The sequence below is a fragment of the Haemaphysalis longicornis genome, unplaced genomic scaffold (genome assembly GCF_048455015.1).
Source record: "Haemaphysalis longicornis isolate Haplotype H1 unplaced genomic scaffold, Haemaphysalis longicornis Haplotype H1 scaffold_5, whole genome shotgun sequence".
Classification (NCBI taxonomy): Eukaryota; Metazoa; Arthropoda; class Arachnida; order Ixodida; family Ixodidae; genus Haemaphysalis; species Haemaphysalis longicornis.
Window position 1 is genome coordinate 132,585,781 of NW_027526385.1, and position 144,179 is coordinate 132,729,959.

Genomic DNA, 144,179 nt, shown 5'->3' on the forward strand with positions numbered 1-144,179 from the left:
GTGCGAGCCAGTGACAGTCCACTGCCGAACAAGGATCTGGGCTCTGTGAGAGCAACTACGGCAAGGTAGACGCCAAGTGAGTGGGGTTGCTTGCATTTCGTCACTGGTGGCATGGCTCAAGGGTTAAATGGTGAATACAGTTTCGTGCAGAGAAGAATGATGTTTAACTAGAGAGCTGAGGCAGTTCAGGCAGCCTAGATACGAGCGCAAGATCAAACTTTTGTAAATCAAAATGGAGAAATTGCGCGACGAATAGCTGAATGGGAGAATTCCACTAGCGTACCTTCGGGCGTCGGTACCGAGTGTAGCGATCGCAGGCAGGACAGCTTGGAACCGTCTTCTCAGTACTGTAATTAACCGAAAGGTAACCGGATGACCGCCGATGCCGATACACCTTGGGAGTTTGAAATTCCCAGGTTTGAGCTCGCAGCCTAACATCGGATAGCTGTTGATCTTCTCATGCGGCAGGCGCTAGTTAAAAAGAAAAGTCTAAGTTACAAGCAAACGTTGAGCCCGTTTTGGCGGGTAGCGAGCACGACTCTCCGGTGCCACTTTTAGGGAAGGCAGAGCGTCCCGACATTCACCCGGTCACCGAGGGTGCTTCCGCCGCGTGTTGCAGTCCCTTAATGATCTTAATGGCGGGGAGCTGTGTGCGCCAGTAATCGATAGGTAAGGTGCATCGCGCCACGTGCGAGCACCGGCAACTCATGGGTGAACGGAAGGCAGGGCAATAGCGGGTGGGTTTAGGGCTATACGTTTTGCGCGAAATTTCTCCACACCATTCAAAACAAGATTTTTAGCAGGGAACAAATTTAGCCTGTGTTCGGAAATAGAGACGCTTACACACTTTACAACATCATGCTGAATTGACAATAAATATATCTTTTATTCTAAAAATGTGTACCTTTAATAAAAGCATAAAACACTTTCGGCACCTTTTTAACGTTTCGCTATAGGCAGTCCTATTTTTTTAAATGCATGTGCCAGTTTCATTTGCCCTTGTCACAACAAATGTCTTCCGACATATCAAATATATCTAAAAGTCTCGGTTTTGTTGTCAACATTATTTCCACAAACTACTTGCCCCCGGCATTCCGTCGTCCCAATTGAGCGCATTGTTTCTAGGGCAGTGCGTTTCCTCTAAAGCTGGCAGGCGCAGCATTTTCACGTCATTGCTACAGGTATGATTATGCCTATTTATTGATAGAATGTTTTTGCCGATGTGGAGCTATTCAAAAAAAAAGATTGGCTTCAATCCTCGCTTTGAAAGTGATTGTAAATCAAAGCTGTGACGACCTCCACAACAATTACCCTTGCGACGTCACTTGCATTCACAGAAGTGGTTCTAGAAAGAGTGAAACCAGATATCCTGCCAGCCGTTACCTGGGATTGGCGGGGGCGCCGTCCCGAACGCAGCTGCTACGGCAACTTCCAAGCTTGAGCGGTGGACGCCGCCGCTGTTGCCCAGCCGTGTGTAAGAAGAAAGAAAATGAAGAGGAGCGCGTTTTTAAGGGTGAGACAGCGAACCTAGCCATGATGATGTGCTAGCTCCAGGCTACACAACAGGCGACACAAGAGCAGACACCAAAACCGAAACAATCCGACTTGTGAGCTTCGTGATTCTCATTTATAAAGATTTAAAGTAATTAGTTTCGTAAGTTTGAGAAAGGCCGAGCAGGCTGACGGAACTTTTATAATCGCTATTTATCAGACCCAGTTGCTCCATTCGTCTTTATTATACCCGTTGAAACACAACCGAATTGGTATTCAGCAATTAAGAAAATGGAGCCCCATTCATGGAAAGCCGTGCACAAAAGTAGTCTTTCTCCGGCAGCCAGATGTCTGTATGTGGTTTGTACATTTTGCTTTCCTGCCCTGCAAAGCAATCCCTTTTGTATCTTTGACGTACGACCACTTATTTCCGTTGGTTTAGTGTTACCCAGTAGGTGCTGTTGAACACGTTAATCAAGCCATGCGACGTAAGCCCTCAATGGATGCGAAGCTACGCCAAAACAGGCGCAACACCGTCGCTAAAGCAGGCGACAAAGCCGACGGAATGGTCCCGCTGACGCGCCCGCCTGGGTGAGCAAAAGGAAGACGGGATAATAGCGCCCTATCGCCGCACCATCTGCACTGTGCTTCATGATTGAAAAGCGCCCTCCACCTTCCCAGCTGTGCTGGGAGTTGCTTCTCTCACACGCCACGAAATAACATTTGGCTTGGAGAGGTTGAAAGCTTTGCTTTATTGTAGAAGGGTGTTGACACAACGTGGCGTGTAGTGAAAATGTCCGTGCGCTATCCGTTACCCAGACGGCACTGACGTATTAGTGTTGCTTTTTCTAAGGCTGTTTCATACGTGGCAGTGAGCTATCACGCCGCACTGCTAGCTAATATATTCCTTTTTCTTGCTGACTTTAGGTGTTCGTTACATGTACGGGTTGTACGTTACGGAACAGAATAATTTTCCAAATACTCATTCAAGTTAGAGAAGTGTTTAATGAATTGAGAAATAAGATATGATGAAAGTCAAACACGAATATATCGAGCACGGATATATCGCAATATTGTTTATATCGAATAGCCTAAAGATCCCTTTGGAATTGGTGTATCTTGCACGAGGGATGCAATGCTGGAGGAATAGCATAGCAGGTGGCCTATCTGCCTTCTTCTGAGACCCGGCTGTTGCACTTCTCATCCATTTCTGAACTTCACGATTGAACTTTTTTATTACTGCCAGGCTCCATTCAACTCGTCCGCAGGCTTTCATATATGACCCAAAGTGGACCGTGTTAGGACGTACTAGATCCCGCGGCAAGGTCGATAGCGAACGCCCGTGCAACAAACCCGATAAAGTGTACGCCCGGGATGTGGTGATAGCTCAGGAGGATGACCCCGGTTTCGTAACGGAGAGGACGCAGGTTCGATTCCAACCACGGGAGAGTTTATTTTTGTGTTCTATTGGCTGCAGATGCTGTTCCCCAACGAAGCTAACCCCGTAACCCTCCGATGTTTAGGGTGGCCTAGTGGTTAGGTTGCCACTTTCACGCCGGAAGGATCTCAAGTTTCGATTCCCGAAACTTCCCTAGTCCTATTTTTTGAGGCATCGAGGTCTCTTGGTGCGACGGAGAGGCAAGGCTCGCGCCAGACAGCTCTGTGGCGAAATACATGAAGAAGACTGCGAAAGAAATGTACCAGAGATAAAACAATGATAGAGAAGGGTTTAGTGCGGAACAAGGAATAGATGGAAAGGGAGGACCTGCAAACGCAAAACTACCATATCCAAGCTCAGTGCGAAAACAATGCAACATTTATTCAAATGGCAACTCAGAATTGTGCACTTGCATCTTCGACTGAGTTGATTGGAACTAAACCTAATTAACCTTTTAATATTATGGGCACCATTACGTATCCCGGAAGACGAAAACCCGTCTCCCCCTTATTGTTGGGTGAAAAAACACCCCCGCGGTGATAGGTTTGCTGTCGTTCAATTCTGAGAAATAAAATAAAAGAATCGCAGTATTCGACAGTCTTGAATAAATTGCGTGCATTATCGAAAAGGCATGCTGGCGTTTTCCTCTCGGCTGGCCCGATTGTTGCTGAAGGCTTGATGGCGATCTCGTACATTACACGGCCTTCTCGGTTTTCCTTGCGCTGGCACTTGTATGTCCGAAAAAGAGTTTCAATAAATGCTCCCTCGCGGCTTGCCGAGATGTTTCTTTCACATGTGTACCAATTTTCGGGCCTACTGTAAAACTGAATAATAAGAAAGAGAAAAAACAATTAAGACGATTTATTTCAATGGTTCGTTACCCTAATATATCTTTACGCTACCTTTACGCTGAAGGGCATTTCCGCACACAAAAACGCCGCGCATATTTATCATACCCATAAACAAAAATGACGAGCAAATTATAGCATTAGTCATGTCCTCCTGAAGAAAAAAGTATAACAAAATATAAATAACTCACTCAAACGATCAATCAATCAATCAATCAATCAATCAATCAATCAATCAATTATACAATCAATCAATCAATTATACAATAAATAAATCAATCAATCAATCAAGCAAGCAAGCAAGCAAGCAAGCAATCATTTCTTTGCATGCCCAGAAACTACCGAGGTGCGTTTGTCTGTCACATGGAAACAAACACATACGAAACATGATATTCATGTCCCACACACGAAAAAATTAAATGTAATAGCCGTGGTTTTAAGTGAAGAATGCTACACAAATAGACATGAACACGCACAAAAAACCCACTTTCAAGAGCTTACTCGTGCACACAATGCCCAACAGCGAGGCATATCTGACTGCAGAGACGATAAAAAGTGAATAACAAAGCAAAGAAAAAAACACGGGTTCCAGGATAAAAGTCGAGCAAGGTCATGAACTGAAAAGACAACAAACAAATAAGTCAAGTTGATAGTTAGGCCAATACAAACTCGCAGAAAAGTTTGCGAAAATGTATAACAATAATGAAATATATCCACCTAATAGGAGTACCGATTGTACGTGCCTCCGAGTAAAATATTGCACTCGATAGGAAGACATTTGGGGTTGTAAAACGTATCTTCTTTTCAGGTCAACTTGTGCGTCACGTAAACATAGAAAGGTAGCCGCTCACCACAAGACCCTGTGCCATGAATAATTTTAAAGAGGAAGATAAGATTGTGATGCTGTCACGATGGAGATGTATTTACTGGTAGTAATTACAATAACAAAAGGGATAGTAAAGGCCGACACGGCAGCTGCGATGAACCAGGTACCGCACGCACACCAACATCTGCGAGCGTCTTCATCTTCCTCCTCCAACCTTTAGGTCCGCTTATCCCAGATGTCGCGCAACCGCAGAGAGGGGTTGGGCACTGGTTTAGTTCATATCAAGAAGCCTACAGAATGAGCTGTGACATGACCCCCGGCAGTAGAAACAACGTCCCGGTGCTGAAGGCGATAGAACTTCAGGGCTGAAATTAATGGCGGAAGAAGTAGGCTTCAGGCTGGACACATCCACAAGTTGAGACGCTGGTTGCGCAGTTGACGGTGAGGGCGTGACTGGATTAATTTCGTACGTCACGGCAGTAACCAAGCGAATGCTTCGGAATGGGCGTGCGAAACTCGACAGTTGTTTTTCAGATCGCCCAACACGACATGAAGGTGTCCACAGGAGGACCATGGAGCAATGAGGGAAGCACACATCACGGTGGGTGTCGTCGTAGCGACGCTTCTGACTTGCCTATGACGCCATAAACTTGGCAGTGGCGATCTGACGGGTCACATCAGCCTGGGCAATGAGATCACATGCGTGCTCTGTTCGTGGCGTGGTTGAGTCAGGCAACATGGTGCGCATTGGTAGGACAGGGTCACGGTCGAAAAAGAAAAAAAAGGAGAGTAGCCGGCAGTGTCGAGGCGCGACGAATTGTAGGTGAAAGTGACGTAAGGGAGAGCAACGTCCCAGTCACGATGGTCGGTGGACCGGTACATACCAAGAATATCCGTGCTTGTCTTGCTAAATCATTCCTTTAGCCCACTAGTCTGCCAATGATAGGCCCTGGTGAGGTTGTGCTTAATGCGGCAGGACCAAAGAAGGTCTTCATCGACCTGAGATAAGAAGCACCGACCACGGTCCGTGATCAGTTGGCGAGGAGCACCGTGATGCAGAATGGCGGCGTGTAGAAGAAAATCAGTGACGTCCCTGGCGCAGCTGGTGCGAAGGGCACGTGTGATGGCGTGACGCTAGGTGTACTTGGTGTCAATGGTGATCTACCCGCTACCAGAGCGGAGATAAAGAGAAGGACCGAGAAGGTCCAATCCTACTCCGAAGAATGGTTCAGAAAGAACCTCAATCGGTGGAAGAGGGCCTGCTGGAAGTGAGCGAAGCGTCTTGCGGCTTTGGCAAAGGTCACAAGCTTTGACGTACCGTCGCGCTTACTGGTAAAAGGCGGGGCCAGTAAAAGCATCGTCGCTCACAGTAGTTGGCAGGTCATGAAGCTAGTGGACACAAAAACGGCGTACTTTGTGCGACAAAAGTCGCACAAAAACGGCGACTTATAATGCTTTAGAGCTTTCTAAACGAGAGGTTCGGAAATCAACCCTTCTGAGCACTTTGAGTATCCTCCAGACAGTTGAGTGGGGCAAGCTGCACTTTTTTTATGTATACAAAATGAACCTGCTGCGCAAAGGCATTGGGAAGTGTTCCGGAAGGCAGTAGTTCGGAGGTGTTCAGGAATATGTTTCATGTTTGATGCTTAGATACAGCGGTGCATCTTTGCTGTTCTCCTATTATAATATGCTCTTAACTGTCTTTTTAGTTCCTTAATTACAATTGTCTTTGAAATGAAAAGTCAAATATATTCCGCGTTTAACTGGTTTATCGACCTGTCATCTTCAATATTGTTGTCACTCTGAGCTATAGGATATGCAAAGCAAATTGTAAATTCTTGTCTTGCTGCCCTGTATTTCACCTTTATTTGAGTGTGAGTTCATTTCATTTTCCTGGTATCCTTGTTCCCCCTTGCAATCGTTTTCTGTCTAAGTTAATCAAATTTTCTGGTTTTAACACTGCCCTCCAGATGACAAGCTATATGTAAAAATGACAAGCTATAAGTAAAACAAAAATAAGTAAAAAATATTCGGTTGCTTTAGCATCGTTACCCCTTGCGCGTCATCATAACTATACGTTGGTGGATTTATTTGTGTGGTATTATTTTCAATACTGTTCCATTTAAAACTACAACTGCTGCTCCAAATTCTTCATGCTGTTTCATTCATCCCTGTAGACTCCTGTAATTATTTTTTATTCTTCTACGTATTGAAGGAACCCTAGGCATCTCGCTCGTGTGTTGGGTGTTGGAGAGAAGAGGCAATTTTTTGGCTGTTCCCTCTCTCTAGAATTCAGACCCATTAAATATAAACGGTTCTCTTTTCTGTAAAAGTTTAAATAACGTTCATTTTTTTCTATGTGTAAGTGCATGTGCGCTACACGCAGAATGGGCCACCAGTACACTGCAGTCCCGATAGATCATTGAAGTTCCTGGGGGGTGACCCATCAGGACATTAAACGGCCTATTCGGGGCTCTACTCAGGAATTAGGTTATTTTGATTAACAGTTATTTTTTCTTTTGTTAGTGGTTTGAACGTCAAAACAGTGAATAGTGCACAAAAATTTGTTGGGGGCCTTTTGTAGAATATGGGTACTGTTTTCTCTTTGAATCGCCAGTGTAGTCCTGTTAATTCAATACATTTGTAGTTAAGACGAGCAGTCAGCGTTTGAACGTCGTCTGCAAGTCGTGCAGAGAATGGTGGTTTGCTACCAAAGAGTTTTAGGTTGCTAACAATCAGGCTTCCACATCCTTCAAATTGGCCTCTCAATACTGCATATCATGACTTTTTCCATTTCGCATAGCCTACCGTAGACTACTGGCGAAATGTAGAAATACCCGATGTAAAAGTGACGAATTTTTGTTTTATGGTATGATAGTTTCAGAACCTTTTCATTGACATCGACTGGCGCAAACGATTAGTTTATCGCAATTGATCCGCTTTACGATGAGAATAGCCACCAACGCTCCCTTATTTCCTTCCTTGTGAATTCCTGTCTCTGCGTACTCGTCAAAAGGGCGGAACTTGGTGGGTGCTGTAAGTGATTTTGAATCACGCCGATTGCTTTCCACTGAAATAGGCCAAGCAGATTAAAACACTGCTCTTGTTGAACTGCATGTGGTATTTTGATAATATGGCCGAAAATCTAGTATTAGAGTGAACTAGAATTCAGGACAGCAGTGCAAGACAGCAATACCTTACAGCCAAGCCCACCGATTTAGGAGAGTTTGCTCAAACGAAGCCGACTTTGACTCAAACTGTCGATAACTCAAGATCGCCCTCCTGAATAAAAAAGACCAGGAAAAAGTTATCGACGACGCTATTGTGCGAGCCAACCAATTAAACCATAACGAAATCTGCAAGAAAAAAGTCCTGAAAGGTAACCCGCAAGAAAACTTTGTTTTAACCAATTTATCCTCTGCTCCGAGAGTGTCAAGCGTACTAAAAAAAACACCACAATATCCTAATGCAAAGTGACCGCTTAAAAAGCATATTCCACGAACCACCACGCGTTGTCTCCCAGCGTAATAAGAATTTAGGCGACTTTCTTACTTACTATCGCATCAACCGACCGGAAACTACTGGCTGCATGCCCTGTAATAAACCCCGATGTAAAGTGTGTCCACACATTACCACTACACAGCGCCACCAGCACGGGTTCAGACTACTAAGTAAAAATAAAAGGTAACTTACTTTGTGACTCGCTAATGTCGAATACCTTCTAGAGTGCACTGTTTGTAGGCAACCATATATCGGCCAAACTTAAACGCCCTTCCGAATGCGGTTCAATAATCACCGCTCTCATGCAAAAAGCTGCCCTTATTTGCTCCTATCAAGACATGTAAACAGTCCCGGGCATGCATTTTAACATCTTAAAGCAACGATTTTAGAATCCGCCTTCAAAACGCACCACAACTGCGAGGTCCTGGAATCTTATCTCATTTACAAATTTGGGTCAGCAACACTTGGGAATAAGGACAGTTACGGAAAACTAATGTGCTTATCTCTCGACTAAAATTGATGGCCTCATAATTTTTACAACTATGTTCATTATACATACCCTTGAGTTCCCCAATAGAATTCGCAGAAACTCTCCAAATACAGCAGCTTTATTAGCCTAATGCGGCTCAACAATGCCATTTGTCCTTGGGAAGGCCTCGTGCCCCACACCACTTAAGAATGTTTAACCCTTTGTGGTCTATAGACCCTACCTATTTCCTGTTCAATTTGCTAGCTTCTGTGAAATGCTCGTTTGTGCCCCGTATCTATCCTCTTCATCCGCGGGGGGCACCCCCATCTTCGCTTCCGCTCCAACCAGTGTCCCCAACCACTTAATACCTTACTGTATACTCTTCCCTTCCTTTCGAAACCGCGATTATCCAGTTTGCTGCATTGTCTGAACTTGCAGCCCATGCCGCGTACGTTGCCCGGTCATGGTGCAACCTTGAACGCTGCTTTGTGAGCACGACCCCTTTCTCTTTGGCGCCTCCCTCCCCCCCTTTTTTTGGCTGTTGTTGTTGATGTAACATAGGCGTAGCTCGACTGCATGCATACTCTCTGTTTCCGAAACATCTTCGCTCCTTCTCACACTTTTCTGCAAATAACTGTGTTCCAAATGTTTGCGACACCTTAATCATGTAACTGGAATCTGATGAAGGCAAGTCCCGTTGCCGGTACGTACGTAAACCTTGTTTGTTATTGTTCTTGCTGTGTATCCGATTATTTACTCATACTTATTCTGTGGGCTTTGTGAGTTTAATCTTTCTCTAGATTTGTTTCTACCATGAGCGCTGACAGGACTACAGCAAAGAGCATCATTTGGAAATTTCCGCAGACCGAAACCAAAACAGTTGTGATCGGGGACTCTCACACCAAGTATTTGTATCATCACTTCTATCCCCTCTGCCCTGGAACCCCCGCTTTTGTTTCTCAGCCTGACGCATGCACTGCTGACGCACGCTCACTGATAGACTTTATCCCTGACTCTGCCACTACAGTTTTTGTGCATGTTGGTACTAATGATCTCAGCTCTATTTCCACTGAACATGCTTTCTCTGAGTACCGTTCACTGACTAACCTCATTCTTGAATCTCAGCCGAACATTCCCACTATATGCGCCATTCTCATTCTTCCTCGCTCCGCTAACCGCCGCCGCGACTACCGAATCTATTGCTTCGCTCCCTGCTGCAATAAAAAGGCACCCCGTTTCAACTCACTTCTCCAAGAATTTTGCCTCCACTCACGGTTTGTCCGCTTCGTCGATCATGGCTTTGAGAACCGGCCAGCCTGTCGAGTACTCGCTGCTGATGCCTTACACCCGAGCTTCGAGGGTGTGGCCTTGCAGGCCGGCCGCATTCGTGCACTCTGCTTCATGCAACAGCACTGCAATCCTCTGGTCTTGCGCGATTTCGCATGTACCGCCAACCGAGTTGCAGCCGCGGCTATCTTGCCAAATGACAGCGACTTTCCACCACTGCCTCCAATTCTATCCAGTGTAAGGACCCCGGAGCAGTGCCATGCCAGCAGCACACCGCCACAGCCCCCCAGATCCTCCGCCACCACGGCACCCCGGGCGAGCGCCAGCACCCCAACCCCGAAGTCCACGGAGGAGCTCGCGCCAGCGGCATGCCGCCCCCAACTGGCAAACCTGCAGCGGCCACGACGGCCCGAGGGAGCGTTTGCGGCTACACTACGAAGCTCCCTGACCAGCACCGCACCAACAGGATGCCCCGCCCAACCTCCGCATCTTCAGCGACCGCCGAGCCTACGAACACCAACAGCAGCGCGTCCGCCGGACCTTCCGGGGTCCAAAATCCAGCCCTCCGTGCCACATGCCCTTACAACCTCCGAAAAAATCAGCATGCAGCAACTGACTACAACACAAAAAAAACAGGTAACGCGGCCTCCTTCCCCGTTTCAAGACAGTTTTCAAAATTAAGAAAAATCACTGTAAAGCGCATGCGTTCCGAATTGCACGTTTCCGCTCTTGCACAGTATTTGTCTGCTTGGTCGCTCCCAGGGGTCTTACGATTAGAATAAATCCTGCTACTACCGAACTCTCCCCGTCCAACAAGAATAAGTGGAAACAGGTACTCGATAAAGCATCTTTACAATTAACTGAAATAATCATCAATCACTACGAAACTACGGCCCATTCTCTCCGAAAGAAAGAGGAACTACTTAGTCATGAACTAAGCAATAGAGGGTTGAACCTTTTAAGCAACTACGAATCCAAGACAGCCACCGCCATATCCCGAGCAAAAGCCCGAAAATTTAACCGAGATAGGATTTCTAACACTGGCCACACGCGTAAGAACCTAACAAGCTCCTACACTAGTAATTGCCCCCACTCTGACAATACGACCGATGATGTCCCTAGGACTGTAATAAATGCTTCGACTACTGCACCCCAACAAGTTCAGTTTAACCCCTGTACTAATAATTTTCCCTCGTCTGCCGTCACAAAAGAAAATATTACCGGGAACGTAATGAACCTTTCAAGTATAACCCTCTCCCCAGCTCAGATGAACGTCTTGCCAAAGGGCCTAAACGTTTGCCTGGCTACTGGTGGTTTTGATGAATTTCAACTTTTTAAGAACTTAGAAAGTTTCACCAGAAACCTGAGTCTACGAGAATACATTTACGATCACCCCGCGACGGAAGAAGCCCGCAGAACCCTTTCTAGCTATAAGCACTGAACCCGTCCCACACACCGTGATAGTTGCCTGGACATGTACATCAAAGCTGTCCAACATGTGCGAAAAGCTTACGAAACACAAATTTCTTTCCATCATAACATGACTACCAACGAAAATAAAGCCGTAGAGGAACTCGAAAGCTGTCCCGACATAATTAATAAACCTGCCGACATGGGAGGCGCAATCGTAATCCTTGAGAATACCGACTATGTTAACGAGGCCAATAAGCAACTATCGGTATCGACGTTCTATAAAGCACTACCTAATTATCCCCCTGAAGACTATAAGCAAATTGTCAAAGATAAACTTGCTGAGCTTGTTAAAAATAACACAATAAATGAAACCACAGCTCGTTCCCTGATCCCCTTAAGACCAGTAGCTGGTAAATTATATCTTCTCCCAAAGATTCACTAGGTGAACAACCCAGGGCGCCCAATTGTTTCTGGCATTGGCACTGTTACCGAAAACCTCTCGCGCTTTGTGCATAATATAATTTGCGACATTCCGCCCAGCTTTCCCTCCTTCATTAAGGATACCAATGAATTTTTCTCAGACGTCTCAAAAATTGAAATTCCTGATAACTGCCTTCTCGTCACCCTCGGTGTTGCGGCACTGTATACTAACATCCCCCATAAAGATGGCATCGCCGCTCTATCCCTTGCATAATAGCAGTCATCGTGCGACAAAACTATCGATTCTTCTGCTATCCAAACCTTCCTTAGGCTTATTCTTGAACTTACCAATTTTGAGTTCGACGGAGTGCATTACGTGCAAATCAGCGGAACGTCAATGGGAACTCGAATCGGACCTAACTACGCCAATATCTATATGGCTGACCTCAAATCAAACTTTCTTGACACCCAAAATTTAAAGCCAATATACTATAAAAGGTATATTGATGACATATTCATGATCTGGAAACACGGTCACGCGGAGCTACTCACCGCCATTAAGGCATGTAACCTAGCCCATCCTAGTATTTCCCTTACTCATTTCTATTCTGAACACAGTGTAAACTTTCTGGACGTCACCGTTACTACCTCCCAAGCTCGGCTTCAAACTAAACTCTTCAGAAAACCCATAGACACGCGGTAGAATTTGCACTTCCAAAGTAGCCATGTCAGACACTGTAAGACAGCAATACCTTAAAGCCAAGCCCACCGATTTAGGAGAATTTGCTCAAACCAAGCCGACTTTGACTCAAACTGTCGATAACTCAAGATCACCCTCCTGATTAAAAAATATCCGGAAAAATTTATTGACGGCGCTATTTTGTGAGCGAACCAATTAGACCGGAACGAAATCTGTAACAAAAAAGCCCCGAACGGTAACGCGCAAACAAACGTAGTTTTAACCCACTCATCCTCCGCTCCGAGAGTGTCAAGCGTGCTAAAAAAACACCACAATATCCTAATGCAAAGTGACCTCTTAAAAAGCATAATCGCCGAACCACCACGCGTTGTCTACCGGCGTAATAAGAATTTCGGCGACTTTCATACGAATTCTCGTATCAACCGACCGGAAACTACTGGCTGCATGCCCTGTAATAAACCCGATGTAAAGTGTGTCCACACATGACCACTACACAGCGCGCCACCAGCACGGCTTCAGGCTACTAAGTAAATATAAAAGATAACTTTAACTGTGACTCTGCTAATGTGGTATACCTTCTAGAGTGCACTGTTTGTAGGCCACAATATATCGGCCAAACTGGAACGTCCTTCAGAATACGGTTCAATATTCACCGCTCTCATGCAAAAAGCTTCTCTTATTTGCCCCAATCAATACATGTAAACAGTCCCGGGCATGCATTTAAACATCTTAAAGCAACGATTTTAGAATCCGACTTCAAAACGCACCACGACCGCGAGGTTCGGAAATCTTATCTCATTTATAAATTTGGGTCAGCGACACTTGGGAATAAAGAAAGTTACGAAAAACGAACTTGCTTATCCCGCGATTAAAATTGGCGGCCTCATAATTTTTACAACTATGTCCATTATCCTACCCTGTGTTTTCGTATCAGAATTCTCAGAAACTCTCCAAATACAGCAGCTTTATTAGCCTAATGCGGCTCAACAATGCCATTTCTCCTTGGGAAGGAGGCCTCGTTCCCACCACCACTTAACAATATTTAACCCTTTGTAATCTATAGACCCTACCTATTTTCTGTTCAGTTGCTAGCTTGTGTGAAATGTTTTTTTGTGCCCCGTATCTATTCTCTTCATCCGCGGGGGGCACACCCATCTTCGCTTCCGCCCCAACCAGTTTCCCCAGCCACTGAATACGTTACTGTATACTCTTCCCTTCCTTTTGAAACCGCGATTATCCTGTTTCCTGCATTGTCTGAAGCTGCAGCCAGGCCGCGTACGTTGCCCCGTCATGGTGCAACCTTGAACGCTGCTTTGTTAGCACGACCCCTTTCTCTGTCTCGCTCCCCCCCCCCTTTTTTTTGTTGTTGTTGTGGTTGTAACATAGGCGTAGCCTGACTGTATGCACACTCCCCATTTCCGAAACATTTTCCGCTCTTTCTCACAGTTTTATGCAAAGAACTGTGTTCCAAATGTTTGTGACAGCAAAATCATGTAACTGCACTCTTATAAAGGGAATCCCTGTTGCCGCTAAGTAAGTAAACCTTGTTTGTTATTGTTCTTGCTGTGTATCCGAATCTTTACTTATACTATATACATATATATATAAATATAAATAAATAAATAAATAAATATATATATATATATATATATATATATATATATATATATATATATATATATATATATATATCAAGAGAACACAAAGCGCACAGAAATAGTATAAGTAAAGATTCGGATACACTGCAACAAAAATAACAAACAATGTTTACGTATGTAGCGGCAACGGGACTTGCTATCATCAAAGTACAGTTACATGATTTTGCTGTCACGAACATTTGGAACACATTCCTTTTATAGATATATATATTTTAACAGTGCGAAGGATCAGGAGAAGTTTTGAAAACGGAGAGTATACATGCAGTCGAGCTAAGACTTTGTTACAACAACAATAAAAAGAGAGAAAGAAAGAAAGGAGACAGGGAGAGAGAGGAAGGGGTCGTATTTAAAAAGCAGTGGTCAAGGTTGCTCCGCGACGGATCAACGTACCTGTCATGGGCTGCAAGTGCGGAAGGCTGGACAATCGCGGTTTCAAAAGGAAGGGAGAATATATACAATAAGGTATTCAGTGGGTGGAGAGACTGTTTCGGAGGGATCCATACAGGCATGAACGAAGAATGTGTTTTGCGTGTGCCCACCGCGAATGGATAGAATAGACACAGCACAGAAAAAAGCATTTCACAATGAGCTAGCAACTGAACATGAAATAGGTAGGATCCATAGATAACAAAGGGTTAAACGTTTTTAAGTGTTGGGGCGAACGCGGCCTCCTTCACAAGGACAAATCGCGTTGTTGAGCCGCATTAGGCTAATACAGCTGCTGTATTTGGGGAGTTTCTGCGAATTCTGATGGGAAACTCCAGGATAGGGTTTAATGAAGAATGTTATGAAAATTACGAAGTCGCCAATTTTAATTCATGAATAAGCACGGTTAGTTTTCCGTAACTTTTATCAATCACAAGCGTCGATAAGACATCACATTCCCAAACCTCGCGGTCGTGGTGGGATTTGAAAGGGGATTTTAAAAGTGTTGTTTTAGATGTTCAAATGCATGGCGGGGACCGTTCACATGTCTTGACAGGGGCAAATCAGCGGAGAGCAGAGAATGAGAGCGGAGAATATAGAATCGTATTCGGAAGGGCGTTCCAGTTTTGTCGATATATTGCTGCCTACCATCAGTGCACTCTAGAAGGTATACGACAAGAGCAGAGTCACAGTTGAAGTTACCCTTTACATTTACGCAGTAGTCTGAAGCCGTTCTGGTCGCACGCTGTGTAGTGGTCATGTGTGGGCATACTTTACATCGGGGTTTATTACAGGGCATGCAACCAGTAGTTTCCGTTTGGGTGATACGAGAGTTTGTAAGAAAGTCGCCTTAATTCTTATTACGCCGGTAGACAATGCGTGGTGGTTCGGGGAATATGCTGTTTAAGCGTTGACTTTGAATTAGGATATTGTGATGTTTTCTTAGTATGGTTGACACTCTTGGAGCGGAGGCTGACTGGGTTAAAACTAAGTTTGTTCTCGGGTAAACGTTAGGGGCTTTTTGCCTACAGATTTCGTTACGGCCTAATTGGTTGGCTCGCACAATCCTCCCGATCCTCGTGAACTTCATCGCACAATAGCGTCGTCGATAAGTTGTTCTGGGTATTTCTTATTCAGGCGGGCGGTCTTGAGTTTCTGACAGTTTGAGTCAAATTCAGCTTGGTTCGTGTAAATTCTCCTAAAATGGTGGGCTTGGCTTCACGGTATTGCTGTCTTGCAGTGTCTGACATGGCTACTTTGAATGTACAAATACAGCGGCGTGTTTGTCGGTTTTGTATACAGTGTAGTTTGAAGGTGACCTTTGGAACTAGTAACGGTGACGTCCAGAAAGTTTACACTGTGTTTCGAATAGGAATGAGCAAGCGAAACAGTAGGAGGGGCTAGGTTAAATGCCTCGATGAAGGTGCGGAGCTCCACGTCACCGTGCTGCCAGATCATGAATATGTCCTCGATATACCTTTTACAGTACAGTGGCTTTAAGTTTTGAGTGTCAAGAAAGTTTGATTCCAGGTGAGCCATAAAGATATTGGCGTAGTTGGGTCCGATTCGAGTTACCATTGAGGTTCTGCTGAATTGCACGCAATGAACTCCGTCAAACGCAAAATTGTTACGTTCAAGAAAAGCCTAAGGAAAGCTTGGTGTGTAGAAGAATCGATAGGTTTGTCTCATGATGACTGCTCATACGCAAGCGATACAATGGTGATGCCATCTTCATGGGAGATGTTAGTATACACGGACGTGACCTCGAGGGTGAGTAGGAGGGAGTTGTCAGAAATTTCAATTTTTGAAAAGTCTGAGAGAAAATTATCGGTGTCCTTAATGAAGGAGGGAAAGCTGGTTTAAATGTCGCGAATGATATTTACGACATAGAAGTTTTCCGACACTTTACTTCTTATACTACACATATATACTATAATATATATATATATATATATATATATATATATATATATATATATATATATATATATATATATATATATATATATATATATGTGTGTGTGCGTGTGTGTGTGTGTGTGTGTGTGTGTGTAAGGTTAGTAGAGACAGAGACAAACGGGAAAGACGTAGAAAATAGAAATGAATTTACTGACGTTTCAGGACTCCCTTTCTTCAGAGTACAAAATAAGTTCGTTTCCGAGTTTACATGTTTTCATGTTTCAGAGGTTTCATGTTAGGCACTGCAAGCCTGCAATACCTTATAGCCAATCTCACCGTTTTAGGCGAATCTGCACAAGCCAGGCGGATTTCGATTCTAACTGCAGAGAACTTAAAACCGCACTGTTAAATCAAAAATACCCGGAGCAGGTGATCGATGACGCGATTACACGAGCTAACCAGTTGAACCGCACCGACATTCTCCGAAAAAATCTCCAAAACCCAATCAACAAACAAACCTCGTTTTCACCCATTCGGCCTCTTCTCCGAAAGTTGCATTCATGCTAAGGAAACATCACATTATCCTCGCTCAAAGTGAACGCCTAAAGAGAATATTCCCCGAGCCGCCAGTTGTTGTTTATAGACGCAGCAAAAATTTGGGTGACATTCTCACTAAATCCAGCATCAGCCGACCACAGACTACTCTTGCATTCCCTGTAACAAACCACGGTGTCAGGTATGCCCACAAATGACTACCACACAGCGCGCCGTCAGCACAGCTTCAAACTATTATGTTAATATAAAAGGGAACTTTAACTGTGATTCCGCCAACGTCGTATAGGCTCCGTGCGCTGGTATGGTGGCGACACAAGCGCCTGAACAACCAGCGCCATCTACGGCCACTGGAGGCATTTATCGGATGTTGTGGTCATCGCTTGCGCCCTTCCCCGTACTGCACGTGCTACGCTCCGACGACTGATTGCTCAAACCAGCACGCTCGTTTTAACGGTTTTCGAGAGGTGGGAGATATTAGCTCGTTTTCTTTTTTGTCTAAGAAAACCTCAAAACGCGGACACCAACTACACGCCGCAAACGATGTTTACTTCGTCCTGGTGGAGCTAGCGAACGCAACGGATCCGTCCGATGTTTCCAGCAATGGCGTGGGGCACATAACAGGCGTGACCCTGGGCTGCGACTTTTAGTTAAAGGCGGGTACAGTGAATCGCGGCTCGCGCATCTCTGCACTTTATTATGAGTTCAGTGAGTCTAAGCGAGGTAGGCGGGGGAAGCTGCACGCGAAAGGCCGGGTGCCACGGCTCGCGTAAACATGCTGATGCAGTTGCTATGTTCGTCAACTCATAACGGTGAGCACCGAGCCGCTATTGCCAAATTTTAGCGCCGGTATCAACGCCGGTGTTCCAGCTCTGTCCGAATCCGCGAAATGTTAGTCGTATGGAGTTGGCGGCAATATCTGCGTCAAAGCAACGGCCGAGGCCGCACGGGCAGATGCTCCGCGCGTACACCTAGGGAGGGGTAAGCAGCGATGAGCACCATAATACGGAAGAGGAATAAACAATACAGACTGCTAAAGCATAAGCAACACGTAATGCTAAAATGCTCGGGAGGCATAAGCGCAGCGACAAAAAAAAAAGAAAACGACCGACACCGTCACTGCTTCAAGATGATTGACGCGCATATGAATGGCCCATTCGTTTAGCTGTGGTGGTTGTCTTTGGGATCACAGCAGTTTCGTGTAAACCATTACTGTGCGTCATATTGCGTAGCACTCAGGTAAGATTGGCATGGGGTGTTTGCTGGCGCGCTGTTTTTGTTCCCGACGAAGCTCGCGTTGCCTATGCAAGTTTCGCCAGCTGTCGCAGGTCCCCTGCGAAGTTGATAGCGGGTGTGCACACAAACAAGATCCCCCTAGAGTATAAATCACATTCACACAAAACAGCAAAACGAACGGTTATGGCCAGACGTCGATCGGCGTTGTTTACATTGCTTGTCGCACTGCGCGGGTTCATCGCTGTCGCCTTTCCGCTTCATTTCAAGGGAACCGAGATAGACTATTTTTTCGTCAGCCTCCTCACGACCTTTTTAAAATGTTGCGGGAGTCGACCCAGCAATACATACAGAAATACGCACTACTAGCTCGACTTTTTCACAACGACTGCGGAATCTCCGCCCGATACAGCCGCTCCTTCGGGCTGACCAACATCCGATTTCTGACGGCGCCGCTGCTCGGCGCCGCTGCGGTCACGCTCGAAACACCAGCGCATTGCCGTTTTCCGCAGCGCCCGTACAGGTGGCGCTGCGGAAAACGGCAATGGCGGACGAGACGGTGATCGGGCCGCCGTAGCAACATGCGTGCCAGCATCAGTAGCGGCGTGAAAGCCCATTGCTCCGCTTGAAACAACTACTTTGTTGAAAAATAAATGCATGCATACGTTGCTGATCGCGAGACAACATTCGATTCGTTTGAGGGTGTCTGTTGCGGTGTAGAAAGCGTTGTGTGCGAGGCAATCCGCTGTGCATAGCCCAGGCCGCACGGAAGTGGTTTGAGAACAACCCCGTCTTATTGGGCAAACAACCTACTACAGAATGTGCAACGCTACGTTTTGGGACAACATTGCAGTGTACGTCATCGCAGTGTACGTTTTACTTTAGGCTTGTTCGTTTCCGCGCGTACACACTAAGCCGAAGCCCATGCGCGGGCGATATGTGCGTATTGCGGTGTTTTGCTTAGGTGTAGCGAAACCTAGTTATGACGTTGAGTAGTCAAACGGCGAAAAAGAGGCTCCCATCACGTCGTATCAACTGGTGTACAAACGAACGTGTTAGCATTATATGAAAAAATATATATATTGTAAGCCCACGTATTTACGCGTGCATGTAGCATACACTGGTGTGTGATATTGAAGCGTACACTGTTAAACTACATGCAGTACTTTACATGTGCGCTACTGTCATAACTAATTTACGTTAAAAACTAATTTACGGCTGAAATTACGTTATCTTGATTTGACTGCCGGTAAGATTTTTAAGTGCGTCGATCCTTATTACCAAAACGAAAACGGGGGCTACCAAATGCATTCAAGAGCTCGTATTTGAACTACCAGACCCAGTTACAGTATTGTTGTTTCTACAAAATCTCGCTTAGACACACCTATTTCGATATTCAATGATTAATCAATAATTACATCCCCACATTTGCTTCTCGCCTTCGCGTGCAAAAAAGTTTTAAGTTGTTTCTTTATTGAAATAAAAGCAAGCGGAATGGACAGCCTCTGCTGCTTATGTTTGGAAGCAGTGGAATTGAGCCAATTTAATAACAGATAAGCGAAGATCGGTTGACATATTATGCGGCAGTGAATGTAAATAGTACCCGAAAAATAGGATCAAAGGTTATACAAAAAGCCTACAAAATCAGCGTCCTCACCGCAAATAACTATTAAATGTGGCAGGCGTGATTCAGTAAAGACTAATTAAGGCCCCACGTACGCACGCGTGGGTCCGAAGGACTTCCATTTTTCTCCGCAGCAGACACCAATGAGTCTCAAAATTCTTTCGTTTACATGCAGCTTATATAGCTTTAACAAAGTTGAGAAAATATGAACGCTCCTTCAGTCTATATTTCCCGATTATTTTTACGGCATTGTCGAGTACTATATATGCAATTACAATTTTCCTTTCGCTTCTGTGAGCCCGCACGGATGCCGCCGGCCGCCTCCGCCGGAGCGACCGGTCCGCCGATCACCATCTCCCGGCTTCGAACAAATTCCGCGCGGCGTCACTAGCGTAGCTGGAAAGAGCGAATACCTGCTGGAATGCACCCTCTGCGGCAAACAATGCATCGGCCAGACTGAAACACCCTTTTGTTTGAGGTTTAACAATCACCGCTCTCATGCAGAAACCTGACCTTCTTTGCCTCTATCAATACATGTTAACACTCCCGGTCATTCTTTTAAACAACTAAAAGCTACAATTCTTGAATCTAGTTTTAAAACGCATCACGATCGCGAGGTTCGTGAGTCCTACCTTATCTATAAGTTTAAATCAGCGTCATTTGGCATAAATGAAAGTTATGGGAAATTAACATGTCTTTCCTCCGATTAAAATTTCGACTGCATTTTTCAGGCTAGTGTTATGCCTGTTCATTTCTTTCCTTCAATAATACTCTCCCATGAGTTGGCAAGCTCTCGTAGTTGGGTATAGTTTCGTGATAGCACGACGTTTTTTAGCACAATGGCTTCACTGAACCAAATTTGACGAACAAGTCTGGACATTGTGTACTGGTTAGAAGGCTGCAGTACCATTGTTAGCTTTGATATTCTCAGCTTGTAATTAATTTGTGAACGCCAGCGTGTGTGATTGCTTTCGCGTCCTGTTTCTTTTTTGTATTGTTGTTTTCTAGTATTCGTTACTGACCGCCTCGGCATTCCCTGAACTGGCACCATGCGCCGGCCAGATGAATACCACCTGCTGCCGCGTCATACGCGTGCACCTGCCTGTTTTTTTCATGACTTTTTTTAGCATACCAATGTACACTCATTGCGTGTCGACACTGCCTGTCCTACTGCTTTTTGGCGTGACCCTTGCCTCGCCCCAACAGAAGCCACATGTCTCTTGTTTCAATGACCTTACCCGGTTTCTTAGAAACGGGTGTGGATGGGCAGATGTTCGCCCTTTGTGTGCATTTGCATATCTTCTTTGGAACTTCTTCCTTCCGCGTGACTAATCTTTTTGCCCATGTCAAACACGTGCATAGGCATATCTTGTTTTGACCCCTCTTTCATCCCCGTTGCCACGGGGAAAATTACCGAGTTAATTTTTTCCCCCGCTCTTTGTATACCAATGTACACTCATTTCCTGTCGCAACTGCCTGTCCTACTGTTTTTTGGCGCGACCCTTGCCTCCCACCAGCAGAAGCCACATGTCTCTTGTTTCAATGACCTTACCCGGTTTCTTAGAAACGGGTGTGTATGGGCAGATGTTCGCCCTTTGTGTGCATTTGCATATCTTCTTTGGAACTTCTTCCTTCCGCGTGACTAATCTTTTTGCCCATGCCAAACACGTGCATAGGCATATCTTGTTTTGACCCCTCTTTCATCCCCGTTGCCACGGGGAAAATTACCGAGTTAATTTTTTCCCCCGCTCTTTGTATACCAATGTACACTCATTTCCTGTCGCAACTGCCTGTTCTACTGTTTTTTGGCGCGACCCTTGCCTCCCACCAGCAGAAGCCACATGTCTCTTGTTTCAATGACCTTACCCGGTTTCTTAGAAACGGGTGTGTATGGGCAGATGTTCGCCCTTTGTGTGCATTTGCATATCTTCTTTCGAACTTCTTCCTTCCGCGTGACTAATCTTTTTGCCCATGTCAAACACGTGCATAGGCATATCTTGTTTTGACCCCTCTTTCATCCCCGTTGCCACGGGGAAAATTACCGAGTTAATTTTTTCCCCCGCTCTTTGTATACCAATGTACACTCATTTCCTGTCGCAACTGCCTGTCCTACTGTTTTTTGGCGCGACCCTTGCCTCCCACCAGCAGAAGCCACATGTCTCTTGTTTCAATGACCTTACCCGGTTTCTTAGAAACGGGTGTGTATGGGCAGATGTTCGCCCTTTGTGTGCATTTGCAATTCTTCTTTGGAACTTCTTCCTTCCGCGTGACTAATCTTTTTGTCCATGTCAAACACCTGCGTGGGCATATCTTGTTTTGACCCCTCTTTCACCCCTGTTGCCACGGGGGACGGGAAAAATACCTTGTTATTTATTTTTTATTTAATTATTCATTTTTTCTCTGTGTTTGGTTCTTCTCTCTCTCTTTTTTTCTCATGTTCGTACCACGTGACTGTGTTCTTATTATCCTTTTTATAGTTTATTTTCCCGCTCTCTCTTCATTCTTTTGCTACCCACCAACCATGATCCATTTGTAGAAACTCTCCGTTCTCTTACCTTGCCCTCGCCCTTGCTACATTTTCTGTATATATATAACTCTGAAATGAACTGATTTTGTACTCTGAAGAAAGGGAGTCCTCTCCTCCCTGAAACGTCAGTAAACTTATTTCTATTTTCTACGTCTTTCTCGTTTGTCTCAGTCTCTACTCTGTGCGAGTTTTTATCGTTTCACACTATATATATATATATATATATATATATATATATATATATATATATATATATATATATATATATATATATATATATATATATATATATATATATATATATATATATATATATATATATATAAATATATATAAATAAATATATATATATATAAATATTTATATGTATATATATATATATATATATACATATTTACTATATAATCTCGGCCTCATGGTAGCTGTGACCCATTCTAGGTATGCTGTATTGTTCTTACGTACTGCTCGTCTGCACCTTGATTCGTCAATGCCTGAATGACTGCTGAGATTTCGACCGAATCGAATGCTCTCTCATAACCTATGAAGTCTATATGTAGTGGTTGAATACACTGCCAACAATACTCTATGACATGCTATATCGTGTGAAAAAAGTTTATTGCTGAATAGCCAACACCGCTTTTTCATTAGGTTAACCAAAATATAAAAAGCACACATTCTGTTAGCGAAAAGCTTGGTAAGTTCCTTGTAGTTGACCGAGATGAAGGTGATCGGCCAGCAAAATTTTGAAGTCCTTCATGTAGCCTTTCTTATTGATTAGGACGACATTTGCATTCGTCCTAGATTCCGGCACAGTCACGGCCATTAGGGGTTGCGTATATAGGTTTGCCAGTTTTTTTCAGTACAATTCGCCCGCCATCCTTCAAGAGGTCTGCGGTTATTTTATCCTCACCAGGTTGTTTGCTAGTAAAATACTAACGGCTACGCAACTTCAGCTCTCGATTAAGATCATTGATAATGTGCTTCCTATATCTCGTGGCCTTTGCTCTGCAACCTACGATACGTGGTTTACGGAGAAAAATGTTTGTAAAATCTGGCGTTTATCCGGACCGTTTTTCTTGTTTATCGGGGCTTTTTACAGCAGGTCAAAAGCGCCTACAGCAATCCATGCGTAATCTTCTTTCGTTTTCGCCATCTTGGAGAATTGCGGTTCTCGTTGGATTTAACGTTCTCGCCAATAAAAACAAATGGTGTTTAATCACCATCGTCGTGTGCTAGTTTACCGGCCATCAGCCACCTAGCGCCGGGCAAGTCGGTTGCTAAGCTTTGCCAGAAATGCCTATGAGGCTTTCCCACGTTAAGAAAGATTTCAAAAACAAGAGAAATTTAATAAAATAAAGGAAGTACCTTTTCAAGTAGGCAGTAAGAATAGTTTGAGCTTTTGCTACTGCTGTTTCATAACTATGTTATTAGAATTGTCTTTCCTCTTCGCGTACATGTAAGTGTGGGTGCGCTGTAGCCCAGGCCAAAAATTTTCAACAACGGAACGAACTGAGCCTACCGCCTGTTGTGAGCCAATGTATTCAGTTATGTTCGCTTGCAACAAAGGAAGGTGTGGTTTACAGGGGAAAAGTTACCGCGTAAATTTTTTTACACTTGTATGTGCTGGTGTATGCAAAAAACGCTCAATCAAGCCCCAAATCTTGTTTCGCCAAGCACTTAAAAATTGGTGTGAAAAATTGTACTACGGGAAAGCATATGTGGTGGCAATAATGAATTTCACGGTTTGCACTTTTCTCCTTTAGTTAAAACTCACGCTACTGTGAGTCGCATTTGTGTATATAAACAATGTAATCTCCCGATGTAAATCGACTTGCTTTTACAGTTAAATGCACTTCAATGCGTTGGACTCATTAAATCCTAAAACGACAGGGTATGAGTTTATTTCTAGGCAATTTAACAAAGGACAGCAGCCTCATGTATTTGCATTACACTTGCATTATAAGATATTTACCTTAAGCAGTTTTCTGTAAAAGTTCACGGTAACGATATTAATGGCACAAAACGTGAGGACGGTGGACACCTGAATTCTTCAGACACCCAAACATTTCATGGAATGCGTCACCTGCAGAACTATTGCACTGAATTGCTACGTGGTTGAGAAATAGCTGCAAAATATCCTCACGCCAGTCAACAGGTGCAAGAATCTAGTACGACTTTTCTTGAGAAATCATTAAAAATACTGAACAAACGTGCTAAATTTTAATATAATTGTCACAAATATAAAATATTACTTTCAGGCGGGAAACGATATCAGTCATTTTAAGTAGTGACTTTACAAACCACGTCTAAATGTTGCACCTAATATAAATCTCATTGCCCTAATGAATCGCTCTGCCACTTAGCTGTGAAACTGCAGCGAAGCATAACTGATGCGCCGTGTCGCTTTCAGGAACGACACAAACAAGTGCGAATGGAAATGATTAACTTTTGTAACTATAATCCGCTGTTCCCGTGACACAGGTCTGTGCCATATTTTATTTTGGAGTATCGCAAAATTTACGATTATAAATTTAATGGCAATAGAAAAACCATTACTGTCTCTACTCTAAACGGGTGATCATTTCAAGCTTTCCCCTGCACAAGTAATTTTTATTGTTTATTTTGGAGTATCGTAATAGTTGCAATTATAAATAAAGGGGTAACACAAAATTCATTACTTACATTTACAAATGTCAGGTGCTTGTGGCGCCGTGCTTTTATAACCTACTTCGACAGGTGAAAGTTAAAGTATGCGCTTTAATGAAGCATATACAGGTGATGTGGAACGTTTACTCCCGCGCCCGCAAGTTTTTAGGGTGCAGTGGTGATGTTGGGTGAAGGATACGTTCCAACAGTGTTTCACAATTTTTTGTGGTTTACAGACCATGGCACAAAAAACACGACCCCCGAGTGCCAAGCCAGTAACGAAACCTCAACATCAACATACCCAGTCTGATGACTGATGACCGAAGACAGCTGGAATACATAGAAAGTTAATAGCGCCAACTTTTTGCTACTTCCAGAAGAGCGAACAATATTTTTTTACAGCAGGCAAGCTGTTGGGGCAAAGCGTAAGTTCGCCGTTTTTGGAAAAAGTACCAAGAAAATACTGACCACTCGTGAGCGCGTGCTTTGCAGCAACCCCATAGAATACTTCGCTCGCAGAGTGGCTAACAAAACCGCAGCGTTGTCGTCAAGCGATGTTGCGGATGTATAAAGAGTCCAGCGCTAGAGCTGAAGATGAAAAGACACACTGCTTGGGAGGGGTCACCCCCACCTCTGCATTCTTCAAAAGTTGTTCTGGATAATTGCAGATATTGCTACGAGTGTTCGAATCCTTCCCGAGACGACTTGCAGATCCCGGCACCGCTGCCTCAAGTTAATGACAAAAAGCTGGTAGAAGTGTACAATGCTTTGTCTGACTTTGTATCCACCACTCGGCACACAAATACAACCACTTGTTCAATGCATATCACGAAGATTACTAGCACGCAACCATAGTAAAAAAATGATACTGTAGCTTTTCTAAGGGTCCGGCAATGCCCACCTACAAGAGCTTCGTCATTCTAGTCTTGTGGAGCAATGCACGCTTCCCTGAATTTTGGAGCGATTGGTCTAAAGCAATGCAGTTTTAGGTTGGTGAACTTGTTACACATTGGACATCTGTAGAATACGGCTGACGCTGGTCGTAATTGTAACTTAACAGTCTGGAATACAAGTTCCGTATCAAAGAAACCGTTGCAACTTCAAATGCTGATGTTTGGCCTAAATCCAGCAAAGGTGTTCCTTGATATCCAGTGAGAAAACAGTGTTGCGAAAAGTCCAATTCATCTCCAAAAGGAAATCCCTGCGACGAAGCATTAGTATTTTCCATTCAATGTCATTAGTTATTTCAAAAGACATTCTTAGTTGTCACCTTATAAACTTGGCACCTGGAATCATTACGCTCGTTTCATAAGTGTGAATACTCATGTTTTCGGAAGCTGCTCAGGTATCCTGCGAAAAAGACTTCCTTGTTTTAGCCTCAATTGGAACAAGATGTAATGCACCAGCTTTTAACTTTGTGTAACAACTTGGTATCCACACTGCTTTCGCACCCAATTTCTTTACTTTTGATAGAAAGTTTTCAGTTGCAGTGTAAACTTTTTGCTTTCATCAGCTTGGTGTAAAATATTTCTGTACGGGTTGCCCTCGGCAAACAATCTGGCTCTTATTTCTACTACTTTACCGATAATTGTCATTGCTAGGTTTGTGTACAATATCTCTGCTACGCTCATACTGTTCGAATAAAACGAGTTTTTTCTTCGAAAGTTTTTGAGGGTTTTGGTTGATGCTCTATTTGAAGTACATTATTGTTCTACGTCTTGCTAATTTTTAACATTTTTTAAACTTTAGCCTCATTACGAACGTCACCCAAGTGTGATCGATGCCGTTAAATTCGTTCTTCATCTGAACTTCCTTCAAAACACCTGGGTGGTCACTTCGACGATATACATGTCATTTTTACTTACACCAGTAGCTCTTCTACATACGTTTATCAAAATACACCTTATAGTAGGCAGAAATACGGTCCCGGTGAACAAGTAGGCGGGGCATCAGCCGTTTGTTACAAACGTATTTTTGGCTTGTATTACAGAGCATGCAGTAGGCAGAGGAAAGCAGAGACACACAACCATGGATTATCTCCTTCTGTATTTCAGAAAAGCACACTTATGTGCACCACGCCGAAAAAACTCAAAATTCCGAGGAAGCCGTGACCAGGAAAAGAAGGCAACATGTTTATGACTGGGTTACAAGCTAAAAATGTCATCTCTTTATGGGTTCATACACGGTCGGCGCAAATGTCGACTGTTTCCTTCGACTCTTATTAAACAATCTCTTTTCCTTCTCACCTCCATACCTCCACCCTCCTTTGAACTATGCAGTACACTACCATAATTTCGCTGATCGTACCATTTGCTCACGAAATATTTTTGCATCCAAAAGAACAAACAAAAATTATCGTCTCTCTTCTTTATTACGGCCTTGGAAGGCGACAGCCGTGCGATATTTATCAAGAATACTTTTCGGGCAACATCGAATTTGTGTCGTTTTTATTTTTGCTTTCTTTTTCATTTGGCACAAAAAACTTCGACTTCATTCATTGCTGCGATGCTATGTATGCGTGGCTGGACATTTTTCCTAAAATCAAGTGCCTGAGAGGCGAATGTGCATATCTTGTACCCACCTACTGTTAAAGTGAGGTGTCATGAGGAACGCCTCAAGATAAAACTTTAACGTTTAAAATTCGGAGTATTGCGAATTCCTTGAAGCGGGCGCGTTGTTTCTCAAAACACCCAATTAGTTGCCAATCACTGCGAGTGCGTATGTCCCAAGAATGGAAGAACAGCACCTAGGACAATAAATAATCCTGTACTCTGGATACGAGAAAACATCGCAGAGTTGGCAAAGTAGGTTGCTGGTAATCACATTCAGGTTATAATTATTTCCAATCAGTAATTTTTTTCCTTTTTACTATTTATGCAGCAACCATTTTCTCGACGAGAAAACAGAACCAACAACGGTACCTTTTCGCAAAACGGGAGCACTCAAGTCTCGCGCCTTAATAATACATCCGCCAGTGTGCAAATAAATGATTGTATGCTCAAAATATCACTATACGTGAGTTCCGTTAAAAAACATGAAGCTTGATGGGTAGATGCCAAGCTTTTAGAAAACCTGTGAGCAGGAAAGCAAGCGCATCTCGCGGCGTGTCCCTGACTGATGGCCTCCGATGTTTTGTGTTCAGATACAACCGCCATGTATTTTAAAGCACAGCTTTAGTTCCCTCACTGATATCGTTGTAAGCCAGTACGCCCTGCAAGAAAGCCAAATTTTCATGTGGTGGTGATGAATGATAGTGGGTGAAGGAAAAGAAAAAAAAAGCCCTGCTGCCAGAAACGAACCTGGGCTCCTTGCGTTATGAACCCGGCGTCTATCCGATTGCTCTATTTTGACCTAGTCCAAGGGAAAGCCAAGCAGCAGGTACCGATTCGCGCCGTGCACCCCAAACCCAAATATTAGGCTTGCGGAGTGCACAGCAAAGGCTTGCTGTGGGTATTTTAGAAAATTGGTCAGACCTCCGCTGTATCACATCCTTGCTGCGGGGAATTTGCAATCCAAGGGATCCATGACCAGAAAGCTTGGCGTTCAACCATCGTCGTCGTTAGACGAAGGGGTACATTTTTTTGTGTTTGATTTAGGAAAACTTATGAAGAATATATTTTTCGTATACAGGAGACGTGCTACCCTTTTGCTTGGATTAGAAGTCTTCACCGCTGGTGTTACTCTGTGGTGTTATGTAAGCGATGCACGTTTTTTTTAAATATATAGCAGAGCTTTCCACATCTACCAGCCAACGGTTGTCTTGCAGCGTGCAGGGCAATAAACTCCCAACACTCGGAGGTGGTGGTGGGGGGGTTGAGGGGGGAAAGGGGCACAGCGGTGTCACGCACCAATAACACTGCAAGGGGGGCGGCGAATTTAACCAGTGTTCCCCGCGTGGGAGTGCCTGATCGCCGGCGGGCGCGTCGGAGGAACCTCTTCGTCGTTTGATTTAGCCACGGTTGATTTGGACCTATTTTGGCGCAGCTTCGCGTTCATTGCGTGCTTCCTTGGCAAGGCTTGATTAACTTGTTCGACAGCACCTCCTGGGTAACCCGTATACGACGGAAGTGGTGGTACCACAAAGATACGTTAAGGATTGCTTTGACGGGCGGGAAAACAAGATGTAGAGAACACATACAGACATATGGCCGCTAAAGAAACGCTACCTTTGCGCACAGCTTGCCACGAATGGCACTCTGTTTTCTAAATTGTTGAATACCAATTCGGTTATGTTTTAGGAGGTATTACAAAAGGCGGAATGAGCAACTGGTCCTGATCAATAGCTAGTATAAGAGTTCCCTCAGCTTTCTCACAATTCTCAAACCTAACTACTTTAAGTCGGTATAAACGGGAATCACTAAGCTCACATGCCGAATTGTTTCGGTGTCTACGCTTTTGTGGCGCGGTGGTGTAGCCCCGAGGTAGCACAACAGCATGGCTAATTTGCGCTGTCTCACCCTTCGAAAGACGCTCCTCTCCGATCCTAGCCCGGCTGTAGCCGACGTGGCTCCGTTCAGGACGACACCCTCGCGAATTCCAAGAAAGGGCTTGCAGAATCTCTGGTTTCACTCCTTGTAGAGACACGTATGAACTCAAGTGTCGCCCCATAGGGAATTGTTGTGGGTGTTGTTTCAAGCTTTGGTTTCCAATCAGCTTCACAGCGTGGATCGGAGCCAATTTTTTTGGTATATGAATTGTTGGTAATTGCAGCAACTTGTCGACATCTTATAAAACTAAATTCATTTGCAACTGAAAATGTGGAGAAATCGTTTAGCGCCTGAAACATTGATATATTTTAACAATAGGAGGCAGCTGTGCACAGGCGTAAAAAACAAAAACTCTGTTCTTTGAATAAACATATCGTTTTTCTCCCATTGTATTCTTTTCTTGCCACTTTTATGATGATCGAGCACGGATCTGAAGCACGCTAAAATATTCGTTACATAAGAAACAGGTGAATCGGCATATAAGGACCTAGTAAACCTAGAACCCACCAATTTATTGCTAAAACTCATGAAGATGAGGCACTTGTGTGGTGTTTACATATTGCTAGGTAAGTTCGTTTAAACCATACTTTGTCGAAGTACCCACTGTGTACTTTTCAACCTCTCTAATTCTGCCTCTTTCGCGTCTCCTCTCCGTCGTGGGTCAAAGCTTTTTAGTATATATTTAGCACCTTTTCTTTTAAACAACAAATTTCCATTCGGAGGTAGTCACGTCGCTTGCCGCCTGTGTCACTTTTCTTACTGTTAGATGCTAACCAGTGCTCATTGAAATTTACTAATCTTACAGGGGAGCTCTTCGCCATCAGCTCCTCTTGTCATTTCGCGTCGTCCCTCGCAAGGGGATTGCTGGACCTAAATAACAAAATGACATCGAAGATACCAGGAGGAAGAAAGCGAAAAGTCTGCTGAAAACGTGGGCAGCAGGGTAGAATCACAACGCCGCGCTGGACATGCTCGCTGGTGGAGTCGCGCTACGAGATAACGCCAGATGAGTGGGAAGTCCTTCGTTCTCCGATTCCGCAATCGCATCCTTACAGAAAGGAAGTGCTGCCTGATCCGAGCTTCAGTGCCACAAACGGCCAAATCGAGAGTTGCACGCCGCTGACGCAGCCGCTATGCACTGTCGCCGAGTTGACATTGGAGCTCGCGTTGCTCTCATTTTTTTATGAGCGAGTATCTCATCATTATAATTTCTTCCACCCCGAAACTTATAATCTTTCGATGTGTAGGTGTGTCGTTATGGCTGCAGCTTAAAAATAGAACTAATCTACTTTTTGTTTGCATTCTGGGGTACTTACGGCAGTTATAGGGTCATCTTTTTTGCTTCGAAACCACACGTTTGTGGTTTTCCTAATGTATTTGGGCTGCAATTAGCCGCAAAAAATATTTGTCGCCAGAAATGTTTGTTGCATAAATAGAAAATATGCGGAGGTTTACGCGATATCACTGAGAGGCACACTGCAGTAGGGGTAACGAATAGTTCAGATCACATGGAGGTGTTTTTGTGCTCAGCAAGACCGACAAAAGTGTGATTTTCTGTTTTAACCCCGTAGGCTGAATGCTAGCCGGGAACGACAGCGACCTCGCCATGTGGCGGAGCACACTGTAATAAATGGGCCCAGGATTGGCGTGAAAGTCACGAGTCAGTGGCCAGTGCGTGTGCGAGAACACGTTGCTTTATGCATGGCACGAAAGAAGCAGAAGTTAGGGCACGAAAGCAAGTACGCGAGACGAAAAATATCAGCGTTAAAAAAGGCATGAGGCTAACGGAAATGTCCGCAGTAAAGAAAGCAAACGTCCTACGGGGTTTTGTCGCAGTCCCTCGAGGTGTTGAAGTCCCGATGCGTGCGGAGTCGACGAGGACGTCACGGCGAGGCTGGCTCGATGACCGGTTCGAGGCCCCGTCGTAACCAGGCGCGGGACGTCGGGCAGGCATCGTCGACCTTTCCGATGAGTCACGGCTCGAGGGCGTAGCAGCTGGTGTGAGCGGAGGGTTCCACCTCCAGGTGAATCCGGGCCCGCGCTCTCTCGCCCAGCGCGTCACCAACTCCAGGCACGACCAGCCCACGGGTTGTCGGGATCAGCGGCGGACGGCTCTCGGGAACAGTAGCGGTTGCGCTCCGGGTCTTCCCCGAAACGATCACAGGGCCGCGCTCTCAAGCCCAGCGCGTCACAGGCGTCCCCTGATCACCGGCCTGGTTCGATTTTTCTGCACGCACTCGTTGCAGCTGGGCGCTCGGTCTCCTCTTCCTCTTCGTCCACGGGCACTTCACCACAATGACCCCTGTTCTAAGAAAGTTGTTGGGGAGCAACAACTATTCTCAGAGGTAAAAAGGCAGGGTGGAGTTGAAAGAAGTTCACAGTACCGGTGGAAAAGTTCTTGCGCACAGTCCACCAGAGCACAGTCAGTCGTACCGGCACACTTCACCGCACAGTACTCGCACGAAGGGTATAGAAAAATCCACTAAACAAATGTACGACCACAATTACGCGTTAACAACCACTGAATAGAACACACTATGTACAAAAGAGAGGGGCGTGGCTTAAACTCTACTCATGTAGTCAGCCCATACATTGTCGGTTCCCTTGATGTACTCCACGGTAAAGGAGTATTCCTGGAGCAGAAGGCTCCAACGCAATACACGGCTGTTGATGTGCTTAGCTGACTAAAAGTATTTCGACGGCTGGTGGTCACACTGTATGATGAAAGGCTTTCCATATAGGTAAATATGGAATTTGTGTACCGCCCAAATTAGAGCCAAGCACTCGCGCTCTATGGTGGGAAGCGCGTCTCTCGGTAACAGGTTGCAGCTCGCGTAAGCGATAGGGTGAAAGACATCCTCGTTGCCACTTTGTAGGAGAACTGCGCCTCGGCTCCTGCTGAAAGCGTCCGTGCGAAGTATGAAGGGCTTGGTAAGATCAGGAGCCTGCAAAATCGGTGCGGACGCAAGTAGATTTTTCAAAGTTATGAAGGCATGTTCTTGTTCGTCGCCCCAGCACACAGTGTTGCTCTGCCCCTTCGTCGTAAGATCTGTGAGTGGTTTTGGGAGAGCGGCATAGTTGGGGACGAATTTCCGGTAGTACCCGGTTAATCCAAGAAAGGACTGTACCGCCTTCTTCGTACTTGGCCGCTTGGAGCCCAGGATCTTGTCCAAGGTTATCAGGAGGTGTTTAACTTTAGACTCTCCAATGTGGTGTCCCAAAAAGGAAATGATGCGCTCTCCAATTTCGCACTTGCTAGGCTTGATAGTGAGCTTGGCAGTTTGATTCTCTCGAACACTTGACGGAGTGTATCTAAGTGCTCTTGCCAGCTGTCAGTGGCAACGATGATATCATCGAAGTACTGGTGGACATTTTTTAGCCCGCCTAGCACAGCTCTCATTAGACGCGCAAAGATGGCTGGCGCTGTCTTTATACCAAAAGGCATATATCGGAAATGGTACAGCCCTGACAAGCTTGAAAAGGCGGTCTTCTCGCGGCTGTCAGCAGTCATTAAAACCTGCCAATAGCCTTTTGTGAAGTCAAACTTGGAGAAGAATTTTTTCTTGCCTGCGAGGGCGAGAACGACGTCTATGCATGGGATTGGCTCACAATCGGAGGCGAGAACTTTTTTGAGTTCTCTAAAATCAATGCAAAGCCGGAGGGTGCGCTCAGGTTTCTTTATAGCCACCATTGGAGCATTGTAGGGAGACTGGGATTTCTCAATGATGCCCATATCAAACATTTGTTGAACTTCGTTTTCGATCGTCTCGTGAAGTGCGAGCGGGAGCGAATACTGTGGAACGTGTACAGTCTTGTCGGACGTTAAGTCCAACGGGCACTGTACAAGGTCTGTTTTCCCGGGCAGGCCCAAGAAGATGAGGCTATACTTGTGTATTATCTCTTGCACTTGAGCCCTTTGGTCTGCACCGAGGTCAGGTGAATACTTGACGTCTCTCCAGGACTGCGTCTGACGAAGTGGTAGGGTGGGTGGGTAAGCTCGTCCGTCGGAGCTGGCTCCGTTGGTGCAGAGCATCTATGCGGTGTAAGGTGACCCACCAGAGTGGCTGCACCTGTTGTACGTGCGTGCCTCCTTGCTGAAGCTTTGACGGCTGCCCTATTGTAACTGGGGTGGTGTTATCCTTCTTGGATAACTTAACATTTGTATGACATAATAACCGCATGTTTTTCATGCCGAAGAGAAAAATTATGTGGCATGGACGAGTGCTCTGAAGCACAAGGTGCATCGTAGCAGGAAGTTCTAATCTCCCGTCGAGTTTTTTTTTTCATGTGATTTCTTTTTGTATGGGTAAGGTTTTCTCTACTTCATTTAACATTTTGCGCTGCAATCATCATTTCAATATAAGCGAGTTTACACTGCGTTTAGACAGACACTGACGGGCTGACAAGTTTTTGTTAGCGTGATGTTGACATATCACCGGCAGCGTGCAGGCACAGTGGCGAATCCGCCTACTCGTAACCTCGTGCGAACGTGCCTGTTACGGCACAGAGACAAGCAAGGGAAGCTGCGAAGTTGAGGGGAAAGCACCTCAAAGTAAGCGTCCGCGAATATGCGGAGGGCGCGCAGCCACTGCGAACGCTTCGCCTAGTGAACGTTACTATTTTAAGCGTGGCTGGCAGCCTTGTCTGAACTATCATGCAGCCGGCAACGACATCCAACCAGCGATAGCGTCGGACGCCAAGCATGTTGCAGGGGGGAACCAAAACCGAAACCGGTTTGAACAACTCTCCTAAAATAAACGACAACTACATTCCGATACATGTGCTTGTTGCCAATAGTACTAAAGTTTCTTCTAACACAATACATTTTCAATCAACCAGCTGTGTACACATAGTTTAAAATCTCTCCCATTGTACAAGCACACCCCGTGACGTTTCCTATGAGAGCCAACTTGTCTTAAAATACGATTGGACTCTGTTTAGCGTTCTAAACTTTGTGCATACGCCCTTGCGGTTTTGTCAATGCTATTTTGTCTTTAGAAAAAAATTACTGCTAGTGGCATAAAGTGCAATTGGGAGAATTTATTTTTGCGATATATTTGGGGGAGTTCGAGACAGTTTCGGTTTCGTTTCTACGTAAATACTTTCACGGTTTTTGACGTTATCTGTGGTCGCGCATTGGTCATACTTCACAAATTGTCATGATTCACTATTTAGATGTTGTTTGACTCCCGAAATGTGCCGCGTAAACTTCCTTCCGGCACTTCAAGCTAGCAAGTACTACTTTCATGCAGTAAGTAAGGCCGAGCCGAAGTGGACGCAGTGGCTGAAATACGGTGTTCCACTCAATCTGAGATGGTGAACCTGGGGACGCCTCTGCCGTACCTACGGATCTCACCTACATGTATTTTCTTCATAGTATCCGCCGCATCTTCAACGAATGGACAAATTAAACACATTCCATCAATAAAAAAAGAATCTGGTCCTAGATCTGAACCCACATAGTGGATGATAACACTCTGTGCTTTATCAAATGAGGCTTCGGTAATATGCAGCGAGGCTTACAAATAACAATTACATATGTTGAGGTTAACCCCCGTCATACAGGACATTTTCGAGAGGGTTTTAAAGCTACAAATAGATGAACACAAGAACGAGGACAAAACAGGCGCTTCCAACATTGCATCGGACATTGCTGTTACCTTGTTGGATTACAGTACTTTGAGTGAGCTGCTAAGCTGACCATTGCTTGGATAACGTTCGTGCTGTAGGCTTTACCCTAGCACCCGCAAATATCTGATGATCAGCTACTACTTTTTTTATGGCAGCATTACCGAAAGTAAATGTGTGTTCGTGCTGAACACAGGTCTGCTCTTTCAGCCTGCAAGATGGCTTTATGGTTTACGAAAAAAAAAATCAGTTGGTTTCATTTCCTTATTACGCATATTAGTTTTAATTTCATTTAGATTTTCTACAGGCGTGCGCGTCGCACACGCATTTGAAGCTTACGGCGAAGCGCTGAACGTCAGTTGTATTAAACAATACTTGCTCGCTACAAACGGTCATCATCATCATCATCATAAACCTACTCAGGTCTATTGCAGTGCGAAGGCTTCTCCCATTGACCTCCAACCCCTCCTACCCGGCGCCGCTTGAGTCCACAGTTTACCCCCGAATTTCTTTATTTCATCCGGTTTATGCTGTCCGCCTGTGAAGTCAAAAACCTGCGGCCATGGGCTCATAGTGATTCCTGAAGTATGGCTAATGAACGATCACAGATATCGTTGGAAACTATGGGCGTGTTGCACGGCGAAACCAAAACCGAAAATACTTCGAACTCTCCGAAAATGAGCCAGAATAGCTGTATTCTCACACATACTTGTCGCGAATTGCACTAAAGTAATTCCTAAAAGCATCCTTTGCACAAACGCAGGTGCGAATGCATGAACTCTAAAATCTTTGTCGTTCTGTATTACAGCGCAAGATAAATTTGCGTCATTTGGTGATACTGCTGCAGTTGGTTGGGCCGCCTCCGACCTCGCATTGTATTTTTTTCTTCGTTCGGGCTTTAAAAGGTAAATGCGGTATTAGTGAAAGTATAAACGAAAAAGAGTAATTTTATTCGTTCTCGTCCATGCATTGAAAATACAAACACAGGTGAACACATTAAAAAAAAAGACCGGTTGGTTGCTACTTAGCAACCTATTAACTATGGTGTGTAAAATTCTTAAAATTCTTTTTTTTCTGGCATGTGCAATGTTCGCAGTACTCTCCGTGGGCTCTTTGTTTCACAAAGCAGCTCAATGATGGGAAAAATAGAGAAAGTCACATATCGTTGTGACGATTCCGCGTGCAGCACAGAATAGTCTAACGGTATTGCTGCCTTTGCAAACATTGACATTAGAAATGCGTTAATATAACAATCTCATTTTAAACCATTTTTTCTCTATAATACGGCTGCTCCATGCAAAAATAAGGTATTGAGCTTGTGAACACGAATCTTTAGCTTGTTTCCTAGCAACGACCGTTGCACTTTTTATCAAGTAAAAACGAGGCAGCAAAATGATAAAGCAGCATAAGCAAAAACATTAATGTAGCATGAGTGTTGCGCACGTTCAAATCATTTAGGCGTCATAAATTGGTCCGTTGCCCAGCCCCTCCTCCCCCGGCTGTCCGCAAAGCCTCACAGTATCTTTTGCTCAGACATTTCCAGTTTCAACTGAATTCCAATACTTTGAAAATGTTTGTCATCTTCGGATCAATTTTCGCTTTCCGCCCATGTAAAACGCTACAATTGTACAATAATGAACGGAATTATTTGAAACAACGGAGCGAAAGAGTGACAGGGCTGGTTGTCAATGCTGAACCGATTCAATTTGTGCATTTCGCTTTCTCTCGAGCTGCTTTTGTCTGCACATTTACTGCCGTCAAGCTGAGCTTGAACCAAGTTTTTTAGTGCGCCGGCCAACCCAATAGGATAGATCATGCGTTGATTAAAAAAAAAATAGCAAGTTTAAATAGTTTGTTTTTCTAGCCTACCGATAATTATCGAACTATGTTTTTCTGAAGACAAAATTTATGTGTACTTAGGGATGCCACCACACTGCGTGTGAGGAACATAACGGATTTTAGCCCGAAGAATAGAAGTATCAAAACAAAACTGTATTGTTTGCTTTTTGACATACGATATTGCGGAAATTGACCAGAACATCACGCGACAATAAGCGCATGTTTGTGCTGCTGAGCCCTAGGTCACGGGTTTGGTTCGCGGCCGCAGCGACCGCTTTTCAGATGGAGGCGACAAGCGAAAACCGCCGTGTCTTCGAGATTTGGGCACACGTTAAAGATCTCCAGTTGGTCCAAATTATTCAGGAGCCCTCCACTACGGCGTGCCTCGTCGTCTGTGTAGTGTCGGTGCATTAAACACCGCAATCAATCAATCAATCAATCAATCAATCAATCAATCAATCAATCAATCAATCAATCAATCAATCAATCAATCAATCAATCAATCAATCAATCAATCAATCAATCAATCAATCAATTATTAATGAATCAATCAATCAATTAATAATCAATAAATCAATCAATCAATCAATAGATAAGCTACCTTGCGACAGGTTACATGGACGCAAAACTGAGTCCTACATGCGTAAGAATAACACAATTCTCAAAAAGGTCAGCTATTTTTGATGCGGGAAAATTTTGCAGCACTAATTCAAACACATCGCTATCCGCTTTATCGGAATGAGTGCACTAAACGTATCTTATTGTTGGACCTATCGTCCCTATGGATCTTTCATCTCGATGGACATTCAGGCTCGATTGGACCATCCGACTTGGTTGATCTTTTGTCTTGTTGGACATTCAGGCTCGATTGCACCTTCCGACTCGGTAGATTTTTCGTCTAGTTGGGCATTTAGGCACGATTGGACCTTCCGTCTCGGTGGGCCGTTCGTCTCGCCGTTCAGGTGACGTATTGGGCCTTCCGACTCGGTGGATCTTTCATCTCGTTGGACATTCACGCCACAAACGTACCCACACTACCGCTTTCGGATAGAGCCATTTCTGTCTGGCAATCTCATTCTGTCTGACACAAAATTCCCGGATAGCCTGTGTAAAATAACTCCCGAATGTTGGAGACCACAAACATTTTATTATTCCAAACGGAAAAGGTCATGGAGCTTCCTGAAGTACAGGCACGAAGTACCCAACTTCGGTGAACGTTAAGTGTCGTTTTTTTCTTTCTTTTTCGTTCATTATGAAGAATACAACACACTGAATTTAGTCGGAAACGTAATTGTTTAAACATGAAGTGAGACGCAATAGAAATACTAAACGGTAAAGGAATGAACGAAATTAGTTGGCAAAATATAGATATCACGACATTCCGTCCGTAATGGGGGCAAGCCGAGATTGATGGTTGTGTATCTACCCACCTAATTGCACGAACCTGCATACGCGTTCCTGTGTGCGCTCACGTCTGCGTATAAACGTGTGGGTGTGTGCTTGCTGAACTTGTATAGGTGTATCTAAATCAGGCCTCTTATTATGTTCGCGTTAGCTATGAGTTTAAACAATTACTTTTCGCAGAACTCACTTGAGTAGTTGGGCCATTACAATAGCAATTTTATTGTCAAAAACACGCCTTTTTACATTTCTTGGAATAGTTCGGTTGCAAAGTATATTTACAGATGTTTATGCCGGCGTTCGCAGCTAGTGTGCCTACAAAACTTTTTATACATTTAAAACCATTTGCTTTTTGCATGCTTTCTTTGGAGTGTCTCATTTTGTAAGTTATGATACTTTTCATATTAATAGACAAAACAATTAAATACAGGCGCACATCTACGCTATCTGCACTCATTTGTGAGCCTGGATATTGTTTGCGTGCGGCTTAGGAGTAATCGGCTTCAGCAACATGAACAGATACGACATTTGCTGCGTGGTGGTTACAATAAGTACGTGCGATGAGGCACCCAAACCGAACATTACCTAAATGTGCACAAGCAAATGCCTGAAACTTTGTTTTATGCTTGAAACAGCAGCATAGGTTGCGCCCTTTGTAAATGGTTTTTCGAGTATTTCAAATTCCTCCGGCGTGCCATCACAATATGCCCCCGGAACGTCTTCCCGCAGCAGAGCTTCCACCTATTTTAAATGTCATTAAAATATGTACTTCTAAGCTTTTCCACGTGATTTACTCATGACCTCAAAATCAGGCAGTAGCCCCGTTACAAGGAGGCCGACGGCACTTGCAAATCACTTTCGCAAAATTTGCCTGAATGCGTCATGCCGTATCCTGTAGATTCATTTTGATTTTGCTCTTTTTACTCACCGTTTTTTTCGAAACACTAAATTGACTCGTAAAAGTGATAACACAGTCTACTCGGCCGATATTTTGTTGTTACAGACGCAATTCAAACGGAGTGATTAATATGCGGAAGAGAAATCATGACTTTGAAAGGCCAGGTCCAGACAGCCAGCGTTAAAGGCCCCTGTTTCAGAGAAAAAATTGACAGTTGTGCTTACGTGGATATCTGCCAAATTGTGATGCAGATGTTTGACAGCGAACTCTCCACATTTGCTAGCTTGCTGGTGTTATAGGTTATAGTATAAGAGCTTATGAAGAAATAAAAAAAAACGTTAAACCTTTGCACGAACACCTCGAGCATAACACCACTAAAGCACAAAAAGACCCTTCGCTATCTCGTCGAGAGCAGGCAAATATTGCCGGGAACCATGTATGGGTTTGCTTATTTATTGTTTGGTTTTACTGCCGGGTCAAGCCCGACTTTGTTATCTGCGTTCCAAGCAAAGGGCGTCTTCCATTCTTTATTTTTATGCCGCACGGGCTATCACATTCAGATAAGCAGACTGTTTCGCCCTAACGTCGCTAGCCCAGAATAATCTTCTGTGATCTACAATGTAATTGGATGTAAATCAATGGTTCCAGAAACACTTGCGCCGAAAGATAAAAGCCTGCAGAGCAGAGGCCGCGGCATTCGATTCGACGACCCTCGCCTGCGCAAGTCACTCTGTTGACCGCTGCTTCGGCGCCCCTGTATTCTTTTGATTTGTTAGAGAAGCAAAACTTCGCTCCAATAAACTTATTTTCCTTGAAGACAACCGCGTCGTCTTTGACTACGTGACAATTTGAAGGATAGAAATCTTCTCAAAGCGTATGGGTGGAAATAAAGGTAACCTGAAAAAAGTGTCATATGGGGTTTAAAAACATGATACCAGTTCTAGGCTTGTGAAGTCTGATTATATTATCTCTGCTGTAACCGCAACTGTTTGGGTTTTTTCACATTCATTTCACCACAAGGTAGAAAAATAAATTCCAGCTCATTCCGAAGATCTCGTAGTGTATCTGCGCATATCGCCATAAAGTATGCCTTCTTTTTTTTCTGCTTTGTTTATTTTGTTTTTTGTTGGTAGCCGTTGGCTGCACCCAGCAGTGTTAGCAGTGTTAGCGGGTGTTTTTGCTTTTCTATTGTATTACGCACTGGCTATCGCAATTGAAAACATTGTATCACCTTTCGTCGCCAGAATGGAATGTGCCTCTTTGCTAGCCAGCGTTCTTAGTATGATTATTAGTTCTGTAATGGTTAAGGAATTCTAATTAGGATGGCAAAGGAATTAAGGCCTTAGGCATTCAGCCATTCCTCAAGACGCAAAGCCTTTTGGATGCTACAAACTGATAAGCTGGAGCAAAACAAGCTCAACACACGTCGCATGTCCTGTGCGATAGGATATACACGCTGCTAATGGCTCCCTTAGCGGTTCGTCAGGATTTTTGTTTTTGACAACCGGTGCACAGGCTGAGCCTACAACTGGCTCTGTGGCACTGATATTCGAGTAAGCAGTGCTAGCGATGACGCATCATTTCTAGCATAGGGGAAATCATCGTTTGAGTACCAGATATGAGGGCTCAAAAACATCATGTTTGCTCACGGCAATAGTAGAATATTTCCTCCTACACAAGTGGCCCGCTTGCCTTTGTTGCACGCGGCGCTGTCGCGGCGAACAGGACTCTCCGAGGCCGCATAGCGCAAAAAATACTGCATCGCCGCAGTAACTCGGTCAGCACTTTATGAGTCCTCGGCGACGACAATCCCCAGAGCGACGTTTCACCGCACTATCATCCTCTTTCATACATTTGTAAACTGATTTTCAGCATTAGCCTGGATCTGGGAGGCAGCACCGAGTTTTTGCTGGTGCGGTGTGTTCCAATTTGCGCGCGATTTATGCTCACCGTGAAGGCGGATGGTTTTCACGGTCGCGTGCGTAGCATTTCTGCCTGGAGAAGACGCCCTGTTTCTGCCAGCGTTATTTAAATCTTTTAAAGGCCGCGCTATACCAGCAAATTCCGTAGAGCTCGTGTGCCGGATCGCGACTACACACATTCGTCCCCATAAAGATACGGCGTGCCGAAGTTTCGCTCTCCTAAACACCGCTTCAGGCGCCGAAACCACCTGCGTCTTCATCCAGAGCCGGTACCGCTGATTGGATGAAGCATTTGACGCAATCCGCCAATATCGGTGCCGTAACATTTAACGCCAGATGCGTCATACAGGCTATGTCAGAGGCAAAAATCTACGTCAAAGCCTTGTTGAATGGTTGCCAAACTCATTGATTGATTATAGGGTTTAACTCGCCGACCCAACGCCGGTGAGGAGGCGCACCGTAGTGGAGGTCTCAGGATTAAATTTTGACCATCTGGGGATCTTTAACGTGCGCCGAAATTTTGTACACATGGACAGTTTTGCTTTTCGCCTCCACCAGAAAAGCGGCCGCAACGGCCAGGAATAGAACCCGCGACCTAGGGCTCAGTAGCACAACGCCTTAACCACTGAGCTACCGCGGTGGGTGGGTTGCCAAACTTTACATGTAAATACGAAAAAAAGACCACTAATCTAGCGATAGCATACTTGAAATTCCGACCTATTAGGGCCTCTTTAAACCTTAAGAATAAATGTTCGCAAGGCAAACAGCATGGTGTTCGAATTGCCGACGGTTCCCTACCCACGTAACGTTGTTGGTGCGTTGTTGAAAGTTTATTGGACCAAACGTAAGCTGCAATACACTTTGCTTCCCTGAAGAAACCCGTGTCGTCATTGGCTACGTGACATGTGCTGGAGGTTCGAGGTACATGAACCCAAAATCCCCAGCCAGTGTACAGGAAAGCGCAACTCGTACCAGTCCCCAACAGCATGGTCATCACACGGACTGTGTATTGCTGCCGGAAAAAGTGAAGAAACAAAACGCCGTGGCCACCATGATAAACAACACGGGGAACATGCCCAAGGCTATAAATTCTCCTGTAGTTCTTCAGAAAGTTCAGAAGATCGTGATAAATAGCTGGAATATCTCGAGCGCGTCGGCACACTTTACCAATTAGACGACGAAGAAACACTTAGGCAAGTGTTTTTTTTAACAATGACTCTGTCCGAATTTGGCTCGAGAACCACGAGCGCAGCAATGTGAACTAGAGCATAATAAACGCCGAGTTTTTGAAAACGCCCATGACTCTTGAACGCACGAAAAGGGCCGAGTTGTTGCTGAAAACACGCTCGCAGCATCAAATGAAAGCGCGCATTTGTTTGTTTAATAAATGAAGTGACTATTGTTACGTGCGGGCCCGGAAGTTATGAGGAAAGAAAAGTACGGTTCCTGAGGCGTGGAGTAAACATTAGCTTTTCGCTTGCCTTCTCGATAGCTTGCTAAAACGGTGGTGGTGGTGGTGAAAAACATTTATTAAGACTAGCCGAGTTCACGTCTGAGAGGGCCGCGATGGAGAAACGGCTGAAATTTGAACGAGGCAGTACGAACGCCCAATCAACACTCTGGTTTTGGAGATGGTCGTGTCGCTACTATCAGCTCCGATACAGTATGAGAAATCGTCCCCGTAGTCGTCAGGGAGGCACTGCGGAAACTTTTCCCGACGTCGCCGGAACCTCACGTCGCTTCCCTCACCGACGTCATTAGTCACGAAGTACATCAAGCACTGAAAGTTCCACGTCCTAAGAATCACCGTGCGACCTCCTGGGAATCATGCAGAACCGCGACCCGCGATTCTCACCCGGTGCTAGCGGCGAGAGACGTGCCGCGCGGAAACCAGTCCGGTGCTCGGCTGGTTCGTCGGCGCCTCCAAGAGCTTGCAAGACCGGTCTGTGTGCGGCAGAGGCGCGCTGGCTACGCCAGGCTGCGCGCGCGGAAGACTGAGTGAGTTCAGATGTCCGGGCTGGGCAGGATCGGCGGAACAACGCGGCGATAACGGCGGACGTATATCTCAGGTGGGAACTGTTGTTTGTCGCGCGTCCGAGTGCCGTACTTCTGTTCGCGATACCGACCAGCATGGCGTTATTCGTGAACGCTGTCGAGCCTTGTTGCTCGCTTGCTTTGGTACTTCCAAAATAAACGGTTGTGCTTCGGCACTACTTACTACTGTGTTCTGTTATCGGCGTACCTCGCTGGGCGGCTGTAGGTGCGGTAGCTCGCGTGGTTGACACACCGGAAGCTAGCGTGGTGGCCTACGTCGGAGCACTGGCTAGGCCGCCCGAAGAACCCCACGATATTCCGCAACCTGCAAGACATGGGCTACGCGGTTACAGTTCATTGCACTGGCCAACCTCTACCCTACCACGAAAGGGCTCCATACCACCGTGCCCTGTCGTCCACCGGTCCACCAACGGTGCAAAACCCATTTCAAGAGCGATGTCTGGTGTACGGTCGATCCTCGTCTGCTCTGCTACCATTGCGGAGATGCCAGCCACACTCACTATCGCTGCCCCAAGAAACAACTCTTCCTTCGAAGTTTCTCTGTAAACTTTCCCCGCCCCCTGTCCTGTCAATGGCCGAGTGGCATCTACGATTATCTGTCTCGGGCTAAGCATGGGCAAGCCCGTTTGAATCATTTGCCGTCGCACTTTGCATATCTATCGGAGAACCGCCGGAGAATCGGAGAACCTTTAGCCTTAGCGAACTACGGAAGAGCAAAAAGACTGCAAGGGCGTGCGAAGATTGCTCGGACTGTGCACGTACGACCAGCGTTTCGTCGCAAACTTCGCACGCATTGCTGAGCCACCCACCCGCTTGGTGATATATAGCACACCTTGCCGCTCTGAGGACGCCCAAAAGGAGGCTTTACAAAGATCTGCAACAAGCCTGTAAAGCATGCCTGTGCTCCCTCATTTTGATGAAAACGGCGAAAGAGAAATGCACACGGATGCCAATGACATAGGTCTGGTTGCGGTCTTTATGCAGAAGCAAAGTGGTAGATAAAATGTAATCGCCTATTCCAGCCGTGATCACAACTGACCCGCTGAGGCCTTTTAGTTTATTACTACATATATAGGTGTGGTGGTGCCGTGCAAGCCCAAACCTACGAGCCTATATGACGTAGTCAGGTTTGCTTGCCACCGACGCAGCCCTTGTCGTGCGTGCGCCTGTGACAGTAGTAGTAGTAGCCGTAGAATAATGCTGGGAGGTGGTTGTCCCATCTTTGGGCGGGTCACAGAACCGGAAAGAAAGCTTCCTCCTCGGGACAAATGTCGCAACCACTTAACAGAGCGTCATACGCCTAGCGGGGTAATTTGTGAGCTCCTAAACAGCTCCGACTGCTTCTTATGGGTTCGTGTGGCTCGTCTTGCAGCGCACCACCCCACCTATATATGCAAATAAGAACTAACAGACATGCGCGTGTCAGTTTTGATAACGCACATACGCGGTGGGTCACGTTTTGAGAAACACCCGCTTCTGCGGGAGATAGCTGGCAGCGTCCCGAAATTGCAAAACAAAAGTGCCGTTGTCAAAAGAAAAGGTTCACGTGCGCAATGATGAGGAGCTGTATACTCAAGTAGAGCAACGTCGTTTGATTATCGTGGTAGTAGGCTGCGTGTATTCACGCCCGTCTCCTCCATACGGCAGCGCTGGCATCTTGGCACCCGACTTGGGGCAGTTGAACGCGGAAAATTGAAATTGACTTGGGCAAACTGGAAAGAGTTTAAGTATCGCCCGTCTTTATTAGAATGAAAGATTCATGGTTGATGGCCAAAGTTCTAGAGTTAATTCAATAGTTCTTGAAGTGTTAACCCTAAAGTATGAATGCTGGCACGGCCAACACCGCGGCCATTGATTCGCCTAATTCGCTCGCAAACACCATGTTGTTGACTGGTTCAGCGAAGCTTTAGTAATTAGCTCGAATAAACTTTGGTTCCCTGAAGAAACCTGTGTAGTACTTGGCTACGTAACAAAATATATAAGTGGTGGTCCTGCTTCACGTTCCCCCTATTCACGTCGTATTGTCTCAGGTGCACTTCTGGGCCTGCGAGCACGGGTAACAGGAGGCGACAGTTTTCTGCAATTGATGTCGTATAATAATATTGAACCTTGATTCGTATGATATAAGCACAAATACAAAAAACAAAACACGGGAAAAAGCTGTCACAGCTTTCTCCCGCGGTCCCTTCTTCTACAACTAGTCACAGGCACGCGCCTGTTACAGTAGTAGTAGTAGCAGTAGCAGAGGAATGCTGATAGGTGGTTCCGCCATCTTTGTTGGAGGGGGGGTTGGGGGAGTCTCGGAACCGAAGAGAAAGCTTGCTTTGCGGTACAGATGTCGCACGCGCATGACAGAGCCTCATGCACCCAGCGGGATATTTTCGCATTGCTTAACGAAAATACGGGACATTGCAAGCTCCTCAACAGGTCTGCGGTTGAAAACTTCTCCCAACACTGTTACCTCTTTACAGTACGTGGTACATTAAAGGAAGGGTATATAACGGCAATGTCCTAATAGCGCACCCATAACGGGACTTGCTTTCTTTATAACTTGCTCAGTCAAGTGTACCATAGAGCCTATTCCTCTGGCCCGAACAAACCGATGGGCGAGGTTTCAGCTCTGTTATAACTGTTCTAGTAAGCCGCTATGGCATAAAACAAGCCAAAACTTTTTTTGTTACTGCATTGGGCACCCACCCATGAAGAATTGCCTAGATTTACATATACTAACATGGCTTTATTTGTAAGAAAGAACTTTTTCCGCATTGAAATAACTTTTGGAGGGTAATGATAACACGAATACTTTTGAGAAACAGTTTAAACGTAATTGTAAAGAGAAGAGAGAGAGAGAGAAATAAACGTTTATTGCCTGAAAAGACTAGCTAGGACTTGGCCCTTGCCGGTCCGAGGTGGTAGGTCTCCTCAGTCCAGGAAACCTCTGGAGGTGGCTGCCGTCTTCGCCCGGTTCACCAGATTCTTCTGGTTCTCCGGATCCTCGGACACCGGCAGTGCCTCCCACTTTTCAGCGATGTCGTGGTCACCGGTGGTATGGCCGCTTGCATTGTTTTGTGGTGCAGAAGTCTGTATTGTTGAGGACGTTTGGCTATCCGCAGGTGGGTCTGGGCGGCGGTCTTCGCAAGGGCACTCCAGGATCATGTGCGGCAAGGTGTCGGGTATGTCACAATAAGCGCAGAGATAAGGGAATTGCGTGGGGTAAATGCGGTGCATGATTATTCCGTGTGCCTATGTGTTTGTTTGGAGGCGACGAAAGATTACACTTTCTTCCTTGGTGAGATCGAGGTGTGGTGGGGGATATCTCCTCCGCTCAAGTCAGTAGTGCTCCAATATTGTCGGTGATATAAAACCAACATGCAGTAAACCAAACAGCTAAAAAAGAAAGATACTTAAAATGATTTTGTGCCTTTCGTTGATTGTTTATTTGCTGAATAAATTTACGCAGCTATGCTGATGGCCTCGAGAACAATTACGGGATGCAAATCTGTTGTCGATCCCATTACGGTAAGTAGTGTACAAGCACCAAAATTTGTGTATTAATAATGTTAATGAGTATGTGCCTAAATTAAGCAAAATGAACATTACTTACAAAGAGTGCTCATTCAAAAGCGCTCGTTATGTAAAAAAATTGGTGACTTCGCAGAACTCCTCCGGCTCAAAACAAATCCGACAGTTTGCTCATAGGTCGACTTCGCACTAAAGTTGTAGCAGATAAACGTTCTCAAAACTCTCTTCAAATTTTAAACTAAAAAGAAAAATGTGGTACAAGCGTCCACCAATTGACCTTTATAAGCATTCAGAGATTAATTTTTTTACATTTGAATGGTAGGTCCAATTTCCCTACAGAATTTCAGGAAGAGGTCTCCTGAAAAAATGTAGTTAATGTGACTTGCACAGTTGTTTCAAAATAAAAGGAGCTTGAAAAAAGTTGTATAAATTTAAAAAAAATATTAACCGGAGTTGCATGTATAGAATCATTATCCGTAAGGTCTCCTTTCCATCTTGCTAAAAATCGATATAATTTGAAAATATTTGTAACTCCACCGGCGTTTAAAGATTTTTTGCAGTCTAGAAGAGTAACGGCCGCACCAAAAATAAAAGCGATATTTGTCTCTTCCATTTCCAAGCTTATGAATTTTCCAAATCCAGAAAACATCCATAAGTTCCCAACCTAAATGAACCCAATCATAACGAAAATCAGTTAGGTTTTTTTATGAAAGTCCTGAAAGCGGCTGAACTCCTCTTGAAACCCACAAAATAAAGGAAGGTCTGCACAGATGAGCAATGCCACGCCGGAGAAGCTGCACCTAGAAAACTGACGCCCCTTCATGGTAGAAAGATGGTCCAAGCACGAAACGTTTCTGATACAAAGGCGAATTCCACGATCTAATCAGCCAAAGTGTAAATGAGCAACAACTCTCGGATAAATAAACGTAATGTTACAACTTTTCATTTATGATGTTGGGGTTGGGTTGTCTTAATAAGCTTATTTGGCTACCTCAGCGTTGTAGTTCATTTGGATGTCCATTAATTAAGCGTGTGACGCAATCAACACGCCATTTGTGGCCCTGTTTGAGAACGGTTTCATAATTATCCCCATCACTGAACTGTATGGCGTTAGATTGCAATCAACTAGACCAATAGGACCCCTTAAGCCTGTGAAGACTTCCAAATGTTTACGCGGTGGGAGGGGGGGGGGGCGTTTACGCTACCCAATTGTGTAAAATTGGTTTCCCGGAATTAAGGTTGGCTTTCCTGTAAGGCGTTTCTCCTAACACCACCAGAAGTGAGACATCGCAAGCTTCGCTTTAAAACTTGGTATCTGATTCAAATAAAACACCGGAAGACCAACTGGTACCGGTAGACGGTGTTATTTTGACTTCAGTAGCCTCACGAACGGCATTGCATCCGCTGAGATGTATCCAAATGACCATAATGGCGGTACACATCAGGAAAAAGCGGTTGAAGCAACTTCAAGGTTGTATAAAGGGAACCATTCAGTCTTTATTGAAAATTTAGGCGGTGGAAACTTGCGACTGAATATCAAACAAATTACTGTTTTTCATGAAGCTTTCGCTTTTGAGTGTGTCTGGTCAGTGTAAATAAGCATTGAGGCGGAATTAAACCTATGACGCACCCATAGATGGCTATGCGTACTGGAGATCAGCAGTCTCATTTAGAGATATCCCAGCGTGCCTAGGAATCCAAAGAGGGTAATTGTAGTGAAATAAGCCGCCATTAGAGACCTTATCGTTCGCTGGAGAAGAGAATGTGTACGTACAGTGCGTAGAGCAGACAGAGAGTGAATATGTGATTATGGAAAAAAGGGAACGATGTATCTAACATGCGTAGTGCAAATACGGTGACCAGGAATTCATCCTAAAATACGGGAAAGAAACCATTATCCTTTGCGTCATTTTAGTTTTCTGTGTTGTTTAGTTTGCTTTATTTCATTTACACGCACCTAAGGGTGAAGATTCCTCGTTTTTATTTCGTTCCTCACCGACATATTTGATTTTAGAGGTAAAGATTATGGTTACTCTCGCAACTACCGTGCCAAATGTTCTAATTACCGTAATACATTCACATATCTATTTATTTAAAAATACTGCTGCCTCATGCAGTCTAATGCACGCATTTTAAGAGCTGCACAATGTAATTTTACTACCTCACAGATGCAACTCACAAATATGTGAAAAATCTTCAATGTTGTGGTGATATGAAAGGGAATGCTCCCATCACGGTGGCCGTAGCAGTGATCCCTTATCCAAAAGACGCGAGGATAGGGTAGGGTTCTCTGTCCAGTAAGGAAGTACGGGTCGACGATGCGCGCCGGTATATGGGACGCGTGAGGCATGACGTAGTTACTCCGCCCCAAGGCTCGCTCGTGGCGTGCTCGTGCGCTGTGCAGACATTGAAGAGACGGCTGAGCCCTGACTCCGTGAAGGTACCGTAGACGCAGCTCCCTCGCTTCCGCTTGAGTGGTCGCCATTTTCTCACTAGCGTGAGGTCGGCTTCGTGCCGGGAGTCGAATCTTCGTGTACCCTCTGCCTTCGCGTTCCAGTCTTCAGCAGGTGATCCCAGTTATTGGTTTCTCGGTCAGTCTGGTGGTCGACTCCAGGCGTATCCGGGGCCATCACCCGCAGCGCTTCGGTGGCTCACGCCACCGGACCAGCAGCTGCTGATTACCTGCCCTACCCGGTAAAGCTGTACGCCTTGACGAGTACGGTGGGCAGCTACCCCATCTCTACCCCAGAGTTAGGAGTGCCATACAAGGGCTGATTGTTGTACCGTGTAAAACGCAGAATTATGCCCAGTTTCGAGGAGCTACTTAATCTTCTCGGAATGTCTGCACACGCGTGGCGACGGCCGCCGCTGCCGTATACGGCTTGGCTTGCTGGTAAGCTGGTAAGCTGGTCAGCTATAGTTTCTAATGCTCCCGCTGCTCCAGAGTTTCCCCCTCTCCCAGTCATAACGCCCGACACACAACCACCACACACACAACCGGCATCCGAACTCACACAACTACTCAAGGAGATTAAACAACAAAACGCAGACTTTCAAAAGAGGATAGAGGCGTTGGAAACCTCCATACAGCGCCAACCTAGCCCACCACCCGTCCCAGAGCCAGCCCAGACATTCATGGAAGAAAAGGTGCGGCCAAAAGTTGTGAGCCTCATAACAGAGTCCACCCAGGTCCTCAACAAGCTAATCTCTGAAACTACTGAAAATATGCTCGGTCTCATCAACCAAATCGCGTCGCGGCTGTCAGCATTAAAAAACCGGTCACCTCAAGAAATATTACTCCCGTCGCTAGAATCTTAGATTACCCAGTTGGAGACCACCATTGAAAAAGCCCACAAAAAGCCACGCCAAGATGGCTCCCAGCAGTCTCCGATGATGCAGTACGCTAGCGACTCTCCACCGTCATCATAATTTACTCCTGATGAATGGCGGGGAAATTAAATGAAATAAAAATCTACCAATGGAACTGCCGGTCATTCCGAAGTAAAAAAGCCCAATTAGAAAACTACATCCAGGCATCGCCTCCAGAAATTCTCGTTCTTCAGGAAACGGATACGCCACAACCTACCTTGCGTGGGTATGAAACGTACTCGAGTGATCGCAGTCACAGAACGGCGGTGTTAGTTAATAAAGATTTGACGGCCCAAAAGCATTTAATCGCCTCACCCATCGCTCATACCTTCATAGAAATCATTCCGGTGAAGCCTGGCCAGCGGAGTCTATTCATCCTTAACATATACAGCCCACCGAACCAACCCCTTACGGAGATCAACCCACTTCTGGCGGAGGCAATCAAGAAGGCAGGCCCAAACCCCTTAGTGTTCCTTGGGGATTTCAACGCACCTCACCACTCCTGGGGCTACCCACAGGCAACTAAGAAGGGAACGGCGTTGCTGCAACCAACACAAAATTTCCAGCTTGTGCTTTGCAACGACCTTACCTATCCTATGAGACTGGGAACAAGTGTGTCAAGGGACACCATTCCAGATCTTACATTTGTACTACATGTCACCCAATTTGATTGGCAACGGCTACCGGACAATCTTGGGAGCGACCACTATATCGTCACCCTGACACTGGCTCACGGCACCCTACGCCGCGGCCTAGGACAAGCCAAGCTCAGAGACTGGCCCGCGGTTCGGCAAGATTCGACTGATTTACCACCTGTAGAAGAAAATCTTGAAATTTGGACAGCAAAGATAGAGGAAGTGATACAAAGCCACACCAAAACTGTGACTTTGACTACTCAAACACCGGTTATTGACACTCACCTCGACCATCTATGGGATGCACGCAGAGGACTAATCAAACGCTGGAAAACCAGAAAAACCAACCGAAAACTAAAACTTAAAATAGCTCGAATTACCAAAGAGGCAGCAGAGTATGCCTTAACACTGCAAAAGCAAAATTGGAGAACAATTTGTAGTGAATTAAGTGGCACGTTGAGCACTAAAAGAACGTGGAAAATACTACGACATCTACTGGGCTCAAAACCATCCAAGACCACGACGCAACAGCAGATCCAACGCCTGGTGCATAACCACCCAAACCCATCGGACCAATTATTGCGAACTATACAAAACAAACTATTCGGCACAGAACAGCGGCAACAAAATCACCCTCCGTACCAAGGCGAGCCAAACGCATGCATGGATGCCCCTTTTACAATGCAAGAGCTACAGGGGGCACTTGAGCGTCTGACCCGTAACACCACGCCAGGCAAGGACAGAATTACCAATAAACTTCTACGAAACCTGAACGAAGACACGCAGGAGTCCATCCTGGCACTTTTCAACAAACATTGGCTAGCCGGCACCCTACCACCACAGTGGAGGCACGCCGACATAACGCCAATTCCGAAACCTCACAAACGAATCAGCATTGAAAACCTTCGGCCAATCTCGCTTACATCATGCCTTGGAAAGCTCTTCGAACACCTGGTGAACCGTAGACTGACAGAACATCTTGACGATAATAACCTCTACCCTCACACAATGTTCGGATTCCGCGCCCATCTGTCTACCCAGGATGTATTGCTGCAGCTGAAAGAACAAATTATAGACAACCTCAGCAAAACCACCCCCAGTACCATCCTGGCTTTAGACGTTCAAGGCGCCTTCGACAACGTCACCCACGAAGCGATCCTCCAAGGACTCCGAGACACCAACTGCGGAGAAGCGACGTACAACTTTGTACGAGCGTTCCTGCCAGGTCGTACCGCTAAAATTCGACTGGGTCCAATACAAACGGGCACATTCTCAACACCGTCGAAAGGCACGCCTCAAGGCTCCGTTATTTCTCCCTTACTATTTATTATTGCCCTGCTTCAACTGCCTTCCCAGCTTTCAGAGATCCCCGAACTACATCACGCCTTTTACGCCGATGATCTTACAATCTGGACGAACACGGGATCAGCTGGAGAACAGCAGGACAGGCTTTAACAGGCCATAGACTGCTTGACGGAGTACTTGGAAAGACGGGGCCTTGCGTGCACCCCTACCAAGTCAGCTTTACTGGTTCTTCGGGCACGCACACGAGGTAGACCACCCAACCCAACGCCCGACCCAACCGTCAGCATCGCGTCCAGCCCGGTACCTCAAGTCACATCACTTCGCATTTTGGGAGTGCCATTTCATGCAGACGGCTCCGGTACTGACTTACTACCACAACTTAACAACACGGTCATGCAGTTGATGCACTTAATCCGACGGATCTGCACCCAGCAGAGCGGTCTTAAAGAACAGGACACCTGCTGCATCGTCCAGGCACTTTTGACCAGCCGCATCGCCTACGGCACCCCATACGTTCAACTGCGCCCCAAGGAACACTCTAAAATAGATGCCCTAATTCGGAAATCGTATAAGCTGGCCCTGGGACTTCCAGCCTTTACACCTACAGACAACCTACTCAAGCTTGGACTCCATAACACCTTGAGCGAAATTCTGGAAGCGCATCGAGCAAGCCAACTAAATCGACTACCTCTAACTCCAACGGGCCGGGTGGTTCTGGACAAACTGGGCTACCCCATCCCTGCACCATCTAACGCGCCTACCCGGATCCCATTAAACATACGAACCAACATCAAAGTAGCCCCCATTCCAAGACACATGCACCCGGAATACAACAAAGGGAGAAGACAGGCCAGAATAAGATACTTAATCAATAAATTCACCGACAGCCCAGATGTATATTATACAGACGTCGCAAGAAATCCCCACCGCCAGGCCCACGTTGCAGTGGTCGTAGGTTCCGAAGGGACATCAATCTCAGCTGCAACAGTCCGAACAACTGACACCGATGTCGCAGAAGAGACAGCCATCGCCCTAGCGGGCACCTCCAGCAAAAAGCAAATTATTACAGTCATTACTGACTCTCAACAGGCGTGCCGGCATTGCCTATCAGGACGAATATCTCTGCATGCGCTCACACTACTAAAACACGCCAAAACTCTCCCAACCATTCACATTGTTTGGACGCCTGGTCATGCCTCCCTCCCGGGGAATGAGGCGGCTCACGCCGCTGCCCGCGACATTTTACACCGGGCATTCCCAAGGGAGGCCGACGACACACCTCCAATCGCCTCGCCCAGCCAATCAGTCCCAAAAACATACACGGACATCTTATATCATTATCGCCGGGAGCGCCTCCTTTACCCTCCTCCTCACCCATCACTCAATACACAAGACTCTCGAATCTGGCGCAGAATCCAAACACAGACTTACTACAACATGGGAAATTTGCATCATATTTCACCAACTGCTTTTCCCTACAACTGCACAACATGCAATACACCAAACACCACCTATCACCTCGTATGGGAGTGCGCCAAACATCCCAACCCAATTCCATCACCTGCATTGGAGCAGTGGGAGCACAGGCTGACCAGCTTCCAGCTCGAGGATCAGGAGTACCTGATCTCCCGGGCGAGGGCTGCTGGGGGGCCTGAAGGCGGCCTGGACTGAGGCCACCACCCACTCTCCTTTCCCCCTCCCGTTTCCCTTAAAAATAAACGTTATTCCTCCTTCTCCTCCTCCTCTGAGACAAACACTAAGAATTAAAAAAAACAGGCACACAAGAGGAAAACGCAACAAAATACAGGGAAAGAAACGTGCACTTTTCGCACATGCAAAGTGGCTGGAGGCATGAGCACTGGCTCATCCGGGAATGCCACGGATAAAAGATCGCTGTAACAAGGCTGATGTGTGCGTACAGGCCCCTCATCCTGGAAAAGAACGGTATTAAGCCGGACGACTTCCAAGCTGTGGGCGTCTTCGGAGGGCGCACCGATGTGGGGGCTTAAAGCGATCCGACGCAGCGGGTGCGTTCGGCTGTGCTGGCTCAAGGTCGTCCGAACACGGCTTCAACTATGCTTTCCTGGAATGTTAGGCTTTCAATGGGTAAATGCGAACGCGGCCCCTGGTTTTCCTTGTTCGGGATCTTTTCACTCATACAAGAGCGGTGAGAGTGACCTCTCAACTAGGTAGTTCCCAAATGTTATGATAGCGTGGTTCGTGCGAAGGAGCTGGCAAGTTTCCACGAGAGCGCGACGTTTATTTCCACATGCTCGTCGGTGCGTGCCTGGTCGAGATTAGAGCACCTGCAGGATGTGGTGTGCGAGGCTTTTAAATGCAGAGCATTTCTTTAACTCACGATGTCACCCGGTGTTGTGGGCGTGCCTCGGCGTCCGCAACAGCCGTTGCAGGTGCGCCCTCTCCCCTACTCCTCCTCTACCGCATCACGGTACCCTCCTCGCTCTCAACAACAGGTCCGCACCCCTCCCTCTACACTATATAAAAAATAATACTTACCCGCTCCTGGTTTCGATCCCACGACCCTGCGGGTGGAACGCAAGGTACATGGTGCTCTACCCACTGCGCCACAAAGCCGACACTGAATGGAAGGCTACGAACGCGCCTTATATCCTTGACTCTTTCAAACTACGTCAAGAAGCTGCTGATACAACGCATTCACTACCTGTGGGCGAAATGCGAGGTACATGGTGCTCTTCCCACTGCACCACAAAACCGACACAGAATGAAAGGCTATGAACGTGCCTTATATCCTTGACTCATTCAAACTACGTCAAGAAGCTGCTGATACAACGCATTCACTACCACCAACTCCCCAAACACTATGATGATGATGATGATGATGGTTTAAGTTTAATGGCGCAAGGCCGACTTGGGCAAAGAGCGCCAAATACAAAGTTATTAGATAAGGAGGGAAATCGGATAAAGCCAGTTAAATACTATGAGCACGTCTGGTGTAAAGGGCCAGGGTGAAGAACGTGAGTGGTTAAAAAATAAATACGGTGGCTGGTGTATAGGACCAGGGGTAAAACTATGGGTGATAAGAGATGAGTTGTAAGAAATGAACTTCAGATAGGAACCTTAAGGTTCGCTGAACAGAGAACATGGCTTCATCTCCTAAGAAGTATGACGGGTGTGGTGGAATATGTTGTGTGTGTAGTTGTGGGAAGTGTTTTCGTCGTGTAATGTCGAGTGCCTTACATTGTATGAGGATGTGGATCACGGATAGGGCCTCTCCGCACCTGCTGCACAGAGGTCTTGGAGACCCCGTGAGAAGGTGCGAGTGCGTTGCATGAGTGTGCCCTATCCGTAATCTAGCCAAGGCGACTTCACTGTATCTATTACGTGTGTCGGTGGTGTATGGTCCCAAGTGTGGTTTTATTACGTGTAACTTGTTGTCTGTTTGTTCACTCCAGTGTGTTTGCCATGCTTTGCGAAGTTGTTGTCTGATGTGTGGTTTCACGTCGGTGTAGGGTAATGTGGTTATGTCTACTGTATTCGAGAGTGTAGCAGCAGCAGCCATTCGGTCCGCTGCTTCGTTCCCGGCTATACCACTGTGGCCAGGAACCCAGCAAAGAACCAGTTCAAATTTGCGTACATACACCGACATAATACCCTTGACTAGATTTACAACGTGATTTTTTGAAGACTTTGTTGACGACAACGCCCGCACGACACTGAGGGAGTCTGTATATATAATGGATTGTGGGATGTGACTTCGAAGGATATGATTAACAACAAGAAGTACACCATAAGCCTCTGCCGTAAAGATACTGGTATTACTGTTAAGAGTTCTAGTGACATTAAGGCCGGGCCCATGCGCCGCGCAGGACACAGAGGTGGCAGTTTTAGAGGCGTCCGTATAAAATTCAGAAAATTGATACTTCTGCTGCAAATACAAGAAGTGCTGTAGAATTGCACATGTGGGAGCTCGGTTTTTATCTACATGTGTGAAGGATGTGTCGCATGATACAGGGCGGAGATGCCATGGTGCTATAAAATCTGTTTGAGGACTTTGTATGGTGTCTACAAAGGCGAAAGAAAGCCCTGACGCGTCCTCTCTAACTCTGTAAGAGAAGGGCGCAGAGAACGATGGTCGGTTTAGGAGTAGTGTAGTCTGAGACGTATCATAAAAAGCCGATTTAAAAGGATTGTGTGGCATAGATGAAATTTTAAAAGCAAAAAGAAGATCTGTGTATGCTCGCTGACGTTGTAGGTTCCACTTATTACACTCCACATAGAGGCTTTCGACCGGGCTAGTCCGGAAGGCGCCACATGCCAACCGGAGCCCCAGATGAAGCACTGGGTCCAGCATTTTCAGGGATGTCTTACTTGCTGACCCATAAACAACGCTTCCATAGTCTAATCGTGAACCTATCAGGCTGGTAAAAACACGTAAAAGAAGTTGTTTGTCAGCCCCATATGAAGAGTGGGAGAGAACCTTGAGTATATTCATGGCCTTTAAGCATTTATGTTTAAGTAGTTTTATGTGTGGAATGAACGAGAGCTTTGCGTCAAGGACTACACCTAAAAACTTGTGTTCATTTCTGACTGGAATTGAGACACCATTGAGTTTGATGTCTGGATCCGGCCGAATGCCGCGCCTTTTCGAAAACAAAACACAAGTACACTTCACTGGATTAAATTTAAAACCGTTGCTATCTGCCCAGCCAGCTAGCTTGTTAACACCAAGCTGGACTTGGCGCTCGCAGATAGACAGGTTACAAGACTTAAAGAATAATTGCACGTCGTCTACATAGATTGAGCAGGAAATGGTTGGTGGCAGAGCCTTCCGAAGAGAGTTCATTTTTACAATAAACAACGTGCAACTCAAAACTCCACCTTGCGGAACACCGTTTTCCTGCACATGAACTCTAGAGAGTGCAGTTCCAACTCGCACGCGAAACGTTCTTTCAGAGAGGTAACTGGCAAGCGTGTTCCACATTTTACCCGACATACCAAAGGACTTCAAATCGCTGAGGATGCCGTACCGCCAAGCAGTGTCATACGCCCTTTCAAGATCAAAGAATACTGTCATACAGTACTGCTTATGGAGGTAAGCATCTTTAATATATGACTCTAACGCAACGAGTTGATCGTTCGTAGATCGCCCCGCCCTAAAGCCTGCCTGACAGCTCTCGAGAAGACCGTTGTACTCTAAGAAGTACACGAGTCTCCTGTTTATCATCTTCTCGAAGAGCTTACACAGGCAGCTTGTCAGTGCAATGGGGCGATAACTGGCGGGAGAGGAAGGGTCCTTCCCTTCCTTTAGGAAAGCCACTACTATGGCCTCCCTCCAAGAGCGTGGGAAGTGCCCCGAAAGAAATATTTTATTGTAGAGGTGAAGAAGTGTTTCAAGTGTGTCTGCATGTAAGTGTTGTATCATTGTGTATGAAATCCTGTCTGCACCTGGAGCTGAAGGTTTACAAGTACCGAGTGCGACCTTCAGCTCATGAAGTGAAAAGGGGGTGTTATAGGATGAGTTCGACTTATTAGTGTCTCGCAAGGACTTCTTCTCACATGATACTTTGTGTTTAATGAAAGTGTTGGTGTAGTGTGCTGAACTGGACACGTGTTCGAAGTGTTGTGCAAGTGTGTTAGCCTGGTCTTCCAGTGTGTCCCCTGTTGTACTAACCAGGGGCAGGCTGTGTGTCTGTTGTCCTTTTAGTTTTCGTATTCGTGTCCAAACTTTTCGCGTGTCAGTGTATGAGTTGATGGAAGTGAGGAAGGTGCGCCAACTCTCCCTTTTCGCCTCACGACGCACTCGCTTCCCAAAAGCCTTTGCCCGTTTAAAAGAAATGAGGTTATGTGACGTGGGGAACCGGCGAAGGACACCCCACGCCTTGTTCTGGGCCTCTCGCGCCCGCCTGCAGTCCTCGTTCCACCAGGGCCTCCTTGGGGTGTGGGACCCACTGGAGGCCTGGGGAATGGACTTTTCGGCAGCGTCGAGGATGTGCGCCGTGACGAGTTGGGCGGCTTCCTCCACGTGTAGGTGTTTTGTGGATGTGTGGTGTAGTTGAGATGTTTGTGTGAATGTGCTCCAGTTTGCTTTTGATTCATTAAACCTTTTATGGGAAGATGGACTGCTCGGGCCTATACCTATATACGCTAATGAAGTGGGGAAGTGGTCACTACCATATGGGTCCGTGCCCACACCCCACTCAAGACATGGAAAGAGAACTGCGGAACCAATAGCCAAGTCAAGATGCGAGTATGTATTGTGTCCTAAGCTATGGTATGTAGGCTGTTTTTCGTTGAAAAGGCATGCTCCTGAAGATGTAAGAAACTTCTCTATCAGGCGACCTCCAGCATCCGTTCTAGAGGAGCCCCAAAGAGAGTTGTGTGCATTAAGGTCGCCTGTTATGATGTATGGCTCGGGCAGCTGGTCGACCAGCGTCTCGAAGTCAGAGCTCAGAAGTGCATAATCAGGACGAATGTAAATGGAGCATACCGTTATCAACCTATTAAAAATTATTGTGCGTATTGCTACAGCCTCAAGGACGGTGTTGAGAGCAACAGGGTGGCATGCTAGGGATTTCCGGGCTATTATGGCTACACCGCCCGAAGAGTGTGTGCAGCCATCCCTGTCCTTTCTGAAGACCATGTACCTATTTAAGAAATTTGTGTGCTTGGAATTCAAATGCGTCTCCTGAAGACACATCACACTTGGCTGATTAGCATGCAGTATTTCGTATACATCGTCAAGATTTTTAAGAAGGCCTCTACAGTTCCATTGAATTATGTTTTCTCTTCCCATTATTTAGTGTGAGAGCTACTGGAGTGTGTGTGTTTGTTTATGTGTCGTCTTTCGGGGCTGTGACTCTCGCCTTTTTTGGCTTGTCGGGAGGCTTTGGCGTCGGGACGCGTTCCTTGCGGTGCGTTGCAGGCAGGAACGGCCCGACATCCATCTCGTCGTCGGATGTCCGAGGGGTGCCCGACGGACCGGGCCCCCTGGACTTGGCCCCCCCTCGGGAGCCCTTCGTTTGAGCCGCCACCGCCGAGGTCGTCCGGGGCGCCAGAGGTGGCACGGGCGGTGCGGTGGCGGTGGGAACCGGTGCGGGGCCCGTGGTGTCCATCACCTCTGTACCCTCCAACGCACTGGAGGGCGGGGAGACAGAGGCGGGAGCGGCACCGGTCCCGACGGAAGAGGTTGCCACCACAACCGCTGCTGCCTCAGCAAGCGGCGTGGTGGCGGGTTGGGCTGCCAGAGGCAACCCAGGGGGGGGGGGGGGCGGGCGAGGGACCAGGTCAGACTCGCTGAACTGGGTCCCTGTGGAAACGAGACGCCGCTCCGCCCCCCGGCGAGCTGCGTCGGCGTACCTCCCCAGGGGGAAAGAGGCGAACCTCTTCCGCGCCTCTGGAAAGGTGATGTTCTCGGTTACCTTAATGTTTATGATCTTTTTTTCTAGTTGAAATTTTTCGCACTTGCGGGAGTATGCCGCATGCGGCACCCCGCAGTTTACACAAGTGAGAGTTTCGGCTGAGCAGTTCTCGCTCGGATGATCGTGCGCCGCGCACTTTGCGCACGTCGTTCGGCCACGGCAAGAGTTCGTACCATGCCCGAACCGCTGGCACTTAAAACAGCGCCGCGGGTTCGGGATGTACGGACGGATGGAGCAACGGATAAAACCTGCATTTATGTATTGTGGAAGAACTGCGCGGTCGAAAGTCAAGATAATGTGTTTGGTGGGAATCTCCTTGTCGTCTCTGCGGATGGTGATGCGTCTCACGGCAGTGACGCCCTGATCCTTCAAGCCGGCAAGGAGATCCGCATCCGTTTCGTTCAAGAGATCCGTCTCGGATATCACACCTTGCGAGCTGTTGAGGCTCCGATGGGGTGTGACCCTGATGTCTAGATGAGCCAGTCTAGTCTGAGTTAGAAGCTTCGTGGATTGCTGGTTGTCATTTACCTCGATTAGTAGTTCACCAGACCTTTGTTTTTTGCACTTATATGATTTTCCTATTATGGCTTCAAGATATTTTGCGATCAAGAAGACTGACTGAGATGCAAGTGGGTGGGTTGGATTGCGGGATTCCATGACAAGAAATCGAGAGTAATGATCTGGTTCAGGAAATGTCAAAGATGGCAATGAAGGAAAATATACTTCGGTGCGGCCCCTTTTCAGGGACCGATCACGTTTGGGGGGGGGGTTTGAAAATGCCATACAGTATGTAAAGAGGCAGGGGACGGGGGTACTTTCTTCCACAACCTTACCCTGATAGCTGAGGAGGTCTCGGAGCTCCCTGCCTGATAAACAGACAGGGAGCCCATCCGCCGGAGCTTGAACTGGGCTCCGACGGCCACCGTTCGTGGTTTCTAACCCTCCACCTATAAACACATCGCCACGGTTGGATCCAGCTTATGTTTGGGGGCTCGGGGTCCGCGGTATCGCCAGTACCGTCACGAAGATTGCTCAAGGTGCCCCGTGCGGGGTCCCCAAACACTAAACGTTAACGCTATGCACCCACCCCCTATGCGACGCATTTACTCGAGTCCCCCTCGCGGGGAGATGGGCCGTTTTTTTAGATGCAAATCATCTCTTTGTCAACCCTCCGTCGTCCGCCTTCTGGCGTCGGCACCTCTCCTCCTCTTTACACCACCTGTGATAACACCACTCTCTCCCCTCCTCCTCTCCACACCACCTGTGCCCTAGCGCGCGCTGCTCCTTTTCTCCACACCTCCTGTGTGCTACGCGCGCTGCTCCTTCTCTCCCCTCTCCACGCCAGCTGTCCAATCACCCGCATGCGCACTGCTCCTCGTCTGCACTCCCTCTGCTCTGTAAATAAACCCGGTCCGCGCTCCGCTCAGTTGCTTCTTCGGTACTGCGCCGTCCGATGACTGGAAATGGACGCCAACGATTCCGTCAGCGAACTGGCTGGAACACCTTCAACTAGCGCCAGCCAGCACTCTGTCAGAACCGCGAGCACCTCCGAAGACAAAGCTGCACAGAAGAGACCTCGCGACGCCGAACGTAAACGGCAGCGTCGAGCAGCGAATTCCTCGCTTCGAGAACAAAAAGCCGCTTTGAAACGCCAGCGGCGAGTAGCTGATCCAGATCGCGTTCGGCCACGTGACAACGCTTCGAAACGCCGGCGTCGAACAGCGTATTCCTCGCTTCGAGAACGAGAAGCCGCAAAACGTTCCCCACAACTCGATAAATAAAGAAGACGTTTAATACGCTACTACAGGTGTCTTTACTCTAACAACCAATTGACACGCTACTACTCCACGGCTTTGCATCCCCTCAGGGTTGCCACTTGGGAAGATGGTGTAATTTTTTCTTGTTTGGCTCGCATGCGCCTTATCGTCCAGACAATAAACTTTGGTGCTCAGCAAGACACTGCACCAAGCCTCTTAGGAGCCAACGCAGTGTAAAACCGCTTGCTGGCGTCGCTAACGGCATAGTTGCGTTTGAACACGACGTCACCCCATCTGGTCGCAAACGTTACGATGACTCTTGTCATACTGAGCCTTTTGTTTGATACGTGATATGCCGAGGCTCGTCCACACCTTATCGAATGCCAGATTGAGCCGGGCGCCGAGTTGCGACGTGTACGACGAATGATCCAAATGCGCACTCCCGTACGAGTCTTCGCGTTGCGTAAGAATGATCGGGGCTTCACCAGGTGTATCACAGAAGTGAGGGATGAGTGAGAGAATCTTGTTGAACAGCTCTGGGCTGTTGAAATAGCGAATGAGGACTCGTTCAGCTGTTCAGCCAGGTCTTTTTGGCTCATAGCAAAAGCCCGAAGCATTGCTTTCACACTCCTATTGAAGTGTTCTCTAAGGTTACACTAAGGATGGTAGGTGACGTGGGACGATGCTTGATCATCAGGGATGAGCAGGCTTCACGGAAGAGTCGGGAAGGGCAATAGGAGGCATTGTCCGTGCTGAGGTGCTCCAGGCAGCCGAAGCGAGTGAATACGTTAATTAAATTATTCAGCACAGCCCGGGATGTTACCTTACTCCGTTGAAACTATCCCAGCCATTTCGTGTCTGCTTGGAACCATACCCGGGCCCCAAGCCTGGCAGGCGAGTAGGATACCAGTGACACACCGACGCACCACGATCAGGGGACTGCTTCTGTCTTTATTTTATGTTTTTGTCGTATGTACGGGGCCGACAATTACGGTGTGTGTGACCACTCTGGCTGTTGGAGGGCGATTTGTGCTTTCCGAAGTGAATACCTGTTCTCGTGCACCGTGTCGCTGTTCAAAACTGAGTGCAAGCGTGTTCGCCCCAGCTACATTGGCTGAGTTGCGCATCCAGCGCGTGGTTCGTGTTTCGTCATCAGAGCCTTGTAGTGGGGTCCTTTCGATGTCGGCACGCATTGGTTCATTGGCAGTAGTTCGGCCGCTGCCTCACGTGCGCTGAGCGTCCAGAACGCCCGTTGTCATCCCTTATCGGCGCACGTATCAATGCTCCGCAAGCCCTTCTTCCCGTGTCGGCGGCATCATGATCCTGCGACCTGACTTTGGCTGAGGCTCCGGCTTGGCTCACCTGGCCCTTTCTTTCATAAGCTGCCGAGGCAGGCGCCGGGCCTCCGGCAGTTGCTCTCTCGGTGACGCCTTCCTATTAGCTCCCTCTCTTCTGCCCATCCGACAACTCTGTTCAACGCAGCGGTAAGCGCATTGTGACGTTGCCGCCTCCTTCTCTACCTTTTTCGAGAGCCCTTCGGTAACATCGACGCCTATTGCGACGCTCTTGGGTGAGCAGGCATTTCTCCCTGAAGAAACGACCACGCACGCATGCCGTACCAGAACATTCACCCCTTTCGTTCCCCGAGCTCTGCGAGAAAGAGACGCTCTCCGGCTTTTGTTACATACCAGTTTAATTTTTTTTCATTCCCTAATTAGCGTATTTGGTGGACATAACATACCTTCGTCCCCCTTTTTATAGCCTTATCGAGTGGCGGTTATTTTATTTACTTTGTCTCGTTTAGCGGCCTGTTTTCTTTATGTGTGTGTGTGTGTGCGCGCTTGCGTGCGTGTGTGAATGGGTGCTTGTGTGCGTATGTGCCTGTGTGTGCGTACATGTGCCTGTGCGATGTGTGGGTGTGTGCCCGCGTGTGTGTTTTACTTTATCTTGATCTCGTTTTCACTTATTCCGGTTGTCTTCATTGTACGTGTAGTACTTGATTGTTTCGACTTGTTTTGGTATTTTTGGGGGGAATTTTGTCTATATAGCACTTTTTTGTTGGTTTGAACTTTATTTTTTCCGGGTGAATTGTATTGCGCATTGAATATTTTGCAGCTTTGACTTGTTCAGCTTTTTTTAAAACTGTGTATGGTGCAAGCAGCATTTTGCAATATTCATTCGCTTTAGTAACTGGGTAGCCTTAGTTTTTTAAGGATTTTTTGCATATTTATTTCTGTGGCTAATAATAGTTGTAGTTTTTAGATGAATGCACGAAGTGCATTTTTTAGAGGAGTGCATGAAGTGTATTATTGAGTCCTGGAGCAGTGTGATGGGCACTACCCGCGTTACTTGCATGAAGATTGTTCTTTTTGGTCAAGTAGTACTCGGCGTGCTTCCATTTCAGTGGGAGAATTTAGGGAGGGGGGACGTGGGTATGCTAGTAAGAGTGCTCCAATCACGCGCGCCATAGCCCGCGATCCCTTCTCCAAGAGTAACGAGGATAGCCTAAGGGTTCTCTCCCCTGTAAGGGGGTACGGGTTGACCAATGGGCGCCTGTCGGTGAGCCACGTGGGGCGTGACGAAGTGACCCCGCCCGAGGGCTTCCTACCGGCGGGTACGCGCGTTGGTCTGCCCCTGGAGAGACTGCAGAGCCCCGAATCCGTCCACGTACTGCACACGCAGGTCGCTTGCTTCGGATTGAGCAGCCGCCGTTTTCTCACCAGATAGAAGTCAGCTACGCACTGGGAGGCGGATTTTCATGCACCCTCGGTCTTCGCTCTCCCTGCTTCCGCAGATTATTTGCGCTGTTAATGGTTGTTCGGCCGGTCTGGTGGTTGGTTCCAGTCTTATCTGGGGCCCATCACACGCAGCAGTGCGGTGGCTCAGCCAACTAGACCAACAGCTCCTGATCACCTGCCCTGCGTGGTCGTGCAAATTCATAGAGTTAAGGAAATTCATACCAAGGGTGGTTCTTGTATGGGGTAAAGCCGGAATTAAATCTTGTTCAGAGAGCTACTTGGTCTCTCGGAAGGACTGCACACGTGTGGCGAGGGCCGCTGTTGCAGTATACGGCTTGGCTCGCACGAGCCCATGGCGGTAAACTTGGAAGCCTGCGCTGCATCACCCAGTTGTGGCCACCAAAACTGCAAAAATATGTACATGCAAAGTCGCATAAAAATAGGAAGAATACGTGGCTCGAAGTGTGTTAGGGGTTGAAAATTCTGTCTTTAAGGTAGCTCAAATAAATAAAAATCTCATAAAGAAACAAAAACCGTTAGGGGGAAACGCAAATCAAATAAAGAAGTAGAAATTTAGACCAAAACTATCCGAGAGGGCTAGGATGAGGACGGTGTTCAAGAAATCCAGACGTCTTGTTGAGCGCCCCGATAAATCCAGGACCGCAATTAGGGCTTCAAGGAAGGCAGAGCCATGAACCCTCTTTTGTATTCAAGCGCACGTTCCTACACCCGGCTCGCAGCCACCAGTGCTGAAGTGACAGTTTCTCAGAAAGAAATCATCAAGGTGGGGTGCCGTCGAAGTGACATAGCATAAACTTCAGTGTATTTTCTTCAACAGACCTAATCTTTTTATCATCCTGGGCGAGTTGATGCGACTAAATTGCCGAAGAACACTTTTGTAAGCAGCCATTCCGCAAGGGATCGAAATATTTTCGGAGGTGCGTTTTAAGCGGGCAATTAGTTCGGGTGTCCATACCACTGAGGTCCATATGTCTATAGATTTAGTGGTGGTGAGAAAGTGGCGCAGAATTATTTAAACCCATCGAGACATAGCTTTTTTTGTGCGTATTCGCACGTAAAACTTGGTGTGATCTTTTGTTAGTGAACGTCATCGAAACTGTTGTTAAATATGACTCGTTGTTTGCCGGCGGAGCTCCAAGTGAAACACTCCGAGAAAACGTCTTGCAAATATCAGTGGTCTTGATAGTTAGTGGTATTAAAGGCGAGCGACACGTAGAGTTCACGATGTCATTGTTGCAAATTTTAAACAATAGATATCCAGAAACACTACCCCCCCAGCACTAATGTCTGCATTTGGTATCCACCGCGGTGGCGCATTGGTTCAGGCGTTGTGCTGCTGAGCACGAGGACGTGGGTTCGATTCCTGACCACGGCGGTAGCTTTTCTGGTTGAGGCGAGCTGCAAGAATTTCCGTTTGTTCGAGATTTCGGCACACTCTAAAGCTGCTCAGAAGGTCAAAATTAATCCGGAGTGCTCACAAGGGTCTGCCTCATTGCCCGAGTAGCGTCGGCGCGTTAAACACCACAATCAATGAAAGTTTGCCTTTAGTTTCATCATTAGCTGTGGAGCTATGAGACGTAGGTTAGAACAGTGTACTGCTTAAGCTTATGATACATGGATGGAGACGAAGATACACAACATAGACAAGAAACCGCAACCTAGCAACTCTTTATCCTTAAGAACGCCTCCTACGACTGCGCACAAAAGAGAAGAAACAAACACTCAAAAACTAGAAGGAAGGGATAAGGTTGGGCTGTTTGGACGAAGAAAAAAACGACGACGCAGAGCTATTCTAACCCTGAACAATCGAAGTAGGGTGCAGGAAAACTAGTTCCGGGTGGATATCTAGTTCCGTTTCCATCCATGCGAACATCTTTGACACCTTTTAGGAACAAAACCTGAATTGACAGAACAGCCTGCATGGCTGCAGGTTCAGTATGTTTTTTAGAGTGTTCTTCTCACCGAAATTCTTGTAAAAGCTGGTCTACAAACTGATACAGCTTCATTTTTTGATAAAGTTGGATGTAGATGGAGTAGTTTTCGGTCACATTTTGCACAAACCGGACGTTTTAACGTTTTCCCAATGCAGATTATTTGCTTAGCAGGTGGTCAGGGAGTTTCCTAAAGCGGAAAAGAGGTTTCCAAATTGCTGAAAAAATATTTTGTACCTGAATTTCGCTCAATGTGCCTGAATTGTACATGTACCTGTACAATTGTACCTGTACAATGTACCTCATTGTACCTGAATTTTGTTCAATTTCGCTTGACGTAGTTATTTAGAAGCAACAGAATCTCAATACATTTAAAGTGGATTACTTTTCAATAGGGGGTAAAGGTCTTCTGCAATATTTGGACGCCACTAAACAGTAAAAATATACTGTGCAATTTTTCAGCCAGGGAAAGTAGTGGAATACTGCGCAACAGATGTCGGCTTTTTTTGTACGGAAACGTTTAGAGATGGAACCAATTGCCGAGTAAGTGCACGTGAACATTACTGTTGTTTTTGTCCCCACTGATAGATATAAACAAAACAACACTCACAATATTTTCCGTAACAGTTTATTTTAATTCCACAGTTGAATTGCTGTCTACTATTTGTTTTCCGTGGCGCAAACAGGCAACTAACGTCGAATCAGCACAAAACATACTTCTGCAATAATTTTGTTGTTAAAATGGTAATCCCATCACATTATTGGAAAAAAAATTGCTTTGTGGTAATTAATAGATATCTATATATCTATATATATGTATATATATATATAGCGAATCACAATGGGAAATGAGGGGTTCGTTGAAAATAAGACAGAAATAAGGGTTGGAAGTCAAGAAAACCTCGGAAAGCAAGCGGGAGGTTGTTGTGGGTGATTGAAACAGATAAAGAATTCAATGACCTACCACATCCTCCCCTATGCTTTCCGAGGTTTTCTTGACTGCCAACTCTTATGACTCATTGCCTCATATATATATATATATATATATATATATATATATTTATATATATATTGAGAGGACAAGGTTCACCAGAGAGGCCGATGTTCGGGGCGACCGTTTATTCGGAGGCTCGAGCAGGGAACGCCCGATTACACACCCCATGATGATGAGTATTCACAGAGATGAGGACGACGTGCTAGAGCACGTTCGCTAATGATGATGATAATGTACAGATGAAGAGGAAGCATTGATGGCAGTCCGATGATCCCCCACCAAGACCGACTCTGCCAACTGGTGCCGGTAGATTGCCCAAGGATGGTCACAATATGTATACATATATATACATATATATATATATATATATATATATATATATATATATATATATATATATATATATATATATATATAGCTAATCAGAATAGGAAATGAGGGGCTCGTTGAAAATAAGACAGAAATAAGAATTGGCAGTCAAGAAGACATCGGAAAGCAAAGGGGAGGATGTAGTAGCTCAAGATAAAGAATTTGGAAAAGAAGAAAGTGGAGCGAAAATGCCCGCCAGGTGGGATCCGAACGGTCACGGGTTCGGATCCCACCTGGCGGGCATTTTTTCTCCACTTTCTTATTTTCCAAATTCTTTATCTTGAGCTACTACATCCTCCCCTTTGCTTTCCGAGTTATTCTTGACTGCCAATTCTTATTTCTGTTTTATATATATATATATATATATATATATATATATATATATATATATATATATATGTATATATAAGCTTCACCCAAATGTGCCTCGTAGGTTTACGGTTGTTTTGTCCAGTTTTCTTGATTTCCGTTTAGTGTCTTGTATTCTTGAGAAATTGTGCCTAATCATAGAGAAGCGTTCATACCTCAGGCTGATACCCAGCACACTGAAAGCATATCCTGTTAAAAAAATTTTTCAGGCATTTATTGAGCCCGACGACCATCAGCAAATTTTTTAACGAATAAAATTTTTGTAACATCAGGCAGTTTTCTCCCATGCACAGCAGGTTGAACAATAAAATACCCAACAACTTGAATTGTTATCTTCAGATGCCGACAAAAACAGCGATGCTGTATACCACCATGATTGAGAGCTTACCTCTATGGTGGACCTATACGTGTCACAACTCCTCCCAGAAAAGGATGCTGTAGCGAGGGCTCGGTTCACGGTCGAGTTAGCGGATTGTTTTCATGAAGTTATGTAGATATAAAAAAGGCACGCAATTCGTAAGAAAATATACATGCGGAGGAGTTTGTGCTTCCGAAACGGTTGAAGGTTGTTGCGACTGGCCACCCAAGCGCAGTCACCGGTGCGGCGACGCTTTGTTGTCCCATCCGCTATCGACACGACAGAGTGCCGAGCGATAAATTTCTGCTGCCGACGAAGGGTATAAGCAGCATTTATATACAGTATGTAGGAAGTTAGTGATAGCGTTACAAGGCTCACAAAAAGGGGACAGCACGTCTCAACTCCGTGCCTCCGAAAAGTTCTGCGCTCGCTGATGCTTGTGGGCTTTTTTATACCCCCTCGGGTTCGTTGCAGCCGATAGATGTTTGAATCAGGTTCTTGCTGGGGTTCTTGCTGGCCGATGTTTGAATCCGACAAATGGAGACGAAGGGATTGCGTCTTGCATAGCCGGCGCGACGGGAAGGGGAAGACGAATCAGCGGTGCCGGCTCAGGGCGTGTTGCTGCGTGTCTGCCAAGGCTGTTCGTCAGAGGTATACGATTCAGCCCAGCCGTTGCGAAGGGCAAAGGAGGGGCGACTCGGCGGCGCCTTTAAGTTGGCGAGCGTCTGCCCCGGGCCGTTTGAAACAGGCGCAAAATCGGCCCCGCCTTCGTGCGTCGCCAGACACAGCGAGTTTGGGCTGGACGCTCTGGCAAAAAAGCAAACCCGCCACTAGGCAATGCACAAGGACGATGAGCTGATTTCTAGTAGGTTGGTTCCCGGCGCGCTCGTTCGCTAGGCTCATCGCGGTTCACCTCCAGTGCACCGGGAAACGGGCGGCTCCACACTCCTTTCCACGAACAGGTAACACCTGACACGTCTGTAATGCAGGTACATCGCCGTGCTCCCTAGTTGTCTGGACAAGCAGCGCCCGGTTGTTCCAGTATCGCTTCACACCACCGGTCGCTCATCGTTCTGCACCTTGCAAAGAACCTTCCGACAACAGGCAACACCCAGCGCAAGCAAGGACCCTCGGTGCTGCGTCAGAACACCCTTTTTTCAAAACATAATAAACTCTCCTAGCAAAGTGTCTATCCCAAATTGGGACCCTCTAAACCAAGAGGCCCATGGTGGATACAAGACTTGTAAAATAAGCACTCGAACTACGTGTCAACAACGACAAACGACATGAAATGATCAAAACTAAGGTGGAATACTTGAAATCACGCCGTGGAAAAATTACCTACCGAGGCAGCAAATGAGGCAATAATTTTGCTCTTTTGCACTGGCTAAGCTAAAAGATATTCACGAAGAGACGAAGCGGAAGACAGGTGAGCACGAAGGCGGCATTACTAGAACGCGCGGCTTAGTGCGTCTGCGTCAGCGTTCAACTTTACGTTCTTATAGAGAACGGCAAGTTTGTGCTGCTAGAGTATCATACTCCACCTTAGTGAAACAACCACTGCTTTTATACGCAAGTTGTTAAGCCTCGTGTAGGGGCAATGAATAGTTTCTACTACTTACTCGGAACCTGCTACACAGCAGGACAGCTTTTTCACTTCCCATTCGACGCAGCCGCATTCCTTTCCGGATGTACTGTAAGCGTCTCTGCAAGTTAACTTGCGGCTTAAGTACAAAACCGGTCGTTCCCGGCAGTTTGCGTCCTTTTGGCCTAGCGCACCTCCCATGCCACGATCACTCTCGTCGCACTGAATCACGAAACAGTTTCAAAATTTGGGGGTCGTTATCACTGGTTATTGGCTCAGCGATCGTTTCAGCGTTTGAAATGCCTCCTCCCTCTTTGTGTCTAATTTCACGTTTAGTGGCTGAGTATTTCTAAGAGGCTCAGTTAAGGAACTAGCAAGTCAAGAGCAATCTTTTACGTACTGCTGGCAATATCCAGCCAAACCACAAAAATGCCCTTATCTCGGACTTAGTGGTGGCTCGGCGATAGTTCACTACGGGGGCTACCTTGATTTCTGACGGTCCGCTTCGGCCGCGCTACCACCAAATGCGCTAGGAACGTCACTTCCGGGCACCCTACGTGACACTTCGACTGTTTGACAGGCCTGCTTCTTTGAACCTGCTCAGCACAAGTTTAAGTGCTATACATGTTCCCCAAATGTGTTAAACAAGATGTCGACATCGTCTTGGTGAGGGAGGGCGTACTGAGACAGGCCACGAAACACGTGATCCATTAGCTTCGAGAAGCAAGACGGCGCGTTTTTGAGACCGAAGCTCAACATGACTGGACAGTCTATTCCGAACAGGGAAACAAGCGCACCGTTACAACAAACTCTTCGCCCCAGGCTCGTTTCGTCATTTGAAAGCATTATCTTAACCCGGTCATATACCATCTTCGCAGGGCTGACGTCGGTAATCTCGTGTGCAGCTGACTTCGAAGCAAATATAGCTGCAGGTACGCACGCCTCGCAATAGCGGTTTCGCTCAAAGCAGGGGGCTCTAAACTTTCGCTTTCAAACTTTGCCCGTTCCATCCCGTGGGATGGAACGCTAGTGAAAATTAGAGCTGTGCATTACCTTGATCGCATGTCAGCTATCAAGGACTAGGGGCAATATAGACTTCACCTCGCATGGCTCGGCAGACTGGGTTTCCCCGCCGATGGGGATGACGTAAACCGCTCCGGCCGTTGGCAGCTCGCTTAAGCTACCGCCAGAGCTTTCGGTCCGCTTGCCTCACGGGCTTCGTTGCTCGCTCGTCCTTTGTGTCCCGCTCGCAGGCTTTGCCACAACAACGCCCTAGTTAAAGCATGCATCCTCTAACGAACCGTTGGAGAAGTCAAGCTGGGCACCACGGAGCACCGCCAGAGCCTCAACTCTAGCCTCATCAACTCAAGCCATTCTTGCCTTTCGGCTTGATCTCTCGGTTCCTGCTTTTCGGCTTGATCTCTCCGTTCCTGCCTTTCGGCTTCCTACCTTTGCTTAAGCCTTTCCGCCTCTTTGCGGTCGCGTTGTACTTTTTTCTCGGCCCCTTCGCGGTCATGGAGGTTTCATTTCTCCGCTTCTTCGTGCGCACGCCGCTCTTTAGCCTCCTTCGCTCACGGCGCTCCTTGATTTCAGCCCTGGCCTCATTTTTTACTTCAGCAGTGGTTACGATCTCCTTAAGTATGATCTCAGGAATCGCATTCTTCCGTTTGACATGGCCTAAGTGAAGGCCTGATTAGCGTATTCATGGGAGGTTGTGGCCGTTACTACACCAGGGTGGGCAATCCTGCTCTGGTGGGGGAGTGCGTTACCGGAAATGGTCGACGGGGTCAGGCCGCACCCCAAGCCCCATTCTGCAATTCCATCAATTCGCGGATTTGTTTTTTTTATATCCGGTTGGAATTGTCCGGCACCGGGATTCGAACCACGGTCTTTCTGCACGCTGAGTATATTGAGCATAGTGCGCTGAGTATACTGAACCACTATATATACCCTTCATAGATTATGGTAAAGCATTCGACCCGGTCGAAACCCTAGCAGTAATTTTGGCATTACAGAACCAGGGGGTGGATGAGCATAGGTAAGATAACTAGAGCATATCTACAACGCGTCCACAGCTACCATCATCCTCCATAAGGAGAGCAGTAAAATTCCTATAAAGAAGGGCGTCAGGCAAGGAGACACAATCTTTCCAATGTTATTCACAGCATGTTTACAAGAAATATTCAGAAGGTTGGATTGGGAACAGGTGGGAGTAATTGTAATGGAGAATGCCTCAGTAACCTCAGATTTGCCGATGATGTTGGCTTGCTATGTAACTCGGGGGACGAATTGCAAAACATGATTTCCGCACAGGTCGAGCAGAGTAAAACCGTGGGCCTGAAAATTATTATACAGAAAACCAAAGTAATGATAAATAATCTCGGGACAGCACAGCAGTTTGCGATAGGGCCGAGGCACTGGAAGTAGTAAGCGAATATATCTACTTAGGCCAAGTTTGGGCCCCGGATCCCAACCATGCGGCACAGATAATTAGAAGGATCAGAATGGGGTGGAGTGCACGGCAGACATCCTCAGATAATGAATAGCAGTCCACAATTGTCCCTGTAGAGGAAAGTGTATGACACCTGCATCTTACCGGTACTCACCTACGGGGCAGAAACCTGGAGGCTCACTAAGATGGTTCAACTTAAATTGAGAACGACTCGGCGAGCAATAGAGCGGAAGATGATACGTGTAACATTAAGAGACAAGAGAGCGGAGTGGGTCAGGGAACAAGCGCGTGTTAAGCACAGATTAGTAGAAATTGGGGAGAAATGGACGTGGGCAGGGCATGGAATGCGAGGGCAAGATAACCGTTGGTCATTAATTGTAACCGAGTGGATCCCAGAAAAGGCAAGCGTTGCAGGGGGTGGCAGAAAGTTAGATTGGCAGAGGAGATCAACCTGCAGTGGGCGTAGATAGGCTGGTGGTGATGATGATGATGAAGAAGTAAATGCCTTGGACCTGGCGAATTTCGACGAGTTTCTTCACTGTAAGGTCCTCCATCGTTTGCACTAGCCTCTTGCTGCTTGGTAACTTTATAATTTCATTGGCGTTGTTATACTTTCGAGCTACTAGTCAGGTACGCGCCACTAATTCCCCAAAGTTCTTTGTTTACACCCTGGGCACAATCTCTGGTTTCAACACACTTTCTCCAGGCTTGAAACAATCAATGTTTTTCACAGTGCTTCACACGCCCCTTCTATAAACTACAACAGCTTGTGCCTGAGATGTCTAGGGAACTGAAGGCGAACATTGAGCACTTACCACACTTGTTTGTAGCCGTTGCCAGTCGATCCCGCTGCTTTCATTAACAATTGTGACTGCGTCATCCCACTGCTGCCACCTCTGTTGCGACTGGTCATCTGATCGGAGCCACCGGTGCTGCGACGTTTCCTGGCTCCGTCTGCAATCGACGAGGGACAGAAGAGCGATGAAGTTCTCGAGCCGAGGATGGGTAGGAGCAACATTTATATACAGTGTGTACAAGGGTAACAAAAGCGTTACATGGCATGCACAAAGGCGACAGCACGTCTCAACTCGGTGCCTTCTGGGATGTTTTATGCCCCTGGTAGTTCGTTGCAGCCGGAATAAGTTTGAATCGCTCCAGTGAGAACTCTCGCTGGCCGAAGTTTGAATACGACAAAAGTACGCGAAGCGATTGAGTCAGACAAAGACGCCGCAACGCGAAAGGGAAGCCGACTCAACTGTGCCGTCTCCAGGAATGTTGCTGCGCGTCTCCCGTGGGCCATTCTTCCAAGGCATGGCCCAGCCGTTGAAAAGGGCAAAAGAAGGGCGACTATGCGGCAGCTTCAAGTTGGGGAACGCCTGCCGTGGGTTGTTAGACAAAGTGCGGAGCGGCCCTGCCGTCGTGCGCGGCTGTAACAGCGACTTGGGGCTGGGCTCTCCGGCACAACAATGTACGCACCTGAAACGGGATTATTTCTTTGTCCAAATTTGATCTAAATAAGTAGTATATGCTCTTACAATCACGATGGCGAAATCATAAACTTCGGAAGCACAGAGTATACTAGGTACTGTCGTTCAAAGTGCTTCCGAGCAGATGACGTTTGCACCTGGTGGAGAGTCGCCGAAGCGATTTCCGAGCGGCCTGTGATGAAGGTTCGGAGCCTGTCCCGCGGAGCTGGCGCCTCTCGGGTGACTTGCACGGAGCTACACCGGGCGCAGGGACTCATTCGCCCGGTGGCTACTCTGCTACGAAACCGTGCTGTAACGACGTCGCCACGAAATATTTAAAACTTACCCCATATGTCGTAATATCCGCCAGTTTTTGAAAGTGCAACAAAGAAGAATGAAAGACTACAAACTGCTCATGCGCTTGCAAACGTTACTGACTTAGCAATACTTTTTTTATTGAAAATAATACCCTCCCTAAAATAAAAACTGCTACACGTACACTTGCTTTAAATTTGTCATTTTATATCATCTATCACGAAAAAAATGCATTTTATACCTTATTGACCACTTGCACTTCCGCGTCCAATATTTGAAAATATTGGGCCCAGCCAACGACACCTCCATCCCTTAAACCTATCCAACGTTTTGTAACTTAACCGGAGTTGTTGTACACGTGACACGTGGGTGTAAACAATTGGGCGACATTTGCTTCACTCGCTAAGTGAACCAAAATCACCCTTTTTGTGGTACCAAATACATCCGCAGAAATATCGAACGTCGTCTTCGCGAATTGTGAAAGCTACGAAACTGCTCCTGTTCTTACAATAAACTTTTTTTCAATTCCTAACAGAAAAAAACTGTTGTAGAGCTCTAGATTTAGTTTACTAGAAAGTAAAATGTTTTCTACAGCACATGCCTCTTGTGAAGTGAGAAACAGCGCCAGATAGGTAACATTTTTCGCGTTTACTGCTTCATTTAGCTGTGGAAGTTTGCTGATAGTTACAGATCCCTTTTGTAATTTCATTCTTGATGTGCAGCAAGCCGAAAAATACTAGGCCGTTAAACACAAAGGTGCTTGCACGTAATGAAACGTAAAAAAATTGAAGGCGTTCCAGTCAAAGTAGAAGCTCTCGGAAGTGCAGAGCAGTGATTCGGCATTGGGGCATACCGCCGTTATCCGCTTAATACTACCACCCCATGCAATTCGAATTTCCCGCCTTCGCAGTGCTCGAGCGCCCCCTGCCTGAAACTGTGCCAGCGTGAGTTCTGTTTTCTTTGTGCTCTTCTGCCCGCACGTGCGAGCGTTGCACTGCCACATTTTGCGTTTACTACCGTAAAACCTAACCCAACGGGCGTCCTTAACTAAATATACGTGGCCGCTGCCGGTTAATTACCTATATGTTTCTCAAATGCACCTATAGTTTTCTTTGCGCTAAACAAAGCGAAGATATATGACCAGCGCCAGCGTTTCACGAGTTTCGAACGCATATGACTATATAAACCGCTTGGCTTTCCAATTCCTGGCGTACGCCGCGAAAAACAGCGTTACGCCAGGATGCCGCCTTGGTGCTCTATATACTTGGGTCGAGCGAGCGAGCTAGGGCGGCAAGGCGAGCGCCTGTAGTGCTCTACACATAAAATAGTTATTCATCGCCCTGCTGTGCGGTATATTTCATTCAAAGAGAGCGATCTGATAGCCGAGGGGCCGACTAACCAAAGCTGATTTTCAATATCGCATGCGTAACTACCTTTGTAAATCATGGCCTCCTTTTTTACTCGCAATGCGAAGGACTTATACAACGGCAGTTATACCGATGAAAAAATACCTGTCACATGGTCTACTTCATTTCGATTGACAGCAACGCGATGTCGGAATTGCGCCAGTAATTGTTGGTTGGAGTTCCGCCTCGCACGCCAACTGGAGGTTGGGGTGGCTTTGCGGTCTTCCGGGTAGCCGATCTCCTCATTGCAGACAAATGGGGCCTCGAAGACGAAGTTGAAGTAACGCAAGGAATATTTATGTACACCTATTTACATTTGTACATTACAGTCAAAAGCGGAAAACATTGGGACTGACTTCCTCGGCAAAGCCGATGGTGCACGCACCGCACCGTAAATCAGAACGGCCGGCCGGACTCTCGCGCTCCGTTTTTAGAACACGGAGAGTCCAGCCCACATGCAGAAAACATCCAATCATGACACACCACCAATATGATGGACACGTACACTCGCTCCCTCTATGTGGCAAGAGCGCACAGAAATATACAAGACGAAAATACCCCTCTCCCCCCGTGGGGTACTCTTTGACCTGTCCCCCTCGCATTCCCCACCAGGCCGTCGCCCTCATCGGCTGCGTGTTTCTCGGAAAGTGAAGGGTGCGGACAGGCCGGCGGCGCGTTGTCCCTTGACCTCCTGAACGGGTTGCCGCGGGCAGCCGACACCACTGCCTGCGATGAGTCACGCATTCCCACGTGCGAGCGGCTCACGCGTGTCCCTCCCGGTTTCCGTGCGCCGCGAGAAATTCCCGGAGGTCTGGTTGCCATCCTGCCCGGGTGAACGGCCTTCCCGATTCTGTGCATAACCGTCGACATCTTTACAGCGCCTAACTCCATTTTCCTCGGCAATGTTCGTGGGAGTTGTTCTTTGTAAATGCGAAACGCGACGCTACCACATGCATTGGATGGCGGCCATCAGAGGCCGCCTGTTGTAGCGCGGCCGGGCCGCTTCCGTTCCAGTGCGTACGTCACACCCGGCCACCGGTAATGGCCGTCTTTTATATTCAGTTTCGGTTCTAAACACGCCGATGTCGTTAGCCGGTCGCGTCTCGGGCGTTCATGTTTGAAACGTAGTGTTTGGCAGTTCGCACCTTTTATATATGTGCTATTAGGTGACATTATTTTGACGTTGTCGAAAATTTCAGTGCAGTTGGCCTTTTTGACATAACGCTACGAGTGACACTAAAACACGAGCGGATATAAATTCTCTGAGTTATTCCACGGCGCACAGTCGAAACTCTGGCCGTTAAGTTATTGATTAGCCACATTGATCGCCGCCGTACCATTCAAAATATTTATTAAAAAGAGTTGGGACGACTGATTTTGGTATTCAACACACCGAAGCTACCCATAACCTATTAGAAGTGCCGTGGTGAAGTGTCCTGAATTTATTTTTGCCACCTCGGGGTATTTAAAACGTGTGCCGATATCTCGACACGCAGACGTTTTTGCTTTTCGCCTCCATTAAAAAAGCACCCACCACTACCGGGGACACACCCTTACCCTGGGGCTTTACTGCAAAATGCCATAGCCACTCAGTCGCCAAGGCAGGGCACGGTTACAACTGCTCCCAAGAAAAGTACCACATACCAATCGGACGGCTTTTTAGTACGAGTAGCAGCCGGTAGCGTTGAAAGTGAACTACGCAGAAACGTAAGTGTACTGTAATCAACGTGCTTCATTTAAATAGGCTGTAGTGAAATAGTGCACTTATCTTTGTTGTAAAAATGTCATGAGGCCGCAAGTTTCAATTTTATAGACATTCCTACAGTACAGTATTATTTACCTTGTACAAGCACAAATAATGTTTCGTATCAAATTTTCTTTTTGGTGATTCATGCCTTCCGGCCGACACTCTGCTGTAGAGCTTGCACATTGTTTCTTTTTTTAGGTTCACCTTATTGATTGCTTCAGAAGCCGAGCGCAAGAAAAAAGTTTTTATGTATATCAATGCAGTGAAACAAAAACATGTCTGCTTTATTTTGCAATATCAGGTAAAATTTTGAAATAAGAAGACAGATGGCGAGAACATTTAAGGAAGAAAAACATTGGGAAACACGTGCCGCTGCACAATCCACTTTGTAACATTACAAGCGAGTGATAATATGTCAAGCGTTGGCCTTAGGGGTAGCGCCAAGCTGATTGAGCAGCAGCGCACAATGAAAAAAGCATGGCAATACAAGGAAGCAACTGCTTCATGGACCGCCCTCACCGGAAGGGGCAGACACGTCGCAGACCAGCTGGCAGTACATATGAACTAATGCCCTCTTCTGGCGTCTATTAAATCCAGGCAATATATATTTAACGGTGATGGAGTGCTACCATCAGTTATATTTTCGCTACTTTGATTATTTCCTACAATCGCCAGCTGCTTGATTTACTCGTTTAGAAGCCCGACAACAGTTCATAACCAACAGCGTACCCATACGAATTCCGGCGTTCAACCTGTAGAATAATTGAATCGTTTATTATACTCGGGTTACAAAAGGTGGTTGGTCTAAACTGCACACTTGATCGGCGAGGTCAGCAAGATGCAATTATCATTTTGTTTATGTCTTCTTGCTACACAGCACTTGCTCTGCTGTAGTACGACACATATTAAAATTTCTGCTTATATCCGCTGAACTCGTTCCACGAGCTGTGATTGGTCAGCCCAAAGTACGGGTTAAGGTTTTCAAGAAAGGTGCAAATAACTTTCCAATTACCTTGAGCGGCAGCAACTCGCCAAAAAACCCTAAGAGCGACAGCATGAATGGTAATGCGCATAGAAGTCAGAAATCTGGCAGTCATTACATAGGAATTAGGAAAGTGATAATATTAAAAGCGGAGGCTTTAAAGTCACAAAGCTGGTGTAAGTGGTCAACGGAAACATCAGGCAACAAAGAGATAAAGCAGGCGCACAAAGAAAAAATAAGCACAGAAAGAAAATGAGCTTGGCATCTTCACATCGTATACAATACAATTTAGGTGGTACTTAAAATAGGTTGTGTGCATCGAAATTGAGCGGAAGATTAGCGGAATTTTTGAATTAGTACAGTAATTGTTGTTGCTGGGCGATTTCCATGCCGTTTAAATCTTTCGTTTCGAGGCAGCATGTGTGCAGTTTCTTGAATGAACATAGCAAAGACCCTACGAAACATGCATCGATATCAATTATGGTAGAAGAATTCAAAAAGTCCAGGTTGCCTTGCGTAGCCCTTCTCACATTGTCAGACCAACGAGTCCTGGCTAACCTAATTCAAAAACGTCTTGCCAAACTGTCGAGATAAACTAGAGAAAGTAATAACAATCACTCCGGTGTCCACCCACAGAAGATGGACCCAAAACGGTGCCAATCTACGGCGTCACCGTTCGAAAGCGTGGCGCTGCGTGGAAGTCGACCCAGGATCACTCATGCCACCAGAGCTAACCTGAAGGTACCGCAAGGGAAAGTGAAACAACACAAAAATGCTCTCAAAACTAATAAATGATAGCGGAAATAGGTAAAGAAAAAAGAGTTAACGTTGTTTTTACGCCCTTTCCTCTAATTCACAGGACCATATGGGAGGCTCTTTAAAGAACTTTGCCTTGTTCTGTCAGAGAGCCCGTTGACGTCAGGAAAACCATTATGGCTTGGTAAGGGAGTCTGTAACGGAGGCTAACAGAATCGTGAGAAGGCTCACCGCGGAATTCTCGGGAACTCTAGATTCTGATATTGCGAACTGAAGTGGAAAATCAGGAGGACATTTAAGCACCCACTAAGATCTATAAAAAACAAGGGCATTGTGTTTATTTTCGGAAAATATGATTTAATATATTCAGTATTACCATTCCATTATTGCTTCATTTTATACTCCCCTTTACAACGACTGACAGCCTTTGCACCTTTACCTACCTAGCCTTGCATCCAGCCTTTGGTCCTTGTATACGTAACGATGATCTTACACTTGAACAAGCAAGACTGGAACAGCTGTTTGTGATGCTGTGAGTGCCAGTTTACAATACCCGCGCTTTATGTGCAACGCTAAGGATATAACCAGGCTCTGCCGTACTTGCATTTGCACGCCTCCAACGCCATATCATGAGAAAGCACTGAAAAATAGGTTTTGTGGTAGCTCTTCATGATAACGCTGATGCTGCATGCCAAGCAATGCGGAAATGTGGAACAAAAACCTACTTTGCAGCTCGCATAGAAGGTAAGCGCCTTATAATCATACTCAAGTTACTTTATAGCCTTCAGTAGGGGAATCTAACGAAGGTGTTTGCTAGGACGGCGCTCCCTACTTCGTACATTTACATCGAGCCCACTGCACTATCCAGACGCCACGGCATTATATGTATGTACTTGTGCGTATCCCTGAGGATTCCGTTTATATTTCTACCCAAGAGTTTATTAGCCCGATGTTTCCAGAGGGAAGACTTCACTAACAAAGTTGGAACACACACAAGCATAACTTTAGGCTTAATTTATTGTTTCGGCTTTTAGAATTTCGCGTGCTTTTTATTGCCGGCAAAGACGAAGGTGTTACACCTGCGCAGTTAATGCTTTTGTGACAGCGCAATTGTACGGTAAATATAAATTTGCTTCTAGAGCACGACAATTGAAAGGAAGGTGTGGCACTCTTGGGCAGTAAGCCAGTTTGGGTTCCCCTTTATGATTCGGAGTCAACGTTGGCCTAAAGGCATTAGAGAATGAGAACACGGTCATCCTTTCAAAGAATTTGTTTTTCGCTTCGCTGGATCAGTATATTTTATTGTTTTCTGCGCCACCTGAGTCGCTGAACTGTACCGGGACATATCGTTTACAAAAATATCTCCCAGAAGCATTTTCGTTTCTAAGAAGCAGTAATATTTCATGGCTGAAGAAACAATCAAATTTTTGTTGTAAAGCCAGTAAATTACTGTAAGTAATTACTGTAAGCCAGTAAAATCACTGTACACTCACGGTTTTGTAACTAATTAGTGTATCAGAAGGTTGCAAACTTTGAAAGTCTAGCTTAAGTTGTTCATCTGCACCATATTACGTCGTTGTGTCCCGCCATATATATATGCCCTTTCTCCTTGTTTGCATTAACTCAATGCAATATTCTCTAAATTTCTGTGTCTGAACTATGGGCCATGACCATTTCCCAGCTATCTCTTCAGGCGACACGCACATTCTTTGTCTTCACGAGATAAATTAACATCCCATTTCACTTTACTTCGAGACACGTCATAAGCATGAACGAGGACCGGAAGGCTGATACTTGGTGAGGCCGCGATTGGCCGTTGGTGTGTTTTACAGTCTTCCACTATTGCGAGTCGATAAGGTGGGGATTGTACATGGGCTTGTAGTTTTTCACAATGATTACAGCCCGGGATCTTGACGATAACGATTGTGGTTGGGATAGGGAGAGAAATGAAATAGTGTGGACATCGCGCCTATTTTTTTTGTTCAGCCTTAGTATAATGTCCTCAGGATAGCGGAATCTCTTGTGACCAAATGGTACAGGTGGGACATCCGTCGCTGGGCAAGAAATCGTTCTTTGGACAAAAAATATCCGCTTGTTTCTCTTGTCCTTTGTCGGCAAAGTTTGATACTAGAAACATTCTATTAAGTGCATGTTGTAAATTCCGCAGTGGAGTAGTGCGCAGAGTAGTGCGCAGTAAAATGCGCAGTGGAGTAGCGCGCATCGCCTGTGCACACCTGGTTTATACGGCTGTGAGGGGGAGAGAGAAGCGTGCTCGTCTCGTGGTGGCCCACGAAAACGCCGGCAACACTGTCACTCCAGGAGCCTTTAAAGGGTAAGACAACACCATGCGTTCAGCAAGCCGAGCATGCGCAGTGGGAGTGTGGACGGCGCAACAACAAAAAAAAGGAGGGGCATGGCCCGGACCATGAGAAACTTCGCATCTAATAACAAATTTGATATCCTTATTTTCTCCTTTTTGCAGCTATCTGACCAGGCTCAGGGAACATGCAAGAAAGGTGTGTGCGCTGGCAACGACGAAAACTTTCGAGTTCATGAAGCGTAATGAAAAGGGCTAATTCCAAGGTATTGGTTTGATATACGTGGTCGTACCATCGGACAACTGGTCGTACCTATTTGGCATCTGATAATAGTGACACAAGTTCACTAAGGTAATTAAAATGAATGACTTGTATTTGTTTAAATACAATTTTAACGGTTTCTTTGTTTTGTTCGTCTTTATAAGTTTACAAAATTTAGAAATCAATACTTTCTCTGGAAGGTGATTTCACCCAAAGATTGCAAATTTTGTTCTTTGTGTCTAAGCAGTCAAAGAAATTGTTATTGCAAATACTGCAAACACGAATGCAGCGAATGAATGGCGGACAATTACGAATTTGGTGGAATTTTGTGCGGGTGTAGATTTTTTGCTTCTTCTGCAAAGACATGTTTCAGGCAAACATAGAAATGCAGTATTCTTCTTTGTGTACATGCTCTGATCGTATTACGCATTATTTGCATGCGATGCATGCATGCATACGTGTACAAGGTGTTACCAAAAGTGGGAAAAGTAGGCAAAGATTTTAACAACGCACTGTTTTACGCAAAACAGGATCTAGTGAAGCAATCCCTCTTCAGTTCACGAGGCCCAAAATGTGCTTGGTTTCTTTACTTCGCGCCTTATAGCGATCTGGTATGAAATAATTACGTAGTTTGCCCAACCACAAAGTCAGTTTCCGTATGCAATCAGTGCACACAATTCTCGCCGTTACACGCACCAATTACTCAATTTTATCAAATCAAATTCAAACAAATCAATATATATTTCAAAAACACTAAACGCTTCCCCAGTTATAAGATACTGCAGTATCTTGGCATTGGCCAGAAAACCGTGACAAGGCGCCGGGAACAGCGCAAGAAAACAGCATGTACTCTTGAAAAGATACTAGTTGTTGGACAGCAGAATATTTAAAACAATTTCAATAGCTGAAGCACACAAGGCGTAAAATCCCACTTGCGTGCATGGTACATAGCGTGCAACGATAGGTACAAAATATACAACATAATAATCATAATAAATTAAACAATACAACGGCAGTGTGGAACAATACTCAAACAACAAAACTTGTCCTTACGTTCTGACAAAGATTGAAGTTAACTGTTTTTTGGATAAACCTCCCGTTTCCTTGTATTTGTATATGTTACAGGGAGATTCTGTCTTAACGGCCAATAATGGCAATACCCGATAGTGCAACTCGGCGTCTCCTATACTTATTAACTTTTTTTATTGAACTGCCTTTCTTACGAAATTCGCAATGTACTTACTGACGTTTGACTCGATTTATTTTGCCAGATATTTATTATTAGGTACATGTACCAGCACATTTGACTAACGGACACTTGCTAGGCAGGCATGAAAGTGGTCTCGTTTTGTTGTATTCAAACGGGCTTGTGCACCACTTGAGCGGTGCCATTCCCCATAATAGGTTACCAAATTAAATATATATCCTTATATACGACCGCCAGAAAATGACGCCTAAGTCTCGTTAGAAGGTACGTACTTATTGAAGAATTATTGTTGAGCCTTCCGAAATTTCGAATACAAATTACAATTACCGTTTCCCCACCTTCACTACTAAGTTTGCGTTGTCTGAATTTTATTGGTGCTTTCAACAGAGGCGATAAAGAATACGTTCCAAAAATTATTACTAACCTTTTCTGACGTTATTTATGGAAGAAATAACAAACTTTATTGTGTTAGAGCCTAAGTTGCTGGAGCGAGAACGCCCCACATCGATTTTTATTTGTTGCATGAACAGCACATCGGCAGCCGATCAGTCCACAAGGTTCGTTGTTCGAAATACGTTATCTTGATAGGTGAGAATCCTAGGTATTTCTTTGTTAGTTCAATGCACAACCCAAACTGGCAAATGTAGGTCCATAAGATCTACAAATACGTATTTGGAATAAATACAAGTATTCATTTTTACAATAGTCAGAAACATGCAAGTAGAGACAACAGAGCGCCTCACAAAAAAAAGACTTGGAGCCTCCCACGTATACCTGCTGCAAACATTCGTCGTGAATTTAAACATCTTCAGTAAGGTAAGGAATTGGGATAGTTGGTTTGGGTGTTCGTAAACTGCGCTTGAGGTTACGAAAGACTTTTTAAGGAAAACCAAGGAAAGACGTGGTTGCACTCGTTCTGTCCACGTCGTTCGTTTGTTTTTCTTGAAGAGAGTGTGTCCTTAACAACCTCAACCGCAGTTCACGAACAAATAAATATCTTCCACAGAACTCTGGTTACCCTAACCTTAAGGAAGAGGCAAGTACACCAACCAACGGTGTGTATTGAATTCGGTGCCAAATTTTCACAGCCTTCTTGGCGGCTTCATCAGGGGTGACTGGGCAAAACAATTAGCAGCAGTTATATAAGGTGTCGTCTTCTTTTTATTTTTACTCGCATCTTGCCCTTGCACGTCGGAGGCCGTGGGCGTAGAGAGTAGGAGGGGCTCTGAGGAATTTATTTTGCTTTCCCGATTCCCTTGTACGTGCCAGGATTTGAGAATATTTTTTCTGAGTAATTGGTTTTGGGGTCAATCACCGAGGCACAGCCAAAGGTAATCTTGTGGTCAGCTGTTTGGCAGGGTTCAGCCACTGCACTGCGCTGAATTTCAGACATTCGATTGTCGCTTTTGTTCAGTCGGAGTCATTGCAGGAATTGTCTGGTCTTGCCTACGGGACTAGTGGGGCACTGTGCGCAAGACATTTTGTACAAGACCCCTTGATCTTGTCGTTTGTGCAGACGCTCTTTTTAGTCTGGGCATGAGCAGTCGAAGCGTTGACACTGGCTTGTGGGAGACGCAATGCTCCTTCCCTGCGAAGAATGGGGGATAACGTTTCACGCGTTTCTTTAACATAGGAGACGGAAATACGGGGGGGGGGGGGGGGGTTTCCGGCGGAGAGGGGTTGTTGACCCGCGGCGTCAATCAACGCTACCTAGAGAGGTTTACAAAGCAGGGTTTCTTGTGGGCCTACGTCCCCTCCCGTCCGGGGTAGTAGGCTGGCTTCTCCCGCCGCACGACTGCCGCCGCGAATGGAAGGGTCACTATAACGAACTCGAGAATGCGGGATGACCAGAGTTTGACCACGGCAGGCACGGAAATGCGCAGTTGGCTACGGTGACGGGAAGATCATGTGGAGCGGCTTTCCTTATTTCAGCACGTGTTAGAGTCGAATTTGCTAAACCTCAAAGTGTTTGCGGAGAGTGTGCTGTGGTGTGTACAAATTTCAGTGTTGTGTATGTGTAGTGTATTGGGAAAAATGTCGTGCAAGTGCTGTGTTTCTTGCTCCAACGAAGCCACGATTCTGAAACAAAAGTGAACGTTTTTACTTCCCTAAAAATGAGCTGGTATAGCAACGATAGACGCGGGCCATCCTGAGAGATAACTTGTCCATATCAACGCTCAAAGGCAAGAATATTTTGTTGTGTCTTTAGACTTGTTCAAAGGATGACCTTCGGGTTTGACATCAGGACATGTAATGGATGCGTAATTATTGCATGCAGTAAATACGTAAATACTGTAACAGAATTCACCCGTATTTACGTTAGCATGTGTACTTTTATGTGCGTTGGAGCTGCAATTCAAGACAGGCGCCATGCTGTGTTACCTGCGCATTTCAACAAGTTAACGCGACATACTGTTACGCACCAATTTCCGCAGTACGACAACGCGAAGCCTAGTTTGTCTGTCATATCTGAGCTACGTGAGCAAAAAAGAACACGAGAGAAACTTGTAACAGAAAGAAGACGATCAGAAATTGCTTCTTGGCACAACAGTGTCGCCTAGCCAGTTCTAACTGTGATGATAGGAGAGCTGAGCAGATTTGTTGCGCAAATAATTTTATTGTGCGAGTCAGAACCCTCCAGTTCAATTTCCGGCTAGCTAGGGAAAACAACGGCAGCACAATTTTGCTCCCCATTACTGACAATGAAGTGTTCATTATCAAACGCTCAGTTGTCATGAAGCCAGAGCTGACTCCACACACCACACACTGCGGTGTAACTGCTTGCCACAGAGATTACAAGGCCGGCAGCGCAGTCCACGCTACCTGAAGCGGTTGAAGTGACATAGCTGCAATGATGTGCGGTGACCATTATAACAGCAGCGCAGTTTAGTCAGCGTATTACCAGTAAAGCCTCTATAAGGACATTCGCATGGGGGATCGCTATGACTTACAACTATATGTTGTCGTTTACGAATTTCTGTGAGGCAGCACGTAAACGCAAAGTTGATTTGAAACATGTGTTTCGCTGCAGCATAAAATGTTGGGTCAAGAACCCCACTTGTACGTAACGTGCTTCAACTATTAATTGTAATCGATAACACTTTACTGTGGGTGAGTAGCGTTTGAATTGGTTTTTTAGGAGTGACGACCTTAGTAATTTAATCACATTTTTTGCCATTATAGATTGCAAAATTGCGGACAAGATATTTCTCAACTTAGAGGTTGTTTTATTATTACTCACAGACGCGGATTTGTGCTTTGAAATCTAACATGGTAGCGCGCACGAATAAAATAAACTTTTATGAAACTGTGAGGTATGTACACGAAGGTGCCGATTTTTTGATTAGGTGAAGCGGCCGCCTCGCTATTTATATCCCTCTGCGCGTGTATATACGCCCTACGGGAGTAGAAAGTAAGTTGTGAAAAGCAACGATAGAAGAATTTGATTACTGTATGGTAATTTTGTGTTTTTTCTAGGGCTGTAATTGCAGTCAGTTCTTACGGTGAAAACATTGTAATTGTATTGGGCTACTTTTTTCGGTAATGTGTACAGGTCGGTCGAGAACCTCTCCCGACCGCTCAGTAACACGGTTTGTGACGAAGAGAACCTGTCTCTAAATCTGAACTGTAGGCACTGCTAATAAATGCGCCAAAGTTGGCTTGCCCCTCAAAAAGAAACTGATCTTTGTGATACATTTTTTTATCCTCTACTAATCCGTAAAGGCAGAAGCGAAACCTTTTCAGTCGCATTACTTCTCCACCATGCTGGCGCACGGCCGGTGTCAGCTCAGCAGCGCTACGCCACTGAGACAGCCTCCCGGCCTTGAAAACCTTCTCTAGCTGCCGCTGCGTCAATAGAGCGAAATTTTTATATTCTGAGCACGATCGGGAGAAACGGAGTTTGACACGCAATATGAAGCTGCTCGTGCATCCGTTTTTCTTCAGATCCGGGATAACGGCTTTTGCTTCTTTTCTTCCCTTCGAATTCTTTTGGGAATCCATTGTAGCTCTGAGTAATTCAGAGGAGCGAACAGAATATTTTTGAGAATTTTGGTGGAGGAATAAAACTATATAAAAATGTTCGCGAAAGAGAGATCACACACACACACACACAACTACAAAGAAAGAACGATGCATTTATTCACAGACACCTAATTGTGTTGTCGTTGTACTTGATTGCTACAGCGGATCTCAGCTTTGAAATTTCGTGTCAGTACTCCTTTAAGCAGGTGCATTAGCCCTTCTCACGCCCGATTCTTGGCCAATCCCCCACGTGGGTATGTGCCATGTCAGCGGCCAGGCAGCGCGCGCCCATCTCCCCCCGTTGCCAAGGTAGACGAGGAGATTCCTGACCAATCCCCCACGTGGGTCTGTGCCATGGCAGCGGCCAGGCTGCGCGCGCCCATCTCCACGTGCGCGGACATCGCCGGTTGACGCAGGTTCAGGGTCGCTTAAGAAGTGCATTGCACTTAAAAAGCTATCGCAGTCAACCCGACCTTTTCTGCGCAAGCCACGGTAGCCACGAAATAAATGGAATGGGCCGTTAGAATTATGGCGTTGATAACGCTTGTTGGTCCGGCACCGTCTTGCAGAGAAGCAACGTCGCGCTAATACTACAAGCGATGTCACTCCTGGCATGTCAGGCGCATCAAACCCGGCGTGTAAAACGACTGCTAACAGTGCGAAAACCTCTGAGTTTGTAACAAGTGGGGATTATTAGAAAGCGACCGAAGCATGCGGTGGCGGCGACGTAATAGGTACAGCAAACAGGTAGGCAGAATGGCAGCGACGAGCGAAAATGATTTTACACGACCGCCCCCGTCGGCCTGCGCAAAAAAGGAATATAGAACCCTGCATCACCGCCCTCGAAGAATGCTGTACAGGCGATTCAGTTTGTTGTGGACGAAGAGCAACCGAGGCTGCAGCCACAAACGATTGTGCTTGCCGTGGTATGAGCCAAAGCATAACTTCACATTGTTATGTTATCGTCCGTCTGACTGTTACTTAGGGAAACTTCAGAACACAAACGTTGACGTCTAGCATCTATGCCAGACATAGACGCTGCTGTTTAGGCCCTACAAACCAACTTCAGGGCGTCTGTCGGTTCTGTCAGATGGCGCGCTCGCGCCGCTGATTACGAACAATTGGCGTTCACTGATCGTGTTGGCGAGCCGGTAAACGCCATCACGGTTAAACTCCCTGTTGGAAGACTATGCTGTTGGGAAGATAGAGTGCCGACAGAGCTTCTTATTGGCCCCACAAACACCCTCAAGGTTAAACTCCCTCTTGGAAGACTAGGCTGTTGGAAGGGTGTAGGAAAAAATCTTTCTGGAAAAAATGGTCCCGCAAAAAATGGTCCCGGAAGAAACGGTCCCGGAAAAATTGGTCACGGAAAAAATGGCCCCAAAGCCAACGAGGAAAAAATGGGCCCGGAGAAAATGGTCCGCTAAAAATTGGTCCGGGAAAAATTAGTCCCGGAAAAAATGGTCCCAAAGCCAAGGTAGGGAGAGAGAGAGAGAGAGGAAGAGAAACATTTATTGTACTAATGAGCAGGATGTTCTTAGGCGGCGTATCACGATTGCCCCGCGCGCAGAATCCCCTGTCGCGAAAACCTCGCGACGTTAGCCCCGTGTCTCATTTGCCCCGCGTGCCATTTGCCCCGATGACAGTTTCCCCGACCCATTCTCCCGGGGCGATATCATGGTGCGTCATTTTTTTTCAGTGACGATAATTTTTTTTTAATTAGAGTAAAGTAAGTTTGGACGATCGTCTCAAGAAGAAGATTGGGTTTGCCGCTTTACCGAAGTAGCACTGGGGCGTTATTCCTTCTTCCCTTAGCTGTGATAATTTAGATTATGGTTGAAAGTACGATGGCGGTAAACGCTATTCCCCCCCCCCATCCCCCCTCCCTCTCCGCTCGGGTCTAGGACATTTCTGTGCACGGACAGTTTGGCGTGCGGTCATTTGGGTGCATGGATTGGACGTTTCGGTGCTCAAGCTTTCCCGGAAACGAATTTTGTGGTGCTTACTTGTTTTAAACAGTCATTCTATATTTCCGCGTAACTTGGGTTATGGAGCCCAATAATCTACTGCAGTGTTTGCACATTTACATTGATGACATTTTTATTGGCCTCAGATATTTGAATAAATTGAGCGTTTCAATATTTCTGTTTATAACTTGTTCAGGAAACATTTATTAGCAGCCAACTAATTAAATCCTTTCGCAGACCCTTTTATTTACTACAGCACTTTATGATGTAGATTCGCTCTTTTTTGCCGCATGCACATCAGCTAGGGAAATCAGCCGATGTTTACGATGTATTTTGCAAGTAATTTTCTCTAAATAAAAGACACACTCCCAATCGCAAGAAAGCACTTTTACAAACATTCTGTTGCTCCCAAAATGCAGAAAGTATGAAGTGTTTCACGCCGGCAGCGCTGTGACGCTCACATAAACTTGTAAATACTGTTGTCGGCAGCTGTTTCCTACGGACTCGTGAAGGAAGAATGGGCCTTGTTGAAGACAGCTGCAGCCTCTCTCTTAAATCTTGCTAAAGCGCGTATGGACGGTTCCAGGCCTCGCAGTTGTTTGTGCAGTTTTAATCCAATTACTTGCATTAAAATTTTTAATCCATGCTCAGCCCTACCATACATCCGTCCATCCAACCATCCATCCTTCAAACCATCCACCCGTCCGTCTGTCTGTCTACCCAATTTTCTTTGTTAGATTTTAGCCTCCAAAGGCGTTAATTTCGGCCCCTTATAGGAATATTAAAGCATTCCATCTTTTTCTCAACCCTTTTGCTAAAACGCAAAGGGAGAAAATAAAACAGCAAAAAAGTTCACATCCGACTAACTTGAAGAGAAACACGTTGACTGGGCCATGGGACAATTTTTTCCTAGATGGTCACTGGGACCATTTTTTTCCGGGACCATTTTCTCCGTTTCCGTATTGGAACGATAGAGTGCCGACAGAACTTCGTATTGGCCCCACAGGCGTGCTGTGAGCCCAACAAGAAAGTCTTGTTGGACTTTTTGCCCGGGGCATAATAATACGGGAACAAATTCTTAGGTAAATTCGATTTCATTGAGGACACCGATGCCTCGCGTAAAAGTTTATTTATAGGACTACAAGAGGCATTTTGTAGCCTTCCCTTCCCGTGCACCCAGACATCGAAACGAACCTTGTGATACACTCGAAGAAGTAGATTAGTGCAGAGTGGAATTTAAACATTCAGCACGTTTTGTTCAATTTACGAACAGCAATTTTAGAGCATTTCCCCTGGTCTATGTGGAGAGTTCATATTTAAACCTCTCAACGGGAGGTGATATAGTGCAATGTGCGGTTTAAACATTCAGCCTGTTTGTGTGCAATTTTGCATGCTTGCATTCTCACACCGTTCTTTTAGGCACCCTAACGATAGGGTGCCGTGGTAACACCCCAATCGAGAAGAAATACTTTTTAGCACCCCTTTAACGGTCGTAGCACCCTTTGAAACTTGATTACACCCCTGAATTTTGGCACCCTCGAGGTGGGGTGCCCGAGCAATATTGAAAGGTGCAAAAAGGGTGCAAAATGTTCAGTACACCCTTCTAGCACCTTAAAGGGTGTAAAAATGTTAAGATTTACACCCCTTATATTTGTGGCACCCTCATGATTGGGTGCCAGAGCAATGTTTTGGTCCCTAAAAGGTGCAAAAAGGGTGCAAAATGTTGAGTGCACCCTTTTCGCACCTTAAAGGGTGTTAAAAAGTTTAGTGTGTAGGCGTCGATCTCCTTGGTCCTTGCCCGGTATCCAGTTCGGGCAACAAGTGGTTCGCGGTCGCCACTGGTTACGCCACACGTTACGCAAATACACGCGCTCTCCCCACAAGCTGTGCCTCGAACGTTGCCGATTTTCTTCTCCAAGACGTCATCCTTCAGCTCCTTAGTGACCCGCCGCGGTGGCTCAGTGGCTAAGGCGTTGCGCTGCTGAGCACAAGGTCGCGGGTTCGATTCCCGGCCGCGGCGGCCGCTTTTCTGATGGAGGCGAAAAGCAAAAACGCCCGTGTGTACGAGATTTCGGCGCACGATAAAGATCCCCAGGTGGTGAAAATTAATCCGGAGCCCTCCACTACGGTGCGCCTCATCGCCTGCGTCGCGTCGGCGCGTTAAACCCCACAATCAATCGATCAATCAGCTCCTTAGTGATCGGGGCCGCTATTTCTTGTCTCGCATTGTCGCCGATTTTCTTCGTGCTTCCTCAACGCAACAAAAGATCGCGACTTCTTACCACCCTCAGAAGAATGCTCTCACTGAGAGACTCAATAGAACACTTACCGACATGCTCTCTTTGTATACCTCCGACGACCATCGTGATTGGGACGTGGCGTTACCGTACGTTACATTTGCGTACAATTCGTCCCGTCATGACAGCGCTGGATATTCTCCCTTTTACCTGCTCTACGGTCGCGAGCCTGTTTCGCCAGTGGACACTCTCTTGCCGACTTCAGTTCCAACTTCCGAATTAGCCCCAGCCGCAGTTGACCGTGCCGACCATGCTGGACAAGTTGCCCGCTCTCGCCTATGCTCATCGCAGTTTTCCCAAAAGGCGCTTTACGATTCCCGCTACCGAGACCTCCAGTTCTCACCTGGCTCTATTGTTCTTCTGTGGTCGCCGTCCCACCGAGTGGGGCTTTGAAAAACTGCTGTTCCCTTACACGGGATTCTACCAGGTTGTCCGTCAAGTGACCCCAGTCACCTACGAAATCTCTCAAGCCGCCCTTTCGCCAACTTACCACCTTGGCACCGGCAAAACAGACATTGTCCACGTTTCCCGCCTCAAGCCTTACCATGGCCCTGGCACAAAATCTCCCTAGGAAGCGCCGAGACGGCGCTTTTTGCCGCGGGGGTTATGTTACAGTGTGTCAGTAGCCAAAGAACGAAATGTTACTATATAGCCCCAAGCATTGCGGACATGTGCTAGGGCTCAGCTGGGAAGAAGATGTTCGGGCTAGGTCAAACGCGGTGCTCGCTTCCCTGTGCATGCGTGTGTGAATTACACCTTCATTTTCACGTATCCCTCTCCATAACATCTTGGTGCAGGCCTCTGCGCCAACCAATGATGCAGGCCTATGCGCCGTTGGGGCAGGCCTATGCGCCAACAACCAGATGTGATGATAAAGCCGTCGGTAGCTTCTACGAGGATGTCGAATCACCAATGAAGAAGGGAACAATGCAGTTCATGATCGTGATGGGAGACTTTACGCAAAGGTCAGTAAGAAGCAAATGGGAGAAAGGTCAAGCGGGAAACTTCTGATTAGACTATCGCAACGGTCAAGGAGATTCAGTGGTGGAATTTCCAGAGAGACATAAACTGAGCTTAATGAGCATATTCTTCTACAAACAAATTAGAGGAAATGAACTTGGAACAGTCACGATGGTACAACAAAAAACTAAATCTACTTCATTCTAAGAGACAACCTGGGTATCCCCCAAGGCGTAGAAGTGCTAAAATTCGGAGTGGCGATCACAGAATGGTCAGATGCAAGATAAGGCTGAATCTTACAAGAGAAAGACCGAAACTCATGAAAACTAAAAAAACCCGCATGGAATCAGCCAGAGCCACATAGCAGTAGTATAGAACAAATTCTCTGTTTCGAAGGAGCAGGAGGAAGTCAGTGTACACATTCTAACTGACAACCTAACATCGACTTTCATTGGATCAGCAGCAGCTGTGGGAGAAGCAACATGTAGACAACAAACGTGAAAACTGTGGCTAAACGACGTCTGTCCGAGCAGTGTGATTTTACATGACGAGAGGCGCCCAATGGCGCTTGATGACAACCTGAAGTATGCATTTCTTCTTGCCACTTTTTTCGAAGCAGAACTCCCGTAAACGTAGGGTACGCGCAAAATATTTGCTAAATCTTTTAGGGTACTTCGGCTTTTCTCTGAGTATTTCTTTTTGCTGTGAAATACTTCTAACAGCTGTACTTCTTATTCCTGCGAGTACCTATGAGGTATGAATTTACCTTACCCGCACAACGATTTTGCCAACCCTTGTCCGCTTCAAAATGAGGTCACTTATATGTTGTATGGAGCTGACTTTGCGCCATTCTGTAGCAGCCTATGCAGCCGTTTTCTACCGGTAAACGTAAGCTGTCTCGTTCGCATTCTTCACAGGATCATTATCAGCACTAATGCAATTTTGATGCTTGTTTTGTGGGCTATTCACTCACCGGAATTCTAAGCGTTGTGCTGTATGCCTGATAAGCGCACAAGTTTTTGCCTGCAGGTTTTTTGCCGATGGGGTTTTTGCACCTACAGATGCATATGCTGGGGGCAGAGGTATACAGCTCTGCTCTGAAAAAGAAAAAGAAGAGTTAAGGAAGGGGTGAAACGTTGCGGGGCAGTAATGTCTCTGTACAAGATGAACAGCGGTGCACAGACGTACCCAGCAATTGGGTTGCCGGCTGTGCGGGTAAAACAGATGTCTGGTAAGTAAACACATTGAAACCACGAAGGCAGCCACAAGCACACATTGGATGTCAGACATTTCTTAAATTGCTGATTTTATTGTCACTCGTCTAATCTGGTTCACCTATTAGAATGCGGCCTGTTTAATGTGCAGAACAAAGGGCAAGCTGATAGACCTGTCTGAAGGCGCTTTAATAATAACCGCTAAAACAGCGTTGTGCACCACAACCTCTCCCGTTACAGACACCTGACGATGCCAAACCACCCTTTTGGAGAGATTACAGCTTCCCTCCTGCAATTCAATTTTTCTAGCTGCAGGCACAGATACCATTCCTACTTACTTTTATACCCTGAACAAAGTCTTCACGAGAGTCCTGCAGCCATGACGGCAATGCGTGCATTGGACAAGCGCTGACGCTTCTCTGACCTCTAGTGTACTTCACACTGGCTGCTGGTGACAGCAAATGCTGGAGGGGCAGGAGCAGCGCTAATGCGGCTGCTCTAAATTTCAAGCCGCATGGCTTGTCACAATAAATGCTAAACGGAACAGAGCTCCAGGGGTGCGACTGGAAGGCGTATAGTACAGGATCAAGGTGGACCTCCACCACTTGAGGAAGCCATGAGGGACGATGCAGCAGGAAGTTTATTCGGAAGCGTTTCAGCCGCCGCAGAATCCGAACAAGCAAACGATGACGTTGATAATAACTAGATTTCGGTGGGATTGATATTTGTGAGTATGGTTATGATCAGAAGATGAACATCATCATGGTGCGTATAATGCACCACGAGCAGGTCACCGCAAATTTAAAGCGATGTTCGAAACCTTTTTTCACGGGTATTGTGGAATTTGGGCGAGCAGCCGTGGTCGTTACAATGTGTGGCAAGCTTGCTGCCAGTACCTGTTTTCAGTGTGTTTGCATGCTCGCAGAGCCGATCATTCAGACAGCGCCCGGTCTGACCCATATAGGTGTTCCCGCAAGACAAGGGAACTTCATACAAAACGGAGGGCCTACATTCTACATGCGGTTTTGTGTGGCCTATTTGGCTAAAGGTGCCCCTTGGATCATTTAAGTTCACTCGCCTACAAAGGCCACTCAGTTTGTGTGGTGCAGGAAACACTACTCCTACAGCAGCGCGACCCGCTACCTTTTTCAACATGTGCGAAACTCTATGCACATAGGGAAGGACAGCGAATTTTGCCGCCCTGTCCTTCAACCATCCAGCTTCGCTGCGTTTGTGAAATTGCGATAGCAACACTTCAACTAAGTCACGTAGCAAGGCCGGTGGGAAGCCTACCGACAGGAGCCTCACCGCCTGCGAATCAAAACTGGCCTCTACTTCATGCGGGCAAGATCTCCTAAGGGAGCCCCTTAATGCAGCTAAGGCAATGCTCCGTTTCACGACTTTTGAATGGGCGGACGAGAACGGAAGAAGGTTTTTCTTGGAGTGGGGTGCATACCTCCAACAAACATGGCTTCGGCTGAAAGGCAAGAGGAGGTCCAAAAACCGCAGCTCATTGTCCGAAGGATGTTCCCTTGTAAGCGTGAGACAAGCTAGGGTGTCTGGAAAATGTCCGTGATGAGCTGCACATGCTCGTGAAGGGGACGATTATCTGCAGCGCACCTTATTCTGTCTTAATTCACTGAGCCCCTCATTTCCCATTTCTGATTCGCTATATATGATGTGGGGATCGCGATTTTCACGCGAACCGCTTTCTGGCTAGCTTCCCAGCGCGGCCGGCGGGCACAACGCTCCTCGCTCACGCGACGGGAACCATACGGGAGGGCACCAGCGATTGGATGGTTTGTTGTCACCCTGGTGGAGGTGTTGACCCTTTTTCCCTCTGCCTTACCCGAGAACCAGCTCTTCCCTGATACAAGCGCCACCAAAAGGCGAGGTCTGGTTGGTTGTCGGATGACGTGAGGACGCTATCTTGTCTTGGGGATCCGGTATAGCGCGGACGTTTCGGTGCGCTGGCCCTGACCTGGGGAACGCGCCACAATGGGACGCGTCCGGGCGAGCTGGGAGACTGGAACCGCGCTTGCATTGCGCAGCGCTCCGCTACTCCGGCATGTTATCGGTGAGTCGAACCATGTCGATCTCTAGCGTTGTTTATTGCCTCGCTCCCAGTGTTACCGTTATGGCCTATGATTAGTCGGTATGCAGCGTGTTTGATTTGCACTTTGCAATAAATGCTGCTATTGATGTTTTGCCCTCGCCTCCTCGTGCCTTTGTCTGTCGCCGCAAACAATGGACCCGTCCGCAGCCGGCGCTCGCAAGGCATGTTTGCTGAGCGCGATGGCTGCGGGGTGGGAAATCACTAGTGTGTGAAATGTGGAATCCGACATCTGGCGCCCAACGTGGGGCCTTGTTTGCGGAGACGAGCAGGAGGCACGGCAGCATCCTTTGTTCTGGCGTGGGACGATCCGAGCACAGGCAACAGACTTCAGGCCTTACTGAGTGGGGTGAGTTATTAGCAGAGGCGAACTTTTCTGAGAGTGAGGCGATTTATTTATTGCTGCGGTATTTTCAATTTGTTAAGCGCCGAGTTTGCAGCAATCGTGTAAATGGCAGGACATCGCTGCCAGTTAACACGTGGTCTCCGAATTTTTTTTTGGGACGTTGTTGTTTATGGAAACGAGGGTTTCCGAGTTTGCATCCACGCGAGGCCAGGGAGCCCGCGCCGTTGTGTCAGCCCGAAGTGAGTAGGGAAGCTGCAATTTGGGTCCGAGTTTCTGTTTTTGCTTTGCCGACTCCGGGAGTCGAGGCTTTGGAAGCTGTGTGGCCGGGCCACGTGTGCCGCGAAAGGCTAGCTGGTATTGCACCCTGGCACGGGCTCTCCGATACCGCTGATTGTGGTAGGCGCCGTTCGCTCATAAGCTGCTTGTGTTGCAGCGAGCGTGTAGGACCCTAACAAAGCAGATGTCTCCTCACGGCTGCACGTACGGGCACGTTCAGGGTACCTTTTGTTTGGTCTGTTTTATTTTGGTGTGTTTTTGAATGCGGGTCGTTTCCCGAAGTGAGTGACCCGAAGGCTTTCACAGCCGGTCCTCCCCGACGAAGGCACGACCTTGGGAACAATGCGAGGGCGCACGGAGCGCTCCCCCTCTTTTGTTGATCGCCTCGCACGAGAAAAAGGAATCTCTCCAGCCTCAGGAAAGACTGTTTCTTTGACCCCTGGCTGCTTGAAGAACTCCTTTCTGCAGCATAGCAGTTTTTGTTTGCGCGCCTTGCGGTCGACTGGACTGAAGGGGTGCCTCATCCCTTCACTAAAGGAGAGAATTACGCGAGGCCATCTTTCCGCCCGCTGATCGTAACGTCGCAGGAGCCCTCTTGTTCGGCTCGAGAGACCAAGCTCTGTTCACGTAAACTAAGCGCCACTGTGTTGAAACGTATTTCGGCATTTTGTTTTACACAAGCGGCGTTCATGTGTGTGAAAATGGGGCTGTCGTTGGGAGCAAATACTGTTTCCGCGTTCGTGTGTATGAATGAAGTGTTACTGATGCGAGCAAATACTGCTTTCGAATTTGTGTAGTTAAGCATCGCGCCAGGCGGTCGACGCAACCGTGTAATTGCAAGGTTATTGAACTGTGTGTAAGAGAGAAAACTCGTAAACAGCAACAGCACGTATAGTTAGAAAAATTCCGCGTGGGGAGGTCAATGTTCGCAGAAGAATAGAAGGGGTATGCGCGGGTACAACCCACGCGGAGCTTTGCGGTACATTCAAGGACTCGTTTTCTGTTTTCTTTCTTTTTTCTTTTTTCCTTTTTGCATGTGTGTGTGGAAAGCACGTAGTAAGGCGAAATGCCAAAGGTCGAGGGAGGCGAGTGCGTGGGGTATGTCGAAATCGGCTAGGAGCAAGATAAGAGAAAAAAAGGGAAGAAAAGCACAGAAATTGCACTCAGGTATCAGCTTTGGGGATCGGCCGGCAGGAATGTTGCGAATGGATATGCCAAATTTTTGTAAGGGCAATATTTTTCTTTTTGATTTAAATACCGTAAGGTTTCTAAGCTGCCTTGCTAAGCATTAATTTCAGCCGGCTCCAGGCATTTGTTTATAGATTAAGTACGATTCTCTGTATTTCCGGTCCCTTGGAGACGTAAAGTTTGACTGCAGAATATAGAGCTTGACATCATCGAAATTATGGTTCGGCTGGTTGAAGTGTTGTGCGACTGCTATGGAGGCACTGTTATGAGTGTCGGCCCGATGTCCATTTAGGCTTAAGTTCATAGGTAGGCTCATTTTTCCAATGTACTGCTTTTGACAGAATGAGCATTCTAGCATATACACAATGTTAGAAGAATTGCAAGTGAAGCTTGAATTATTCTTGCGAACCAATTGGCTGGTAGTGCTATTGACAACGCGATCCGCCTGCAGATGTTTGCATGTCTTCCCTCTAGGGCGGAGGCAAGGGCTTATGACTGGTTCCTGGGAAGGGCTAATTTTGGCATGCAATAAAATGTCTTTTAGGGTCTTGTTTCTTCTGTATGTAACTCTTGGGGTTCCGGCAACGTCTTTTTAAGTCGGTCATTACTGGCTAGAATGGGGTAGTATTTCCGCAGGATGTTGTTTATGTTAGGAAGCGCGCTTGAGAATTTGGTTATTAAGGTTAGTGGTCGGGCGCTTTCGTTTCGACATTGTTGCTTGAGAACTTCGTCCCTTTCTAGCTTGGATGCTCTTTCGTGAGCCATTTCCAGCGAGCTGACCGGGTGATTCCTGCTTTCCATAATGGACTTTAGTTCATTAAGGGGTTTTATATAGTCTGTGTTATCACTGCATACTCTTCTCAGTCTGGTAGCCTGTCCTACAAAGATACCTTGTTTGCAGTGTCGTGGGTGATGACTAGTGTAGTCTAGGTACTGTTGCCTGTCTGTTTGTTTCCTATAAAGCGTAGTTTTCAGTTTACCATTGTCAAGAACAACAGTGGTGTTAAGGAAGTTCCCTTGTTTACCCAAATACTGGCCTGAGAACGTAATGGTCGGATGCAAAGTATTAAGATGCGAAACGAAACTTTTAGGGCTGTGCGGCCGTGCTCCCAAAATATTATGATGTCATCTAAGTATCGAAGATAAACCTCCGGCTTGAGGGGGAAAGACTCTAAGAGGGAAGCTTCAAGTTGTGCCGTAGGTGGGTGCGAAAGGAGTGCCCATTCTGGTTTCAAAATATTGCAAGTAGTAAGCTGAGTCAAACTCGAAATAGTTGAGTTAGAACTAATTTTAATAAAGTAATGTAGACTTCCAACGCATATTGCTGCCGGTTTTCTGCTAAGGCCTTTGAAGTAGATTCTATTCCTTCGGTGATGAGAATGTTCGTATAGTGGACGGAGACGTAGAGCGTGACCAGAAGGGCTTCATTGGGTATTTGCCCACCATTGTTTACTGCTTCTATTACGCGAAAGAAGTGTGGGTTGTCCTTAACAAATGAAGGAAGAGAAGTTGGAATGTCTGCCAGATGGTGATTCAGAAATACAGACAATGTTTCCGTGGAGGTGTTGTTGTTAGAAACTATGGGGCTTCCCGCAATGTCAGCAGAGAACAATGCTTCCGTGGGGGCTTTATTGATTTGGGGAGGAGGTAGAAACGTCCTTGCTGCTTTTTCGTCGGTTTCATGAAGTTTAGTTCTGTTGTGGTGATTAATTCTCTGGCCACCCAGTCTGTGAGAGTGCAAAGGATTGTTTGACTGTATTCGGTCTAAAAGCTGGTAGTGACTATGCTTGTTAGGCTGCCTATAGGCCTCATCTTTATATTTTTCTATTGGTAAGATGACAACGCTACCTCCTTTGCCTGCAGGTTTAATGATTATGTCCGTTCTGGCTGCTAGGTTATTTAGCCCAGGCAGCACAGTACTGTTCGGCCTAACTCCAGCCGGTGTATTTTGGCCGGTGATTTTTTGTACGGCCTTTTTCCAGCAGCCGTGCCCGGTCTGTGTCCAAATGTGGGCCTTTTGGCCGTACACGGCCGTACTGCCATGGCTGTCCAACGGCCAGTGTCCGTCGCCCAGTCGACAGGCTTACGTTCATACGGTCAGATTCCAGCCGTACAGCACCGGCCATTTTAAAGCCACCCGTGAGTGGCCGAAGTACGGCAACCGGAGGAAAGCCGAGATGAGGTCGTCGGACTCCAGCCGGAATTAAGCTGCCGGAAGTTCAGGCGTGCTACGGGCATTGGAGTTCAGCCACAGTACGTTAATTTTACTGAGGCCTGTGGACGACCACTGCATGCAGCGCAAGCAGATGACTCAGTCGCGCTTGGCAGCAGCACAAACCCACCATTTTGAATCCACTGCACCGACATCAAAGTAAGCCTGTGCGCCACCTCCAGCCGTGCAGCCTTCATCGCAGCCTTACTTAGTTATCAGCGTTAGTTCACAGCAAAATTAATTTATTTTCAAAACTCAAAATTTATTAAACAGTGCTCCCAAATTTTCGTTCCTTTAATTCTTGTGCCCCTTTTACTGTAGCACACAGAAAATATTCATTTCTCTAGGCAACTGGAATAGATATATTGTCCAGGTCCTGATATATTCTCTAGGGCGGCTTACCTATAATAAATGTGGAAGGAGAGGGGAGAGAGAGGCGCATGCTTTAATGGGTTGAATTTCACAAAGATGAAAGTGCTGCTTTCAGCCAAAATCTTTTAAGACAAACTTCCTGAACGCTTTCATACTCTGACTAAATCAACTATTTTTACAACAGTTGCTTGACCACTTTTGTTGTATATAACACTCTCGCGAATGCATTTACGTTTGTTACTCCACAAAACAGTCAGGAGCATTTGATATAATTTCCTTCACACGAAAAGTATGTTAAGTTTTTGCACATTTTTCTTACAAACAAAATTTCTGCTCGACCAACTGTTTTGATGATCTTTCACACGGATGATCGTGGGAAAGATCGAACACGTACTTTCATTTTCAATCTATTTTTTATGTTGTTTTCATGAGTTATGTGCACATTCGTTATTAAACCAAAAGAACTTACTTTTCGTCTAATGTCGTACTACTTTAAAAAAATTCTAAACGTGTTTCGAATGACACCCTGCTTCAGGTGGCTGCGCGGTTGTATCCCTCTGTGTTCACGCAAGGAAATGCGTAAGACATGAGTTTCAAAATTGTTTCAAACCAATAACATAGCAATGGTAGTATTGATACAGCAAACCTTGCATACTGCAATGAATAAAACAATAAATATTTCATTATTGCAGTTTGGTTTGAATGTGTAAGGTTCTCAAAACGTCGGAGGCGAAGTTGCTGCTTCGCAAGTCTAATATTTATTTATTTATTTATTTATTTATATTTATTTGATACCTGCTTCGCCTTCACATACATTACAGCAGGGAGATACACAACCCTAACCATCAAATTTGAGGTCAAGTAACACTGTAATTCTACAAAGCGCGGTAAAAAACGTCATTATAAACAGTGGATACAACAATACGGGGAAGGTAATTACACTCTCGTATTGACTTAAGATAAAATGATTCGCCAAGGCGTCACCTTTAAAGGAAGGTTAATAATTTGCTTTAGGCTAGCTTCGGGATATGCAGAATGGCGCTTGGATGTACTTTTCCCCTTCTATTCCAGTGTTCGAATGATAGATATAACAAAAAAATTCAACCTGACGTTTCGTCTGTGCTCTTTCACGTCTTAGCAATAAAATTTACATTTATTTTCCGTCACGCTAAGTTACAAGTGCCAATTACCTAATACAAATTGCACTGCCCTATCGTGTATGTTTTCGAGGTTATCAAACAGCTCTTTGGTGTAGGGATTCCAGAAAACGCAAGCGTACTCCAACATCGAGCGCACATCAGTGAAATACGGCTTATCTTTGAAGAAAGATGGAGGTTCGCTTAAAGTTGTCTCAAAAAGCCAAAAACACCTGCAGCCGTAACTTTTAAGTTGTGAACGTGCCTATTTATCCTCTACCTATTCGTTTATTATCTCCTAGTTATTTATATTCCCCGGCAATTCCTAACGCCGCGTAATTTACGGTATACGTATTCAATTTGAATGAAGGTTTTCTTGTAAAGGTGACGTTACACAATTTTTAATATTCAACGACTTTTCTGAATCCCCACACCCGGATATTATTCAATCTGAATTATGCTGCAGGTGTCCAGAATCACGTTCATTCGCTGCAGTCCTTTAAACTACGCAGCCATTTCCCAGCATTTCGAACAAAGATCAGGGGCCAATGCAATAACATTTATATATACCAAGCAAAAAGTACGACCCGCAACTGAGCCTTGAGGAATTCCTGAGGTCACGGGAACATACCCGCACGAAGAACCATTGAGAGCGACCGACTGCTGTCTTAGAGAGAGATACTGGGCTATCCATGCAATAATCGATTCATTCAGTTTATAGCCCCCAATGCACTAACAAGAAGGTGATATAAAACACCATCAAATTCTTTTTTGCAGTCCAAGAAAATACAGTCAACTGTTGTAAGCTTAACTATTGTTAGAGCCAAATCGTGCGTGAACTCAGCAAGCTGCGTTGAGCAAGAGAAACCTGACGAAATCCGCGTTTGCTAGGATGCTGGAGATTATGTTTAACCAAATGAGGCATATCCCAAGTGTAGGTAAGCTCACCTTCAAACACCGCAACTAAATTAAGATCGAGGCTTCGTCATTGACAAGGCTCTGTTGTTATAGCAAATTTAAAATACCACTTGTTTTTAAATAGCCAGTCATAAAATCCCATGAAGTAACATAGGGCAGGGCACGAAGTTGAGCCTACCAATGCACGAGCTTAGCCTCTTTTATGTTTATCACCAATACAAAAGAGCAACATCGTTTTTCGCAGCAGTATTGTAAGAATATTAGCCGCAAATGCGCTTTTGCACGCCATTGCATTTTTTTGGTGGGGAGGCCTTGACACGGCGCCGGTTGAGCTCCTGCGTGGTGGCCGCTTGCTCGACGCCCTTTAAGGCCAGTTATTTTGGTGAACCACTGCTATCTCGGGTCGGACATTTCTGCCGCGTCGATGTCTCCAATGCTCTCCATTTCTTGAGGGGGCGAATAGCCTAGAGATGATGCGTCGACGAAGCCGGCGGGCGAAGCGTGGTAGCGGCTATGAGTGGCGAGGATTAGCTCACCCGTCGGTGTGGCACAGTCTTCTTGTGGCAATAAATGGCATTCCGATGGCCTAAAAGGTTCCCTGGTAATTTCCTGTGAGTCTTTGCACCTTGCCCGTTCACCTAGAACACTCATTACTGTTTGGCAAACGAAGTTCGGTCACTTAAAACGTAGAAACACCGAGCGTATGAAAAACGCGTCTGCGTCGTTCGGCTGCTTAACGGCTTTTTCTTCACCCAGGGAAAACCTGTCGTACACCGGCCTGTCTCTTTCAAGCATGTCTGTGCATGAATTCTCGGCGCCCAGATGCGTGCCGTTCTTCGGCTGTACAGCGCTTACCGAAAGAATGACGCATAACCTGACACCTTACGTAGGCTTGTCTCCGCTTGAACACCGGTTGCCAAATATTCTGCGACCGTTCGCTTGCCGTAATTCGGCCGAATACCGCTACCCGAATGAAAAACGTATATTCTGGGGCCGTACGTCGGCCAGTCTCCTTTATAACACCGGCTGAACGAAGAAAACAAATATTCGGCCGCCGGACGCGTGGTTCACATTTCAAAGCGCGAATGCGCAGCAGCAGCACTCCGGCCGGTCTTCTTTCGAACAATAACTTCCAAATAGTACGGATATTCTGTGGTCGGTCGCTTGCCGTGCTTCGGCTGAACCGCGCTTCCCGAAGGAAAAGCGGATGTCCTAAGGCCGTACTTCGGCCGTTATCTTTCTCAACATCGGCAGCCGAAAGTGAACTGAATATCTGGCAGCCAGGTAGCTGCCGTTGTGCGTCTGAACACGGGCGGCCGGAGAAATACCGAAGTGCTGGTTGCCGAATGTTGGCCGTTCAACGTATGATCAGTGGCTTCCAGAACCGGGATGCTGGCCGGATATGTCAGAAAGCGGCCATAGCCTGGCCGGTATTGGGACACACTTTCTGTGCATCCTGGGAGAGTGACTTCTTCTGAGGGGGTCAAGTTCTTGCGTTTATTTGATTTCTTGGGTGAGATTAATTTTTCTTTTGATACTTATTTTTATACAAATCGAGTTCTGGAGATTCCTCAGCATCTGGCGTCCATGTACTTGGTGCATGGAGTGCGTGGTCATTGATTTCACAATTGTTTGCTTATCGGAAAAGAATTCCTTCAGCTTCATTCTGCGGGAAAATTTGATGAGATTCTTGTGTAACTCGTATTCATTCACGTGGTTGTTGGTAGGGCAGAAAGTGAGGCCTCCTTCTAGAATAATTTTTTCGGTTGTCGATAATGTTTCTGAAATATGTATAACGTTGCTGTTACACGTGACGGAGGAGGCGCACACAGCATTCTGTTCGGGAACAGGTGTCATGTTGCTGTTGCCCCTACTGTGGGAGCTAGATTCTACATTTTTGTATAATGAAATGGAAAACTCTTTGCATAGTAGAACACCATGCAAAGGGTGTTCGCTCTTTGCGTCTTCTTCCAAGCATTTAATATAATTACTTCACACAAAAAGTGTGTCCAGTATTTGCCCAATTTTTATACAAAAATACTCTCTACTCGATCAACTTTTCTGATAATCTTTCACGGGGCTGATGGTAGGAGTGATCGAACAAGTTCTTTTATTTTCAATTTATTTTTCATGCTGTTTTCATGAGGTATGTGTAGAACACCTAATGGTCTAAAAGTGCTTAATTTTTCTCTAATTTCGTACTACGTTAAAAAAATTGTAGACACGTTGCGAATGACGCCCTGCTTCTGGTGACTGCAGTTGTATCTGTCTGTTTTCACCCAAGGAAAGGCGTAAGAGTAGAGTTTCATAATTAGTTTCAAACCAATAACATAGAAATGGTAGCATCCATACAGCAAACCTTGTATACTGCAACTACTAACACAATAAATATTTCATTGGTCAAGTTTGAATGCATAACGTTCTGATCCCATCGGAAGCGAACTTGCGGTTCTGCAAGTTTATTTATTTATTTATTTGATACCTGCTTGCCCTTGCATGTATAACAGCAGGGAGATACAAAACGCTAAGCATCAAATATGAGACCAAATAACAAAATAATTTTAAAAGCGTGGAAAAATCGTCATTATAAACAGTGGATAAAATCATACGTGGAAGGTAATTACACTCTCGTACTGATCTAAGATAAAATGAAGCGCGCAAGGCTTCACATTTAAACAAATGTTAATAATAGGCTTTAAGCTAGTGGTTCCACTTTGGGATATGTAGAATGGCGCTTGGATATAATTTTCTTCTATTCCAGATTTTTAATGGTAGATATTACAAAAAATTTCAATCTGAAATTTCGTTTCTGATCTTTCTCGTGTTACCATTGAAGTTAACTTTTACTTATGATAGATATTACGAAAAATTTCAACCTGAGGTTTCGTTTGTGATCTTTCACGTCCGGCCATTTCAGTTTACTTTTAGTTTCTCTCATGCTAAGTTGAGCGTGCCAATTACCTAATACGAATCGCCTTGCCCTATTCTTTGTGTTTCGAGCGCATCAACCAGCTCTTTGGTGTAGGGATCCTAAAAAACACATGCGGTCTCCAGCATTGAGCGCACATGAGTGAAATACGGTTGTTCTTTTAAATTAGATAGATGTTCACTGAAATTTTATCTAAGAACGCGAAACGTACGTGCAGCCGTAACTTTTATGTTGTGAACGGACCTATTTAACCTCTAACCACACGTTAAATAAAGTCGTAGTTATTTATATTTCCCAGCAGTTTATAAAGCAGCGTAATGTACGGTATATGTATTCAATTGGAATGAAGGTTTACATGTAAAGCTGACGTTAACACACTTTTTGACATTCATCGACTTTTCTGAGTCCACAAACCAGGATGTTAATAAATTTGCGTCGGCCTGCAGGTATTTGGAGTAACAATCATTTGCTATAGTCCTGTAAGCTACACAGTCATTCACTGACGTTTTGAACAAAGATTTGAGGCCAATAGTAATAACATTTATATATAACAGAAACAAAAGAGGGCCCGAAGCTTAGCCTTTAGGAATTCTTGAGGTCACGGGAACATATCCGGACGAGCAACCGTTCAGAAGGACTGACAGCTGTCTTAGAGAGGTATACTCGACTATACATGCACTAACCGATTCATTCAGTTTATAGCCCGACATGTACTATCAAGAAAGTGATAGGAAACACCGTCCAAAGCTTTTTTTGCAGTACAGGAAAATACAGTCAACTACTTTCAGCTTATATATTGCTAGAGCCAAATCTTGCGTGCACATCTGCAAGCTCTGTTGAGCAACAAAAACCTCAAGAAATCGCTGTTTGCTTGGATGCTGGCGATTATGCTTAACCAAATGAGTAATATCCCAAATGCAGCTAAGCTCACCTTCAAATACCGCAACTAAATTGGCTTCCAGGCTTCATCATTCGCAAGGCTCTGTTGTTAAGCAAATGTAGAAAAACACTTGTTTCTAAATAGGCAGTCATAAAATTCCATGAAGTATCATAGTGCCGGGCACAAATTTTAGGCTACCAATGCATGAGCTTAGCCTCTTCTACGTCTATCACGAAAAAATATTGCAACATTGTTTTTTGCAGTAACTGTAAAAAGAATAGCCGCAAACATGCGCTTTGCACGCCCTCGCCTGTCTTTCTATGCTGTTGAGTCCTTGACATGGCGGCGGTAGAGCTCCTGCGTGGTGGTCGCTTGCTCTACGCCATTTAAGTCACATATTTTGATGAACCACTGCCATCTCGTGTCAGACATCTCTGCCGGGTCGATGTCTCCAATGGTCTCCACTCCTTGAGGGGGCGAATAGCCTCGAGCTGATGCGTCGACGAAGCCGGCGGGTGAGGCGTTGTACCGGCTATGACTGGCGAGGCTTAGCTCACCCGTCGGTGTGACACAGTCTTCTTGTGGAAATAAACGGCATTCCAATGGCTCAAAATGTTCTCTGGTAATTTCCTGCGAGTCCTCGCACCTTGCCCGTTCACCCAGAACACTTATCCCTGTTTGGCAAAAGAATTTCGTTCACATAAAATGTGGAAACACCTAGCGGATAATAAACGAACCTGAGTCATTCCACTTTCTAACGGCTCTTTCTTCACCCAGGGAAAAACCAGTCCTACACCAGCGGGTCTGCTTCCAAACACGTCTGTGCATGAATTTGGGCGCGCAGACTCGTGCCATTGTTTGGCTGTACGCTGCTTTCCGAAAGAATGGCGTATAAGCTGAGACCTTACCTAGGTTGGCCTCCTCTTGAACACCGGCTGCCCGAAATTCTGCGGCCATTGGCTTGCTGTAATTCGGCTGAGGACCCCTAACCGAATGAAAAACGTACATTCTGGGGCCCTAGGTCGGCCGGTCTCCTTTACAACACAGATTGCCCGTACAAAACGAATATTCTTCCGCTGGACTTGCGTTTTACCGTTGAAAGAGCGAATGCGCGCAGCCGCGTTCCGGCCGGTCTTTATTTGAACACCAACTGCCTCAAGAATACGAATATCATGTGGCTGGTCGCTTGCCGCGCTTCGGCTAAACACCGTTTCCCGCAGGAAAAACGGATGCTCTAAAGCCGTACTGCGGTCGTTCTCTTTCTCAACATCGGCAGCCAAAAATGATCTGAATATCTGACAGCGTGATAGCTGCCGTTGTGCATTTTAACAGGGGCAACCGGATAAATACCGAAGCGCTGGTTGCCGAATGTTTGCCGTTCATCGTACGATCAGTGGCTGCCAGAACTTGGATGCTGCCCGTACATGCCAGAAAGCGGCCAGAGACGGGCCGTTCTTCGGACACACTGTCTTTGCCGCCTGGGTATATATATATATATATATATATATATATATATATATATATATATATATATATATATATATATATATATATATATATATATATATATATATATATATAGACTGCAAAGATAAAAACTCACACAAAGCGCGAAAAAAATAAGGTTAGTAGAGACAGAGACAAACGAGAAAGACTTAGAAAATAAAAATTTCTATGTCTTTCTAATTATTTTCTAAGTCTTTCTCGTTTGTCTCTGTCTCTCTGTCTCTACTAACCTTATATATATATATATATATATATATATATATATATATATTTGTATGCTTTTATTTGTGCACTCGTGGACCTTAATTCATCGTGGATCTACCCTAAGTGCAGGCCTCTCCACCTTCCAACAGTGTTGTCCACCTCTCACCTGTCCATAACTATCACAATCATCATTTCTACATAATAATCATCACAAGTCACTTGGCTATACATTCAGGATCTCCCAGTAAACACGAAGCCGTTCGATCTCCTTCCTTCCTGAGAATTGAGAAAAAATTAAGGTCTTCTTACAAGTGGTGGAGGTTGCGCTTGATGCCGACGTGTACCTAGTCCGGCTGCACCCCTGGAGCTCTGTTTCGGTGGCCTTTTGCCTGCGCAATCCCCTCCAGCAGAGCGAAAGAGCACGCCGAATGCATTCACCTCTGCCTCGTCGGGTTTCCTGGTGACCTTCCACCAGAGAGACCCTCAAACAGGGTCAGCCAGTTTGACAGGTAGGACAACGGTTTCAAGCTTCATAAGGCCGCACTCTAATTTCTAAAGTTGCGAAAACATGTTATATAAACCACAGGAAAAGATAACTGATTGGGCTACTTTCAACAAAAAGCTTCGCAAGATTTGGCGCGTTTCTTCCGCTCGCTCGGCCGTAGCAAAGAAACTTGAAACCCACATGTAGCATCCCGTTGAGACGCACGCGTCGTATATTGAGGATGCCTTCGCTTTTTATCGTCAGGTTAGCCCGGGTATGTCGGAAGCAGACAAAGCAAGCGACATCCTCAAGGGAATCCGTGAGGTTACCCTCACTGCCCTAGCGCTGCAAAAACCATTCAGCGTAAATTACATAGCGGCCACATGTCAGCACTCTGACCAGCTTCACGAGATTCGCCTACGGCCGACTACGGGACCCGCTCGTCTTCCGGCCGAGCCAGAGTTGCGAACTTTATTACGCCGCGTCATCCGCGAGGAGCTCCTGCAACATCAAATGAAATGAAATCAAATCAAATCCTTTAGTTTCCTTTCTTTTAGAAAATCATGGCACAACCTCAACAAGCGCCTTGATGAGGCGGCTGTCCCGGTTTCTGACAAGAGCAAACATTTTGACCGTATGCGATAGTATTTCAGTACACACTTTGTGGACCAACCGAATAAAAAAAAACGCACACAAAACAGAAATGAAGGAAGGACATCAAAATCAAATCAAATCACAGACATGTCCCTACTTAGCGAAAGGGTAAGGGATAATAAATATACAATTGCTACAATATTGTCAAGAAGCACTTTATGCAATACCCTTTTTTATAAAGCTAAATCGAATTTGTTTTGAAGGAAGGCTGCTTATATAAAAAATCGCACATAGTGATCAATGTTCACCATATACAACTGGTGATTTCTCAAGAAAAAACACAACAGTAAGAACTGACAAACAAGGTTTTTTTTAAGTAAGCAAAAGTGTTCTTAGATTTTTCTCTGGACGGCGGTATTTATCAGTGGAAGTGGTATTGTATCTATGTAGCAGCACCGGGATGTTATACGTTAATCAATGAAGACCAATTGTGGGGTGTCGGCGTGTACCAGAAGGAGAAACGCGTTGGGTACGGGAAAGCATTTTTTGTTAGGTCAGATATATCACTAAAAATAAGTTGCGGCTTTTAACACGTACACGAAATGAATTTTACAATCTTAAATCATAAAGACTGAGTACATTACGGCGCGGAAATGAATGAAAAGCTCTTTTATGTGGTAGTGACAGGGAACATTCGCAGTGTGTCTTAATGGCTTTTCCTGTAGCGTCAATAACCTGGTCATATTTGTGTTGTGGTACCCCATAATAAATGGGAGTACGAAAGATGTGGGAAGATATTGGAAATATTTAATAATAGTTTAAGGCGTTTCGGAAGGGTTGACCGATTTTTATTCATTTCGCTAACACTTCTGAACAGTTTCCTCTGCACTTTCTCGATATGTTGAACCCAGGTTAAGTTGCCATGAAAATGGACACCCATACCTTTTTAGGTTTTACCAATTCTATATTGTTTATATCGATCATAAGTGTTGTTGGCGATACATTTTTGTTTTTCGGTCTGAAAAGAATACGCTTTATTTCTGCATTTTCAGTAGGAAGTTTTGTCACGCCCAGGTTGCAAGACGGGTAACCTTATCATCACTAGTTTCCGTGGCATATTCAGTTGCGGTATAAGTTATATCAATCTTGGGTAATCTGCATAACAGACAAACAAAACTTTTGGGTGACACAAGGCGTTTGAAAGATCGTTGACATAAATGCGGAAGAGAAGGGGCCTTAGAATGCGCCTCTGGGGAACACCTTAGCCGATGCGTTTTAGTTCAGAGGAAAATTCTCCCATACAGACATATTGTTTTCGGTATTTAGAGTAGGAGGGCATACGGGCGCAAGCAGTCCCGTTGAAAACATAGCTGCCTGAGCTGCTGCTCTCATGGTGACCATTGCCTCAAGCCAGCAACTGACTTGGACGAGTCACCAAAGAATAGTTGGTGTCAATGACTGGCAGTCCTCGCAACTGTCACCCAGTTGCTACCATGTTTTGTCCACAACTAGGTACCCTCCTGCTTATAATTGTGGAATGCGCTCACACCCAAGGCCTATCACCCCTCTTCACCTGTTCCTCTCCTGAGCTGTGGGATACACTGTTGACCAGCTGTCAACGGGAGGACCAGACTCTCCTGGTGACACGGGCCAAGACGGTGAGGGTAACGCATGGATTCCCCGACTAATGTTCCACTCTCACATTTGAGCACATTAAAATGTTTTCACTCTCTCTCTTTCCCAAGGGCGCTTCCTACGTCGACACACTGCAACGACCATCGGGCGTGCCATTTGAACGTTCGCCACCTCCGGCCATGCTCGGCCAGTTAGCAGCTGTCTCGCCCCGACGCACCATTCGGAATGCTTGTTCGAACTGGCGGCCACGTCTCGACGTTTGTTCGAACGAACGCCTGGTTTGCCTCTACTGCGGCATTCGAGGCCACATCGCACGTTTCTGCCGACGACGTCTTCACGTAGAATGGTGAGGCTAGGCACGTTACGAAAACTACATTCGCTTCAACTACACGTCTCAAATCCTTGTCTACTATTCTGGACAGTGCTATCCGTCCACTCAAGTGGCAATCGACCGTTCACACAATGGCCATGACTCGAGACGTCATTCATCCACACCTCGAGGTTTTTTTATCGCCCATTCGCCACGTGTGTCGTGACCCTCACCTCCAACCAGAAAACTAGGCGCTGCACTTTCTGTAGGGAGAGCTGCATAGATCGGACTTATTGAAACTCCCCCAGAGTGCCCCTCAAAGGTGTTGTCTGTTGATAAGGAAGGGATTTGCGTGCAAGCTTTAGTTGACACCGGACCCAGCATTTTTGTTATGAATTCAAATCTGTGTTATCGTCTACAAAAAGGGGAGACCCCTTACCTGGACCATTGTATTTAGTGCAAACGGGCATATTATGCAGCCTGTCGCAAGTTGTACTACACGAGTGTTCATTAGAAAAGATTGTCAAAAAGTCCAATTTTGGGTCCAGTCGCAGTGTTTTCATGAACGAATTTTGGCATGAGACTATTCTTCAGCTTCCGCTGTTATATCCTGTCGCCACCTAGACATTCGGATTAGCGATACAGAAGGTACATCGTCAAAATTACGACACTTGTTTTTGAGCCAGCATGCTGATGAAGTCCTTCCGCCTGGTTGCGAAGAAGTCCTGACGGTTTCATCTGGCAACATTTTTGATTGCGACGTAATAGTTTGTACTGAGAGTCGCTGGATTTCCCGCGCAATCGCCATGTCTCCCGGCCTCGTTCGCTTTTCACGCGGATTTGCAGCTCTGGCAGCGCTCAACACCATCGCCGAGTCGATATTGCTACCTAAGGGCAAGGGCATTGCTTCAATAGTCGGAAGCTAGCCTCTTTCTGCCTTGCCTAACACCGCTTTGCGCATGCAAGATCCTCCCCCTCGACTGTTCTGCCTGGTATGGCTGACACTGTTACCCCAGCACAAACGGAACAATTGCTGACCGTTCTAAAGACGCAGAACACTTCCTTCTAAGTGACTTCCCACAAACTCAAACGTTCGTCGGTCGCGCAGCATCAGATTGAAACAGACGGCTCCGTTATAGTGCGCCGTTATCCGTACCAAGTATCTTTATCTTTGCACGAAAGGAAAGTTATATCACAAGTTTTTTACGTGCTTCCGCACAATGTCAAGCGCCCCTCATCGAGTTCATCGTCATCTTCGGTTGTGCTTTTGCAAAAACATGGTTCAGTTCAGTTTTGCGTGGACTGAGATGCACTAAATAAGATAACCCGAAAAGATGTTTATCCGATGCCTCGCATCGATGACGTTTTCCATAGTCTCCAAGGGGCAGAATATCTCTCCAGTCTTGACTTGCGCTCTGTATGCTGGTAGAACCCGATGCACGAAGATGACAAAGAAAAAAACAGCCTTCGCTACTCCAGACGGCCTCGCGAATTCAACGTGATGCCCTTTGGATTGTGTAATGCCTCTGCGCCACTTGAGCGAATGATGGACACTGTGCTTCGCGGGCTCAAATGGAAAGGTGTCTTTACTATCTGGTGAACACCGTTGTTTTTTTTTCAACTACGTTTGATCAACATCTGCAATTTCTAGACGAAGTGCAAACGTGCCCCTCAAACATGGGACTGCAGCCTCCACAGCGGTCGCGCAACACCTAAACGAGCCGAACCACCATTTTGATGATCTCAAGCTCTATATCCTGCAGTCAAACTTTAAGTGTCCAAGGGACCAGAAATACAGAAAATCGTACCTAATCCGAAAATTCATTTGCCTTAAGCCGGATAGAATCAATGCTTCAAAAGGCAGCTTAGAAACCTTACGGTATCTCAACCGAACCCATTAATAATGCTCCTACCAAAATTGGACATCTCGATTAGCAAGCACCTGACCTGCCCATCCTCAAAGCAGTTACTTGAATAATATTCGTTACGTCTTTTTTATGCTTTTTTCCTGTCGTGCTCGTAGCATACTTCGACATAGCACGTGCACCCGCTGCCCTCGACATTGGGCATTTCGTCTATCTTCGTTACACCCACACGCAAAAAGGAAAAAAAAGAAAAAAGAAAGAAAAAAATAAAAGAAGTCCTTGAATTTACCGCAAAGCTCCCCGTAGACCGCACCTGCTGATACCCCTTCTATTCTTCTAGGAACACTGGGCCTTCACTCTGAATTCTTCCGAATATACGGGCTGTTTACAATTTTCTCTCTTTCACGCAGTTCAGTAACCTTGCAATTACATCCGCAAGACGGCCCCCTTGCCCCCAACCTTCCCAAAAGCCTCCTTTGAGGACACCCGGCACCAGTTTCCCGCTGTTCCCCCAGGCCCTCTCGTAGTCTTCGCTCTTTCTCTCTTGTGGGGTCCTGTCGCAATAACCACGCCTCCGTTTCTCTATCACTATTCCGCTCCTTTCAACCGGCCGTTGAGCCGCTCTGTCTTCCTACCTCCAGACTCGTTCCAAACAACCTCCCCCTCTGTCTCCAACTCAACCTCCATCTATAAAGCAGTGTGCGAGAAATGAACCCTGATGCCTTGAAAAAGAGACGCCCCTTGTCGAAACGCTGGCAGAGGTCTGTGGCCACTACCTCAGACTATTATTGCTGTTATTTGAATATTATTTGAACTATTGTTCGAATATATATACACATTGATTTATACATATATTTAGGTTACATGTCTATCAAAAAGTAGAGTCTGACGCACGTTTGAAAAATCAAAAACCAGATTATTTACTAAAGTTTCGACTGGAGGAGCAGTCTTTATCGGAGTTACAAGTAGAGTACACTGCAGCACGCTTTTAAAGGTGCTTGTGGAGAGAGGAAGGTGCGTAACCGTGCGCCCTGTTTAAAGGAAATAACAAGTCATCAATCACTAAAACAAGAAAAAACGGGAGATACACATATAGGAGAATATGCACTGCCATACCTCTTTCTTGGGGAGAAATTGTGCGCTACAATGCACCCTGCTTAGCAATATTTTGTTGACACGTGGTTCAAGAAAAAGGAAAAAAAATGAGCGAACAGAATGAAAAGCGACAGTTAGAAAGGAGGTGAATTGGCACCCATTTTTATTAGAAATAAGTAATAAAAGGAGGGACAAAGAAAGACGACAGTAAGAAATAAAGAACTGGAGAACGCACATCACAACATCCACGATTTTCGTGTTAGGAATGTGCCACGCGGGGGCGGCAAAAAGGATCGCCCCATCGCAGGCCCCCACATAGTGTCAGAGGGGTCGTGCGTCGCGCAGTAGGGTAATAGCGCCAGTCTAGCATTCCCCTATACCCTGAGAGACATGAAGGGAGTCGAACAAGGAAGGCGCAGAGGAGTGTGATTTGAGATTAGGCACGTGAGAAGTTATATTTTTAAAGAAGTAAATAGAAAGTGCCTTCTCGAGATAATCGGTGAGCACCAATATCCTTCCCCAGTCCAGAGGACACAGTTTCAAAATTCGATACAAAGTACAATTCAAGAACTACGCGGTAATGGTTTCCGGTAAGACTGGATTCAAGTATCGTTACCTAGATGGGGCTAAGTGAATGAACTTCGAAGGATGAAGCCGGCGCTGGTTGGCTTAACACGAGAATTTGTCACGCAAGAAACGAACGGAAGAAAGGGGCTTAAATATGGTGGCAAACTTGTCACCGCGTTCACGCTTTTGTTCAACCCAGAGTTTGTGGTTTTGAACTTGAATATGATATATGATTCGCGAGCTTCGGGCGCATGGTTGCGGTTAAAATTAGATTCAATTATTGTTACCTTTAAATTTTAAATGAATGACCCGAGATTACAATGTCACGGGACAAAGGAAGGTTAGGAAGAGAATTTGCGTGTGCCCTATGATTGTTAAACCGCAATCTAAAAGCGTTCGCTGCTTGACCAATATTATGCAGGTGTGAGGTATTGCACTCGAGAAAATAAACTACGTTGGTGCTATCACACTGAAAATTACTGTTCAGTTCAACAGAGAAGTGCCAGGTGGTCCTAGAGGCAGTTTTTGTTCTTGTCATTTGGGGGGCATACCTGACAACGAGGCTTGTTGCAAGACCCACAACCGGTAAATGTGAAATGGCTCAGCCTGGAAGAGGTCAGAATGTCGCGCAGGTTTTTCGTTCGCCTGTAGACAACACATGGTGGTTTGGAAAATATAAATGCTAGTTGAAGACCTTGAAATAATATGTTGTAATGCCTTCGAATTATGCCAGAAAAGTTCAGCACAGATGTCGAGTGAGTGACATCTTGGTTACTTTGAGGGCTTCGGTCGGCTGGCTTCCTTGAGATAAGAAGATCATTGCGGCTCAGCGTTCCTGCTCGGCATATGGAATCGTCAAATATTTGGAGCGGGTGCTTTTGTTTAAGCAGATTCTTTTTAAGTTGCTCACAACTATAAAGTACATCTGTTTCGTTGGAGCACATCTGGCGGAAGCGATGCGCTTGGCTGTGGCTTGTGCCCGTCTTCCAGTGCCTAATGTGACTGCTTGAGAAATGCAAATATTTTTGGGAGTCTCGGTTTTCGGTAAAATTTCTTCTCTAAGCTGTTTGCCGAGACCGAAACCGTAACGTCGAGAAAGTTGATACTGGAAGCAGAAAATTTATGTGAGAAGGAAATGTTAGGGCGGCCGCGTTAAACTCGGCTAAAAATCTTAGGAGACTGGATTCTCTGTGTGGCCAAGTCAAAAAGACATCTTCGATGAAGTGCTCGTAAAAAAGTGGCTTCAAATCGAACCTTGCAAGACACTCCTCCTCGAGAAGTGCCATGAACATATCTCCATAATTAGGCCCTATCCTTGTGCCCATGAATGTACCACTAACTTGAACATGGTGTTTGACATTGACGTCGAAATTGTTTGGCTCGGAATTATTCTCAGTAATGAGGCTAATGTGGAATTCTAGACTGACGTAGGCTGCTTCGGTTCACTCTAAGCGTGGATTGGTGCTTGTATGCTATTGGAGGGGATAATATTAGTATACAGTGACGTGATGTCCCTGGTGAACAGCAGACAGCCACTGGGAAATTCGAGGTCTATTTCAGAGAGGAAGTGGTTGGTATCTCGTATGTACGAAGGAACGTTATGGGGAATTCTGTTCAATAAGTTGTCGACATAGAGGGAAATATTTTTGTAAACCGTGTCTATGCCATATACGATTGGGGGTCCAGGGACGTGGGCCTTGTAAATTTTTGGCAAATGGTAGAACCTGCCTGCTATTGGGCTGAGTGGTATTAAAGAACGCACCCTCGTTTTGTCTATTTCTTTGGCCTCCCGTAGTGCTTGTAGGTCTTTCTTGACAATTTCTTTATATTCATAAGTCAGATAAGATTGAAAGATTTTGTAAAAAGATGCGTCCGATGTGTCTACAAGAATGGGCCCGGAACTTGGCATGGGCGAGGAACCCGGCACACGACGCACCACTGTGATGCGAAGAAACCCTATGAGGGAAAATACCACCGCAACAACACACGCCCATACAAGACGAGAAGAAAGAAGAAGAGGGAAGGCACGCGGAGCCAAGATGATCGACACAGGATACGGCGCCGAGCGCTCGCGACCACGGTAGAAGCACTCGCTGGCCTCCAGCCAATCGGAATCAGCCAGCCACCGCGGACGGCGGCAGAGAAGCGATCTCGTAGGAGGAACACCGAGAAAGTCGGAGGGTGGAGTGTAACCGGGATCCGTGCTGAGCCCCAAGAGGTCATATCACAAGCCCAAGCTTCAGGACATCTCCTCCGCAAGGAATTTGTCTCGCCGTGCTTCAGTGAAGGCCAGCGGCGCTTCCAGAGGGCTGAGTTCGCCACGACGATGACGGGAGCTCGGAGCGCGCTCTACCACTCGGGCCCGACACTTCACGTGGATATATAAAAGCTACTTCCGACCTGTGCCGGTAACCGCCACGCACTGTGTCATATTCTTTTGTTCGCCGACTGTGACTTTTCCACTTGTTTGAAATATTTTCCATTTTACATAACGCATTGTCGTAGCTCCTCATTGTACTTTAGTTGGTCTCGGTCTGCTGACTGATTTTGAGTGGCGTTTCGTTTTATATAAACTAAGTCTCGTTTCCGAAGTTTCTTCTACTTATTATTGTCCCCGAACCAGACACCACGCCCGCCTTGACGCAATTCCAGTAACCATGGCGGGCGTACCACAGCGTTATAGTGTCTCTTCCGTACCTTTTGTTCCGCAGTGGACGCCACTACCGCGGAACAAAAGGTACGGAAGAGACACTATAACGCTGTGGGTTTGTTCAATGATCCAGGGTCTCAGGAGGTCCACTGTGGCTACAGTTATCCACCACGCGGCTTCAGCTGTGGAAGCCCCTGTAAACTGCACTCCTCTTCAGGCACGGTCCCTGATGAAACTGAGGTGACTGCTATTGAGGGCAGCCAGCGCAGGCTGTGAATGTGCATTCCGCCGATACTTGAGGAAGGACCAACCAATCTCCGATGGTTGTCCCTGGTGCCGGTCTTCAATCATCCTGCCTGAGTTTATGTGTGCAACAAATAAACCGCTGTGTTGTTTAGCCACTGTTTCGGCGTGCGCTCCTTGCTGGTAGCAATAAACACGAACTGCTTCAATACTTCGAGCTGTCTACGTATTCGCCTACAACATTTATGGGGATTTCCCTCCTCTGCGGCATTCCCGCATACATAATGCACTGCCGGCTTCGAAGCCCTGCGTTTGACAGGGATTGTAACGTTACCTGCCTGTGCTCAAGCCTCCGCATTTGCAACACATTCCAATACACTTCTTGGTTTGGTGGTCTTCCGTTTATTTACGCCCCGAGCACATCCTACAACGATGTTTATGCATTGTTTTACATTGCGTTGGGAGTTCTGGACGGGTCGCGACATGGATTGTAATTCTGCAATGCGGTCAAGAAGAGCGTATAATCAACCAGAAACGCAGTAACACGCCCGTCGCTACCAACCCGTAACGTAGCGTTCATCTCCAAGCCTGTTGTAAAAAAGCCCTGGGTGACAGCCCACTGTGTTGTCTATGAATTCTTTTATTTATTTATTTATTTTACCCTCAGGGCCAGAGGCATTACACAGGGGAGTGGTTACAAGTCAAAGTAATACAGAATACAAATACAGTGTAATTGTGAATAAGAAAGATACATGACGTTGCTCCTAATTATACAATCTCTGCTACGCATGCGTGAAATAAATGGTTATCAGCAATGGTAACAATATCTTCAGCAAGGTGGTTCCATTCACGAGACGTAAGCGGCAAAAAAGACTGATAAAACGATTTCATGTTGTTTGGCTGAAAACCCACGTTGTGGCGACGATCGATGCGAGAAGAAAGGTACAGAGGCCGGGGGATTAGTTCATCGCGAAGAGCAACATGATGATAAAGCTTATGGAACAAGGTTAAGCAAGAAATCTTTCGGTGAGATGATAAGGATGGAAGCCCAATGTTGGACTTCATGGCACTTATACTTGCACGTCGGTTATAATTAGATAGTATAAAACGAACACAGTTACCCTGTACCAATTCAAGTGCGTTAATTAGATTAGCGTGGTGAGGGTCCCAAACACTCGCAGCGTATTCCAATTTTGGTCCAACTAGTGTTTTGAACAGTAGTAATTTAACCTCTAGCGGTGCGTTATAGAAGTTTTGTCGTAAGTAACCTAACATGCGGTTAGCGCTGTTCATCATATTTTGAATATGAAGGGACCAGGTTAGGTTACTTAATATGTGGACACCTAAATACTTATACGACTCTACAGCTTCTAAGGGAGTGTCGTTTAGATAGTAAGGAAATGTAGTGGTATTAGAGCGGGATATTCGTATAGCTTTACATTTGTTAATATTTAATTCCACACTCCACGAGTTACACCAGTTGGCGACAACATTGAGTTCAGATTGAAGAGTGGTAGTGTCATAATCAGAGAGTACTTCACGAAATATTACGCAGTCATCGGGAAAAAGGTGTACGTTAGAATTTACAAGAGAAGGAAGGTCATTATTGTATATTAGAAATAAGAGGAGACCAAGGACCGATCCCTGTGGCACACCTAAATGAACCTGACCGGGTAGAGAGTTATTACCGTTGGCTGAAACGAACTGCAATCGGTTAGTTAGAAAGCATTCAAGCCACTTCAATAAATTGGAGTCAATATTTAGTTGCTGAAGCTTATGAAGCAGTAATTTGTGAGACACTTTGTCAAAGGCTTTCAAAAAATCTAAAAAAATACAATCAACACACCAAGAACGATCTAAATTTAATGTAGTTTGTGTGTGAATGATATGAGCTGGGTCTCGCAGGAATATGATTTCCGAAAACCATGCTGAGCTGGAGTGAGAAACAGTTACTTTCAAGAAAATTTACTAGGATTGTAAAAATGACGTGTTCTAGTAATTGATAACACACACACTTGTGAGGGAGATAGGTCTGTATTTAATGGGGTTAGTATTGTCACCTGATTTTTAAACTGGGACTATCTTACCAATTTTCCACATACACGGTAGTGAAGACGAGTCTATTGATTGTTGAAAAATTCTTGTTAATTGTATTGAACTTAACGCGCTGGTGTTTTTTAGGAATTTTGCATTGATGCCATTATGACCAGGTGAGGAGTGATTAGGCAGAGTTTCAAAGAGTTTAGTAATACCAGGTACATCAACGACCATGGGAGGCATAATAACGTAATCATAATGATGCGTGATAGGGAGATCCAAGTCAGAAGTTGCCGAAAAATGTTTAATAAAGGTGTCATTAGGATAGACGCAAAATCGCTGGCAGGAATAGCATTCTAAATGAGTCAAAAATGGTAATGGAATTGTTGGTTGGTGGGTTAATAACACGCCAAAATTTTCGTGTATTAGTTGTCAGCATAGAAGGTAGCACACTAGTTAAGAATCTATTTTTTGCATCCTTGAGTGCCGAAACGTAGGTTTCTGAGGCCAACTTGTAAGCTGACCAGCGTGCTTCACTAGGGGCAAGTTTCGCAAGAGCATACATACGTTTCTTTTTACTAGATAAGCTTTTAATATGAGCGTTATACTATGGCGCATGAACGTTGTAAGTGATGTTGTGGCTTGGGATGAACTTGTCAATTAGCTCATTAAATTTACAGGCAAAAATGTTCCAGTTAGATTCCACTGATCTATTATCAGTCTTAAAAAAAGGGGTTACTAAATGTCGATAATTTGTTATTTATGGCGGCAAAGTTAGCTTTTCCGTAGTCGTGAATTCTTTTCCTGGTTATGGTCGCTTTAGACCCGGTTTCATTTAGAGAAAACGTAAGTAAAGAATGATCGCTTACACCAGGGAGATGTGAAATTGAGGAACTTAAATCGGGTCTGCTTGTTAAAACTGAGCGTTGAATATTCGCTACGTTAGATGTGCGTCTGGTAGGCTGTGCTACTAATTGGGATATTGAAAACATAGAGCATAATTCAATGAAGTCATTTGCTAGCATTGAGAATGGTGAAAAGGATGGTGGCTAGGTGTTCCACTTGCTATTAGGAAAATTGAAATCACCAATTAAGATTTCTTTGGGGGTAGGAAAACGAGTGTAAACAAGGTTAAGTGCGTCGTGCAATTCATTAACAAAATCGTGCGAGGAAGACGCAGGCCGGTAGCAGACGCCAAGAATTATTGTGTGATGACTGAGAGTTAGTGAAGCCCAGATAATTTCCAGATCCCTGCGAATGTGTATTGGTGGGGACGAAATATTTTTTGAAATGCCAACAGGACTCCGCCACCGCTACGCGCAGTCCTGTCGCAACGGTGTATGTTAAACTGAGATGAGGTGTCAAAAATTTCGTGGTCGCGGACATGATCGTGAGGCCAGGTTTCAGTTAATGCGGCGATATCAGCTGAACAATAGTCGACAGCATATGATAACTGGTGATTTTTGTTGAGTACGCTTCGTACATTAGCAAAAAGGACACATACTTGGGGTGAAGAGGTTGACTGCGATATTTTGCCACTTCCCCTCGCGCTTTCCTACCTAGTCATGGGCTGCGGAGGCTCTGTGCTCTGGCTCACGGGTTTATCGCGCTGCTGAATATGTTGTACGCTATCGGGGGTTGCGTCGTAGATAAAACATTTTTTGTTGACGAATGCTTTGTTGTGACGTAGTTGAAATTTAGGTGATCCAGGCAAACTTTTACCGAAGTTTAGTATTTTTTTTGCGGGCATTACGTGTAGCAAGAGAAAAGTCTTCGCTCACAGTAATATTTTTATTTTTTAGCTCGGTACAAAAGGACAAGGTTTTCTCCTTAACTTTGTAGCTAGAAAATTTAGCTATAATTGGATGGAATTTTACTGGTGAGTACGTACCTAGACGGTGAGCGCGTTCAATAGAACCTGTAGGGAATGAATCAAAAACTTGGGTTAGTGCTGTCAGTAGTTTTAATTCAGTCTGCTCCAAACTTTCTTTGGAATCAGCAATACCATGAAAGATTAAATTATCACGCCGCGACCTGTCCTCGAGCTCGTCGAAGCGGGATGTTAGAGTGGTGTTCGCTGTTGAAAGTTGTTCGACTGAGGATTCCATACGTGAAAGCTCCTGTCCGAAGCGTTCAAATGTTCCCGATTTTTTTTCCAGTGCATCAAGTCTGTTGTTTATACTGGCCATTTCACCTTCAATGCTTTTCTGACAGGTTTGATTTTCCTTTACGTCGGCAGCAAGCTATTCCTGACACTTCGAACTTTGCACAGCACGTGCATGCAGGTCTTTCAACAATTCAAACATAACTTGCATTTCTTTGCCGGGATTATCCCGTATTGATTCAGTTTGCAAAAGACGTTTCAACCGAGTGTCAGGGCCAGGATTCCTCTCGACGTCTCCAGAGCGCAATAATAAAGGAGACATAAATACAGTCGCACACAGTGATACGCAATGTCCGTGGGCACGGGAACACTATCAAACATATGTCATCACTTTTTTTAGTATATAGGTAATATTGATTATACACCGGAAGCAGAAAAATGGGTGGTTTTGTAGCCATGCCGTAAGCAGTGCTCCCGTGCCCACTGAAGTTCCAGAAGCCGAGCAGGCTATTTATGTTGGAAGCAGGGGGCGTGGAGGTTGTCTATTGGGCTGGTGATGCGTAGATTGACTGCGCAGTAGCCGTTCTGTCCACCAGGCGCGCGCAGTTGTGGTTGAGACGATCTGGCCAAGGCGAGAGCAGAGGCGTAGATAGCCGGTCGTGATCCACAGGCGAAGCCGATGACAGGGCGACGAAGAAGGTAGCAAGCAAAGCCTGCAGCAGAAAAACGGGTTGTTTGGAGTCATGCCGTAAGCATTGCTCCCGTGCCCACTTATCTATGTCCTTCCCGTCCTATGGGTTAGATAACAAACTGTATCTTTGTGGATGGGGTTGGTAACACAAATTCGACAACTTTTATTGTTGTAAAATGGTTGAAAGTTGGGCGAGTTGGTATTAATGCATCTAAAAAAACTGCGCGCAAAATAACGGCCGCCGTTAATTTGCGCGGAGTTTGTTTTTTTAGCTGGTTTATTGTTGTAAACACCGACGACGGAATAATTCTGGTGTTAATTAAAAATATCGTTTTTCGTTATTTTTGCTTAGGTGCGGGATTTAATTTGGCGAATTTGTGAGAATTTGGTGTTATGCGGTATGACTAATAAGACAACGATAACATGTCAGAAATTTCTGGCCGCGTGGAAGCGGATACGACTCGGAAGTACCAGCCGTACTTTGACGCAGTGCGCAGCCCACTGTCGACATAACTATAAAAACGCATCAATACGAAAATAAAGGAAGTATTAAAAAATACATATAAAAAACTTTATACTCACACGAAGAGTATAAAGTGTCCGGGCCACCACACACAGATCTCCACACGGGTAATCGCGGAAGGCATTTCTGGCGTGCGCCATCACGGAGATATCCCGGTCATGCCGCGTTTGCACTTGCACGTAAACAAAAGCACGTGTATCAACACAGATGAAGGCCACTGGTTTCTGCACTGTATATACAACAATCAGGGGTTCACAAGACGAGACAGTACACAGTAGAACCCCAGTGTTACATTCCTCACTGTGGCGTTTTCCTGGTGGGTACGTTGTGTGCCATCAGCCCCGGAATAGCTCCCTTAGGATGTAATATATTGCGAACCCCGCTGTAACGTTCCAACGGTGGGCCCGCTCCCGTATAATTCCTTGGAACCTGGTACTCCGAAGGGGATTGGGGACCACCAATTTTGGCTTTTGATGAGTCTTGGCGCCGCTTTGTTGGTGAACTGGCTACAAGAAGCCGCAAGCGAGTTGGAGAGGCCGTCACGAGATGACCATCCGTCGAAAGTGCTATTACGATCAACACTGAGCTTACAACATAAGTTTCACTTCAGAAGACCGGAAGTGCGTGATGTTACCGCCGCCGCACGGTTTTAATGGTGCCGTGCAGCGTTTTTAGATGAGGTCAGTTGGCAAAGAGCCCAGCAATCTTACAGTATCGTGCCACAGGCCGGTGCTGCCATGGACCAGGCGGTGGAGCTGCGGCAGCTTTCAGATTGGTCTCGGCGCGTCGTCTGCTGCTCCTTCCTTTCTACTGTCGGCACTTTCTACACGACTCATACCGACTCTTGCGCCAGCCCTTCTACACCGCTCTTCTACACTGTATGCTTTCTACACAACGCGTACAGATGGTCGGAAAAGCGAGTGAGTTGTACGAGGATTTCGCGTCACCCGATTGTGTTTTCCACATTCACGATTAAGGTAAGGGCAACCGAGTAGTACAGTGATTGCACGACGACTAACATTACTTGACGTCCATCCTAATTTCTCTTGGCAACACTAAATGTGCACATACAAATACATGTAATACCGCTACATTTAGCAGAACAGGCAGAAACCAAGTTGGCAACAATGGATCTCTAGATTGGGGTGATTTCATGGCGCAAGTTAGACGCCGGCCCATTTTCGTGGCTTTCCTTACTCGTAAGCTTTCCCGGCTGTTACGTTGTCTTTTCCCGGTCCGGTGAAAAACGTATTAACGGGGTTCCATTGTAGATGAAGTCCTAAATGCAGGCGGTGCTGTGGGGCCCACCTGATGGCTGATCTTAAAAGTAATTGAAACAAGTGTAGTACGGACGTTAAAAGTCCGTATATGCAAAGCAAAACTTTTTTTGTTTCCTTTGTAGTTCTGGTGCGTCTCAACAGCAGCTTACAAAAAGTGCTGTGAATTTTATCGGTTTACTCACAATACTGCTGCTAATAATGCACTAACAGAGATAAAATAATTGCCACATGTCGCGTTGTCAATTCACTAAAGCAGTGGGGAGGTCAATGAGCGGTATAAATACAGCGATGAGACATCGGGTAAAGTTGTCAACGTCACATGACAAAAACTATTTTGTGCATGTAACCACCCGGTTTCTGTGATTATAACATCTCTAACGAAATGAAGCGAATGGTAGAAACGATCAGCCTCGCAAGATGGTTGAACTATGTTTTGTAACCATTGTGTCAACCTTTTCTAAGTGATTTGCATGTATTCCCGCAATGGGTGCTTAATATAGGTAGGTAAATGAGGTGGTTTTCAACAAAACAATTGTATGTAAAGAAACAATTTTTATTATTCAAAGGGAATTTTGAGGGCTTAAGCAATTAAACAAACGAATATTTATGTTAGTTGATCTTTCCCTCTCACATTGCAACGGGTCATATAGATATCTAAGAAACGTAGATATTCTCTCGCTATTTCAAAACGGAGGCCGCTGACGAAGCTTTGATGATACGCTTTTGATGGCCGCACGAGTAGGGGTTCTCTCCTGACAAAATTGTGAAATTTTTCTCAATTGAACCATTTTTCATTTTCAAATACTTTAAAAGTATTTTGTGCCGTAATAATTTTGTAGTCCCCTTTTTGAGCATTTATAATCACAAACATTTCTGACATTTTTGAAAATTTTCTCTATGAGATCGTTTTTATTATGGAATGCTTAAAAAGTAATTTCTACCGTAAATATTTTATAGTGCTCTCTTTTATAATTAGTGCAATACCATGGATTTTTTTTGCTGTATGAGTATTTTTCTGTTTTGCGTTTGGATGCCCCTTCCGCCGATCCCTAGCACAAAAGAATGCCCAAAAAGCCCTGCTGGCATTTCAGTACTTTTTGTACAATTTAATTGGATCTTCAAATTTTTAAAGGATGCGTTGAGACAAGATTTATTTCATGACCTGCCACAGCACAGTGTTATTAACTGCAACGGTATCGATAAACGGAGCAAGGTTCTGCAATAAATTTTATCATGCTTTAGAACTCTTTCCGCTTAACGTCCATGGTTTTCTGACATTGATTGGGTCTTTTCACTGCAAAGTACGTAAGCGAAGACTAGGACGAGGGGGGAAATTTCGCAAAATTGAGAACAACAGCGGAAAAACGTTACTGAGCCTTTACTATTACCATTACAGCAGGACACACAACTCGTTCGTAAAAAAAAAAAACAAGTAAAATATTTCATGAACTTTGAGCACTGAAATCCGCGAATCTCAAGTGTAAAGCCGGAGTTGGTATCCTTATTTATATGGTTGCCTTTACCGATACATGAGGTGTTATTTGTTCACCAAAGCTCTGGAAACCTAATATCGCGTGGTTGAGTGTTGGCCCAAAATATATTTTGTTGCTTTTTACAGGGCTTCCTGGTGCACAAAATTTCAATTGTTCAGCAAACACTAGCTTTCAAAGCACAGGACACACGTGCAGTAATATTCATAGCATTACGTTGCCACTAAGTCCTCACCGCGTATCTCGTATATAGCCAGTTCGTTCCAGTGCAATGTTTAAAGTACAATACTTTTTTCTGGATGTTGGTATCACATTTGTGAAATCTCGTTCTTTCCTTTATGGTGACGTGCGTATGTAGGAGTGCATGAATATGGTTATGGGGAAAAAACCATGAACGCTCCGTGGAACCAGTTAATAAGGATCGCGATGTAGTGTTTCAAATCCTTGCCCTTTTTCTTCGGAGAACTCTACAGGTTAGCACTTTGCTTTGTGAGGAATTCTAGAACTGTCGCGATCAATTTGTTTGTGTCTCTATATGTCTTCAAAACTTTTGAGGTCAATAAAATTGCAAAAAGATATTTTAAAGAAGAAAACACCTTTCAGATACACATACAGTAAAATCCGCTTATATCGAACACGGTTATATCGAATTATTGCCTGTATCGAAACCTTGTAAAATTCTGGTGAAAATTATACGCATATAAAACTTTTTTTATCGAACGCGATTTTGCTTACATTGCCTATATCGAACTCTCCCGCGAGGAAGTTTTCGCCCTCCTTAGGCATGCGGCAAGCTTTTCTGCAATACATCCATGCGCAGCGGTAGCGCAGGTGTCGCTTGCGTCTCCTATAGAGCCACTTAGGAATCTAATTTTCATGCCAAGCCCAAGCCAAAAAGGAGGTCTTCCCATGAACCCCCACGACGACATGGCTTACAATATACAGTAGAGAGGAATCTGGCGCTAGCGACTAAGGGTCTCACGTCAAGGCCGTCTGTGTCGTCATTGGCCGCCATTATACATTGCGCTAGTCTTAGTTTCATCATTGGCTTGGATTAAAATGTTTTAGTTACCTCAAAATTAAACAAAGTACCACAAAACGCGAAGAATAGTGTGCTGTTATGTATGTGGAAAATAAATCGGGCTGTTTTAAACTAAGGAAAAGGGAAGTAAAGCGTATTTTTGCCAAAACGGTTGTGCCTGCTATTCCCCAAGCCAAGGTTGTAGTTACGAACAAGGTGAATATTTGGGGGGGAACTCATTAGAGACTGATTTTATTATTTTACAGTTATTTCAAATAATCAGTTTTTTGAAGAGTTTGGAAAGTTTTTTGAGCATGCCTATGAAAACTTTGCCTTCGTGGTGATCCGGTGCACCGACCTTCAGCAAGTTTAACAAGAAAAAAGAAAACGTGGCGTTAAACAATCGCGGACCATGACAAGATAGGACGCATGCAAGCGCCCGTATCTCTCGTATCTTGTCTTCGTGGAAGTACGTTTTGTTTCTTCTTTTCGTCGGCTACAAATTTCGCGGCGGCATATTACCCGCTAGGTCATACGTCCTTCGACTGCGGCACAAGCAACGTCAGGTGCGATCACGTACTGCCGGCTGTTTCACCGAACACGGCTGCCGCAGAACAGGCAGGATTTCGGCTTCCCTGTAGCTCGTAAACCTGTCAATGCACAGTGAAGAAAGTAAATCCCAAACACCACTTAGGAATCTAATTTTCATGCCAAGCCCAAGCCAAAAAGGAGATTTTCCCATGAACCCCCACGACGACATGGCTTACCAGGCGCAGTTTTCTCTCTAGGCGACTCCCGCGCGAGCTCGGGCGCGTCCAAACCGGCCGTGGCAGAGTGGACCAGTTTCACGCATGCATGCCGCTGGAGTCGAAAGCGCCACAATGGGCGCTGCGGGCAGCGGTGTCACCGAACTTCAAGTCCGCGCCCCTCGCTGCCCACACTTGCTCAGTTCACTGGGTCCGCCGTTATTTGCTTGTATCCATGCTTGTCTCCGCTCTGTCGAAGACGCCGAGGACTCCGTACCGCTTCCGAGCACGAGCGAAGGCGTCGCTGCCGTTGCCCTGCTACGGTGATACGGAAGTGCCATTGAGGGCAGCGGTCTTGTGCTTGCCGTCTGTTTAGATACCGGTCAGCAAGCAGTCACCACCAACGCGTTGCGCTCCAAGAAGCAGGCTACGGTCACGCTGTTCTTCCACCCCAATAAATGATTGTTTCCTTACCGAGAAAGTGTCCCATCAATAGTGAACTGCAGGGTGGTAAGAGCTCAGCGTTAGCTCGTGACTCCGTCGGCACGATTGCTCTCATATAAGTTTTTTTGCTTCACTTTCTATATCAAATTTTTGCTATATGGTACTATTTTACAATCTTCGCGCTGTTCGATATAAGAGGGCTTTACTGCAGGTGCTAGAAAATTTTGAGAAGCCATCGATAAACCAAGTGATGGCCACGCACGGAGGGTACATGTATTGATGGGATTCTATTCCCTAGAGACACATAAATTATTGAAGGAGCAATAAAAAGCGGAACCTATGAAAATAAGTATTGAAATACTTTAAATTTCTAGGAAAGAACTGTATATAAACCACCTGAAATTAAAGTTCTGACAGAGAACAATGCAAATGTATAGTGTAAGTCTGCAAGCTCCCGCGTCAATCAAAAAGAATCTCCTAAGAGTGCGTCGCTAGCCTGATAATTCAAAATCAAAAAACACTACCGTAAATTTTTATGGTTCTTAAAAGAGAGCCTGTCAATGTTCTTGTTGGCAAAAAAAAACATCCAAATTTTTATTTATCTCTATAAGCCCTACATCCTGCAGATAAAAATCAATGAGCAGCTACCCTTTACCTAATGTTTTCGTTCAAACCGTGCAAAACATGCCCGTTTTATGCTTATATATGTGCAATAAATACTGATGATTGGCAGAAAGTGTTACAAAAACCCAATATGGCTTGTGAAGGTCACTGGTGTATATATTTATTAAGAATATTATCTTGAAGGAACATCAATGGGTACATATACTAGGTCGTTTGTGTACGACGTGGCAACAGTTGACCCGATGGCTTATCACTGTAAATTTCGCGCACCTTTACTTCCAATTCTTTTACTGGACTTTACGCGACATGTGATGAGAAACCTTAATGTCCCGCTGCACTTAAACGTCGTTACTGCTCATAAACGACAGATGCTTGTTGAGTATAATCTATAATGGTATAAAGGTGCATAAAAAAAAGGCAGCCAAAAAGTCCCATTTTCATTTGGTTACTTGTACACGTGAATTCATCACTCGAGGTACTGCAGAATACAATTATACTTTACAATTACTTATGAACCTTCCCATGGGCAGATTTTTTCCTTCCAGGTCTTAGCAACCTGATTTGCGAAGGCATCCTTGACACCTTGTCATGGTATCTGCAACATAATGCATAACCCCTGCATTTCCACGAACTCCACCAGGGGAATCACTGATCTCAGCAAAATTGAATAAAAACTTGTTTTTAACAACTCAGAGGAACACTTCCCTCGCCTGTCATCACCACAATGAAGGCGCTCACAGGAGTGTTACGAAGCAAGTGCAAACTAAACAGGTTTATATCATACTCATAGGACAGGAAGAACGTAAATAACAAAGGGAGATGTACGACACCATACACGCTGCTGAGCGTTATTATTCCGTGGCAGCGCGTGGAGATTTAGCGCATTTTTTATTACGCGCTGTTTTTGAGCTCATTGCAATATTGAAACCCAGTTTACGAACGTCAGGACCTTCAACCGCAAAATTTTAATGGTACATACGCACGGCCGTAGGGTGCGCACAACGTGAAAAGTAACACGATAACACCAAGGCAAGAATTGTGGCAATAAATGATGCAAATTTGGAGGATCAAGCATGTGCCCCTAACTTCCAAACCCTAAAGTCTGCTACGTGGCTTCTAAGCCGGCAGTGGGCAATACTTCGGGAGATCCTACAGGACAGGCAAATCGTTCTAGGTGCCTTGCTCAAAAATAAAGTGATGGCCTTAAAGGCAAACCCGAATACTTCTCATAGGGGTATAGAGAACGTTCGGAGATTCAACACCCATGACAGAGTCTATTGGAAGCCTTAGATGTCGGCTCCGCTGTGTACAGCTCCAGCGGTTGAGTAAGATTACAAAAGTCTGCAGAATAAATTTATTTTTTATAACAATGCTTTTTTGAGCAATTTTTGATACCGCCGTACTTGGAACTGGGGTTTCCGTACTTTCTACTCCGCTTTTGCCAACACGGCCGACCTTGAGTATTGAGAAATGTTAGGACCGAGACCAGTGTTGTACAGGTTCCTCTAAAATAGGAACAAAAGCTCGTTCCTCGTTCCTTCCCAATTTTGAAACGAGTTCCCGTTACAAGTTCCTTTATTGAGAAAGGAACGCGTTCCAGTTCCACTTCGAAAATTGGAACGTGTCGTTACATTAACGTTACAATTGGTTTTAAATTGAAATATAGTGTCGGATAATCCTGGGGCGAAATTAAGTGAGAAATTTCACACGCACATTGAACTACGTATATTATACGAATATTAACACCGCCGGCAGCAGATCGTCTGGAGATAAAAATTAATCAAACGAAAATCTCCTAGGAGAATTTTTTCAGGGAGCACCGGAGAAACTTCAGGCGGCGCTAGGACATTTCGGTGCAGGATGTTTCGGTGTGAAAATTTCGGTGTACGGACATTCCGGTCTACGGACATACCGGTGTACGGGCGTTTCGGTGGTAGGACATTTCGGTGTACGGACATTTCGGTGCGCAATCTTTTCGGCGACCAAATTATCCGGTGCTTGCCTGTTTGCGAGAGGCGTTATATTTTTATTTCCGCATAACGTGGGTTATGGGCAACAATCTGGAGCAGTGAATTTATTTATTGATTGATGCCATGTTTGAATTTTGCCTGGTATTTTTAGAAATTCTACATTTATATATTTGTGTTTAATACCTATTCCTGGGGACACCTGTTATGCAGCCGATTGAATTCTTTAGCACACGTTTTTTTTTCATTTACGATTGGTTGTTAATTTATATTCAATCTTTTTTAGCTAAGACCGGTGTTTACAATGTCCAAAGCCTTTTTTGTATTTTTTAAAAAACACACCCCCAAAATTACATAAATTACATCCGCACTCTCAATATCCAAAACGTCAACATTAGCTAGCACCCCAGAATGCAGAAAACCTTATGAAGGGTATTACGTAGGCTGGGCTGCCTTGCTAAAATGAATTTGAGAACACTGGTCTAGGATATTGTCGTGAAGGAAGAACGGGCCTTTTTGAAAACAGCCGCAGCTTCTAATGTGATTAAGGGTGTACGGGTTGTTCACACAAATTCCACCCATCCTGTTCGGGAAAACCAACCGTCATTTTATGTTTACATGCCTACATTCACCAGATTTTATTTCTATGTCCTAGCCCCCCGCCCCCCTTCCCGCCTGCACTCTGGAATCTCGACCAGATTTCTTTTTCAGTCATATTATTTTCGGTTTCCCCTGAAAATCCTACAGGCATGGCGGAGTTCACGGTCTCTGAAGCCTCACCGCAGTGATACAGGAAAAAGCTTTACATTCACCAGGAGCTCACGAAACCTCTATAATGTGCAACAAAAAGCCACCCAAAAAGCCGCTGAGAACAGAATGGCCACTATAGTTTGCTGGCTACGCTCTTCCGCGCGTCGCGGTCATACCGATGGCGCCCCCACTCCAGGAATCGCTCTGTCTTCGCCTTAAGTCTCCCCATTGGGAATCAACTCTTCAAGTCACTCATATCATGGACACCGCCGGCATACATTGCTTTCTCCCATTATAAAGAGCAAAAAAAAATTGAATATGGTGGTGTGACGAGAGCGGCAACAGTCGTGTTCAAGTTTTTGAAGTCCAGTTGACGCAATGGTGAACCACAAGTGACAACCCTCTCTCTCTACTAAGGGGGCTTATAGCCGGCGGGGCTCAGCCTTCCCCTCCCCTAAGTAACGGCACCGTAAGTGCGATCGTTGGTTGGTTAGTTTTAAGTAGAACCGACACCGAATGCAACGAATACGACATTGATGGAGAAAATAATTAAAACGGAAGCACACGCGCCTAATCTACCTCGTTTTTCTGTTGCTTTTTTTTTCGCGAATGTTTTGCTGTGTGTGTGTGGACGGGGGGGGGGACTAAAAGTAACAGCGTCGTGCACCGTTGGGTGAAGTGAAAGCAAAGCGCTTCGGTAACACTTAAAGTAGTAGGGTTGTTCACATTAACGTTAAAATAAAAAAAAGGTTGAAGGCATGCAAATTAACAACATTTATTTTTACCATCTACTACAGAAATTGAGTTTTCGGTGGCAATGCCCCGCGAGGGTTTAGCGTTAGTTTCCACGCAGGGCGGCGCAAGCACTAGTCTTGAACGTAAAATTATATCAAGTCACGAAATTACAATATTAAAGCTAAAATGTTCACAGAATGCCTGGGTCATCCGTGACTCAAACTGTCTTGGCCAAGACGTCGTGCACCAAAATGTCCGTGCACAGAAATGTCCGCACCCAAACGTCCTGCACCTAAAGGTCCGACACCGAAATCTCCGCATCCCGTATTAGACAATCTTTCCCCGCCAGGGACCAATTCTCTCTGCCAGACGCGCGTCCTGGCCTCCACAGGCAAACGATGAAAGGTGAAAAGCATTCTCGCGGCTACGCTATTCACCCGTCGAACGCCGCGTAAGTTCAGCCAGCATGAAAGCACAAGCTGCGGCCTGCTGCGTGGTTATTCTTCTGCCTTTGACCTTCGAGGAAGCACCTACGGCTGAAGGGCGGGCAAATTGGCCAGCTTATAGGAAGAGAAACGCAGTAGCGACTTGTGGATTTTTGTACTCGAGCCTTGGCATCAAAAACAGCCAAATCCTAGCGATGTGACGGCAGGAACGCCGTTCTTGGCGTTCCTTGAAAAATGTAACGAGTTACCGTTACAGTTCCACCGACCCTTAAAGGAACGGTGCCGTTCCTCCGTTCCTCCAAAAAGGAACTAGTTCCAGGAATGCCGTTCCTTGTAACGCCGTTCCGTACAACACTGACCCAGACCTACCCTTAATGAAAAAAACGAGCTTCGTAGAAAAGAACCATAAACGTTTAAAAGACAAATGGGTAAAATGCTCCATTCCTCGAGAACTCGTCTTGTTATCCAGCCCACAAAAAACCACAGTTCTGAAATAACAAAACTAACAAAAAAGCACATATAAGACCTTGTGGCACTTGAACGTGGGCCGCCGCGCTGTGGTGGCCCGGCGCCTTCGTATTTCAAGCACATACATACGTAAGGTATTACATCCACCAACACTCTTTTTTGAAACATATAGTGATATGTACCTGACAATAATACCCATAAAACAACTTTTTGGAGTCGCATGAAGACATGAGTGAATCAAAAGTTAACGCATTCAGCGAGCTAACGCACCATCCGTAATAGGAATTTTGTGTTCAGCACCACTCTACAAACTCGTAATTCACGTGCATCTAAGGTGCATATGCACATGTCTGCAAAGTAAACTGAAACTTATGTCTGTCGAGGAGTATTAATAACAGTCGTACAGTGAGAAGGCTCCCAGAGAGGAACGTCTCGTTGTAGAACCCATTTAATGACTCCAAGAGCGTTCATCAACAATGCAGGGCCTGGAGGGCATTTTAGTAAACTCTTCAATGCTTGTTCCAGCTAAACGCTTCTTTCTGACTTATACAACTCAGTCTGCGACCGACAATGTAGCAGACGAACCATATGCAGATCCCTGAGATATCTGGATATCTGAGATATCTTAGATAGCCTGAGATATCTTGCACTGCCACCAAGAATATCTTCGCATAAAAAGCATCTTTAGCCAGCAACTGAAAAAAATCAAAACCAACATTCTGTGAGATATGCCTATTCCAAATATAACTAATGCTTGTTTCTTTAGGCAAGAAAGACTATTGACATAACCGTAAGTGACATGTCTAAACTTTTAAATATGGACCGCCTCCCGTGCTTTTGCAAGAAGGGTGCGCATAGTTTCATGCCACTGCTATTTTTTTATGGCATCTTGGCAAATGTTTTTTTCCTTAAACTTACACGAACTGGGTAGGTATTATAAACCAATCAACGATAAAATGTATTTTATTCCACCCCGTGTTCACAGTTCAGTCACAAAAAATTTTGACGAACTTGTTTCCGTGTCCCGTTACATCATAGGGGCCCTTCACTTTATAAACAGAACACGCGACGCGCTTACACAGTTAAAAGTTGTGAGCAGTATTGTATTTTCTGTTCTGAGCACTCTTTTCTATATGAATGTTTGGCACGGTAGTTGTAGCTTGGTTGAGATTCGTATAAATGGCGAAGGTCTTGACGTATTCGATTTACATGAGAAGTTCAAGCGCTGTCTTCTTCAGCTGGAATACAATCAAGCGCAAAAAGGTTGTGCTTGCGGCGCGCTGAAGATTTAGTGCAAGGGAATATAAAAGCGAATGTTTTCTGTTGATGGAGTAAAGGGCTTTTTGAATTAATAAATGACATCCCGAAATTATGGTCGTTTGAGTTTTAAAACATTTTCTGTCCACAATGCGCCTTTATATCTGAATGCTGTTTTGTGGCAGTCAAGAAGAATGAACCTTTTTTTTTCTAAATCATTCCTCTGCGAGTCTTGAGGCTAGGGTAACATACTATTACGTGTATCAAATTACTGGCAGGGGCGCCCCTGTTTCCAGTGTGCTCAGTACACTTTTGGTTATTTAACCCTAAAATACAAATAAAAACTGCAGGAAGAGCAGATTAATTGAAATAACACTGTGCACTGTGCTAAAGATGTGTGATATCAATATAAAAACTGTCGCCTTATGATTCGTAAGGCACATGCAGAAGTCCCCCAAAATGTTTTAATGCCTGCTTGCCGGCGAAAAATACAAATCTTTGAACATATGATCGCCTCCACCATTTGGAAGTCATCATCTTCAGACGGATCAACGTATGTTCACAACTTATCACCTCGATTTCTGTTTATTGGGTGTACACGTTCTAGTGGCTCTATGGTAACCCACTTATATATCATTATCAAACTTGTCATTTTCAGTTAATTTCCTTAAAGGGCGCACAGCCTTCGAAAATGTCACCTAAGCTACGTGCAGGTAAAAGACGAAGCAAGGTCTACTTCGCAGTGATGGCAATGGCGAAAATTGGCACAGAGTTTTTGTCACAATATTTAGGTATGGGCAATGTACATAAAATACCTCCCCAGTTTGACGTGAGAAGCTGTGAATGCCGTCTGATGTGCTTTGAAATTTAATAATCTTACCTATGTTTCACAATAATGTACTGCGTTTTGATTAGTGGATAGCATGTCCAACATTATTATTATTAAACTTAGCTGCCCATGGACGGCCCAGTATACCCTTTATGCGTGGGAGCACAGGGCCTCCGTGAATCTTACCATTGTCAAAACAACACCTAGTCATCTGTTTGAACACCAAAGAGTGAAGATCCACATTGCGCAAATCGGTTTATTACAGCTGCCACGGGTGGTTGTTCACCTGCGAGTCCAAAGGTATGAAAGCTTGATCTTATACAAGCCGCTAACCTAGGGGTCGTCAACTTGCGGCACTCGCCCGACGTCAAAACTCCCTTCTAATATTTCTGCCTATCTGAAGACTGTTGCGCCCAAATCCTTGTAAACCTGTGTTTAAAATGCGCCATTGTGTTATGCGTACACAGATTATTTATTTTTATTCCAGCTGTGTATAATTTATTCAAATTCCAGAATTTTCACTCTTCGCTTGCGAATCCCCTTCCCCTACACGACTTGTTGTCCAGTAGCTGCCGTGTCGGCATCATGAAACGTGCACTGCAGCTCGAAACCTTGCAGCCGCCAGATTTGGACTATTGCGTGTTTTCTTTCCCGTAGTTCGTTTCATAACGAGCTGTGGTTCGCGTCCTCTCATAAAATTATACAGTCGAGCGCCAAGCCACAGAAATAGAGACGCATAACAGCCATGTGTTTGGAGATATCGGTAGGTCGCTGTGTTTGGCACCGTGACAGAGTGAAACCCCCAGAAGCTCGATGCACCTTATCCCTTTTTTATATTAGGCGGGCCTCAGTCTAATGAATTCGTCTACTTTGCGCTCATTGCTATTTCCCAAGCAACCGCACGCGCAACAAACACTCTCTGTTCACTCCAACAGACCTGGCAAATCATTGTTGCACAGGGTGACAATAGAAGAAAAGGGGCACACAGGGCGACAAAAACATTTACCACCACACAGCACGCACACACAGCAAGCGAGGTCTCGCACGGGGCCACAGAAATACCGTCGGGATGGCGAATAATACCTGAGGGTTTTTACTGCACTTCGCGGCTCACAAAATCGAGGCAGCATGACCATTTTGGGAAAGTGATAAAAGAGCGTAGAATGTATTTTTGGACTTCGATGAAGCGCTTGCTGGTGCCCGACCTCACACGCACCGCGGGTCTTCTTGTTGCATTGCAGTCAGTGTTACATTAGCCCAATGCCAAAAATTATGCACCCAGATGCACTACTATAAGGCGCATTACTGCTTGAAGTGAAGAACCGTTCAGCCATCACATATCAAGTTCTTTTACGAAAACATGGTCATCTACCACAGCTCCATGAAACGCATTACCGCATTGCACATAATTACGCTTCATGCAAGCGACTTTGTATACATGCTGTTGCAAATTATGCAAAGAGCCATGCCCTGTATAACTGGTTATGTGATACAGCCGTCAGACACAATACCATGCCCTAATGATTCGGGGCTAAATAAATTGTATCTGGTCACGTGACGATCGCAGTGCTCAAATGAGGGATAGGGAGTTTGGCCAAAATCTCAAACCCGCATTTAGGCATGGGAATGCCGCATGGCAGCTCCAACTGGGATCACCAACATCTGGGGACCAAGCAAGCCCGGGCGCTGCGCTCAGGTTGATTGATTGTAGGGTTTAACGCGCCGACGTAACGCAGGCGATGAGGCGCGCCGTAGTGGAGGGCTCCGGATTAATTTTGACCACCTGGGGATCTTTAACGTGCGCCGAAATCTCGTACACACGGGCATTTTTGCTTTTCGCCTCCATCAAAAAAGCGGCCGCCACGGCCGGGAATCGAACCCGCAACCTCGTGCTCAGCAGCGCCACGCCTTAGCCACTGAGCCACCGCGGCGGGTGCTGCGGCTCAGGTATCCATGGAATAAGGAAGGTCCCACATAGACACTCAAAAACATCTTCAATAAGTGAATATTCGCGGTGATGACTTAGGGAGCTCAAATGTGGCGCCTTACCAAACAACGTCAAGGCAAACTTCGTTCGGCTCAAGAGGCCATAGAATAAATAATGTTAGGAATAACACTCAGGGACCCGAAATGAGCTACCTGGAGCCGAGCACAAACTGGAGTAGAAAATATATGTCAACTAAAGGAAAACAAATGCACTTGAACTGGCCATGTGATGAGACGAACTTACAACCGGTGGACAATTAGGGCAACAGAGAGGATAACAAGCGCTGCGTCTAGAACAAGGGGAAGGCCAATAAGCCGACGAAAGAATGAAATAAAGAAATTTGGGGGTAAACAATAAACTTGAGTAGGCTCAGGAGAGCAGCGCTTAGAGGTCAATGGGACAGGCCTTCGTCCAGCTGTCGACATGTGTAGGCTGATGATGTTGGTGATAAAGATGGCGATGGCAAGAAAACACGAAGCAGTGCGCTTTCGCTTACCCGCTTCTCGCCGAGTCAATATATTGCCACATCGACTAGCTTGCATGATCATTAGCCACGACCAACAGCAGTGAATACGCGATTTAGTGGTTCGTGTTTTTCCACTTCATCGTTCTCGCTGAATGGTAATGAAGAGCGAACACACTGATAACTGCGTTTTATTATTTTTCTGACACATCCCGCCAATCGCTGTATAAATAAAAAGGACGAATTCTTAAAATTTGCTTTGCTATTTGGCGATAAGATGGTTGATTCCTATCGCACCTGAGGCGCAAACTCGATGTGGATTCTATTGCTTCTCGTAAAAGAACCCACGATAGAAATCTACTGCTCAATTTTTTTTGTTTCGCAGCAGGTTTCTCAAGTGAGACAATGACATTTTTAAGCCCACGACAACCGGGAGCCTATTGAATTGTCATCCACGGATTGTACTTAGATTCGAAGCAATAATATCAAAAATTTCTTTTTCAAGTCTTATGCGATTCCACGCAATGAGCCACTACAACCACAAAGTACTTCTCAGGTAGGGGCAGCTATGAAATGAAGCAGTACTGAGTATAGCTCAGAATGACACATCCAAAAGAGCCTCTACTTTCAACTGAATATGGCGCATTGCTTCAATAGTTCAACGACTATACTCAGTCACATGTCACATTGTATCGCATCTAGAGTTTTTTGTTGGTGTAGATAAACCTCCGATGTCTCCCTGTACATTTGTGTTTGCAAAATGCTCTCTGGGGTGTCATCCCACAGTGTAATAGGCGCTGTAATAAAGCGATGTTTACCAGCGCTCGGCAAAAAGAAAGGCGCCGTCTAGCACTTTTGGGAACTTCATAGCGCAACGTAATGTAGCCGAACCTAAAGAACTGAAAGCAGTCGTTTGTAACACCAAAACCTAACCGAAGCCAGGACAATATAAATGGCACTAAAGGAAAAAATAAAGGAGGCAACAGCCAGGCCCTACCCATTGACCTTTGCAACCCGAAGTGATGAATAAATCTCCAAACCATGGCGGAAGCTCCTATGCCGACTTGTAGACTGGCCTCCTAGATTTGAACTCAATAGTACGGCAACCTAGCCATGGCTGCAGCACTAAGATGAAGCGCCGAAACTAAACAAAGGGGGCAAGAACCAGACTAGAAGTACAAATTTTGTGGTTTTAACCTAAGGCTGAATCTCTACATCACAACTGCTCTGTTAAGAAAAGCTTAAGATTGTTGATCATTTGGCGGAAGTGTAAAAAAAACCATTGGGGAAGCATATCTGCCCAGAATTGGTATCTTCCATAATTTATGCAAAGCGATTAAGACATCACGTGGTATGGGACATCCCAGTGTTCGCGTGATATCCGATAACAACGGCAGACGCTAGCAACGCAAAAATACGTCTCTGAAGGATTCGAATGTCCTCGGGCAGTCTCGGGCAGCACCACATCCTTTTTTGCAGTGTTGTGCTAATGTGCTGCCCGAGAGTGCTGTAGACATTGTTCTTCGCTTTTCAGCAAAAACAAAAAAGTGGCACCTGCATAACGCCGTCAGAACTGCGTTCTAAGGTTAGCAGCCGACTGCGTACACACTGATTTATCCAGGCAGGTATTACTTGCCTATCTTCGCTTTGCAAGCGGGTGTGACTCCAAGGCAGTTTTGATATGGAACACACACGTACACTTAGGTGCGACCCTTCGCCATCGCGCCAGGCAGCAATTGTGCATGTTCATTGCTACAGGACACTGGGAGTGGTCAAAGGGCTTTGGCGATGTTCATTCTGCTGTGATGCTGCAGAGAGTGTCACATCTGTTTGCGCTTCTTTGAGCTTCGCTGGGGCGACGAGTCACAATATACCATAAGAATATTCAAGGGTATTCGTTTGTCTTGTTGAGGTAACAAAAAACTGTTGCGGGTGATGAGAACTGAAAAAGTGTGCAAGGCTTTGCAGAGTGGATGGTGAAGAGTAGGAAAGCCCAAATATAACGCAGTGCGCAAATCTACTAAAGATATTCCAACGTCTTGGTCTTAAAAATAGAACGATTACATATTTCTAGTTCTGATTCACATCTGTTTTTAGTTCAGCGTTACAAACATACGGGGTCATGAGTAAGTTCAGTTCCTGCGAAAATACCGGTGAAGTTCTAGTTTCCGGATCACTTTAGTTTTCGTCCTACACCATGGTGTTTTGTCATTGCATCCTTATAGAGAATTCCTGCATTATACCTAGTGACTTGCAACTGTTGTCATAGTGACTGCCCACCTACAGCAATTCGTATATTGTGATGCAAATCTTTCTTGTTGTGTTTAGGTAACGTGAAGATTAGCTAAAAGACTGCTAAATTGGCATCAAAATCATTTTCTGTAGAGTTTCTGGCATCCAGTGATTATACTTACACGCATAGTTTTAAGCATCTCACAGTAGGATGATGGTGGCAGCGCTTCGATTCGGGTCGTCAACCTGGGGCGAGCAACTCCTTGATACGTATCGCCAGAACAAAACGTGCGGGTCGAGCTGGCGTGTATTATGATTGAGGGTGGAGCGGAAGACGTGTCTCGAAAATTCACTGGTGGGTCATGTGTCACGTTCAACTGCAGCGAATAGTGTCGCTCCTTTCAATTGTTGGTCAATAAACTTTCATATGTATGCAGACAGAAAATAGCTCCAAGGGGGCACGAACAATATATAAAATCAAAGCGTGATATGCCGCCAGATTTCCTGGTGTTGCACACAATTGGAGCATCCCCAAACCTTATAACACCGCTCGCAGCCACAAAACAAGGCGTAGCTGACGGGGCGAGATCTGGCAGTACGCACCTTTGGACATCCGACCATGCGCCATGCCCCGTTTGCACCCAATAAATAACAAGGTTCATCTTCGCATGTCGGGTCACAGCCGATGCGGATGTTCGGCTGGTGGTTACCCGCGTGCCCATTTGATGGCAAGGAAATGTGTATGATTATTTTGTGCCTTAGGTGAGGTCGGTTTTTGGTTCCATGAGAGGACTGAGAACCTGAAGACGCCAGCTTTCGGAAGCCCTGGCCATCAAAGTCTACGTTTTTAAACGTTGCAATGTCAGGTCCTGGCTTTTTTTTCTGCGGTGAAATAGCATAATAACCAGTAGACCATTCCTCCATTTACTGTTCATCTACGTTGGTAGCTAGGTATATTACCTCTACATCACGAAAACACTATTAACATCTTATACAGAAACTATCGCTGACATAAAAATAAAGCAACGGTTACAAATACTGTCTCTGTCATATGTATTGGCGTAGCCTAAATTACCAACATGACCTAGGCTGTAGACGCCTTAAAAGGTGATTTCACTTGTCTTGAATGGACATTTTATGACGTCTTTTTCTGAGGCCATTGTTCGGAGTTACTTAAAAGGCCAATCTCCCGAAGAAATCTTTCCAAAAGCCCAGCGAAATGCAAAAAAAACGGAATGTTAGCCCACAAATAACGCCACAAGACATTTTACGCACTGCAAGGGCATTACACGAGTGTATTCTTTCAACGCCGCACAAGTTAAGCGGGAAAAGCGGGTGTGCACTAACCTTTGACGCTTAAGAAAGTTTTTTGGTGCAGTTACTTAGGTTATTGCTTCGACTATTATTTCAAACGATGGACCATTTTTCACTACCCTCCCAGAATATCAGCGTTAGAGCATTTGAAACGCGTGTCACCGTGATTTAAACGACGTGTAACGGGAAAGTAGCGGTAAATGAATTCAATTATGGCACTTGCCTGTAACCTAGTCCGTCCGAGCAACATTACCCACAAGACTATATCAATATATCACGGTTGAAAATAAAACCCACGCCCTATCTGACAATTCAGCGTTTAACAATATCACACCTACGGTGATGCCCTTGTAAAAAAAGTAATTAACAAGGTCAGGTAGACCCCTTAATAGAAGTAACAGCTCACTGTGTCGGGACGTCGGACGGACAAATAGGACTGTGCACCCGCGGCAGACTAGACTGGAGCGCAGAATAAATCATTGCTTTTAGATAATAGACAACCACGTAGCGTGCAACCTTTGGTGGCAAAATGGTCATCAGGTTTCGGCCGCAGCATTAAGCTCACCTAATTGACGAACAGAGCAGTTAGTGCTGGCTACTGCGGGATTCTAGGAGGGTTTATCCGTGAGGATTTGTCTCGTCTCTGCACTGTTTAACTTCATCCTGCGGGGTGTTTTCTCAGGCGCAAGGTAGTTCTCAACGCGAAACGGGAAACGCGTGCTGGTCATCAACAGCTTAATATAAGCGACATCAGTAGTTTGGAGTCACAAGGGCACGGCGAAAATTAAAATAAAGGTCCTTGATGGAAAGGCTGCGAGAGGAAACTTTGCTTAGCGGACTGACAAAGTAAGCCAAGCTAAGATTGCTGCCTCACTGGGAGTCAGCCCAATGACTCCTTCAATGGACCTTCCGCACTTTCGCGAGAAGGTTGCTATTGAAACGCAATGTGCTTCAAATGGTTTGCTGCTTACACACAGGACCGTCCCACCACGCTGGCGCTACGCGCAGCCACACTCTTTGTCCTCGCCACCCACATCTAGGAACTTCAAGCTTACAAACGGCTATTCGCATTATCGCTCGTTGGGTGCTGCATGGCTTGCAACGGCACCCAACAAAAAAGAGCTGGTTGAATTGTCATCCACAAAGGGAAAATCGTCATCGCTAGCTATTTGGGCTGCGGCAAATCGGACGCGTCCTGGATTTCTGCTTCGCTCACTTTACTAAGAAGCGTAGGTTATCTGCACGTTTTTTAGTCTCTGCTGCTGTGTACTTTTTCCGGGTAATCAGGCCATCGATGAGGCGTTTGCTGGAATCGTGCAACCATCATCTGTCCTACCGGTTACACAGTCTACAATAGATATCTATTTGCAAGCGCCGTCGAAAACTATACCGTATGCCTCATTAGCCATGCAGCAAGAAAGTCGCTGTCGGTTGAAACATAGGCGCCCTCCAACGACAATAATCAACTGCAGTAAATTGATAAGGACTGTCTTACCACCAGCTCGGTCTGGCCTTGCGATAAAACCCACGTTATCTCAGCGGATAGTGGTGAGTTGGGTCGCTGTTCTGCTGCTGTGAAGTGAACCTACGCTGGTGATTTATCTCCACCACAAACAAGCCTGCTCCAAGTTTGTACTGCGTGTAGAAAGTGCACAACTCAAAACGAAAATCCTAGACCTAAAAGTATGCCTAACCAACTCCTTGCTCCGTCTTCCCAACACCTTACGGAAATCATGCTAGTACAGACGTAATCATAGAGCGTTTCCGCCACACCTCGTCACGCAATAAAAAGTACATCAGCAACTCCCAGAGCACATTTTCCGCACTCAAATGGAGTAACAGAAAGCAATACCTGACATGGTCACAAAAGTGGTGACAACGACAAAACCCTGCATTGTAGAACCCACTGTCATCGGGCTTAGCAACCTGGAGAATGTTGTTGGAATGCTAACTGGTATTACAAAAGAGCAGACGCAGAAGAAACCGTGGTGATTTCTCTTACGCTGAAGGCGTCTCCCTGCATCTCTTCACTGTCCTCGAGCATTGCCGCTCACCACACTCTCCCGCCAGAGTAGCTGTGCCGTCGTTGTTTTCACCATTATCAGCGCGGACCATGTGGTTGTGGAACTGTTCATCGTAGCCAAGCAAACACACATTGCTTCATAACCAACTCTTTAATACATGCTGGACATCGCTGCCATGCAGGAAAGTGAACACAGACGTCTCCCACCATAATCATGTCACGTGCACTAATTGAAATCTACTTTAAATTTACATACTGTATTTCAACTACACACCGCACAAAAATACACACTGTAAAAATTATCTGGCATAAGAAATAAATCCTAGACATAATTTATTGCCCAGCGCTTTCTGCAATATTTGAAATAGACAGTTTCAAGATTACGGAAAATCTGTAATGCATGTCTTGTTCACGTCTGTGTGTTCTGTGAAAGCTGAATAATAAGGTGTCCGTTTTCTGCTAACAAACATTCTGTAACTCACGTATGTAAGGTGTCGGCGTTCGGACAACCATTGCGCAATTTTTATGCCTTAATCTATGTTTGAGCCGCTATGAAATGCAAGCTTTCTTTACCTAAAAACTGCTCCTATATTGATATCACATTGTCTGGCGTCCACAGAAGCTTGAGTGAACATTTGTTGCCAAAATACAGGTGTATTTGCAAGCCGAGTCAATTTGATTATGCATGTCCAGCATATTCGAGCAATCATCCAAAGCATATCTAGCTATCTGCATCTGTCTGACTCCGTGCAGGGTTTTTCTACAGCTTCATCATCATAGCTCGTTGTGCCGCATAGGTCTTTACTATGTGTATTCTGTATCGCTTGTTCAGCTTGAGCACAACAGCCACGACTCTCTCGTTAATTCTAAAAAACGCCTCCCTGTTCCCTCCAAATTCTTTGTGAAATAAAAATATCACCCAGTGTTGTTTCTTCTCTTGGGGTCCTCTATACGAGAGTATGACCGCTAGTGGGCTTCACGAAGCCTTCTCCTGTCCTAACTTTTCTTAACCCTAATTTATCCCACCCAGTGTCTCATATCTCCAGTACAAGTACAGTTAACCTTCCATCGCTACACACAGGCGTTCGTTCAACGGTAAAAAGGTTACGTTTTAAAGGTGGCTTGTCCAGACCAACAGATTCTTACCACCCTCTGTTCTATCACTGCTCAGACTGCTGCCGTGGACGGGTGGTTTACATCCCGAGGGCACAGGAGTTGCGTTTTTCAATTTTCAAGGTGGTGGCAAACTACTACACCAGGTTCGCGAGATGCTTCTCTGCTGAGAGAGAGCTGTTTGTATCTTTGAGGGCTTTCCTAGCATGGTTTCACATTTATTGTGCAGCCTTTTATTTATCAGTGATGATGCTTGCATGCGAAGCAGGCACCACTCCACACCTGCCCGGCGTCTTGTCAGAGAGCCCAACCAATTGGTCGAACTCTGACGGATCTCAAAGCTAATTGCCTAAATTTTGCAATATATTTTTTAGATTTTAAGGTTGCAAACGAGCTTTTTGTGGGAACGAATATTTTATTTTTGTTTATTGTTGCCTAGAACTGAAAAGCCTTCTTTTATTGCTGTGCAATAATTTTTCTCACGCAACCAACAACGCGAACTGTTACCTTACGTCGTGTAAATTATCCCAGTCTGACCCGCCACACTAAGAATATTCCGCAGACGAAACTTAACGCAAAAGGATTTTATTTTTCTTTCCGCGAGCATGCACAATACCTATACAAAAGTCTAAAATATCCATTGAATAACATTCGCCGACGAAGAGGACACTTCCTTTCGAAGATTCCTGAAAATGTGAAAACTAAATTTTAGCAACCGCGTCAACATACAGATGTGCCATTCTAAACTAACCGTTCAAGGTTATTGGCCAGTAAAAGCATCACCCATAACACACAACAGAAGACCGAAATGACGGTAGATTTTTATTATATTATTATCATCTGGTTTGAATTCATCGTAGCAGAGACGAAGAAGGAGTGGTTGGAATTATGTTGGTTAGCAATTCTCTGCAACAAGTTTTACGCGACACTTTGTTAAGGGCTATTACCGTTGTGTATCATTCAGCCAGCTTTTTCTTCTCGATGAAAAAAACAAAGCCCATCATTCGCTCGGTGCAAAATGAGGACTCACATCTAAGTGCTATGCGGTTACTGCATAGCTCGTCAGAAATGTGGTCATCGTAGCGGGAATTGCCAGTCTCAGAGAGGTAGAACTTGCGTGGTGGTTCGTACCTTGTTCCTTGGCGTCCGCGACGGCAGTAGTGGGCGATGTGACCTGCTAGGCCACAAATGAAGAAACAA

At 45.6% G+C, this 144,179-nt stretch overlaps 2 long non-coding RNA genes across 2 annotated transcripts; both read left to right on the forward strand.

Annotated features, from left to right (window-relative positions):
- Nucleotides 1-22,409: 22,409 nt before the first annotated feature.
- LOC144139403 (uncharacterized) lies at nucleotides 22,410-27,150 on the forward strand. Its single transcript, XR_013316189.1, has 3 exons — nucleotides 22,410-22,436; nucleotides 25,195-25,383; nucleotides 27,013-27,150. It is a non-coding gene; the product is annotated as an uncharacterized LOC144139403 (long non-coding RNA).
- Nucleotides 27,151-29,935: 2,785 nt separating this feature from the next.
- LOC144139405 (uncharacterized) lies at nucleotides 29,936-81,377 on the forward strand. The gene is made up of 5 exons (XR_013316190.1): nucleotides 29,936-30,011; nucleotides 35,882-35,978; nucleotides 46,649-46,707; nucleotides 66,329-66,409; nucleotides 81,148-81,377. It is a non-coding gene; the product is annotated as an uncharacterized LOC144139405 (long non-coding RNA).
- Nucleotides 81,378-144,179: the final 62,802 nt, after the last annotated feature.